This window comes from Primulina eburnea, chromosome 7 (assembly GCF_022965805.1).
Source record: "Primulina eburnea isolate SZY01 chromosome 7, ASM2296580v1, whole genome shotgun sequence".
Classification (NCBI taxonomy): Eukaryota; Viridiplantae; Streptophyta; class Magnoliopsida; order Lamiales; family Gesneriaceae; genus Primulina; species Primulina eburnea.
In genome coordinates, this window is record NC_133107.1 from 4,456,379 (window position 1) to 4,567,197 (window position 110,819).

General features: G+C 34.6%; 10 protein-coding genes and 1 pseudogene across 24 annotated transcripts; 9 read left to right on the forward strand and 2 right to left on the reverse strand.

The window, feature by feature from the left end:
• The first annotated feature begins 562 nt into the window (after positions 1-562).
• On the forward strand, positions 563-1,318 carry LOC140837411 (uncharacterized). Its single transcript, XM_073203557.1, has one exon. It carries the CDS (start codon positions 563-565, stop codon positions 1,316-1,318), a length of 756 nt encoding a protein of 251 aa, XP_073059658.1.
• Positions 1,319-14,320: 13,002 nt separating this feature from the next.
• Positions 14,321-20,984, forward strand: LOC140836031 (S-linalool synthase). Its single transcript, XM_073201446.1, is given in 13 exon segments — positions 14,321-14,685; positions 14,813-15,014; positions 15,123-15,367; positions 15,458-15,581; positions 15,808-15,914; positions 18,141-18,328; positions 18,330-18,377; positions 18,941-19,056; positions 19,239-19,337; positions 19,442-19,657; positions 19,883-20,012; positions 20,128-20,373; positions 20,495-20,984. Coding segments are annotated over 13 exon segments (2,379 nt in total). The 5' UTR covers positions 14,321-14,342; the 3' UTR covers positions 20,810-20,984.
• Positions 20,985-22,953: 1,969 nt separating this feature from the next.
• LOC140837413 (heat shock factor protein HSF30-like) lies at positions 22,954-24,286 on the forward strand. Its single transcript, XM_073203564.1, has 2 exons — positions 22,954-23,244; positions 23,508-24,286. The coding sequence occupies exons 1-2, from the start codon at positions 22,954-22,956 to the stop codon at positions 24,006-24,008; spliced, it is 792 nt and encodes a 263-aa protein (XP_073059665.1). The 3' UTR covers positions 24,009-24,286.
• A 4,323-nt stretch (positions 24,287-28,609) lies between these two features.
• LOC140836792 (protein TRANSPORT INHIBITOR RESPONSE 1-like) lies at positions 28,610-33,758 on the forward strand. Of its 7 annotated transcripts, none has more exons than XM_073202586.1 (5): positions 28,610-28,761; positions 29,285-29,845; positions 31,896-32,388; positions 32,573-33,350; positions 33,635-33,758. In XM_073202586.1, the coding sequence occupies exons 2-4, from the start codon at positions 29,322-29,324 to the stop codon at positions 33,326-33,328; spliced, it is 1,773 nt and encodes a 590-aa protein (XP_073058687.1). In that variant the 5' UTR covers positions 28,610-28,761; positions 29,285-29,321; the 3' UTR covers positions 33,329-33,350; positions 33,635-33,758. The 7 variants fall into 7 exon arrangements, with proteins under 7 accessions (XP_073058687.1, XP_073058686.1, XP_073058682.1 ...); XM_073202585.1 differs by having other exon boundaries at positions 28,620-28,761; positions 29,269-29,845; XM_073202581.1 differs by having other exon boundaries at positions 28,654-28,761; positions 28,876-29,845.
• A 513-nt stretch (positions 33,759-34,271) lies between these two features.
• On the forward strand, positions 34,272-38,705 carry LOC140836791 (uncharacterized). Its single transcript, XM_073202579.1, has 2 exons — positions 34,272-35,563; positions 37,740-38,705. The coding sequence occupies exons 1-2, from the start codon at positions 34,462-34,464 to the stop codon at positions 38,690-38,692; spliced, it is 2,055 nt and encodes a 684-aa protein (XP_073058680.1). The 5' UTR covers positions 34,272-34,461; the 3' UTR covers positions 38,693-38,705.
• A 443-nt stretch (positions 38,706-39,148) lies between these two features.
• Positions 39,149-43,872, forward strand: LOC140836794 (putative 3'(2'),5'-bisphosphate nucleotidase, mitochondrial). Of its 6 annotated transcripts, none has more exons than XM_073202587.1 (9): positions 39,149-39,379; positions 39,463-39,565; positions 39,645-39,747; positions 39,830-40,041; positions 40,374-40,433; positions 41,003-41,415; positions 42,092-42,170; positions 42,245-42,295; positions 42,580-43,521. In XM_073202587.1, exons 1-9 carry the CDS (start codon positions 39,282-39,284, stop codon positions 42,898-42,900), a joined length of 1,440 nt encoding a protein of 479 aa, XP_073058688.1. In that variant the 5' UTR covers positions 39,149-39,281; the 3' UTR covers positions 42,901-43,521. The 6 variants fall into 6 exon arrangements, 5 of the variants coding, with proteins under 5 accessions (XP_073058688.1, XP_073058690.1, XP_073058689.1 ...); XM_073202589.1 differs by having other exon boundaries at positions 42,649-43,521; XM_073202588.1 differs by having other exon boundaries at positions 39,150-39,379; positions 41,003-41,391.
• Positions 43,873-47,324: 3,452 nt separating this feature from the next.
• Positions 47,325-50,561, reverse strand: LOC140836795 (equilibrative nucleotide transporter 3-like). Of its 4 annotated transcripts, none has more exons than XM_073202596.1 (11): positions 50,414-50,561; positions 49,929-49,978; positions 49,662-49,728; positions 49,472-49,576; positions 49,012-49,167; positions 48,759-48,902; positions 48,563-48,668; positions 48,257-48,432; positions 48,016-48,167; positions 47,662-47,920; positions 47,325-47,568 (listed from the first exon to the last, which is right to left on the reverse strand). In XM_073202596.1, exons 3-11 carry the CDS (start codon positions 49,707-49,709, stop codon positions 47,458-47,460), a joined length of 1,257 nt encoding a protein of 418 aa, XP_073058697.1. In that variant the 5' UTR covers positions 49,710-49,728; positions 49,929-49,978; positions 50,414-50,561; the 3' UTR covers positions 47,325-47,457. The 4 variants fall into 4 exon arrangements, with proteins under 4 accessions (XP_073058697.1, XP_073058696.1, XP_073058695.1 ...); XM_073202595.1 differs by having other exon boundaries at positions 50,397-50,560; XM_073202594.1 differs by lacking the exon at positions 50,414-50,561 and adding an exon at positions 50,249-50,355 and having other exon boundaries at positions 49,662-49,722.
• Positions 50,562-57,098: 6,537 nt separating this feature from the next.
• Positions 57,099-59,029, forward strand: LOC140836032 (putative cyclin-D6-1). Its single transcript, XM_073201447.1, has 6 exons — positions 57,099-57,359; positions 57,454-57,540; positions 57,622-57,723; positions 57,847-58,048; positions 58,136-58,266; positions 58,404-59,029. The coding sequence occupies exons 1-6, from the start codon at positions 57,201-57,203 to the stop codon at positions 58,566-58,568; spliced, it is 846 nt and encodes a 281-aa protein (XP_073057548.1). The 5' UTR covers positions 57,099-57,200; the 3' UTR covers positions 58,569-59,029.
• A 24,924-nt stretch (positions 59,030-83,953) lies between these two features.
• LOC140836796 (receptor-like serine/threonine-protein kinase SD1-8) lies at positions 83,954-89,118 on the forward strand. The gene is given in 8 exon segments (XM_073202597.1): positions 83,954-84,981; positions 84,983-85,370; positions 86,986-87,169; positions 87,248-87,425; positions 87,533-87,743; positions 87,832-88,069; positions 88,354-88,504; positions 88,598-89,118. Coding segments are annotated over 8 exon segments (2,544 nt in total). The 5' UTR covers positions 83,954-84,099; the 3' UTR covers positions 88,910-89,118.
• Positions 89,119-89,517: 399 nt separating this feature from the next.
• On the forward strand, positions 89,518-94,735 carry LOC140837416 (G-type lectin S-receptor-like serine/threonine-protein kinase At4g27290; annotated as a pseudogene).
• Positions 94,736-97,164: 2,429 nt separating this feature from the next.
• On the reverse strand, positions 97,165-99,819 carry LOC140836797 (transcription factor bHLH112-like). The gene is made up of 6 exons (XM_073202598.1): positions 99,397-99,819; positions 98,514-99,219; positions 98,311-98,376; positions 98,163-98,228; positions 98,005-98,058; positions 97,165-97,807 (listed from the first exon to the last, which is right to left on the reverse strand). The coding sequence occupies exons 1-6, from the start codon at positions 99,696-99,698 to the stop codon at positions 97,655-97,657; spliced, it is 1,347 nt and encodes a 448-aa protein (XP_073058699.1). The 5' UTR covers positions 99,699-99,819; the 3' UTR covers positions 97,165-97,654.
• Between the last annotated feature and the right edge of the window lie 11,000 nt (positions 99,820-110,819).

A 110,819-nucleotide genomic window follows, 5' to 3' on the forward strand; every position in this document is an offset into this window, starting at 1 on the left:
ATCTATTATTTGAGTAATCCATGAAAAAGTATTACTTTTTATGCCAAGAGCGTTACTTTTTAACGTGAATATCGGTAGGGTTGATCTGTTTCACAGCTAATTATTCATGAGATTGTCTCACAAGAGACCGACTCGCGATTTAAATTGTATAAAAATTATAAATTGTATTTGCAAAACAATGAAAAGTTTAAAATTTTTTCCTCGGGTTTTTTGCTAGGAAAAAAGCTTGTACAAATTTTAACCGGCTGAGTGGAATGTAGAGCCGTCTAAATAAGTGGAGCCCGTATGCTGGGTCCCACCCTTTCAAATGGGTGTGTTGTGTTGGGTTACGACTTACGAGTGAGTCTCTCCCGCTAATCCGGTTTAATAGCTATAAAGTGGAATCATGAGAAACTCAACTGGACCGGGTTTTTTTTTGTCGAGTTGTGTGCATGCGATGCAAATGTTTATTATAATCTGATCTGATAGATATAGACTTACAAATTACATATTATTTTAATATATTATGTTACATTTGAGTCCCTTCGTCTTCGCTTCACTCGAGCTTCTCCGTTCCATTTTCATGGCGGAAAGTTTAGAAGTTCTTAGTCCCTTTACAGAGGACAATTTGATTAGGGTGACGCTTTCTTTTCTGTTCTCGGATCCTCTCTTCTTAACCTTCTTCACTTTTTATGCTGTCATCCTCCTTTACTTCCCTTCCCTTTTCCTCAGCTTCGCACTTTCTCCGGTGCTTATTTCCACCGCGGTTCTATTGCTTTCACTCCTCAGATTCGGCGCCACCGCCCCAAATCCTGTTCCATTGGAAACAGAAGGCACCCACGATGTACCCGATGGCTTGGAATTCGATTCCACTGAGAAAGGATCGCAGGATTTTGATGATCAGGATCGTACGAGGATACCAAGCGTATCGGTCGCGAATGGGAAGCATGGATTTGTCTCGAGCACTTATTTTTCCGATTCTTTCGTTGAGTGGGACGTGAGGGCGCCGCTGGAGGTTATATACGAAGAACACGAAGGACAGGAAGCGGAGGAAGACGAAAGCGGCGTCTCTCTGAAGAAGAGAGAATCCCAGATGAATGTCATACAGAGATACGCGTCTCTGTCGTTGTTCTATCCGGAGTCCGACTCAGACAATTCGTCGGAAGATGATTCGACGGCCATCTCAGGCTGCGACTCGCCGCAGATTTTGTGCTTCCAGTGGGAAGATGTGGACGATAGGGATGGTTTGATCGAGATCGCCCTCGACGAGAAGAGGATGAGCGAGTTTGATGAAGAAAACTTGATCGAGATTGATCTCTCCACGGTGCATTTCCGATGAGGTAGCACGGATTTCCCGGCGAGCGACGATTGAGATTTAATTAGGTGTAATTAATTAATATTTACTACTGATTAATTAATTGTTAAAGAAATAAGGTACGTTGGGTTTTGAGTTTTTATCTAATTAAGGATTTTACCGTTCCTATCGAACCATGGATTAAAGTGAGCGATTAATTAATTATCACTAATTCCAACACTTTTTTTAATGACAAATTGTTTTACGTGGATTTCGAACTCGAAATCGGTCCGGCACATGACCAAAATACATGTGACACAATTTTAAGGATGATTTTAAAATTGTTTTATCTTTTTTCTTTTTTGTTATTTCGTACGAGAGCTGTATCTAATGGGGGTGGTTTTATGATGTAATGACGAGTTAATATATTTTTCAGACCGTAATTCATTCATTTCAATTATTTAAAAAAAAATCGAGATCAAATTACAAATTTAATGTTTTTATACTCATCCGTAATGGGTATGTCTGAAATGTTATTTAAGACTTAATTTTACGGAAAGAACCTTTTTTTTCCTTTCTATTTCAAATAATGTAAAGCAGTTGTTTGTGTAGTAGCACTAGGAGAAAGTTGGTGTCCTTCTGATGTCAAATTGGATAACTAAAAGTAAGCTGTTCATTCATTTAATTGGAAAAAAAAAAACATAAACCAAAAAAATATGCAAATGTTAATTTTCCAAATACATCTATTTGTTATCAAAATTCCATTTAGGTGTAGGAGCATAAACCTCTTATTTTGGTCCAAAAGAACAGTGTGTTAGAAAAAAAAAAAAAAAAAAAAAAACCGGCCCCACGTAAAATAATATAATAATAATAAAAAGTTATGGATTAAATCTCTTTTTTTTCCAGGTCCAAAAGCCCAAAGCACCACTTCTTTATGTACATAACTTTTTAGGGAAGGAAACTGGGTAGATCCTTTGCACTTTGTTATGAACGAGTGAGATAATGTTATATTGAGAGATTTATTTTTTGTTTTTGTTTTATATAAGATGATCGATCAATAATCTTATTTGAAAACAAAAAATGTGTTGTCCATCAATATTATTTAATTTTAAAGTCAGACGATCAACTGATTATCTTATACAAATACTCCAAAAGTCGTGTTATGTGGAACAGGTAAAGCGCATTTCATCATGTGATTTTGTACATATTGATAGCGATTTATCACTAAAAAGTTGGTGTGATGAAAATACCCAAAGCCCGACTTCATCTGCTGGAATTCTTCCGCAATCAGCAAAAGGTACTTTGGGGAAATATGTCACTCTGTCCTCTAGAACTTGACTTTTGTCGTGTTCATCCATTGTGGATGATTTGAAATTTATAATTAATTAATGAAATATATTGATGGAAAGATAACGAAAAGAAATCAAGACATTCTCTCCATAAAATTGTCATCCATTCTTATTTTATGTCTCGGTTATTGTTTCACATTTAATTTGGAGTATTGCTAATGTTTGTTGTTTGAGTTATTACATAATTTCCATATATAATCGAACTAGAAAGAACCAGATAGATCTCTGTCTCTACTATATATAAAGCATGATGAGAGATATAACATATACGAAATGTGCAATCTACGAATTATGATTCATGTGTCTATCAGTACGACGATATTATCATCATAATTTCTATGTTATATAATATATTACTATATTATAATGGAAGAGAACCTCATCCAAACTAATTTAGAGAGAAAATTAAGATTTTTTCCTGCGACTTGATATATTTTGGATTTAGATTTGTTAAAGTTTGATTTTCATTCAGTAATTTGATTTTTTTCCATGGTTTTGTTTTTTGCCCGAAATAACTAAATCTAACAAATTTTGTTTATTTGGCATCGATTATATCTTATGTGGCTTATATAATGGAAATAAAACTCATGTTACATTCATTAAAATCTAAGAAAAAATAAAGAGAAAAATAAACAAGAAAGACATCAAATATTTCAAAATTGGAGGAATTTTTTTAAAAATTTTGCTTAGTTAGATTTTTATATATGTAATATATGTTTATTATCATCACAATTCACATGAGTCATGTAGGATAATATTGATGTCAAATAAATAATATTCAGTTGATTTAGAGATTTCATATCAAAAAAAATACAAAACAAAAAATAATCCAAGTTACTAAATGAAAATCAAACTTTAATAAGTTACAAGACTAAAATCCAAAATATGTTAAATGGCCTGACCAAATCTAATTTTCTCGTACTTCTGGTATTTTAAATGAACATTCTAAAATGTCCCTAATTTTACTAAATATTTTAAAAAAATGGGTACAAGAAGGGTAAAAAATTAATATTTCATTTCCACTACCCTACTTTCTCTTTGAACTTTCCTTCCACGTTTTTTTTTTTTTTATCCCTGCAATTTTGATATTTTATTTCAGTCTCTCATAAAAATACTTAATTCATTACATCAAAAAAAAAAAAAAAAAACAATAGTAAAAGTTGAGGTAATTTAAGTAGCTTTTTGTTTAATATTTTTTTTCTTCAAATTTTTGTCTTCCATTATTATATTTTATGTAGTTTTCACACCTAACATGTGTGATTTATTGCTAGTTAATTTACATACTTTTTATAAAAGTTGGTGAATGCATGGTGTGATTGATTTTATCTTCGGAGGATTACATGTTATTTCAAACCAAAGTCGACAAAGAGACATGGGGTTTGTCATTTGTGGAAAGTGAGAATCACGCAAGTGTGGGCTTTATATATATTTCTAATCAATCAACTTTTATTTCAATTGTGTTTGCCACTTAAAACCGAGATCGTTAATTTCATCATCTTTAACCATTACATATATCTCGGATCGCCCTCGAAAAGATTGACGTTTTTCGGTTATACTTGATTGATGAATTTGAAGTTAAATATTTTAAATTCATAATAACAAATCTATAATATATTTGTTTAGATAATTTGACAATAGGTTTTAACTTCTCAAATAGTTATTTATATTTGGATTAATGAATTTCAAATATATAGATTTCAAATACATTTTTGTAGCTTTAGTGAAGTAGATCATGAACTTTAAATTCACCCCAGCATGTTTATATATTGTTTCATGTTGATTAAGATTGATTTCAAGTCGCCAAATAATAGAGACATATGAAATTCATTATATTTTATGTAATTAATGTGTAAATAACTAAGGGCAAAAACTTGTGTGAGACGGTCTCACGGGTCATATTCGTGAGACGGATCTCTTATTTGGGTCACCCATGAAAAAGTATTACTTTTTATGCTAAGAGTATTACTTTTTATTGTGAATATAGGTAGGGTTGACCCGTCTCACGGATTATGATCCGTGAGACGGTCTCACATGAGACTCACTCATAACTAAGATATCGATTTAAGATTTTATGTATTGTTTTATTGTTAATGATAAAGCTATAATTGGAATCCATTGATTTTAAATACATTGAACCAAACACAACCTTAGTAAATTTCAAATTTATATTAACATGAAATCAGTTCAAATATTTATTTCAAATGCTTCATCAAATTCAAATCTTCGGATCTAAATGCAACCTCGAAGACTTTAGCTGAAGCAGAGAAAATGGTTATAAAATAATTATCAATTTGAAGATAATTACTAATAATTATTAAATGAGAAAATAACTGTTTTGATCGAGTAATTTGTAATCTTTTTAGTTTAGGTCTATTAAAATTTTCAATTTTTGGTCTTGGTACAATAATTTTTGTCCATCTACCACCTGAATGTTTGTTTGTTTTTTTTTTTCCGAAAGAGGCTGATAATTAAACTTTGGCTCAAGCTAAAGTTAAAAAACAATTATGGATTTCTTGGTTTTGAATGAAAACAAATTAACATAAAAGGTCGAGCAAATCATTACAAGTTCTATGCTTTACACAAGAACCATTCTATAATTGAGATACCAAAATATATTTTAATCAGGTTATTTTAAGTCAACAAAATGTTTGAAAATTGTATGTAGAAGTTCGTTTAAATAAGTTCTTGCAAATACTATCTAAATTGATTGTGATACAATCAAATCATTTATTTATTTATTAATTCTTTTGGGAAAAATCCATTTGATGAGATATGCATGAGCCCCTAAATCCGATTTTTTTTATATTAAGGCCTACAGCTTCAAAAAACAGTGACGACGGTCTGCTTCTTCCATGACGATTAAAATGCCTCTTTGAACAGTAAAGTTATATGCTTAATCAATGTAGCTTAATATTAGCATATTAATTCTTTTAATTTTTTTTAAAGAGATAACAAGATTATGAGACACAAGAAAAAAGTATGTATACTTGCGCGACGAGAGATATCAAAGTTCGAACTTTTTTTTTTATATAAAAACTCGGGGAAATTTAAAAAATTATCATGTAAGTTGGCCAAATTTTGGTTTTGGTTATCTAATTGGTTAAATTAGAGTTTTAGTGCATTAACTTTGCTTCTTTTATATTTTAATCATTTTTTTCCTGGAATGCTGAAATTACACTGGATATTGCTGATGATACTCACGGGAAATCTAGGGTCCGATCCCAACGAGTGTCACTAGTTCAGACGTGGACTTTAAGATGACCCTGAGCCTGAAATCAAGAAAAAGACCGTTAAGAGGGGGCCAGGAGGGTGTCCTGGCGTAGCCCCTCCGACGCTCAAGTCAGTGACTGAGGATATATGGGGGGAGCAGCTAAGGGCGCTGCTGAAAACAATATAGTGAATTCATCCCCTAAATGAACACTCAAACCTGGTATTTATAGGAGAATACCTGGGCCCTAGATGGGCCGGTCTACACCTGGGCCCTAGATGGGCAGGTCTTCCTTTTGGGCTTGAGATGGGCCAGGGGTAGTGGGCTCATCCATGGGGTATCACCAGTCTCCCCCTCCCGAGTCGAACTGAATCGCAGGTTCGAAGTTCGATTAGTCGTGCTGTCCTCGGGTTACCGGGTGCGAGTTGGGTATTTTTCCCCGGATGTTCAGTAGTCTCCACAAGTTGGTCCTCTCTCACTTCATTCTCATTTCCTCCTCAAAATTTGTTTTGCTTCTCCCCAACACCTCTCCCTCGCTAGCACCACGCCTAACACCCTCGCCTACCCTTCCCAGCTTGCGCCTTCTCGCCCTTCGCTCCATCCGCAGCGCGCCTTCGCCCAGCACACTCTCGCCCTCACCCCTCCACTCTCGCCCAACTCCCAGCCGCAGAGTCTCGCCCAAGCACGTCCACACTAGCCTTTACATCTCCTCGCCGCCAGCGCCCGAGCCTCGCCCAGCACACCCTCGCCAAGCAGCTCGCCCAGCAGCAGCTCGCCCTCGCAGCAGCAGCAGTATCCCCCAGCAGCAGTCTCGCCCAAGCTCGCCCAGCAGCAGCAGCAGTCTCGCCCTCGCAGCAGCAGCAGTCTCGCCCAGCAGCAGTCTCGCCCTCGCCCAGCAGCAGTCTCGCCCAAGCTCGCCCTGCCTTCGCCTCGCCCTAGAACCTCACCCCCCAGCGCGCATCACACGCTCGCCCGGCATTCGCACGTCACGCCCCTTCGCACGCTCGCCCAACGCTCCCCCCGCCCTGCCTTCGCCTCGCCCTAACACCTCACCCCCAGCGCGCACCACACGCTCGCCCGGCATTCGTACGTCACGCCCCCTCGCACGCTCGCCCAACTCCAGCTCGCCCAGCCGTGCCACGCTCGCCCCTCGCCTGCTCGCCCACGTCGATGCTCGCCCCTCACCCGAGCGCCCAGTCTCGCCCAAGCGCTGCTCCAGGCTCGCCCCTCGCCTGCTCGCCCACGCCGATGCTCGCCCCTCACCCGAGCGCCCAAGTCCTCGCCCCTCACCCGAGCAGCAGCAGCTCGCCCAAGTTTACTCTGCTCCCCCAACAACTTTCGTTATCGACTAACCAAAAATAAAATAGTTTTCCTCCCCAAACTCTGCTCCTCTGCTAGGCGATGCCTTAGCAGGAAAATTTAATTCTCCTCCTCCACTCTGCTCCTCTGCTAGGCGACGCCATAGCAGGAGAATAAAAATTCACCACCTCCACCCTCTAACTCCTCTGCTAAGCCAGGCCTTAGCAGGAAAATAAAAACTCAACATCTCCACCCTCTAACACCTCTGCTAGGTGATGCCATAGCAGGAAGATAAAATTCAACGCGCCCACCCTCTAACTCCTCTGCCAAGCCGGGCCTTAGCAGAAAATAAAATTCAACGCGCCCACCCTCTAACTCCTCTGCTAGGCGATGCCTTAGCAGGAAGATAAAATCAACACCTCCATCCTCTAACTCCTCTGCTAAGCCGGGCCTTAGCAGGAAAATAAAAATTCAACATTTCCACCCTCTGACTCCTCTGCTAGGTGACGCCATAGCAGGAAAATAGGAATTCAACACCTCCACCCTCTAACTCCTCTGCTAAGCCGGGCCTTAGTAGGAAAATAAAAATTCAACATCTCCACCCTCTAACTCCTCTGCTAGGTGACGCCATAGCAGGAAAATAGGAATTCAACACATCCACCCTCTAACTCCTCTGCTAAGCCGGGTCTTAGCAGGAAAATAGGAATTCAACACCTCCACCCTCTAACTCCTCTGCTAAGCCGGGCCTTAGCAGGAAAAATAAAAATTCAACCGCCCCCACCCTCTAACTCCTCTACTAGGTGACACCTTAGCAGGAAAATAAAGAGTCCACCTCGTCATCCTCTAACTCCTCTGCCAGGCGACGCCTTAGCAGGAAAATACATATTCTCCACCCTCACCCTCAAACTCCTCTGCTAGGCGACACTTTAGCAGGAAAATAAAACTTTTCTCCTTCACTCTTCTCCTCTACCAGGCGATGCCTTAGTAGGAAAATAAAATTTCTCTCCTGCCCTCTGCTCCTCTACCAGGCGATGCCTTAGTAGGAAGATAAAATTTTTCTCCTTCCCTCTCGTAATACAACAACATTCATGAACTGAAAAGAGGAACCTGATTTTATTGAATATCAACTGATAACGTAAGACAAATTCAGGAACGAAATACATCAAAAATGAAGTAAAGATATTCTCTAAGGTGGTAAGCGTTTTCAGGCCTCGTTTAGAGCTTTACCCAGAGTTTCCATCAGTAGCACCCCCCGAGATCATATGAATCATTCCTCTCGTAGGGTGGTTATCCTCATTCATTCCCCCCCTCGGTTCGACGGGTCCCTGAGGAACATCTTGACCTCGACCTTCCCCTCTCTGCTCCCCGACCCTCTGATTTATCCATGGAGGGCCTTGACCACATCTAGGAGACGAGCGAGACCTCTGTCGACTCCTGGATGAGGATCCTTCTCGTCTATCCCGCGAAGGCAATCTAGCACTGCTCTTAGCCCTTCGCGACTTCTCCCAGCTCTCCTCGGGCTCCCTCACCTCCGTCACCTCGTCACGACTCCTATCCAGAGGAACATGTGATGAGAATTGTCTTCTGTCCCTAGCTTTAATCTCCTCTCTTTCCCCTGCGCCCCTCTTCCTTCCTCCTCTCTCCGCTCCCTCAACTCCACTCCTCCCAGGTCGCTGCTCCATTCTCTTATGCCGCTGGGCATCTTCAAGATTTATATATTTCTCAGCTCGAGCCAACAGATCATCATAGCTCGACGGAGGCTTCTTGACCAGCGACTTGAAAAACTCCCCTCCTCTAAGTCCCTGGGTAAAGGCACTTATCATGATGTCAGGAGTGACCGCTGGTATTTCCAACGCTACGCTGTTGAAGCGCTGGACAAACTCCCGTAAAGTTTCACCCTCTTGCTGTTTCATTACAAACAAACTCAAGTAGTTTTTTTGGTGCCTTTTGCTACTAGCGAATCGGTGCAAGAAAGCAGCTGAGAAATCCTCAAAAGAGCGTATGGAGTTGGGCGGCAAGGAATTAAACCATTGCTGGGCTGACCTCACCAAAGTGCCCAGAAACACTCTGCACTTGACTCCATCTGAATACTGATGCAACAGAGCTGTGTTCTCAAACCTCCCCAAGTGTTTTTCGGGGTCCGTATGTCCATCATATTCTCCAACGTTTGACTGTCTGAAATTTGGAGGAAGCCCCTCTTCCAAAATGGCGAGAGAAAAAGGACTTCCTTTCTTGGGGGCTGCATCTCTGTTTCCCAATTGCTGCCTCAGCGTCCGTATTAAAATATAATATTTTATTAAATTATTAATACTAATAATACTATTATTTTTTATTGATATTATTTTCGGGACAGGTTCGGAGATGAGGATAGTAATCTCATATCCGCCCCGAAATACATCAGGGATTAAAAAAAATTTCCGAACCCGAACCCAAACCCAAACACGAAAAAATCAGGGATCTCCTTCTCCGTTTCGGGTTTTTCCCGCGGGGCTCCAAACCCGTGAGGAAAGTTGCGTACGTCTCACAGCGTAGTTTCACTAGGGGCCTAGGGTGGGTTTTAGCCTAGCCTAGTCTCGAGATTATTATGTATATATAGTTATGTATTTTAGAAATTTTAATCACTGAGCAAAATTTTTATACATGGATTTTTATGAGTTTTAAATAATATAGTATTTGAGCTTATTCAATATCAATGTGGTTATCTTAATTTATATATTTACTTTGTTGAGGATCGAAGTTGAGTTTAGAGGGGGTGAATAAACTCTACTCGTTTTTCGTTTTGATGAGGTACTAGAATCCTGTTAAGGATAGTAGTCGATCTTGTGTGAATACTTTCACCTGATTACAGTAAAACGTGCGGAAACAATCTGATGAAGTAGTTGAAAAACAATAAAGCAGTAGGCAGCAGTTGTTTATGGAAGTTCGAAGATAAACTCTTCTACGTCTCTCCTTCTTCTGTTTCCAGAAGGTATAACTAAAAGACTTTGGATATTACAGTACAACACTTGTACACACCCACTTCAGAAGGACTTACACCTCAGCCTACTGAAACTCTTAGTTTCTCAACTTACAAGGTGCGAAACACAAAGTTCTGAAAAGACTCTTTTCAGATTACAGACTCTTCTGATAAAATATTAGTGCAGTAAAGATTGTGAAGAGTATAAGAATTAGTAGCACAAGATGATCTACAAAAAAGATCAGAGATAAGCTATGAAGCGTGTGCTACTTTTCTTTGTGTTGAACTTTTCAAGTACTCAAGGAAAACTGATATTCGTCTGATAAGAGAGTAGCTTTGTTCCTTGAAAATGATATTATGCGAAGTGTGGTGTCGAACTTGGATTTGATCCAAGTATATATAATCGACTGAGTTCAACGTTCATAATCAGAGAAGTCTTCAGATAACTGATACAATCAGCTTTATTACCGAAATAGGTTCCTGCAGAAAAGCTATAAAACAATCAGTCTTGTTTTATACTCAATTGGGTAATATGCATTAAATGACTCCGTATAGTATTTAATGCTGCAATTAATACTGGTACTAGGAACTCTTTAACGGTAACAATTAAGATAGCAACGTTAGAAAACGTTCTCTACTGGTTTGTATTGTTATCCCTTTTTCTACTGGTTTTAGTTTTACTTAGAGCAGCAGCTACTGATAAGCTATTCTGTTGAATTGGTCTGCTGGTCTACTGGTTTTAGTTATCATCGCCACAATAAAATTCATATCAAACAATTTCCCCCTTTGTGGTGATGCCAAAACCTAAACAGTAGAAAATCGTTAAGTAAAACAGATAAACATTTAATCAAACGGATAAAGTTAATAACGCATTGAAGTAAACAATATGGTTCCAATGTCCCTGTAAATGATTTCTTCATTTTGAGGTTCTTGATCTCTTCTGTTAGAAGGTTCAGCCTCATCTTCTATTTGTCTAACTCCTGCTTGATCTCCTCTATCTCCTCTATCTACTTATTCTAATTCTATACTTCATATATATATTTGTGTTGTTCTGATTATAAATATGTATTTACATAAATATATTGAATAAACTAAAAAAATATAAATACTGAATAATAATAAAATTAAGTGATAATTATTAGAGTAAAAATTTGTATAACTAAATTATTTGAGTGAATAATGTCATATGTACATTCATTTTTTTTTACTTACTTTACTATGAATTTATTTTAAAAGTTCATTATTATATATGATATTTATCATGTATCTTCATATATTAAATTCTTAAGATGATTTTTAATATTTATCTAGTTCATATTATACAAAATATAACAAAAAAAATTAAAAAATACATTAAATAATATTTACATTTTCATTGTCCAGTCTACCCTATTTTAAAATCTTGGCTACGTCTAGCCTTGTCAAATTGGGTCAGACCCGTCGGGTCGGCCCGCCCCGCCCCGCCATAAAAATTGAGCGGGTTGGGTTGATAAAATAGCAGTCCGTTTGGAGGTGGGTCAAACGAGTTGAGCCCGTTTGGGTTGCGGGCTGGCCCGCCAAATTAGGGTAGATTTTTATATTTTTAAATTTTATATAAAAATTACTATTTCTTCCTTATTTTTTCTCATGTGCCTAAGTCCGTCAAATTATGGTAGAATTTTTTATTTTTAAATTCTATATAAAAATTCTTATTTCTTCCTTATTTTTTCTCATGTGCCTAACTTCAATAACTTTGTTAAAATCTCTATGTTTCTATTTTTTTTGAAAATGTTATACTTTCCAGTCTCGTCCTTTTTTTTAATGTTTAACTCGAACTAATCCAGAATTATCGAAATAATATAGTAAAAAGTAATTATGCGTATTGTTGAACACATAATATTTTCGAAATTTACAATCTTCTGTTTACTCAACTTTCTATTATCTTCCAATGTTTCTCACTTTTTAATAAAATGTGGATGGTAAGAGCTAGGTGTCTTGTGCGGATAGACCCTTAAGATCGTTAATTTTTGTTTTCTTGTGATGACAAATCCTTAAGAAACTGGAGAAAGTATATACAAAAAAAAATTTGGAATTCACATTGAAAAGTTTCATTGTATTTACGGTTGGTGATATTACATGAGTTAATTTTTAGTACATGTGTACGATGAAATCTTGTGTGAATTAGAATAAGCATTTTATTTTTTTATGGATTATGTTGATTGTTGTTTGCTTTCAATGTTTTTAAATTTTTTATGAAACTATTTGACTGAAATATATTTTTCTTCTATGTTTATTTTAATATTGTTTAATTTTTTTTTTAAAAATAATAAGCGGGTTGGCCCGCTTAACCCGCAGCCCAAAGCGGGTTGGGCTGGGTTGGCCATTTAGAGCCCCGCCCCGCCTAATGGCGGGTTGCGGGCTGGCCCGCCCCGTCAACCCGTTTTGACATGTATAGCTACGTCCCTACTCACACGCACACATTCGAAATGGCATATTGGATATGAGTATATACAATATAGAAAACATTAATTTTTTAAAATTTAGATCCCCCACATTTTATATATCTATACCAGAATATCGATTACATTACTAAAGTATAATAACTTGTACTTTCTTTTAAACTCCAAAAGTTTTGCCACTATATGTCATACTTGAATTTTTTTTTCAAAACTTTCTTTTGGCATGAACAGAGTAATATTTTTAGTAAAATGGTAAATGATATAGTTTATTTATGTATTACTGTTTTTTCTTGGAAAAATGATTTTTTATGTATTAATTTTTTTTATTTTCAAAATTTAATTTTAGTACACTAAAATTACAACTTATAATACATCAGTCGAGTACTGTCGCTTCTAAAGACAATATAAATATGGGTTTTTTTATAATTAATTTAAAAAATAAAAAAATATTTCAAATAATTCAAAATAAAATAATTTTTCAAAATTAAAGCACAGATTAAAGTGAGATGGAGCATATCCGTGCTTCGTAAGCATACGAACACGGATGCTCCACTATATTATTATTATCCACGTGGAGCATTCGTGCTTACAAAGCACGGATGCTCCACTATTATATTATTATTTATTATAATTTTTAATAATTAATTTAATTCGAATAAAAAAATATAAATATTTATAATATATGGTAATTATTAAATATTTTGTATTATTTGGTTGTGTGATTGAAAAATTAGAGATATGAGAGAATTGAAGGGAGAAAATTAAGGAGAATCAAAATAGTATTCTTTCACCAATATTTAAATTATTGTTCCATTTCAAAAATACTAATCTAAATACAACCAAAAAATAAATATAATTTATAACAAAATATTGAAAGTTTGCATTCAAGAAAACATACATAAAATCAATTGGTCAAAAAGATATTTCAGGAAGACTTATTTCGAATTCTCTCAAAATTATATGAACACATATTTCATAAAAAAAATTAATTGTAAAACATATAATTATATATAATAGATTTATTGTTATTAATAGATTTATTAAATAAATCAATCTATAAAAATGAAGAAGGCCAACAGTGAAGGAAGCAATCAAACATAAATAAGTATTTGTATATTATATTAATATTGTATTTTTACGTTGTGATTAATATTGTATTTTTATTGTGATTGAAATTTAATTAATAATAATAGCTTAAATAGAAAATAAACAATATAAATTTAATAATTGAATGAAAATATTATAATACAGCATAAGTTTTATCGATATTATATGGTAAAGTTAAACCTCTTATTTGTGTATTAGTGAAAGACTACTATTTTTATCTTCCTTAATTTTCTCCCTTCAATGACCTCTCATATCTGTTTAATTTTCTCCCTTCAATCCTCTCATATATCTAATTTTTCAATCACCCAACCAAATAATACAAAATATTTAATAATTATCATATCATATATTATAAATATTTATATTTTTTATTTCGAATTAAATTAATTATTAAAAAATTTAATAAATAATAATAATAATAATAATAATAATAATAATAATAATAATAATAATAATGATTATAATAATAATAATATTGTGGACGTGGAGCATCCATGCTTACAAAGAAGGGATATAATACTCAACTTCACTCTGATCCGTGCTTCGTTAGCACGGATTAAAATAATTTTGCAAAATTATTATATTTAAATTAATTTTGAAATATTTTTTTATTTTTAAATTAATTATTAAAAAAACCCTACAAATATCGGTATTCTAGAGGTATGTATCATCAGCACAAGCATCGTTGAACAACAACAACGATAATCTAAGTATGGGATCCTCGTTGTGTTTAGTTCAGTCTTTAGTTTTTGAGGTTCAGAAAGAATTATTTTCAGACAATATCAATATCCAATCATTTGTTTCTCCATCTGCCTATGACACGGCTTGGTTAGCCATGATTCCTGCTGAAAATTTGAACAGGGAAAATCAATGCCGTGGTGGTCCTATGTTCGAGAGTTCCCTGAATTGGGTCATCAATAACCAAAAGGAAGGAGGGTTTTGGGGCGAAAGTGACGTAGGCGGCCATCTTCCCACCATTGATGCTCTGCCCGCAACTCTTGTTTGCATGGTTGCTCTTAAGAAGTGGAATCGAGGTCTTACAAATATAAATAAAGGTAATTAATATTTGGTGGGATTAATAAATAGATTGAAATTTATGTCAATCAGACGTTGCTGTCGACCAATGGATATACACTGTTTTGTTAATGTTTTTAAATGCCATTGCTTATATTATTCTTCTAGGGTTGGCATTTATCGAGTCTAAGACGGCGGAGGAGATTCTTCTCAAACTATATGAGTATCAGAATCTACCACGTTGGTTCGTCCTGGTTTTTACTGCGGCCATTGAATTGGCGGAGGCAGCGGCCTTGGAGGTTGTTTTCCAAGAAAACTTGAGAGGTCCAATTGCTGATATTTTCTTCAAGCGCCGCCAGATACTTTCAATGTAAGATATTGAATGTATATCCTCCTAATTATTAGAAAAAATGAATAGAAATGGATACTTTTTTGTTTTTTTAAAGCAAAATATTCTGTTTATTTCGTAAAAATTCAGGGAAAATAAAGCTTTGGAAAAATCAGAAACTGGATCATGTCATCTTCCATTGCTTTCATACTTGGAGGCCTTGCCAATGTCTAGTATTCATGATTTTGATGAACAAGAAATAACAAAACGGCTCAACTACGATGGATCGTTTTTCCAATCGCCCTCGGCCACTGCTCGTGCATTTATGGCGACATACAACGTCAATTGCCTCTCATACCTAGAGTCACTCGTTCAAAATTTTCCTGATGGAGGAGGTTTAATAATATAAATGCACTTATATTACCAAATCAAAGTTCTTAAAGTAGCGGGCTGTGAGTTATTTTGCATGCATATATTCCATGCAGTGCCGGCCAAATATCCCGTGGATGAAGAATTGATTAATCTTTGCATGGTTGATCACATACAAAGACTAGGGTTAGGTGAACTATTCCACAAGGAGATGGACCAGATACTGCATCGAATTCACAGGTAAATTTTAAATTTAAATTAAACATGATCTTTTGATTGGGATTCTTACGCTAAAGTTGAGATTAAACAAATAGTTTTTGTGCCAATATGGCGGAATCAAAGAAGATCATGAAAATCTAACCAAGATTATTAAAAAAGTGAATAAAAAATTAAAGGCCCACACTACGTAGCACTCACCAGTGTCCAGTGGTGAAATTAATAGGTTAATTGTTTAATGCTTTTCCAGTGACGAAAGGCAGAACTACTCTATCGGAGACGCATTACCCATGAAATTATTCAAAGACGCATTGACTTTTAGGCTGCTGAGGATGCAAGGATATTACCAAAATCCAGGTAATTAAGACATTTTGGAAATTAATTAATCATTTGTTATATTTCGTGACATAATGTCTCAGGTGTGGAGGTCGTGGACCAAGTAGATATGACAGTTGTCTCACAATTGTCAGATCTGTCGGCTTATTTTCCTCCAAATTTAGGATGCTCATTTGACAACAAATGAGTTTGTATTTATATATAGATGCACTCATTCGGCAATTTTAAGTAGTGGACCCGGTGGGAAGGCAGAGTTGGCCAATCCCTTGATTGTTTGAACTTTCAAATTAAGATATCACACTCAAATAAAGGAAAAAGTTTCCGATTTTCTTGAATGTTGTGCTCCAAAAATTATTTTTTCTGTTATACTTAAATTAAGATGGTAAAATATTAAGTATTTTGTGATGAATACTTGCAAAGTTTCTCTCTATTATTAAATATTTGTCACAGTTCAATGGGTGTAGCTTATATTAGTTCATTCTGAACTTCCACATCATAAAAGATTTTTTTGAAATTTTATGTTAGGACTAGAGAGCCGATGGCCGGAAATGATAGATCGAGACTTGGAACCAACAAGTTCGACAATATAGATTCCACATTATGGCGATTACATACAGGGGCGGAGTCAGAAATATGGCTCCGTCCGAGCTAAAATTTTAAACTCTATAATTTTTTAATATATTAAATTGATCTACCCGAGCTAATATTATATTATTCCAAAATTATATAAATTTACATATAATTTTTTTAAAAAAATTGGGCCACCCGGGCGGGAGCCTTTGGCTCCGCCCCTGATTACATATTAGAGCTTACCTAAGAAGTTGCATCCACCTCCATAATATATAAATGAAGCCTAGAAAGATGGAGGGTGAATTCTGGAACTCCTTGACTGACATGTGTTAGGTGTAATACAATTGACCCTAACGAAAAATGTGACACATAACGTGGCAGAGGTGAAAACTACAGAGGAGATTATGTATATTTTGTCGGACATGTACGAGAAGTTTTCTACAAACAATAAAGTACATCTCATGAAAAAGTTATTCAACTTAAAGATTGAAGAATGTGCTTTGGTGGCTGCTCACATCAATGAGTTTAACATGATTTGTTCTCAGCTAATATCGGTTGAAATTAATTTTTATGATGAGATTTGTGCAATTATTTTTTTGATATCTTTACCAAATGTTTATGGGGTTATGAACTCATGTGCTTCGTTTCATACCATTGTTACTCATGATGCATTCGAAATCAACAAGGAACAATACTAATACTGTTACTGAGGAGGTACATAACGCTCTATTGCTATCCATGGAAAGCCTAGTTGATTATGGGGTTATGAACTCATGTGCTTCGTTTTATACCATTGTTACTCATGATGCATTCGATAATTACAATGCTGACGATTACGGAAAAGTTTTTCTGGCTAATAAAAATCCTTTGGGAATAGTTGGTATAGGTGATATCCCGATTAAGATGTAAAATAGATCTGTCTGGAAAATCAACAAAGTCAGGTATGTACCAAAATGACATGCAATCTGATTTCAATGGGATAGGTCAATGATGAAGGTCATAATGTGACCCTTGGTGATGGTTACTGGAAAACGAAAAAAGAGTCATGATTGTTGTGCGAGGAAAGAAAACTGATATGTCTTCCATTTGGAGGAATACATTAGCGGCCGTGGATGATGGATCTAATTCAAGTTTATGGCTAATTCAAGCTTATGGCATTGTCAACTTTGTCGGCTTATTTTCCTTCGTAAATTTAGGATGCACATTTGACAATAAATGAGTTTGTGTCTATATATAATGCACTAGCTCCTTCAGCATTTTTAAGTGGATTCGGTGGGAGGATCCCGAAGGCGAAGTCGGGCAATCCCTTGAAGCTTTATTTGTGCCTTCAAATTAAGAGATCACAGTCTAGAAAAAAGAGATTCTAGGTTTCTTGAATGATTTGAGGTTATATTGTGTGAGTTAGTATTTTTTAAGTTATAATCGAGTTGAGATCGTGAGATATTGAGAATTTTATAGTAAATACTTGTAAAATTTCTCCATGTTATTAAACATTTGCAATATCTCTGTGGACGTAGCCTATATTTGATGAACCACATAAATCTTTGTGTTCTTATTGATTGTTTAATTCAGCAAGTTTTGGTACTTTATTAGCATCATGATCGTTATCGGATCGGCATAATATCCAACAATATGATGTCTGGTGACATATATATTTTTTGATGTGGGTGTTTGTAGAGAGCTTTTGTTGGTTTCTAAATGATGCAAAAGTGATGGTTCGCATGCAAGAGAATCCGGAGCAATTTATCAGTGCAATGTACAGTGTATTCACAGCCACAGACATATCATTTCCTGGAGAAAGCAAATCGGACGAGGCACGGATCTTTGCTAGGATTATACTGCAGAATGCTACCTGCAGTGTTCGATGATTTTGAAGATCACAATTTTGTTATTTCCAATGGACTTCGAAATGTGGTAATATAATGCTTTGTTTAATTCATGCAAATTATTTGAGACAACTCTCGTATACATTCAACCAGGGGCATAGCAAAGATTTTTAGTCTAGGGAGCTAAAATTTAATTATGTTAAAAAGTTCATTGATAAAAAAATTTCGACTACTAAGAACTATATATTATTTTAATCTTTTACTCTCAACATATTTATCTCAAATCTTTTGATTTTTTAAAATAATAATCTCACCAATAATTATACAAAAATATTAAACTTAATCTACATTTATAAGAAAATATATAACTCATTTGGTGATATATAGTAGATCAATTAAATATATTTTTTTTATATTTATAACAACACAAAAATTATACCCAACCATCAATATAACTAGCTTATTTAAATTTTCATATTAATCATTTTAATATATTTCTAAAATAAAGACAATGAAATAAATATAATATAAAGCTCAACATATATATATACACACACACACATATAAATACATATAGGGTTTGGGCTCCCTGCGTTCGACCTACGTACAAATCGAACACAGTCAAATATAACTATATGAATTAATCTGCAGATGAAATATGAAATGGATGTCCCATGGACGGCTCGTCTCGATCATCTTAACCATAGGAAGTGGATAGAAGAAAGCAACAAGAGTCCTTTGTGGGTTGGCAAGGCCTCGTTTTACAGGTATTCTATATTATACACGAAGTGATAGCGAGTCGGATTTATTAATTAATCGTACTTTTATAAAAAAAAAAAATCGATCATTTCAAATTATCAGAAGAATCAATTATAAGCATATGTTACATATCTCTATACACAAACACACGAGTTATTTGGTTATAAGCATACTTAAATAAATCTACCAGGTTATCGTGCCTTGACAACAAGAAGTTAGCTCAACTTGCGGTGGAAAATTACGAATATCGGCAGTCGATGTACAGGCAAGAGATGGAAGAAATGAAAAGGTACAAGATTGAAAAAATAATTACACATTTGTAATTTTTTGAAAGTTGTAGAAACTTTCTTGAATATAACAAGAAGAACGATTGGTTGTATGACGATGGAACAGATGGTCGGAGGAAGGGGGATTGAGTAAGATGGGATTTGGAAGAGATAAGACAGATTATACCTATTATGCTATTGCAGCATCCGCTTGCCATCCTTTCAATTCTATTATGAGATTGGCTATGGCGAAGTCTGCCACTATTGTCGTCTTTGCAGACGACTTCTATGACATGGAAGGATCTGTAAGCGAGTTACACCTCTTGACAACAGCTATTCAAAGGTAGTCATTGTTACCCTTCTACGGTTGAGTCATATATCAATTCCACCAAAATTTCATTGCTTCATTTTTAAGAAATTGGTACCAAACCTCATGTTCATCGGAATATGTAAACTATAAATATTGAAAGTATTATCTAATATGCAGGTGTTCCTGTTCACCATGCAAATATTGATGAATAAAGTATGATATATACGATTTTGTGTAAATTTTTTAAAAAAATTGCAGGTGGGAAGGGGAGGGTTTAACTGGCCATAGTAAGACCATCTTTGATGCCCTTGATGATTTTATCAATAAATTTGTAGCAAATTTCCCATCACATGAAGGAAGCAAAACAGTGGCAAATTTAAGAAAAATTGTAAGTGATGTATATTCGGAAATTTGAGTCACAGTTTTACTAGTTATTGTTATATAATATAGTTAATTTATACTTTAATAATTAACTCTTTGTTCTTCCCTTCTTGCGCGTGAAGTGGAGTGAAACCTTCACATCGTGGATGGTGGAAAAGACATGGAGCCTGATGGGATATGTTGCATCCATGGATGAATATCTCGAAAATGCAACCATATCGGTTGCAATTCACACCATTGCTCTTCCAACAACATCCAGTTTCTTGAAACTAAGCTCCTCGAATGGAACTCAAAATCTTGAATATCACGAGATCACCAAATTGCTCATGGCCATTGCCCGTTTGCTGAATGACTCTCAAAGCTATCAAGTAATGAAAATTTTCGTTGAAATTTTGCTATGGGATTTGATGAATATGCTTTTTCAAATGTTGTATCAATTCATTCACTACAGTTGGCTAATCGTTCGGTTTTGATTGAAAATGTGCACAGAAAGAAGAAGAAGAAGGGAAAATGAACTTTGTGCATCTCCACATGAAACAAAACCCGAATCCGAAAGCCTGTATCGAAGATTCAATTACGCATGTGAATCAGATTCTTGAAGAGAAAATGAAAGAATTCATGGAACACATTTTCATGGAAGGTGACAATAGTATGCCAAAATCGTGCAGACAACTTCACTTATCTTGCATGAAACTGTTTCATATGTTTTACAACTCTGCCAACAATTTTGATTGCGACACAGCGCTTGTTGACGACATCAAGAAAGCCATTTACCTTCCTATTCGGAAAATCCATTACATGTAACCAGGCTGGAGGCTAACTGCCTAACCAAAAGCCGACGACCTTTTCTCGAAGCCCGTAATAATCATCTGATAAAAAAAAAGTACTGCAGATTATTCATGTAATATATGAGTTTTTTACTTTGTGTTTCATACATATGAACAGCATTTAGGAATAATTTAGTTTGTAATTTGGTCAAATGAATAATGCTTTTTTATTTTGGTTAAAAGAGAGTGTATTTTAGGGTAATTAATTTTTTTATGATGACTCGTACTTTTTAAAATAAAAGAAAAAGAAAGAATCGGTACCATTGAATTTTAATAGAGTAGATTTTTTGTGATACGGTCTCACGAATTTTTATCTCTGAGACAAGTCAACCTTACCGATATTCACAATAAAAAGTAATACTCTTAGCATAAAAAATAATATTTTTTTATGGATGACCCAAATAAGAGATCCGTCTTACAAGATACGACCCGTGAGACCGTCTCACACAAGTTTTTACTATTTTGATATAGACAAAATCGTATTTTCAATATCAATATCATTTGTATCCAAATAGAACATGACTCGCTCCCTATTTTCCTAATTTAAATCTGAGCTTCTTGAATATTTTTTTCTACTAGATATTTAAATTCAAAGTTAAAGTTCATCAAATTAACTATTTAAGATAATGACTAATGAATTAAAAATCTGGTGTAAATGCAGAAGGGTTTCAAGAAAATCAGTTGTGAGAAATGGAAATATAATTAGAAAGAGATGAGTCCCTTAAAAACCAAGTGCAATGAAAAAGGGAGCAAGATAATTTATTTTGTGAATAAAATTTTTATGAATGGGGAAAATTATTTCTTTGATTCGATTTCAGTATATGTAATTTTTTAAAATTATTATTTTATATATATGTACGATTTCCATATGTGTGTGTGTGTGTGTGTATATATTTAAAAAAATCCTACTTTTGTTATGACAAAGAAGAAGAAAATTATAATTTACAAAGTATAACTTTTGGGTACCGTGATTTACTGATTTTACCCAAAAATCTAGAAAATAGATTATATAACCGTAAAGATGTGGATTGGGTGAAAATTTGCCATCTTGTTTCTCGACAATTCAGGGTAATTTTGGGCCTACGTAATTTAATTGGGTTTTACATTTGATATTGGGTTTGGGCCTACTGTGGAGCAAGCTAATGTTAATTTGAGATTAGATAAATTCTTTTGAACCATTAAGATTAAACTCGAGAAAAAATAATTAAACCACCAAGTGACATCACTTTAAAAATTAACTTATTTATAAAATAGTAGGTTTTTTGTGAGACGGTCTCACGAATCTTTATCCGACTCTCCCATATTTACTAATATAAGTAATATCTTTGGCATAAAAGTAATTTTTTTAGTAATCCAAATAAGAGATATGTCTCACAAATATACCGTCTCACAAAAGTTTTTGTGTCTATAAAATATAAACGATTTTGTGCATATAACTTATGTAAATAATTAATCGACCGATTTACCCGATTTTGGTCATGTTGTTGCTGCACCAAAGAAGTCATGAAACAAAACTTGCGATTATTTTTGTATGCCAATGCAGATCCAATTTTCATTACTATCCAAAAAAAAAAATGTATATAATTTTAATGCATAATATTAGAGTGATAAGATAATAAAAGATATTGATAATAAATACGATGTGATAAATATATAGTTTTCCATATGATTTGTGTGTTAATAATTAAATTTGTAGATTTTTTTTCTGGATTATATAAAATATCAGTCCAAAGTAGGCACAAATATATATATTTATATATATATATATATATATATATATATATATATATAAATATATTTATTTCTGGATTATATAAAATATCAGTCCAAAGTAGGCACAATTATATATATATATATACACACACAAAAATCAAAGGTAACCGTTGACTAGAGTACATCTATTACAATCACATGAACCATCACTTAGCCTGAGACCATATAATAGGCGTTTAGAGAATATATTCCAGTCATGAAAAAATTGTCCCAACACCACATATATAGTATGATCAACACAAGTATATAATTTCGATATGCTACACATCGACCGTGTGCACCACCTATGTGAGTATATATAAACCATTTTATACAACAACTGACATTTGAAAGCATCAAATGAACAAGATGATAACTGGAGACGTTGACGGTGGTGGAATGCGGCCAGCTTCACCAACTATGAGTGGGGATTTAGATATATCTGAGTGCTTAAAAGGGTTGATGGGGTGTATGCCACCTCCCTTTTTGCTCAAGACTTACAATATAGTGGATGATCCAAAAACCAACTCCATTATATCATGGAGTTCGTCGGGCACAAGCTTCATCATTTGGGATCATCTCAAATTCTCCGCAGAGATACTTCCTCTGTACTTTAAGCACAACATTTTGTCAAGCTTTGTATCTCAACTCAACAACTATGTGCGTATTAATTAACGAGCAGATCTCTTATGAGACGGTCTAATAACGGATCTATTGGTCAATTCGATCCATACTTAAAGTGAAGTATTATTTTAGCGTACTTTTTCATGAAATCAGTCGGTTTGGAGATCCGTCTAAAAAATGAATCGTGAGATCGTATCATAATTTTTTTTTTTTTTGTGTTAATTAAGTACCTTGAAAATTGACTTTCATTTTTGCCTGAAGTTGATGTTATAATTAGTTAATCACTTTTTATTATATAGGGTTTCAGGAAAATCGGAGTGGATCATCAATGGGAGTATGAGAACCCGTATTTTCAAGCTGGGAGTGAATATATGCTCTCAAACATTAAGAGGCGTAACCAAATTCCCCAGAAAGTAAAGAGACGGAACCCAAAGAAAAAGGGAGGTGGTTGTTGTACAGTAGTTACCAATGCTAATTATGACATGGAAAGAAAATTGGAAACTTTGAGGGATGAAATAGAAATATCAAAGATTGAAATCCAGAAGCTTAAAAAACAACAAGAAGACATGGAACTCCTTATTTCAACCTTACAAGCCGACGTGATGAATAACGCGAGGAACGAGTCTAATAGTTTGCTGATGATTTTGTCTGAAAAGGGGGAAGAGATTTTTGCCCAGAAAATGAGGGCCGAACTTGAGAAAAATAACAGTGATGATGAAATCGGAGAAATGAGAAAATCTGATCATACACATGAACCTTCCGTTAACAAGAAACATAAGATCATGACTGCAACTAACTGATCTATGAACTGGTCGAAACTTCTATGTCATACGATCGAATTCTCCTTTCTTTGTTTATCTAGTTTTTATTTATTCTGAACTTGTAGGAACTCAATGCAGGCTTGGTTTCAAGTTTTGGAAGAAATTAATGCTAGTAGGAAAGACGATGAATAAGTCACTAAAATGAGACAAGAAATGAAATTGCTGTGGAGTGATCGGAGGGTGTGGTTAAGGTAACAAATAGTTCAAAAGTGATATAATTTTTCTAGCGTGGCTCTTTAGTTTGGTGCTTGTTACTTTATCAGTCGATCGGTGCCTTATGAATTAGCTAAATATTTTGAAAGAATGATTCATCAAATATGTTTTAGTACTGAATATATTAGTATACTATAATTTTGAGATGATTATTCCATATGATCTTGGGATGACGCAAAGATTCCGGAAAATTGGACTCTTGGATATCTCTCTTTGGTATCTTAATGGTCAATATAATATGTTTTAACTTTATAATAATGAGCTTGCATTCCATGTACATTAGAATTCTTGTTCTCCTATTTCATGCGAAAATCATGAATTTTTCATCTTTTTTTTATAATAAATATTGCACGAAACCGTCTCATAGTTCAATTTTGTGAGACGCATAATTGATCCATCTAACTCATGAAAAAACATCACATTTTATGTTATAAGTATTATTTTTCATGATAATTGTGGATCGAGTTAACCCGTGTTACAGATAATAGATCTACTCATATATAACAATGATCTACTTATTTAAACAAGAGATGATTGCATTACATAATTTCAACCCCATTTCCACGTCCTCTTGATTCAAAAAAAGAATGAAGACGGTTTCTGAGGGTGTCTGGATTGGAAGAGTGGTGATCGTTCGACCAATGATCACGAGTTTGATCCCTTACCAACACTTTTTAGAGCGAGCTTATCTCACTGGGTTTGCCCAATACAATTTACTTAAGTAGTGTGGTTTGTAAGCTACTGCATGTTAAAATCATGGACTTGGACTTAACTACACCTCAAAAGTTAGCTCAAAGAGAGAGGATTGTCCAAGTCCATATATATAAGTCTCGAATACTTAATTCAATCGATGTGAGACATCTAACACAACTCATCACGCTCGTGAATGAATAATTGGATCGTGAAGTTTACAAGACATTAACGAGTGCCTCACAAAGACAGTTCACCGTATAACAATGAGTCTGAGCTTTAATTTAATCTTAACATCATGAACTTGAATAAACTCTATAACTTGAATCAACTCTATCCAAAAGCTTCGGTCTATATGAGACATCTAACAATGGAATTATTCGATGATTTGTGTCGTGCGCAACGAAAGGATGGGCCTTGCTATTAAAAAGCCATCACTGAACATAGACTCGGGGCAGCCCAACATCAAATCCCAATAAATGAAATGGGACCGAGAGAGTGGTGGACACGTGTCAGCACTCCATGGGCTGATATTATAAAAATAGGGCAGAATTGGATAATTATAGAGATAAAGAAAAAAGGTATTGATTGCTGGGTAACATGCGGTTCTTAAGATTTAGGCGACAGCAATTCGTGTGTCGATTCTTATTCAAAAGCCGAGATTGGACTTTGGTGATTTCATATTTGTTGTAATAAATAATGAATCAATATGTGAAAATCGAAGGAGACAATGGTTTCCTGGTGGTGTCAAGTCCCCCCACCCCCCGTGTTTTCTGATTTTTTAATTTTTTAATTTTTTCATCTTTATCTTTATAATGTGTGTGTTGTGTCTCAAGTTTTAGTGGTTTGTATGTGTGTGTGCTCCATATTTTGTTGCAATATCCTTTCGATGTTGTTTGATTTATACTGATAGTTGTAAAATGTCGAGTCTGTTGTAAATAAATTTAATAAAAAAACGAGTTTAGAGAATTATTAAGAACTATTTTATTCGGTATTGGATATTTTTATCAAAGTAAAAACTTGTGTGAGACGGTCTCACGTGTCGTATTTTGTAAGACGGATATCTTATTTGGGTAATCCATGAAAAAATATTATTTTTTTATGCTAAGAGTATTACTTTTTATTGTTAATATCGGTAGGGTTGACCCGTCTCATAGATAAATATTCGTAAGACCGTCTCACAATAGACCTACTCAATATGATACAATAACAAAATAAAAACTTTTAAAGATATTATCATGATAGAAATCTTTCTAATATAATCTAAATGAATGTTGCCTTTTTTTTTAGAGAATATGAAGTATGTTGATTCAAAGAACTTATTCATATATTCAGATTATTTTTTTACTTACTCTTTACTCGTAAGTCCTGCCTGATCTATTAAAATAAATTTTTTTAGATATTAAAATACTTTTTAAAAAAAATTTAAATTATTATCGACTTTAAAGTATAGCTTGATGAATGATGCTCGATAAAAAAAAACGAAGCTCGATGCAAGGTGTTGACGTAATATAATACTTTAGCCCATAAAAAAAAAGGATTTGGGATAGAGACCCTGATGGATACATTGATATTTTTCCTTGTATATTTCTTGTTTTTTGTCAATTATTTCATACGTAATGGGTTATTTATTTTCAGCAGTAATCACTACACACCCCCAACCAATAGTACAAATATAACCATGTGATTGAGGGAATTATTTCAAAGATTTAAAAAAAATCTTCGAACTCGAACCTTAAAATTATTCTCTAAACCTGTCTCGTTTCGAGTTTTTCTTGCGAAGTCCAAGACCACAAAAAAATGGTAATCCCTGAATCGCATTAATGAAGCTAATTAGCAGGCCGTAACAGTGGTGGACATGGGAATCACTAATCAGAAGTTTTCCTGGACTCACAGGAACGCATAACGTACAGAAACATAATAAAATAAAAATAATCTTTATCCATATAGCACAACATTTTGACTTATTTAATAAACTAATCATCGCAAATTGGCCTCTGAGCATCTCATCTTTCTTAAGCAGAAACTACTTCCTATTAAATTTATAACACATCTGACCTTGAATGTATATCTGAGTTGGTGGAGTAGGTGAACGTTTGATACATGGTTAGAAGTTCGATTTCTTTCTTTAACATTTTCTCAGATGAGTCTATCACATATACTCTGTGAGTTTTTTCATCGAGGAAAAAATTCAAAATACACCCTAAAAATTCTATAAAAAAGAAGGAAAAAAAAAGGCGGTGTTATAAATTGAAAACATGATTAATATATTAAAAGAAATGAATTTTTGGGAGAGCAAACATACAATTATAATATGAAAATTAGATTGGAGCTTCACATGTGCAGCAAATGGGTGGACAGTAGACGCCAGCTGTGTTTTAATAAGAATGCAATAATTTATAATATCAAATCACATTGGTGGTGATACGAAGAATCGAGATCATTGGCTTAGCTTGTTTGGATTTAATTATGCTTTTTTTTTAAAAAAAATATTTCAAATTAAAAACAGTAAATTGGGTGGCTAAAGATGTGATTATGTGTTCATTCTACGAGACTTCATTGTCATTTGACGAATTAATTTGGGTACTTGAACTATATAAAATCTAATTAAATTTGATGTATAGGAGAAGGTGAATGGACGAGTTACTTGGTTCGATTACACCCCTTGAATAGAAATCTCAAAATATGATATCACGATATAAATTAGATTATAACAAAATTATAAAGTGTAGCAAAGAAAACGATTTTAGTTATTCCAAATGATATAACATGTATACAATATGATATTGAGAAATTGTATCAGCATTCTACGTGAAAATTCAAACAAAACGAAAAATTCATGTAAAACTAATCAACGATTTTGGCAAAAAGATTTTTTTTTCCGGTTTGAATAAAATAATTTTCTCAATCCTTTCTTTTGGAGGAAAAAAGAAGGTAAATTCCATAAAAATTAATTTTAATTTGTTTACTGTGTGTGTCATGATTCCAAAATAGAAGATGAAATTGACTGACATTTTACGATGCATGAGTTCATTTTTTAAGTGATATTTGATCATGATGTGAAAAAAAAACACGTGAATGGATAATGAAATTTGGAAGAATCCTGTAGATGCTCAATTTTATTTGTCTTTGTTGAACTTGAAAATAAAAATATAATTATTATATATATATAAATTATCTGAAAGTGTTTTTATTACACAACGACTTATTGTAATTATTTGATTTTAGAGACAATTTGGTCATCCTAGATATGACAAAAACTTGTGTGAGACGCTCTCACGGGTCGTATTTGTGAGACGGATCTCTTATTTGAGTCACCCATGAAAAAATAGTACTTTTTACGCTAAGAGTATTACTTTTTATTGTGAATATGGGTAGAGTTGACCCGTCTCACGAATTATGACAGAGACAATCTCACATGAGACTCACTCCCTAAATATATATTTAAAAATTGATGTACTTATTTATATAAGAGCTTGTAATCAAGCGACCATATGGATTGAAAAATTCATAAATTGCGACGGGTGCCAACTTGGCAGCAACGTGGACGTCACACGACGGCGGAGGTTTGGTGCATCTCCCTCCAGCTGTTTGTCGACGTCAGCTAACGTGGACGTTCTCATAATTAAGCCCTTCATGTACAGGAGGTCACTCTTGAGTATTCAGGGTCCGTATATCTATCGTATGTAGACTGCAAATTTATTATTATTATTTTTGGTTCCCTGTTCGAATAATTGGGGTATTTTATTATTTCTTGCTATGTTAGCAAGTGGGTTGTCTGAGCTTTTTCTTGGCTCTTCAGCTCTTCTAAGTATCCCCCAATAATAAGGTAAGCCCCCTATTTTTTTTTTTATGGATTCTGTTTTTCCTGGCTTTTGTTTACTTTATTCTGTGAGCAAATGGACTACTTGGTTTAATTTTGCTTATGATTTCCAAATTCTAGGTGGATTTCTGATGCTTTTGGGTTGTTGGGCTTGTGTTCAATATGTTTTTGCTTCTGCGTTTGTCAGTGTTCTGATGAATTTGAAGCTTCTGCTTTTACATTTTTCTTGACCAAAATATTCCCGAGCAAGGTGAGTTAAAAGATTTGAGGTTTCCAATCAAGAAGAAATATTGGTTTGTCAATGTAAGTTTTAATCTTTCGTCATTATTATTGAACGAGTTGTTCTTTACTTTTCCACAGATGTTGTCAATTAATCCCTCTTATTTTCAAGATTTATTATCTGTATTATTTTTTAGCAAGTTTAGGATTTCATATTCTTATGGTTTGTTGCATTATTCGATAAACATTCATCTATATGAAATGGGTTCTGAATTTTGTATATGATTGTGAAAGATTACAATCTTCTCAGCACCCGAGTCCCTGTTCAAGGAGCCCATTTGACGCGCATGGATCCAAACCCCAAGAAACCCAATATTTCAACACCAGATTCAGCTATCTCGAATGGATCAACTCATACCTACTCGTCATTCCCTGATGAAGTCTTGGAAAAAGTTCTCTCACTCATAGATTCACACAAGGACAGAAACTCAGTCTCCCTCGTCTGCAAGAATTGGTATAATGCAGAGAGATGGACAAGAACAAATCTGTTTATAGGCAACTGCTATTCTGTATCTCCTGAGATTGTTGCTAAAAGGTTTCCAATAATTAAAAGTGTTAGACTAAAAGGAAAACCTAGATTTTCTGATTTCAATATGTTACCCAGAGATTGGGGTGCTGATGTGAATCCTTGGCTGGTCATGTTTGCAAAAGTTTACCCTTTTTTGGAGGAGCTGAGGTTAAAGAGAATGACTGTTAGTGATGAGAGCTTGGAGCTCTTGGCTAAGTCATTTCCGGGCTTCAAGGTTTTATCTTTGTCAAGTTGCGATGGATTCAGCGATGATGGACTCAATGCCATTGCCACTCATTGCATGTAAGACCAGTTTTATAAATTTTTCTTCCTGTATGAATCTTGAATCTGTGACATTGGTTGCTAATTTTCTTTGGTTTCCTATAAATGGTATGTGTGTTTATATGCATTTGATATGTAGCTTTAGATGTTTAGATGCTTACTGATCAGATTTATTCAAGATTTTCTATTCTTGGCAAGAAATCAAGGGTCTTTGTTGTGCTTTTAGTTGTTTGTAGAACATCGGTGCCTCTTGTCAATTCCTTTTTAGTGGGATTATATGAAATTTTTAGCGTCATCGAAGCTGTCAATTATATGTTTATGCTTGAAGCAATTACCTTAAATGGTACTTGTAGTTCATGACATTTGGCTTATTAAATGATATTAGAAAGGTATGTTTTCTGATGTGGCTGAGAAATAAATGAGGTTGTTTCGAGGTCTCATTTTTTTGTTTGTCCGTTTGTGTGCTGTGGAAAACAGATGGATTCTAGTGGAAAATTGAAGTGTTCCTGCTTTATAATTTTGTTTCGAAGCTTTTGGTTTTGCTTTCTTGATGTGACATCTGACCTGTTACTTTGTCTTTAATTGGATAGAATGACCTTGATGCAACTTATCCCAGCGTTCATTGGCCCAGAGAGGCCATGTTTAGTTTGACTGTGTAGCGATGACTTATGAACTTATTATTTGTTTTTTTTTGGCTGAATGTTTAGAACTTTTACATGATTGGAAGATTCATTGTTCTTCTCATAATCTCACTATCAAATTCATTCTTGGTTTGAAGATTCTGGTTAAATTTATGAGTTTAATTGGTCAATAGGCTTTTTTAATGAATGTGTATGCTACTATATCTCTGTGATCTGACCATATGTGATACTATTTGCGGAACACGCAATTATAAATCTTTCTTGCTCAAACTTACATGACACACAACTTTTTCCTGCGTATCTGTTTCCGGTGACAATTGCTGGCATTTACTGAGATCTACATTCTTTGATACTAAGTTGGGGGGTGAAAGCAACTTGGTCATTCATGTTTGTTCATATTGTTTTGCATTCCTTTTTTATTTAGGGGGTGTTTGACAGAGCTTATATAAGCTCTCATAATTTGTTTGGTAAAAAAAATTGCAAACAACTTATAAGTTGTCTAAATGCTTATTTTGACAGCTTATATGTTGTTTTTAAAAAAGTTGTGATACTCTACATTTTAAAAAGATCATATTTTTATATTTAACTTGTCCAAAATATCTTTATATATCTTTTTAAATCTTCGTTTTATCCTCATTTTTTAAATCAACACTTTATCACTTTATTTTTTTAGCAAATTTAAAATACGTTTTTGTTCTATCTTTTTTTTAAGATATACAAAACAAAAGTTTTAATATATTAATGAGTAAATTATTAACCACAATTTTTTAATCAATATTTTATTTACACACATTAAAAATAATAATAAATATTTTTTCCTTCAAAGAACATAAGTTTTTCTAAACATAAATTTAATTTAGTTTAGCCAAACTCCGTCTTAGTTGTTCAATTGAATAGTTTCAAATTAATTGAATTAATTACTCTTTCCTTTTCGTCACCTAGTAACTTGTCCCAAATGATCTACTCTTGCTCTTAAACACTTTGATATCTATGTGCAAGATGACAATCCAAAAAGCAGACAAATCTCTTTTTTTTTTTTCAACTGAAAACAAAAATAATTTGAATACTTACTTTTAATTAAGATTATTTTTTTCCATTTGCATTGCTGCTGCAATGTTATCCTTCATTGAAAATAATGCCAGGCAGATGAAAGTTGTTTCTTGGGAGAAATTTGAATGATGTGCAAATAGAACCCACTGATGTGAGTGCCCCCTTTGACTTTACATATGCTCGGGTGACAAGTGATTTGAAAAAGAATATATGAATAATGAGCTGATATAAACTAGGGGACGCTTGAAAATCACCAATTGCTGACAGATTTTCAATATTTCCAACTTAGTTTTTCTTTTTGTGCCCTAATGGCATTTTACATGTTCTCGTGTTCGGTTTTTAATCGAGAAAAAGGTTAAACACATGCCTTTCTCTTCTAGGAACTTGACGGAGCTCAACGTACAGGACAATGTAACTGAGGACATTGGTGGAGGTTGGCTAAGCTGCTTTCCAGATGACTTTGTCTCATTAGAAATACTAAATTTTGCTAGCCTTAATAGTGAGGTAAGTTTTGACACCCTTGAGAGGCTTGTTAGTCGATGCAAATCATTAAGAGTTCTGAAGGTCAATGAGAGTGTTAACTTGGAACAATTACAACGGCTCCTTGCACTTGCTCCTCAATTAACGGAACTTGGTACTGGCTCTTTCATGCAAGAACTTGCGCCTCGGCAATACGAAGAACTTGAGATTTCATTTAGAAATTGTAAAGATCTCCATGCTCTTTCGGGTTTATGGGAAGTCACCTCTCCCTATCTTCCTACTCTTTATGGAGCATGTGCCGGTTTGACTTTCTTGAACTTAAGCGATGCCGCTCTTCAAAGTGTCGAATTTTCAAAACTTCTTGCTCACTGCCCCAATTTACGACGCCTTTGGGTAAGAAATTTTGATCATGACGGGTTTAGTAAGTAATTGTCATTTGAATTAGCTCTCTCAATTTGATTCTCAAATCTCGACATGGTTAAACATCTGAATCTGGTTTTGCATTTGCCTCTAGTTTCGTGGCTTTACTCATATTTAACTTATTCCCATCCATAACTATAATTTTATTTTTATATAGGTAGTCGATACAGTTGAAGACAAAGGGCTTGAGGCCGTTGGATCCAGCTGCCCCTTACTCGAAGAACTCCGAGTCTTCCCTGCTGATCCTTATGACAGGCATCATCGCCACGGGGTGACAGATTGGGGATTCTTGGCCGTCTCTCGTGGATGTCGCAAACTACACTATGTCCTCTACTTTTGCCGTCGGATGACTAATGCCGCTGTTGTGACTATAGTCCAGAACTGCCCAGACTTTACCCATTTCCGTCTTTGCATAATGAATCCAGGCCAGCCAGACTACCTTACAAATGAACCTATGGATGAAGCATTCGCAGCTGTGGCTAAAACTTGCACTAAACTTCAGAGGCTATCGGTTTCTGGCCTTCTGACTGATCTTACATTCGAGTATATTGGGAAGTATGCCAAAAATCTCGAGACTCTTTCTGTGGCTTTTGCTGGCAGCAGTGATTGGGGGATGCAGTGTGTTTTAGAAGGTTGTCCAAAGTTAAGAAAGCTCGAGATAAGAGATTCCCCATTTGGTAATGCTGCACTTCTATCTGGGCTCGAGAAATACGAGAGGATGCGGTCTTTGTGGATGTCTGCCTGTAATTTAACCATGAAGGGGTGCATGCTGCTAGCAAGGAAGATGCCAAGATTGAATGTTGAAGTAATCAAAGACGAGGAAAGTGATGACAGTCAAGCTGACAAAGTTTACGTGTATCGGTCCATAGCAGGGCCAAGACAAGATGCTCCTCCTTTTGTTCTCACTCTTTGATGGCACTAAACAAGAGTCGTTGGTCAGTAGAATCTGCCTTTTTGGTTATAAGAATTTTCTTTAACATATAGTTGATAATTTCAGTTCTCAGTTTTTAACCACAACAAACCATATCAAGTATATTTGTGCTAGGGTGGATCCAACATGAGTTGAATGGGGCTATCTCCTCCCTAATACTAAATATCTTTGAAATATAAAATAAATTTTCTAAACTTGTAAATTTCGCCCCGCCCTCTCTCTTGAATTCCTGGATCCAAATTCCTGCTTTCATTTCTAATCATAAACGCTGTATGTGTTTGCTTGCAGAATACACAGTCAACAGCTCTCCTTTGTGCTCGGATTGGAGTCGGATCAATAATATAACCGGGTTCAGTAGTTGTGAAAAAGGCTACTGCTCAGTTTGAATGGGAAAAAAAAAAGAAAAGCAAAATTGTAACCACCAAGGTGAGTGTTATATGTTGATGAAATCTTGTGACGCGAATCCATAATCTGACATTTAACTGGGGTGCGAAACTATCCCGGAAGCTCCAATCTTTTAAATCTTGGTGAATTTTGTTTGTTGTATCAGTCAAGTTCAAAAGTGTTCATTTCTTGGGGAATTATCATTTCTCTCTAGAGAAGCATACCATTCCCCTCCCCAGCCCAGATGACTGTTCATTTCTTTGCTGTTGTATTCTTGATGGTATAAATCTCCATAAATTTCAAGCATTATTTGTGGCATGTAGACAGAAGCGAGTTTGAGTTTATATTCCTACTGTTATCAAGATTGTATCTGATTCTTTCAAATAGCTAATGAATTTTAATTAATGTTTTCATAAACAGACCGGTGATTGAACTGATTTACTTTAAAAAAATGATTTAACCAGTCCGAGTGGTTGTATAGTTAAGTGATAAAGACCCACATCAGCAACACATGTGAACCCACACATGTGCAGTGTTTCTGGAGTCATCTATGGATAGAATTTGTGTAACAAACATAACAAACTATTGTGCTGTATTCTTTTATTTACCCTTAACAGTTGTATATAAATAGTGTAGGGCTATATTAATTTAATATACAAGGAAATCATTTCATCTTTCCATTACGAGAGTTTTCTTTCCTCTTTCCTTACTTGGTATCAGAGCTACCAAAAATGGCGGAAGCTACCTCACTAAATAATTCCAGCAACATCTCCCATAACAATTTCGGCACCACCTCCAACCTTGTGCTAGTTAACCCAGCAAATCAGATCACCCACGTAAAACTTGGTGATGATAATTTTCTTCTTTGGCAGCTTCAAATTTCTTCGGGAATTAATGGTCTGGGTCTGGAATATTTGCTTAAAGAAGAAACGCCCACTCCGCAAAAATTTTTGATTACAGAGGATGTGGCTGAAACAATTAATCCACTCTACATCTTGTGGTGTCGGCAAGACCAGCTTCTATTCTCTTTTCTGCTTGGTTCAATGGCCGAAGGTATTCAAGCCCAAATGATCGGTTGTACAACCACAGCTCAACTCTGGTCGCGAATCACACATCTCTTTGCCACCAGATCCAAGGCTCGTGTAATGCAGTACAAATTGCAATTACAAACACTGAAGAAGGGAAGTCTTAGCATGAAAGATTTCCTTAGCAAAATGAAAGGCTATGTTGATTTACTAGCTGTGTGTGGTTATTCAATTTCTGATGATGATCACGTGTTATACATTTTGGGAGGAGTTGGAGTGGAATATGAAGCTGTTGTGGTACATATTACCTCCAGAGTTGATGCTCTTTCAACCGCAGATGTTAGTGCTTTACTAATGGCACATGAGGCACGAATTGAGTCTTACACAACCAACACTGATGGAAGCACTCCTAACATCAATGCTACCACCTTCTCTCAATCAAAGGGCCGTGATACTCCAACTCAAAGTTTCACTCCTCGTGGCCGTGGCCGTGGCCGTTTCTTTAGAGGTGGAAGGAAAAACTGGAACAACAACAATCGCCCAACATGTCAAATCTGTGGGCACTCTGGACACGTTGCTGAAAAATGCTATTATCGTTTTGATAAAGATTTTGTTCCACAACACAGAAACTCAGGTCCTCCTTTCCAACCTACTGCCCATCCAAATCGAGGTCCTCCTTCTGCTGCAGTAGCCATGAAGCAACCAGACATGCTCAATGAAGATTGGTGGTTCCCTGACTCTGGAGCATCTCATCATGTCACCAATGATCTTGGTAATCTCACTATTGGATCTGAGTTCACAGGTGAAGGTAAAGTTTATATGGGTAATGGATCTGGTTTACCTATTTCACACATAGGAGCATCACGTTTTCACTCTTCCTCACATAACAACTCTCGTACATATCATCTAAATAATTTGCTTTGTGTTCCTCATCTTACCAAAAACCTTGTTAGTGTAAGCAAATTTGCTCAAGACAACAATGTCTTCTTTGAATTTCACCCACAATTCTGTGTTGTGAAGGATCTAGCAACCAAGGTTCAGCTTCTCAAAGGCACCCTACATGAAGGTCTATACAGATTTCATCTTGGCAAACTCGATCGTCTTCCATCCACACAAGCATCCTGCCTCAATCTCATTTCTCCTTTAAATCAAGTGCAGCCAGCACATCATCCTCCTCCAGTGGCATCATCCACATTAGCTAGATGGCATTATAGGCTAGGTCATCCCATGTTTCCTACTGTAAAACAAGTTTTAACCAATTGTAATGTCTCTTTTCAAAGAAATGACAATATTGCTCTTTGCTCTGCTTGTGAGTTGGGAAAGAATCATAAATTGCCATTTCCAAAATCTCACACAGTCTACTCTAAACCACTTGAACTTGTCTTCTCTGATGTTTGGGGTCCAGCTCACCATATTTCCAATAATGGGTTTCGATATTATGTTAGTTTTGTTGATGCATTTAGTAGATATACCTGGATTTTCTTTATTAAACACAAATCCGAGGTATTTCAGATCTTTCAAAGGTTTAAAACTAATGTTGAGTTGCAATGCAACCACAAGATCAAAGCTCTTCAAACAGATTGGGGTGGGGAATATCGATCATTGGTTCCTTTCTTTCAAAAATTTGGAATTGAACATCGTGTAACATGCCCATATACTTCCCAACAAAATGGTGTTGTGGAACGAAAACATAGGCACATTGTCGACACTGGTCTTTCTTTACTTGCTCATGCACATATGCCTCTTACTTATTGGGATGATGCCTTCTCCACTGCTGTTTACTTAATTAATAGGCTGCCTACCTCCACTCTGCATAAACAAATCCCTCTTCAAAGGTTATTTCAACTTACTCCTGATTATTCTTTTCTCCGTGTCTTTGGTTGCCTATGTTTTCCTTATCTCCGCGTATATAACTCTCACAAGCTAGCCTTTCGCTCCAAGGCATGTACATTCCTTGGCTACAGCACGAAACATAAAGGATATAAATGCCTCAGCGAAGATGGCCGTCTTTATATTTCCAGACATGTTAAGTTTGATGAAAACTCATTTCCTTTTTCTCACCGACCATTAGCTACATCCTCTGCATCTATCAGTACACCTCCCTCTTCTCTTGTCCCTCCTCATATTCCTTTTCTTGTTCCACATATGTCAACTCCGCTTGAGTCCAGTCCTTCCCATCCTATAGTCACGACTTTGCCAGATACTCCTGTTTCCCCTCCTTCTTTATCTTCTTCTCCATCTGTCTCTGCTCCTATATGTGACACAGGTAGTACATCAGATCCTATACCAGAGAATACTCATCCTATGGTCACTCGATCCAAGGCTGGAGTTTTTAAACCCAAGCTATACCATGCCCTTCATCTTCCTACTACTGAACCCACTAAATTTCAAGACGCTTTGCTTCATAATGAGTGGAAACGGGCAATGACAGATGAGTATCATGCTTTACTCAAAAACAACACCTGGTCTTTGGTCTCTCCTCCATTGAACACTCCCATTATTGGCTGCAAATGGGTGTACAAGCTCAAGAAACATCCGGATGGCTCCATAGCTCGCTACAAAGCTCGTCTTGTTGCTAAGGGATACTCTCAAACTGCTGGCCTGGATTACTTTGACACTTTCAGTCCTGTTGTCAAACCAACTACAATTCGATTGGTCCTCACAGTTGCTTTAACAAAAGGCTGGATCATCCAACAGTTAGATGTCAATAATGCGTTTCTTCATGGTAACCTTCATGAAACCATTCATATGTAGCAACCCCCTGGTTTTGAACAACGACAGGGAAATACCATGCTAGTTTGCAGATTGCATAAAGCCATCTATGGGTTAAAACAAGCACCCCGTGCTTGGTTTGACAAACTCAAGACCACTCTACAGCACATTGGTTTTCATGCTTCCAAGGCTGACTCTTCTTTATTTGTTCGATTTCACTCACTCTCAATTATTTATATTTTGGGTTTACGTGGATGACATTGTCATAACAGGAAGCAATACTACAGAGATTCAAGCCCTTATTCATCGCCTGAACTCTGAGTTCTCATTAAAACACCTTGGTGATCTCTCATATTTTCTTGGTATAGAAGTCTCTCGGCCAACTCGGGACACTTTGTTTCTTTCTCAAGCAAAGTATATTCAAGATCTACTTTCGAAGACTAAGATGGACAAGGCCAAGTCCCTTCCTACTCCTATGATTTCTTCTCTCAAACTATCAACTCGAGAAGGCGATCCTTTTGAAGATATCACTCTTTATCGCAGCACTGTTGGTGCACTTCAATACTTGACATTCACAAGACCGGATATCGCTTATAGTGTGAATAAAGTGAGTCAGTTTATGCATCATCCACTTCACTTGCACTGGGTGGCTGTCAAAAGAATACTTCGTTATCTCAATGGCACTCTGCATTATGGAATTCATCTCACTGCCAACTCTAGGCTTACTTTGACAGGATATTCTGATGCCGATTGGGGAAATGACATTGATGATAGACGTTCTACTTCTGGTTTTTGTTGGTTTCTTGGCAACTCTCCTATCTCATGGCATTCTAAAAAGCAAACTGTTGTTTCTCGCTCGAGTACGGAAGCTGAGTATCGCAGCTTAGCCAATGCAACAGCTGAACTCCTTTGGCTTAAATCAATTCTGTCAGAACTTCACATTGGTTCCACTAACATCCCAGTTATATGGTGTGACAATCTCAGTACTATAGCTCTCAGTGCAAATCCGGTATGGCATTCTAGAACTAAACACTTTGAACTTGACTTTTTCTTTCTAAGAGAAAAGGTTATCTCCAATCAAATGGCAGTTCGATATGTTCCCTCTTGTGATCAAATCGCTGATGTTCTTACAAAGCCTCTCTCAGCCGTCTCCTTTACTCGCTTTCGGACCAAGCTCAGCGTTTTACTCAATCCCACGCTGACCTTGCGGGGGGAAGTTAAGTGATAAAGACCCACATCAGCAACACATGTGAACCCACACATGTGCAGTGTTTCTGGAGTCATCTATGGATAGAATTTGTGTAACAAACATAACAAACTATTGTGCTGTATTCTTTTATTTACCCTTAAAAGTTGTATATAAATAGTGTAGGGCCATATTAATTTAATATACAAGGAAAACATTTCATCTTTCCATTACGAGAGTTTTCTTTCCTCTTTCCTTACTTGTATCGACGGTGAGATCGGAAAATTGTTATATTATTAAAAATAATAAACGAAAGATGAAAACATGGATATCTCGAGGACTTTGTTAAAGAAGAACTTCACGTGGAATAAGATTTGATCTTATCCTATTTTACTCCAAAAAATGAAAAAAGAATTCACATAATTGTATTTTTTTAAAAAAAATTATTTAATAAAATTTATTTCTGAAATTTATATATTACCTTCAACTACCGTATCTTTATAACTAAAAAAGAAAAGGAAATGCAGTTAAATACGCTTTCCTTTCCCCGTATGTCGTTGTCCTACTTCCTCCCTCGATTCAATCTCCAAAATCCAATCTCACCGTAGCCGACCGTTTCGTTCCCGCCATGAATGTCCTCCAATACTCCGCAGCCTCCCGGTTCTCTGCCACTCATCCCCGCCGCATTTTCCGAAGGCGTCTCCGACAAGGCGCTTTCACCGCGAGGTCTCCATCATACACCACATTCCCCCAAGTTTCACCTCTGAAAATTTTCTCCACGCTAATCCTAGGGTTTCATTTCTTTTCAGGTCAAGTATTAGACTTCCTTTTACCGAAGAGAAAGCGGAGTACTACGATCATCTTCGAGCGGCTGCTGATGTTGTCGAGCGTGCATGTCGTCTCTGTGTTGATGTAGGATCTATTTCTCTTCTTTTACATGGATGCAATTTCTTTTCGATGGAGACGATGGTTATTTAGTTTAAAATTTTAGGTTCAAAAATCGTTGTTTTCAAGTGATAAAAGAATCCTTGAAAAAATGGACCAGACCCCGGTAACCATCGCGGATTTTGGTGTTCAAGCTCTTGTTAGCTTGGGTAATTTTTCGCTCCTTAGAGAACTAGTGACTTCGTGATTTACTGTAAATGCTTTTATTCTTGACATGTTTAAATGTTGCAGAAATGGGCAGATTGTTTCCTTCTATTCCATTGGTAGCGGAGGAGGACTCTGCATTCTTGCGTGAAAACAATCTTGTTGGTCCTATTGTTGAAGTTGTTAGTGGTAAATCAACTTTGGACGAAAAAGAATTAACTCCGGGTGATATCTTAAAGTCAATTGACAGAGGGGGAAAAGGTTCCTATCCCTTCGGACCTGAGCAGGCTACATATTGGGTGAGCTTGATTATGAATTTTAGGATGGTATAAATTTTTATTTTAGTTTGATTTTTGATGTTTTTCAATAAGATTTGAATGTGAAATAATTGGAAGAATTGGTAGAACCAATGGTTTGCTGGAAATAAATTTAAGGAATACAGGTACTCGAAAATTTTTGATGAAAAATTATCAGGTTGACAGAGTGGATTTTTTATTTTCTAATATGAAATTTATGCATCAAATGCCACTGTTTTGGGACATGCTGAATTCGTTTGGGAAAAGTTACTGTTTTGTTTCTTATTTTTCTCATATAAACTGAATTTTGGTTACTAACATCATTGGCAATACAGATATTGGATCCTATTGATGGAACACGAGGGTTTGTCAAAGGTGGCGAAGCTCTCTATGTGGTATGCCCTCTCCATGAGTTTCTCTTTTGTCCTGCGGTGGGGCTTGATGTGATTAATACTTTTTCTTTGAGAATTTCGATGAGTCAATCAAGGTTTCTTTGAGGCCATTAGTTTTGCATCAGCTTGCGCTGTTTCTCCTCATGTAAGTGTGTAATCTCATGTCAATTTTGAATATGTTTTATTACATTATTTTAGTATTTTGACATACTAATAACACTTGGTCAACCTAGTCAAAAGTAGGACAACAATATTGGTCACTTGGTGCGAACCATTGTTTATTGTTGGTATAGTTATGTGTCAGTGGATAGAATTCACATGACCAAGGATTAGATTTTCTTAATTACATTTCTGAAATTTCTCATCCTGAAACTCATTTTTTCTTTGTCGGGAATTATTAGGGAAGAGCATTCTATTTTTTCTTATGGCTCATACATATTGTTGGTGGCAGCATCTTCATCAAGAGTGCCTATCAGGGTTTTCCTGTCTTGGTGTTTTTTAGTTGTGGTGTCTGGATTCTGAGTCGAAGTATTGATAATAATTTTTCTTATTTATGTAATAATGACTTTTAGGTGGGTTTGGCTCTTGTTGTTAATGGGGAGATTGTTTTGGGTGTTATGGGCTGCCCGAACTGGGAGGATGAACAATTAGATAGGTTCTCCTCTGAAGTTTTGGGAGACAAGAATCCAATGTCTAGATCAGGAATCATCATGATATCTCATGTTGGTTGTGGAACGTGGAGGAAAAGATTCAGGGATTCTCAAAGTTGCTACACCAACATGGATGATAATTGGACCAGGTGTTTTGTTGATAGATTTCACCAAGTTCATGAAGCACGCTTTTGCATTTCAGATAGTCAACAATGGGAGTCATATCCGTTGTCAGCTAAATTTACTGCAACTAATAATGCTGATTGCGTTGGGGAGAACCAGATTTTTCTTCTGCCGACATGTTGTGGAAGGTTCATATTAATTCCAAGAAGATAGTTGTGTATTTATCTTATGCTTATACTTTGTCATTTTCTCATTGTCGTTGCACTGTATGCTCGTGAGAGTTTTTCTTTGTTGTGGTGGAATCTGCTTATAAAATTCCTTTGCTAGTTGGATTATACGGACAAAGGTTGTTTTTTGGAAGCAGAGGAAGGGAGTTATTGAGGCAATAAAAAGTGCGGGTATGGATTTGATTATGAGAGAATGATTTATGTAAAAACCCATGATTGAAATAGCGATCAAATCATAATTCTCATTCACGATCTAATGATATTCTTGGAAGTGCTTCCACATCACTCTACTGACTTGTAAATAACTGTGTATGGTGCTTGTCTCTTGCTATGCATATGTGGTCTCTCAGTTGCCTAGATAACTTTACTGTTGTTATGCCTTAGATGTATCGACAACTTATCATATATAAGTGGTTTCCTCGTTATGAACATGAACCATGTTTTGGAATTTAAATCATTTTATATGGACACAATTATGCTAAAATAGCATGATATTCAGCTCAATATGGTCTATTGATTTGACATAATCATCAAATCAGTTCGTGGCTATGCAAACCTTGATAATTCAAGCATGCATTAATTTGGAAATATGTTTACAACAGATGCATATTCAATTTTAATTTAAATGCTGTCTTATTCATCGATGTTTGCCTTCTGGCAGTCTCTGTAAATATCTGATGGTGGCATCTGGAAGGGCATCTGTTTTCATTATTCGTGCAAGGACTAGACGAGAGATCATGGTATTTTATTTAGCTTTTGGTAATTGCTAGAATTTAAAGCATATTGAGTTGATTTCATCTCATTTAAATTATAGGTCTGGGATCATGCTGTTGGGGTCATATGTATTCATGAAGCTGGAGGGAAGGTATGTCATCAATCCATCATAAGAGTTTGCCTCTAATAGTCCCATAGTTGCACAAACAAAATCACAGTGTTAAAGATTTCATAAATTATTTAGGAGATATTGTAGATATTATTTTGTATAGACTTTCCTTTCTGTGTGTTATCTAGAATAGGAAATGATCATATGATCAATTAGTGATTTAATTAACTTTTATTATGAGTATGTAACTTGTATAAAGGTCTTACATTTTCTGTAGAAAAGTAAGCTAGATTTTGCAGAATAATTATTCTTGTTTCATGGTATAGAGACACCGATTCAAGGTTTTCTGCCCCCCTGCATGTTATTTCTTCTCCCCTAAATTGCCGTGGCCTCAGAAACATCTCTGGATGGTAAAACTCCAGTCACTTCACGTCAACCGTTTGTCATCTAATCCCTCATTTGAAAGTCAATTACTGCAAATTACCCAACACAAGCTGAATGGATTGAATTTTCGAGAAATGTTTCATTCTGTCATTCTTGTAATCAAGGGAAGGGGGAAGATTGGGTATTTAACATGTGTTGTCAAAGCCCCATCAGAAACTGACTCAAAATTTTGGGAAGCTGAAAACTCCATTGTAACGGCTTGACTTATCAATTCTATGGAGCCTTCCATTGGCCGGGCGTATGTCTGCTACAAAACAGCCAAGGAGATTTGGTAAGCAGTACAAGAGAGCTATTCAGACCTGGAAAATATCTCTCAATGATTTGAGATTTGGTCGAAAATTAAAAACATGAGGCAAGGCAGCCTGAATGTGACCGAATACTTCATTCTTTGATGGAGTTATGGCAAGAAATCGATCTCTTTTAATTCCTATTGGGGGAGGCTATTCTCACATCTACCTATCTGATAAATCGTCTACCTCGAAAACACTCAAATTCAAAACCCCTTTGAGCACTCTAGCTGGCTGTTTTCTAAACCTTAATCTTTCAGCTCCTTATCTCCTAAAGTCGGGTGTACGGTCTACAAATATGTAGATAACTTGGAAAGAGTTGATCCTCAGAGAGTTGACATAATGAAGAGGCCAGCGATTTTGGCTAACAGTTTTCTTTTATAATGGTTAAGGCAGGCAGACTGAGATAACGACAATTGACTAATGATAAAAATTTTAGAAATTCTGAACATTTTCCAGCATGAATTTGTGAATCTTTATTTCATGGAGGCCATTATTTCAGCTGGAAAGTTTCAATAATGAGGAATTAATATTCATGGTCAGGTGACTGATTGGAAGGGGTGTCAACTTGATTTTGCTGCAGATCAACTCGAGCGAAGAGTTTTATTCCCTTCTGGCGGTGTTCTGGCTACTAACAGCAGCTTACACAACCCCATACTTGAGATGATCTCCTCAAGCTGAATATTCCTCGGTGGTATGTGTCACCTCACCATTTTAGATGTTCATTTTTATGGATCTCTGTTCATTTGGCCTCTTCTATATAGAACCTTTCCACAGTGGAATACATACATTATTAACGATTTAGTCAAAACAAAGTTCTCAGTGTTTTGTAGTTTTGTAAGAAACTTTCCCAAAAAAATTCTCAGAATGAAGCTGTTGATTGATTAAGATTTGTTCATATGTGAGAAAATAACAGGAAGATTATTTGAGGTAGTATTGTTACTGTTCTCTACAAATTATACTTAAGCACTGTATGCATGACCAGAAAAAACTAAATATCAAGCGTCCCGTGCCTTTCTATCGTATATGGATAAATTCTAATTCAACTCATAAATTTTGATCGATGAAATTAGGGTTTGGAACATGTCTGTTTTTTTAGGTTCGGGGTACCCGAAAAATTGGGTAGTGATTATTTCATGTACAAAAATTCTTGTGAAACGGTCTCATTGGTCAATTTTGTGAGACATGTCTTCTATTTAGGCTATCAATGAAAAAATATTGTTTTTTATTATAAATATAAGTAGAGTTAACCCATCTCATGAATAAAAATATGTGAGACCATCTCACACACATAATTTATATGATGCTAATGAGATAAAATTATTTTTTTAATACCAATAGCACGTCATATAATCTAATGTCCATAAATTAATATTCGATGAATTTATATATTTATTATTAGATAATATTTTTTTCCTCAACTTGAACTAAGATGATAAATTAAGTATTTTGATATTTAGATAAAGATTTTACTCTCGCAAAATCTTTAAATAAATCCTATAGACATTCATAAAAAAAAATATTAATAAATTACTAAAATTGTTACAATTATTATGTCTTATTCTTTTAAAATATGAATCTATTGCTACTTGTTTTCTCACTTAAATTTTCTTTAAAAAATGAAAAAAATATGTGTGAGACATTCTCACGGGTCGTATTTTATGAGACTGATATTTTATTTAGGTCATCCATGAAAAAATATTATTTTTTATGTTAAAAGTATTACTTTTTATTTTGAATATCGGTAGAGCTGACTCGTCTCACAGATAAAAATTTGTAAGACCGTCTCACAAGAAACCTACTCCTAAAAAAAAATGTATTGCATCCGAAGTCCAAGAGTCACTGCTCAAATTTTAATTAAAAAATGAATTATTGTTGTTATTATTATTATTATTATTATTTTAAAGATAATTATTAATTCTAATTATATATGTGGTAGAATAGCCGATAAGAAACTAAGTTTTGATGTCGAATTGAATTATGTTATGATTTCGATTTAATATGAATTTTTGAAGTTTCAAAATATATTTGAAACTTATATGGATGATTTTAAATGATGTAATTGATTGAAATGAATGTGTTATTGATGTAGATAGAATTTTATACTGATATCTTCAAGCCACATTGACTGAAACGAAGAATTGAGGTATACTGCGATCGGGTAACATACGACAGGTATATGTATTATGCGATATATGTTTGATTGATTGGATTGAGAATACATGTCTATATGCCTTATTTTTTGAGTTGATGTGGCATACATGACATGCACGTTGAGCTATGATCCTTGGATACCCTGAAATAATTGGATTTGATTCTAGGGTTTGTGAACACGATGCTATGTTTGGTATTATGTGGCCTTTAAAGCATAGACATTAGTCCCGATAATTGATTGAGATTTGATAGCGCTTTGTCACGTTATCATACGAGTATCTCTGATTGAGGCCGGTGTGCCAGCTCGAGTATTGATTTGATAGCGATTCGTTTGATTCTGACATGTGCTCAGTTGATGGGCATTTGACCTGATACTTTCACGACATACATGCATTGCATATCATATATCATTATTTAGATACTTGTGGTATATATTGTGGTTGTTTCAGACGGAGATTTGCTCACCCCAAAGGAGGCTGTTGTTGTCTTTGTATGTTGACAATGACAGGTACTTCAGATTATCAGGAGACCGGATATAGTACTTATGGAGGGAGTCATGGTTGATTTGAGGTTTCGTGGTCTTTCCTAGTATATATGTATATGTATCTATATACCGGGGTATGTCCCGAGGATATGAGTTTGGTTGTATGTAGTTGTTTTGGATTACGTGTGAGATTATTTTATATTGTGACGTGTTGAAACGAGACTATATTATATACTATTTTAAGTATTATAATTATAATTGACACATTTTGGGCTCATTGTAAAAAAAAAATATTTATTCGTTTTCCGCTGTAATTAATTAACCCTAATCAAATTGTATTGTAATAACGATTAGAGGTTAAGGGTTCCACAAACAATCTATTACAGGGGCATAAAAAACGAACTCGACCTGAAAAAATCATGTTTCGGTTGGGAGTTTTCAAATTCAGGTTAAATCGGGTTGCACTCGAAATCAAACCCGAAAAAATTGGTTGGGTTGGGTTGGGTCGGGTCGGGTTCGGGTCAATCCGGACTGATCTGAGTTGGCTCGATCTTTTTAAAAAATAATTATTTTTATAGAATTGAGAAATATTGGCTCCAATTTTTATATCGTATGTTCGAATTTTTTTAATCCTATATTGGTATCACTAATTTCATCATATAATATTTATTTTATAAAAAATTAATTTTTTAAACAATTGTTTATTTTTTATATTAAATATACTTTAAATTTCTACAAGTTAACTTTAATTTATGAATTTATTAATAAATGAGGATCAAATATTTATTTCGTAAAATATTTATTTTTGAAAAAATTTACCGAGTTACTTTGACATGTTTAGACATTTTATTGTTATTTATCTCTTTAATTTTTTCATTTAATATTTATTTTGTGAAATATTTACATTTCTTAAACAATTATTTTTTTATAAATTAATTAATAGTTTACACAACTTCTATTCTTAAATTTAAATATTTAAATCCATGAAACATAATTATCATTATTATTTAGGCAAATGTTTTGTTATTATGTGTTTAAATTAAATATTTATTATGTATTTTGAATTTTTATTTAATTTTTTATTAATAATAAAATAATAATGTATGCATATTAAAAAATCATATATATTTTTCTAAAAAAGCATATCTATTTTTTTTTAAATCGAGTTGATTGGGTGTGTTGGGTTGGTTCAAATTCGGGTTCATAATTTGTAGGTTGGTTTGGGTTCGGGTCAGGTTGGAGGTGAAAACCTTTTTGTGATACTCATTGTTCAACCCTACCCGAATTGATGTCCCTATTTAGATACATTTTATATTCTCAAATATTTCATTATCAACTCATTTCAATAAATAATTTATTCATTTTATGTTAGATATCTATAAAAAGTAATACATTTTCATGAATGATCCAAATAAGATATCCATCTAACAAAATACGACTCATGAGACCATCTCACACAAATTTTGCATTTCTATTTTATCCGTAGAAGATTAATATTATTTGATTTGTTTATAATTATTTTACAATTTTATAATATTTCGTGAAATAGTTCATATTTAATTATAAAAATTCTGACGAGTTTTTTAGCTGATTAATTTATCGATTTATCATTAATAAAATCTCTCCTTTAAGTAAAATAATTTAAATTATGCCAAAGGTATCTAGTTAATTATTTAATAAAAGAAATAGAACAATATGAACAAGAATCACGAAAGCCCGTCTGATTCAATAGACAACGAATGAGTCAACTGTTTGTAAGTCCGACCAAATGCTTTCCATAACAAAACCATCAGCTCGTGGAAAACTTTCTTAAAAATAGAAAGTTTGATGTCTTCTTAGAAAGTCCCATTACCTATAATCCACAGCCAGTCGAGAGCAACCCCTGAAAATATGCCCCCAAGAAGAAATAACACCAGCAAATTACCCAATGCATTCTGCTCTGGTGCCTGCAAATTCAAAAGTTCGTCAATGTTACGGTCACAAAGTAACTACTAAGTATCAAGTTGTCCCGCATTTAGTGTGATGTTGTTTCAACTTACTTTGTAGCCCTTTGGAGCAGCTGTGAGGACACAAACAGTGAGATGTCCGTTTGTTAATCCGAGAAATGATACGAGGAAAATCATCCATCCCTGGTCCCCATACTTTGCTGTGAAGTAGAAAGCAGGAATAAGGGCGAACCGTGATAGTATTGCAATCATCAGACCTTTTCGTGATTCCAGTTTAATGCATTCAATAAGAGGGATGTATCTTCCAATGAGATCCCACACGTTGTACATTGCTACGAGAACAACTGCGTACCTATTCGAAAAAGGTTATTAAAATAAATCTTCCGAGGCATTCTTGGTGAGAGACGTCCAAAAATCCAATGAATATGCATGTTCGTATTCGCTTACCAAGATCCCAGTTTGTGAGTACCGGTGTTTTCATACAAGAATCCGGGAAAAATTGATAATGTGAGGACATAGATCAAATAGAGGTCGATTGCATAATCAATGTTCTGCATCAATAATTGCTTGTTACTTAGCCTCTCTTGTTTAGCATCATCCTGTAACAACAAACGATATTTGTTCAGATTTTGGTATCCAGTTACTATTTAAGGAACCTTTTGAGGAATCTTAAGCTAACTTCCTTTACATTTCCGCTGTGACTGGTTCGAATCCCAGCCGCAGCAAGATCAGCTGCAACTGTTGTAGATCCTTCTAAAGCAGCCTTTCTCCGGAAGTGTTTGACGATCGGTAGTTTGGCAAAGACAAAGGCGTATAGGAAAATACATAGGAACTCTAGGAAAGTTGAGATAGCAAGAAACAACACTGCAAATACCATAATGAACAAAAGCGTCGTTATCTGAAAACTAATTAACACAAAAAAATCTTATGCCAAATGTTGCTATATGGTGGCAGATATGATTTTGTTATGCAGTATGGAGGATAAGAAACTTACCGACACCCTTACGGAGACCATGATTTGTTTTATCAAAAGCTGCTTTGGTAATTAGCCTCAAACCAGAAGTTAAAGCCCCTGATGCAGCCAAACCAGCAAAGAATGACTGCAATTTCAAACAAGAATAGTGATAAATATATTATCAACATCTTACGTTTTGAGAAAAAAAAACCTGAAAACCTAAAATGGATTTTACTTGGATGAATTCGGGGCACATGAAAGATAAATCTCCAACCATTCCACCTTGAACATGAGCATCTGCAACTCCAAATGCAGCAACAAGAACACAAATCCCTAGATAATTCCCAATGCCCCCTCTTCCAGATGTCGCTAAATCTATCTGGTAGAGCAGAAATTCAACTGTATATGATGGTTGATCACAGCCACTGAAGTGTTCTTGGGTAATCATATTAAAGATGAAACAAAAAATCATTGAGTGCAGAACATACAATTAGAAGCCCAAAGGTACTCAAGCAGAAAAGAATGTATCCGAAAATGTTACGCTTCCTTGTATCTATTTTCGCCTCGTAAAAAGCAAGTATTGCCATTGTACCAAAGGCAAACGGTTGATAAACGAGGGTAAGTACTCTGGAAGGATGGTAATCCTGCAAAGAAAGTGGAGAAAGGAAAAGATTTCAGCATAGATGAGTTCTTCCTATCTGGAACTTCTCCCAATGAATATGATGACAGTTATTGCAGTTATAGATAGATCATTGAAAAAGAACATTCTTTCACATATCTAGTCAGGCCCTGAAACCATTCCAAGAGTCCTCCAAAAGGAGACCAAACTCGCCAAAGCCACCCGCCCCGAAAATACACCAAATTTAGCAGTGACCACTTTCCATAACTTTTTTCAAGTAGCCAAGAATATATGATGGAAATCAAGTTTTTATGATATGGATACATTACCGGGAACAACGCATAGTAGTAATCTGAGATTGTTAGCATACTATTCCAAGAGACAAGAGATCCCAGTCCAAAAAACCAACAGTACACAATTGCCATAGTTTTCCCCTGTAAATTAATCCGGGCAATAAAAATTGCATCAAGAACACAAATAATCTAGCGCCAACTTACCAAAAAAACAAGCATCACAAACCTCAAGCCTGGTGGGACTCGCAACATCGGCCGGCACAACATCACCCATTGTGGCCCCTTCTCTTAAACTATTAGATGGACACATACGTTCAATATGCAGAAAAAAGTAATCAAAGTATAATTATCTAAACATTTAGCATATCAATTACATGACCACCAGAATAAGTGAATGGTTCAAAGAATAGGTTACAAAAGACACCACCTCTCTTTCAATCAGACAATTAATGAACATTCGCGCGTCTCAGTAAATCGTGTAGAGGAGACTCACCTTCCCACAAATGGCTGTCTTCCAAAAACGCAACTTTTATACTCAGTCGCCTATAAATAAACAATTTCAACATGAATTTTCTGAAACTTTCATTAGAGAACTTATAGCAGTGTGGACACAAGAAACCGAATATGAAACCAAGAAAATTGTGTTAATCCAATGAATTAATGCAATCAAAAAGAAAACTTTTCGAATCAAGTAAGAGATAGTGCTATATGGGGTATAAATTTTTTAAACATAATATCCAAAATCATCATCGTATGTTCAGTTTTCATGACAACTCAAGAACAAGAAAGAATACATAGATGGAATAATCTTACCATACTACACCTGATTACGAAAGAGAAAATGAGAAATGGCAATGAAAATCCCGAATCAAGAACGAATAATAACACTGTGTACAAAAAGATTCAATCATTCAAATAACTAAACGAGAAGATAGAAGAAAAAGAGAATCCGCATGAATACGTTTTTCAGTGGCTGACTTTTCCCTGAAAAGAGAGCGACAGCCAAATTTCCCGTCTCTTTCAAGAGATTCTCATTAGATTCACGCAAAAAGATCGATTGGGATCGTTGTTGTTTTCGCAAGCAAAAACGTTCCCAAAGAATATCATCCCATCTCCGTGTGCAACGGGATTTGAGGATCGTGAAATTATATGGATTTGTTACGATGACACCGTATGTGTAGGCATGTAAAAAGGTCAAAACTCCTCGTATAATTCTTTGGTTCATAGAATTTTAAAAATAATTTTTTTTAACAAAAGTTATATTTGAATGGAGGACAAGAATCGAATGGAGCTGAGCCGGAATTTGTTACTCAGATTTTTGTTCACGAGTTATTTTTCTAACAGTGTAATTAGCATAAATTTAACAATGACAAAAACTTGTGTGAGACGATCTCATGAGTCGTATTTTGTGAGACGGATCTCTTATTTGGGTCATCTATGAAAAAATATTAATTTTTATGCTAATGAAGATTACTTTTTATTGTGAATATCGGTAGGGCTGACCCATCTCACAGATAAAAATTCGTGAGATCGTATCACAAGAGATATAGTCTTTAACAATTATATTATTCATCTAGTTATATGATTTTGACGAAAATTATCATAATTAACGGTCGGACTATAATTATGGATTATATTGATTCAACAAAAAAATACAAGATACACAACTCAATGTATATTTAACTAAAATTGACATTTTATTTTTATATATTATATCACTGAATTGTTTACACTAGTGAAATATTACACCTTGCTATGGTTATTTATTATGGCAAAAACTTGTGTAAGACGGTCTCACGGGTCGTATTTGTGAGACGGATATCTTATGTGGATCACTCATGAAAAAATATTACTTTTTATGTTGTGAATATAGGTAGGGTTGACCCGTCTCACAGATTATGATCCGTGAGACGGTCTCACATGAGACTCACTCATTTATTATATGGTTTCATTATCCTACTTTGGGAGAAGTGTGTGCCAACCAACCTAAGTATGTAATATTGAGTGGGTCTTATGTGAGATCGTCTCACGGATCCTAATCTATGAGACGGGTCAACCAGATCCATATTCACAATAAAAAGTAGTACTCTTAGCATAAAAAATAATTTTTTTTTCATCGATGACTCAAATAAGAAATCCGTCTCACAAATACGACCTGTGAAACCGTCTCACATAAGTATTTGCCTATAATATTATAATGGTGGCAATCCTACTCCTAACTAATTTTATTTTAATTACTATTTATATTTTATAAATCTTTTTCATCTAATCTGAATAAAGGTGAAGATAGCCCAATCTTGTTTATTTAGTTGATGGGTTGAATTTATCCTATATTAGCTACAGTAAAACTTTATTTTATAAATTTATTCCAGTTTTCTAAATAGTAGTAACATATAGGTAATGTTTGGATATCCTTATAGATATTTCCAAACTTACTTTTTAAAAAATAAATTGGAGAATATAAGGTATGAAAATTTGTATTTTTGGACATAGAATTTACTAGCTATATGATGTTATATTGATGAATTGTTTAATTTTTTAAGTACTTCATTGTTACTTTTTTGTTTAAACAAAAATATCAAAATCAACTCTCTAAATTCTCTTATCTTGTGGACAAATATTGTTTTGCTATTTTTTTGAAACGTAATCATATCTCTTAGATTCTCATTTATTAGTTGATTTTTTGACTAAAATACTCTACGAGCTTTAAAACGAACTTGTTTAACAAGTTTGAAAAAGTGAACAAGCCCGCTTAACGAGTTGAGCTTGGCTCGTTAAGAACGATAAACGAGCTATAAACAAACCAAGCTCGAGTGTGTATATATATGTATATCATAAACGACCAAGCTCGAACCTGATATGATTCGGCTCAACTCGTTTACATCCCTAACTCTAATTGGAGACTGGTTAATATATTTCGGTCCCTAATTTAGAGACTAGTATATAGAGTTCGGTCTGTAAGTTAGCGATCTATGAATATATTATAGAGAAGATAAAAATCAGTTGTTGATTTTGACAACTCAACGACACTCTTTCACATGTACATGAAATAATAGAGAGGTGGATTTGACACACAACCAACTTAATTCATCAAAATAATCAAATGAATTTGAAATTTATAACTTCAAATCTCCTCACGTGACATCCCTGTGTATCGGACCTTCTAAACTCTAGTTGGGCTTTTGAAGTAAATTAGTTGGGCCATTATCCAGTTTTAAGTACCCAATAATGATGCAAAGAGATCACAGCCCCACCTTAGTTGGGTTCGCAGTACAGGCTTCTAATACGATAGGCAATTTGAAAACCTGTAATCTGGTCCAGATTACTTGGGTCGGGTCAGTTTAATCAACCGGGTCTATGTATACATAATATTAGTAAACACAATTTCTACGACTTGAATACAATTTCAACAATTAAAATATCAAAGTGGATCAATTGATAAGGTTTTCGACTCTCCAAGGTTATAAATATAATTCGTTATCGAACTTGAATAAAAAAATTCGATGAAACAAAAATTTGTAATCAATTAATGTTTTATTATTCGCAATCGAGGAAATTCATTATTTTTTTGTATTTCTGATTAGTATCACTACTTTCCTCTTTATTCACTTGTACGAAGCTGTACGGTCTCAATAATTATTATAAAGTGAAATAGGACAATGTAAGAGATGGAAACAATTGTTTTATATGTAAATTTAATGCAAAAAATAACAAATTTTAAATTTTTTTTAATAGGTTGATTGCCCCCATGCTCTTACAAATTAAATTGGATCATAATTGGGGAGTATATATGTTTCCACATAAAGAGTAATATTTTAATCACATCATTTTTTTAATTAATTACCCCGTTGTTGATTGACTAATTATAGGACAATAGGTGATCATGATCTATATATTATACACTAATAAATTATAAGTTTTAGTAATATTAGTATTATTTAATTTTTTTGCTATATTATCCATGTGCACTCATCACTTTTAATTTGTTTAATATAAATTGTTGGTTCGCATATAAATTCTACATTATTTGCATGTGTTAGACTGTAATAATTTTTCATTGTATCTATTTTTGTGTTTTATTTGGTCTAAGAAAATTAAAAGTAATTTTCAGATTCTCAAAAATAATGTTTATCTTATATTATTATACAATTTAAAAGCGTTATAAATATCTAAAAATTCAGGTCTATGTGAATGTGTTTAATAATTATTCTATTAAGTAGAGCAATGGGGATGATTGAATTGTTGTACAGTTTAAAAAGATTTGGGTTGCAATGTTAGCACTAACTGAATATTTTGGTAAAAAGATAAATGTTCGATTCTACAATTGATATCAAAGTAAATTTCATTGATTGTAGAGACTGTTGTTATTGGAATGCGATTGTTGGAGTCTGGTAATTGTCCTTGATGGGTAGAACAATCAAAACGTGACGTTTGAGCCGATGTACGATTTAAAAATATTTGAGTTGTGTTAAGATTGAAACTTGAACCTAACTCAACCCCAAAAGCTAGCTCTAGGGGGGAGGATTGTCCAAGCCAATATATGCCACTCAAAGGTTATTTATCCAACCGATGTGGGACAATTAACACACCCCTCTCACGTCTAGGAATGAACATCTGGAGCGTGAAGTTTACAAATGACCCAATTATGGGCAGAACGGGTGGCCTAATTATAGGCAGTCCAACACATAATGGTGAAACCCGGCCCTGATACCATGTTAAGATTGGAACTTGGACCTAACTCAACCCCAAAAGCTAGCTCAAGGAGGGAGGATTGTCCAAGCCAATATATGTCACTCAAAGTGGAGCGTGGAGTTTACAAATGACCCAATTATGGGCAAAACGGATGGCCTAATTATAGGACAGTCCAACACATAACGGTGAAACCCGGGCTCTGATACCATGTTAAGATTGAAACTTGAACCTAACTCAACCCCAAAAGCTTGCTCAAGGGGGGAGGATTGTCCAAGCCAATATATGTCCACTCAAATAGTTATTTATCCAACCGATGTGGGACAATTAACAAGTTGAACCGTTATTAACTTTTATAGCCTTTTGAGAAAAGGCAAGTAATCGATCATACAAAATATCAGTCACACACATAATTAAAATTTAAAAGGGGTGAAGATATCAATTAAATAAAAAAAATATAATATTGAGTATATATTTTGTGTAGTCCATGACGGAATATCAAACGTTGTGTGCCTATAATTTGTAGAATGAATAGGCCCACAGGGTTGTCCGTCCATATACATACTCATGAATGACAATGATGATCATGCCCGTGCATGGGATTGAAGGCGTGAAAGAATGCATGCACTCCAATTTCATGTCTACGAGGTGTTCCTTCACACACACACACACACACACACACACACACATATATATATGTGTGTGTGTGTGTGTGTGTGTGTATAAGCGTGCCTCTCTATATTAATCATTTCCACCTGCATACAAAGTTAAGTAGCGGACCAAGATTAAGATTTTCTGTCAACTAATTATTTTCTAAACATTACCACATAAAATCTTAATTTTGTTAAGTTTCGCAATATCAAGTTCTGTGATTTTCGGCGGCATGTATGTATATATATGGTTCAAACACAATTTCGTGGTGGCGTTAACGATTGGGATCCAAACCTAATCATGACTGCAAGTCAAACCTATACATTTTTAGGGGGGGGGGGGGGGGGGGGGGGGGGGATTATTTAATTTATAAGAAATTATATGTGAGCTATGAATTAATTTAAAGATAGGAAAGCGAGAAAGTAAAAGCGAAAGATATTGGAGTTCCATCGAGTACGTACAAGTGGAATTGTAAATGAGGTCCAAGGCTTTCTCTTGTATCAATGAAAAGCTAGTGTAGTGAATCCTTTCGCATGCAAGATTAAAGAGACAACAGCATAATCTCAACATCGAAGCAAAGAATATGTGAAGAAAAGGGTGACATATCAAAGTGTACAATTTCCAATTAGTTGGGTGTGTAACACTAACTAAAAGAGAAAAATTAATATTTGGTTCTCTTCTTTTGGCCAACCCCATAAAGCCAAGTCTTGTTCCGAGTCGACAAAAATCATCAGAATCTTATATGTGTGTGTGTGTGTGTGTGGACATCCACATGCCAAGAACAGAATCATTGTTACGGAGTAAAGTTTCCACACACTTTGACATAAAGAGTGTAAATAAAAGATGTATATCAGGTAGGATGGAGCTGTATTGCGCGAAACATGTACCCATTACGACGACGTATATAAGTTAACTCCGATCATGTTATGCAAACGCACATTTTGGCATAACATATATAGACTTAATTACTTAAACAAAAAAGCAATTACTGGAATGCATGTTTCATGCACGTACCTCTTGCTTTTCAAAAGGCATCTTCTACGCTATATTTACCAATCGATCCGAGAAATATAATACTTGTGATATCATCTGACTGCTTTCTCTGCAATTCCAGCTATTATAATGTTTGGGTCGATCGGACTAGTTCAATGCTAGAAGGTATCTATTATCGTTGGTAGCATGGACAGGCCGGATCGATCACGCCAGTAAAACATTTGGCCAGGTTCTAGCAGTCTACGATAGAAAACCGTGACTTTTTGGGAAATTATATAGGGCCTTCATAATTTTACGGTTTTGGATCGATATCTTCAATTTTATCGACTAGTGTGATTGTTTGGGGCAAATGCAGAAGTTTTACAACTTTATAAGTAATATATACTAGGTAAAAATTTGTGTGAGAAGTCTCACGGTCGTATTCTGTGATACATACATCTTCTTTGGGTCATCCATGAAAAAATATTATTTTTTATGTTAAGAGTGTTACTTTTCATTGTAAATATCGGTAGAGTAGACACGTCTCACAGATAAAGATTCTTGAAACTGTCTTACAAACTACCTATTCTATATACTAATACTAGCAACATGTGACACACGTAATGCGTGTAGTGAATTATTTTGTTTTTAAAAAAATTGAATCATACAAATATTTAAACTAAACATATCAATATATAGATATCTTAACTATGACAACTGTTAATTCTCCATCAACATAACATACATATATGACAAAAATATATATAATTTAGTTTTTTTTATTGAAAAGATCGTCGATCCACGTGTCTCACAAGAGTGTATTGAAAACCATTGCTAAATTTATGCCTAATTGTATATTCATATGAAAATGATGATACGACACAGATAAATCAAGGCATTTATTACAGTCACATGTGTGACACAGAAGAATGTTGTCAGGTACAGATAATTAATTTAAAATAAAATCCAGAGAGAAACTCCTTCCCCACTCTCTCATTGGTCATTACCTCCCTACTTTACTACCTTCGATTAATACGATAAAAAAAAAATAGATTATAAAATAATCATTTTAGAAAGTTCTTTCAAAAAATATTAATGCCCAACCAACATATAAAGGGTTAATCGTTAATTCTACCGAGCATAGCATATATATCCCGGACATTGGTATCTCAATGTTTGAGTCGATGAAGATCAAATCTATAATCAGTTATGCGTAAAATCTAAAAGATTAAACGATCATTCGACCTAGCATATTTGGGACGACGGGATCTCGATGATGGATTCACGATATTATAAAGAAAAGTTCATAATCACTCGTATTTATTGACTCGAGTCCAACTTTATTACTAACAATGGATTCGCCTGAATAAATAGGGGACATCAAGAGTTGTTCATCCACACAATACAGTATAATATTATTTCCTCTTTACTCAAATTTACACAAAATATAAAAATGGAACTGGATCTTCAGGATCCATTGACAATCCAGCAATACGACGGCGTTTCGTCGCTCTTCGCCAATGAGTCCGAACACATGCCCTGTCTGATCGCCTTCCAATCCTCCGAATCAAGATTTACAATTCGCAGCCGTGCTCTCGCTCTCATATCTCACGTAAGTTTTTAGCTATTGGAATTTGTTTTTGTTTTTTGTTGATTTCATTTGTTGGTGAAGTTTGCTTTGTCTGGTGGTGGTGGTGTTTCTGCAGGCGAAATTCTCATATAATTTAGATCCATGGTTAGTATACCTAGCTGTGAATTACATGGACCGGTTCATATCTAAACATGAAACTCTGGTAAATTTCGTGTTTCGAAGATTAATGCATTTTCAGTAACGAGTTATGTGATTAATCGTGTCGGGAACCGATGTGAATCAGGAGAAAAGGCCATGGATTTCGCACATTTTGGTTGTTGCATGCCTTTCACTTGCTGCGAAAATGAGGAACTCTGATTTATCAGCTATCCTCGCCGATTTATCGGTAATATTACCAATTCACACACTATAATACAGCTTCTCGTACACTGGTTCGATAAATTTGTTGAAGATTTTTGGAATATGGATTACGTTGGTGGTGATATGTCTACTCTCGTGAAATTAACAGAGGGAAGAAGGCTTCGAGTTTGATTCACGATCGGTTCAAAGAATGGAAACCATTATTTTAGCGACTCTGCAATGGAGGATGCGATCTATCACCCCTTTCTCCTTACTTCGCTATTTCATTTCCTTTTTCGAGATCGAAGACTCGTCGTTAACTCAAGCTCTCACACACAGAGCTTCAGATATCATTTTCGACGTTCAACATGGTATTTCTCTTTAAATTATCAGATTTTTTTCATGCATAAATTTGCTTCATTTTCCATGCTTAATGGTTTCTATTTTATCAATTGCAGTGTTGAAGATTTCAGAGCACAATCCTTCGACAACTGCAGCTTCAGCTCTTCTCTGCGCCATTCAGGACTTGATGCCGCAGAGTTTTTCTTCTTCCTTATCCGCGATTTCTTCATGTGAATATTTGGACAAAGTAAGCAGAGTACTACAAAGTTTTCACTGTTTTATTTAAAATTTCACTCCAAATCTTCTTCAAACAGTTCTGCATTTCGAAGCTCAATAAATCATTTATTTTGCATTTGATTGATTCTGTTGTCATAATTATTGCAGGATAGACTGTTGGAATGCTTGGGTTTGATGCAGGAGATAGCGACGGCGGGTTGTGAGCCAAGTCCTCACACAACGGTGAGTTCTACTTCGACACCGACAAGTGTCCTCGACCGGCAATGCACAAGCTCCGGAGGCCATACCGGTTCAAAATTTCCTCACAATTAATATTTATTTTTTTTGCATTTCATTTGGTGTTACTCGCACTGTTATTATAACGTGATACTTACAATATAGAGTACGTGGGAACAAAATGACTATATTTGGTATAAGCCAAAACTCGGGGTACTTCGTCAAACCTAGCTTCCAAGATGTATAAAAAAAATGGAAAAGAAAAGAAGGTTATATTGGTATTTTAAAATTTCAACTAGTACTCTGGCTCTGACAAATATTATAAATTAAAACGCAGAGAAAAGACAAAAAGAATGTTTATTTTGTTTATTATATTGTGTAAAAAATAATAAGTTTTGCGGGTATTAAATGTGGGGAAGGTTTATTAAAATCGCAGAGTGATAATATAATAACTAGAGGGAGGAAGCGTTTGGGGAAAAGTAGCTGTCATCGAGATTGAAGTGTCTCTTTCCAAAGGATGCGCAGCAATTGATAATTTAATATGCCCATTGTGTCGTATATTTTTCTCCTTTAAAGTTAAGTGTTACTAAACCTTGCTTTGCTTGTCATACTATACATCGTTTGATATAAATAATATTATATCAATTGATTATATATTTTATTTCATGTAATCAATCTTTGATTCAACTTTATAAATTATTAGAATTATAGATCTTATAATTTTATAAGATCATCATTCAAACCAAACGATACAATATATAAACAATTCCTATTCATTGAGGAGTCTTTCGAACCATATTAGGAATTGTATTTAAAATCATCAATTTTTTTAAAAAAAATTATTTTTAAAGGAATTTGGAAGACTAATATTATATCATTAAATGACTTTTGAAATTTATGCTCGGATGTATATATATTACGTATATAAAAAAATTAAAATGATGCTCGCTTGGTTTAACTGGATTGAACCTTACCTGGAACCAAATACCATTCGATAAAACTGGGCCGAAGTCGTTGGTGGCCAAAAAACGTCCAATCCGTTTAACTTTTGGCATACCAATAGTCCGATACCCGCCCCGCTATGTTCGAATCCAAACTCATAATCCGACGGTCATCAAAGAACAAGTTAGACCCATCATACCTCTCAAATAATTTCAATTTTGTTGCAGTGAATCACTCAAATGCAACAAGTTTCTATCTCGAACAGGGATGAATCAACGCAGAAAACAGAATGAAAGAAAGAACATCAACAAGATATTTACGTGGTTCGATCGTTTGAGATCTACATTAATGCATGACCGATCTAAACAATTTTTGAGTTTGACTCTAAATTTAAAAAGAGCATGACACATAACAACTCTTTTGAATTAAATCCATATATTAAATACAATATAAAAATTTAAAAATGTGCAATATTCAAGACATTCAAGACTCGTCTTATAGTTTTAGAGTTAAAAATTCTAATCTAATTGTTCAAAAATTTCTCAATTGATAACATAGTCAATCTATTTATTTTTTTCTCGTGACATTGTTGATCAGAGAAAATGCTTGTTACCTGAATTCCTACACGACACATACCAAACACATAATTCTACTCGAAAACTAGCGTAAATCTAAGTTAAAAACATCGATACTATACTTGTAAAATTACCTGTATCAGCAATCATTCTCCGTTTTGAGACTAATGCAAGGATGACTGACGAAGCAATTCGTATCAAGAAACATCACATAAAATATTTTTCTTCTTTTTTTTCTATGTTGTTTTGGTTAGTTCAAAAGTTTTTTCTATTACTTTCTAAAATACTATCTTGATGATTTTGTACTCCATTGGGAAAAAAAAACTGATAAGCTATACAAAATTTTAGTTTATGAAATGTATTTTAATCAATACATCTTCACACTGCATACTTCTTGTCCCATATAGTTGGAGATTGACCTCGTGAATGAATGAGTCACGTGTTCATGTTTCACCACCACTCAATTAAAAAAAAGTCGCCAAACCTGTTTCTTAATAAATTGTTTTAATTTACTGTTTTGTATTATATAAATTAAATAATATATTAGAATGTGAATTTATATACCATAAGCTTTTTTTGGCATTCATCATGAATAAAATATATTTTTTATTTTAATTTAAAGATGTTTTATCTATTGTTGATTTATGAATTTACAATTTCAGATTATTATATTAGAATTAAAATTATAAAGTTCAGAAGTCAGATTTCGATATTTAGCAGTCTCAGTCTTTACAATTCTCATGCAACAGTTTCTCATTTTCAAATATATTTTTATACTAAATTTCTCATAATAATTTTACATGACAATAAATTATATATGTATCGTTAAATCCGCAGATATATAGATATAGATATAGATATAGATACGATGAAGAAATAACGTCGTCATTAAAAAATGATATTAGACGCTCTTGCTCGATTCATGAGATGAGGGCTCAATCTGAACATCAAAACACAAAACTCCATCTGATTGAGGTTCCCGTCTCCATCCAAATCACCTTCGCTCAACATGCTCCTCACTTCGTCGTCGCTCATACTCTGCAGACACAAAACCGATGAATTCCTTTTCAAACTTTCGAATGTTATCACTCCCTTCTCGCTGTCCATCAGCAGGCGGAACCCATTGCAGAGCTCGTTCACGAACCCCTCAGCTCCCAGTTTCTCCACCATCGAAGGAAAGAAATCCTCGAACACCACGACGTTATTAATGTTTATGTTTCTTTTAGCCATTTCATTAATCATATATGCCTTGGATGAGAAATGATGCATATATACACACATATATATAGTGCTGAGTACTCCTAGCTGTGTATCGTAATGGGGAAGGAATTAACTTCTGAGTAGCTAACGAAATTTCGTGAGGAGAGAGTGGAAGCAGATAGAGATGCCTAATCAGTTTCCGTCTGATTCTGGCAATGAACTTTCTACAATTATCCTAATAGTTTTTACGACTTATGTAAGTTTTAAATATATATATATATATATGTATATATATATATATATATATATATATATATATATATATATATATATATATATATATATTTATTTATAAATGGTGTGATATACCGTACTGTACCGAAAATCATATACCGCATATCATACCGAAAATTACGGTATAAGAAAATTCATACCGATACCATACCGAAAATTTCGATACATGTAACTAACATACCGATTATACCAAAATTGTACGGTATAACGAGATTTCGGTCGGCCGGTATCGGTGTATAGTATATATCGTTTTATACCGAAAAAAACCTTATATTTTTTATTGATTTATTGTTTTAAAATATTATATATTTTAATTTTTTTTCGATATTTCGGTATTCCGGTATATACCGAAATTTTCAAATGGCATACCGTTACCGTACCGTACCGAAATCTTCGTTATATCGAAAATTCGATAAATTCGACATTTTTTCGGTACGGTAATCTCAGTATACCGAAAATTCTGTATTTTTTCCCACGTCTAATACTGGCGGTAATCCGATTCATTATTGGTTTTGGATCGAAAAATCAAGAAAATTTGGTCAATTTTTTTTTGTTTTTGAAAATAACTTTCTCAAATTTATTTAAATAACTTTCTCAAATATTGTTTTTTTAAAAAAGATAAAGTTTGACAAATATTTATTTTTGGACCTTTGTGTGTGTCATTGTCGGTTAGGAGTTCGACTGTGTGGGTTTTCGTTAATTTCCTGGAAATTACAGGGAATGTACAGTACATAACCCAATTCACAGGTATCATGAGAACCATTTCCTTTATTCTTCGTTTTAAACAACTTTTTCATGGAAACATTAATTATCGAAGAAATTTGTCAATAGTTAATTATATTTATTTTATTGTTGTTGGAAAAACTATGTTGTATAGAGGAACAACATGGATTGCTGCAAGAAACTTCCAACACAAGAAGTTTATTAGGTATAGTTTATTTGATTACTCTGATTTACTTGATTATTGTGTTATCCAAAGTTTAACCAGTGCACATTGAAAAATATTGGCAGCTAGTTCTCCCGCGCTCCATAATAAAAAATAGGCAAAAACTTGTGTGAGACGGTCTCACGAGTCATATTCGTGAGACGGATCTCTTATTTGGGTCACCCATGAAAAAATATTATTTTTTATGCTAAGAGTATTACTTTTTATTTTGAATATGGGTAGGGTTGACCCGTCTCACGGATTATGATCCGTGAGACGGTCTCACATGAGACTCACTCTAAAAAATAACAAATTTTATATAATTCTTTTATTATTATATTATTATTGAATTATGTGTGAGGTGAAGTTAGGAATGCTTCCAAGGAACACCCTCTTAGACATTTATTGTGCAAAAAGTAAATATTTCATGTGAAAGAGTAAAAACACATCCATTACAATATTTTGTAATCGAAAACTAATCTTTATTACCAAAATTTTCTGACTTGAAAACGATAATTTTTCTCCAAAAATATCTTAATTTATTGGAACACAAAATTATTACTGAATTTTATAAAATAGTAGAATAATTATAAAATTTATTTAAAGCAAAAGAATTTAATATAATTACGTAAACTTAGTTAAATTAAATCAAAATTATAAAAAATACTGTTTTACTCATATTTAATTGATATATGGGTTGATAAAATGAAAATATATGTTCATTGATATGAGAGTTTTAATTTTCGGTAAAGTTCAAAAACAAATTCATAAAAGTTTAGGTTCAATGTGGATAATATTTACTATATGTTAGTTGTCCATATCGGTTGGATAAAATATCTGGGAGTTGTACATACGGTCTTGGACAATCCTCTCCCCAAGAGCTAGATTTTGGGGTTGAGTTAGGTCCAAGTTTCAACATTCCTGGGTGCGAAAGAGGTGTGTTTGCCCATAGTTGGGACACCCGTTCTGCCCATAATTGGGTCATTTGTAAACTTCACGCTCCAGATGTTCATTCTTGAGCGTGAGGGGTGTGTTAGTTGTCCCACATCGGTTGGATAAAATACATGTGAGTTTTATATATGGTCTTGGATAATCCTCCTCTATTGAGCTAGCTTTTGGAGTTGAGTTAGGTTCAAGTTCCAATCTTAACATTATCGTGGCCCGGATATATGTGACTTTCCATATATCCCAATAATTTTGAGAAGTTAGATACATATTTGAGATAAATACTTATGTTAGCAAGAAATAATCCATAATGTAATCACAAAGCCCTAATCTGAGCAATGTTCGAGACAGGAGATATGTTAATATTATTTTATGACATCTAAAATAAGTTAATAATATTTATATATATTTTTAGAAAAAGTTAAAATCAAGATAAGAAAAGGCCCAATTCTTGACTCGGGTTGAATTCGATATCTACGTCCACCTGATTTGGGCCTTAAACTGTGTGGTATGTTCACCATTTTCTTTTGAGTTTTTGCATAAAAAAATAGATAAAATTACCCTTATAGTGTATTTGACTGTTAAACATTATATTAATGTTTGAAAAAATAAAATTTCAAAATAAGATTGATATTTGATAGAATTTCATCTAACTAAGTGAAATCTTTATAAAATCTGGTAGAATTTTATGAGGTTTGAGTTTTAAAAAGAATAAAATATTTTTACAATTAAATTTATATGACTTACTTATAATTTTTTTTATCGAATAAAATTTATCCAAAATCTATATTATCAATTACCACTATTAAATTAATTTGTTTAAGAAAAAAATCAAATAAAAATTATTTTTATATTTAAATATTGTTATAAATATTTATTTCTCTTAAAAACTTCATGGGCAACTTAGGTTTCAGTACCTAAAGTTTTTCAATTTTTGTTTTAGTACCCAACTTCCCAAAATACCCTTTATGCTTTAATTTAAATAATTGATTTTTTCTTTTAAAATTTAACGGCCCATCATGCTTCCGTAAAATAAATTAAACCTTATACCTCTTTGACCGGAGTGCCACCGGGTTATATCCACCGTATTTTACAGACTGCTCCTCACAGCCTAACCACGCGATCGCAATCGATGGTTACCGACGCAGATTCCTTCAGCAGCACTTGGCACAACTCTAATTCGTTTCCTACCTTAGAGTGTACAGTATAAAATAAAATTTTGAAAATAATACATGAGAGGGGCTAGAGCAAAAGATCTCTTTTATTCAAACACAAGCATTTATTTATTACATAGTAACCTCCTGTAGAGGAGGAGAAACTTGTTTAGCTACTTATCGTAGCTGAACTCTTAACACTCATAAAACTTGAAAAGAAAATATTACAACCTTGTATGAAAGAAATGGAGAAAATATTTGATGATCTTCACTTCCTTCTTCTGCCTTATTTATAGAAGGCTCCTTCGGATTTTAACTTCGGATTTCAAATCTTCATAAGCCTTTACAGCTTGCATTGGGGACCATTTGGTGGTTGAGGGGTCCCTGTCTAGATTATTAATCTTGACATCAACTTCTCATCCTCTTTTATCTCTCTCAGATACCATTGACGATGAGTTTCCAATATATCGGCAGTAATTTCATCTCCTTTATATTCTCGGATATGATTTACTAAACATTTAAGAGCTTCTGCCTCTTTTCTCTTGTATGTTAATCTTCTTTTCAAAACTTTCAAATATACCCTATACATTTTTAAGTTTTGATTCTGGTGTGTTAACTGGTTTCCATTCTGTCCTTTTATAGATGAATTTTTGGGACCAGTTAATTTACTTTTTATTCATTGGATTCCTTTTGTGGTATCCAATGTGTCATCCACCATCTATTATTGATGGTCCATTTGTCCTTTTCCACTAATTAGTGGTTGTCTTGTTTCTACCACTCACATGGTAGTGGTCCTGCTTTTGTAATGGAGGGTCACATGTCCCTTTTAATTTTGTCGAGGAATCTTCGGCTTTCGGCTTCCTCGAGGAAATCGTGAATGTGGTCCATCCCCACTTGTATTGGTATCGGTAAAGTGTTTCCGATCAGATCTCGGCTTGAATCCTTTACCAAATTCCGGTTCCTTCTGGTTTTGGCATTCTGGACAGATGTTTTCAGACCATCTTCCTACATGTGCCATATTACAGAATTTCCGACGAGTTTCTTTACTTGCCGGCAGCTTGCTATTCCACAAAAGATTTCTTTTCTTTTCAAATAGATCTTCTGCAAAACTTGTTGTTTTTCCTGTCATGGTATTTAACAGGAATGATCCGTCACTGAATGATTGTAGAATTTGAACGGAAACTTGACTTTGTCCATCTCAGTGAGACAGACCCAAATACCCCAAGCTCTTCTGGTAGAAATGTCATCTTCAGTTATTGAAGACACCAGGGGTGTTTCTTCTGTCGGAGGGTCCTTGATAAATTTCTGGACATTTGAATCTGGCCTCCTTAGCTTGATGAAATGAAAGGCTTCGTGAGAACCTTTCCCTGCTGGTTCTGGTGCTGCACTAAAAAAGTATAGCTCCAAAACATCTCCTCTGGACAAATAATCATTATTCGCCCAAGTTTCGTGAACAACTTCCTGGATCCATTTTGGTAGACCTGAAATTTCTGGAAAGCTGGGTGATGTAGTATAAACTGAGGCAAGAGCCCCGAATTCATACCACGCTTTAACCTCCTTTGGATACGAATTTTGTTTCATCCATACCCTTGGATATTTCCCTGAAACATCAACCCGATTGGTAGCTGGGTTAATGCCAATTCTTGTTTTTAATTTCTCCCAATTTTGTTGGTAAACCTGAAATGGAGAAATGGTTGCTTCGTTAGTACCAACCTTAGTTTTGCCTTTGTCAATACGAGGCCTAAGGTTGATCTCTCCCTCTTCAATCCCCGAGGTGAAGGGTTGACTTGAGGACTCAAGATAAGGATCAGGAGTCTCAATTTTTGTTTCAGTCGACTCATCTGGTGATGATCCCGACTTAACACTTGTGCAAGGGGTATTTGAATCCCCCGCTACAGGTATAGAGTCCTGTACTCGAAAACTCTCCATTTGAGAAACCAGTGGTCTCTCAATGCCCTGGAAGATAGGCCTTTGCGTTACAGACCATAACTGAGTATATGCCTGTAAACATCCTGTAATTCGATCAGAGACAATTCTCTTATCAGCTTGTTGTAGCCTTCCCGCAACTTCTGCGTTAACAGCTAACTTGTTGAACTCGGTTTGAAGCATTTCAAGGTGTTCCCTCAAATGCCTCTGCATCTTGATAATAGCATCAATGTCAATGCTGTCCATCTCTTGTTAAAAAATCTGCAAGAATATTTTCATGAGATTTTATTATCATAATATCAAAAATATAATTTTGACATAAAGCTTGCCATCGTAATAATCTAGCCTTCTCCGGTTTAGACTCAATTCTATTCCTCAAAAAGGCTTTAACTTGAGTGTTATCAACTTTCAAAGTGAATTTCTTTGCAAGTAAAAATAACGGCCATTTTTCAAAAGCCATTTTTACTGCATAGAATTCCTTTTCGTTGATATGCCATCTTATGGCTTCTGCATCTGAGAATAACCCACTACAATATCTGCATGGTTGTTCTCCATCTGGTGTGAGCTTGGTTAGTACTGCAGCTGTAAGGACCGTGTATCGTATTATCGTAAATCCTATGTGATTATCGATAATTAATGAATTTGATATGTGATTATGTATATGATGTGCATTTTGACCATGAGTATTGGATATGAATTGACGTTGTAAGAGCTCGATTGGAAAGGCCGGACGCCAAATTAGTACAAATTTTATATTTTGTACAGAATGTGCGGCGCCCGGGCGGTAGAAAATGACCGCCCGAGCGCCAGGGTTGAGTTGGAGAGTATTCGGGCAGAATACTTCGCGCCCGAGCGGTAGTTTGTTACCGCCCGAGCGCGATGTAAATCATGTTCTCGGACAGAACATGCCGCGCCCGAGCGGTAATTTCCTACCGCCCGAGCGCGGTGCAATTGTACTCGGGGGCAGAGTGTCTCGCGCTCGGGCGCGAGAATTCTACCGCCCGAGCGCGAGATCGGTGGAGATAAGAATAAGTTCTTTTCCTCTTTTTCTTCATTTCATTCGATAATTTCGAGAGGAAGTTCCAGATTTTGAAATTTCTTTCTTCCGATTTGACTTCGAGACGTTGTCTAAACGCGAGACAAATTATATATTTGTGATCGTCGCGTCGAGGGCTTCAGACTGAGGTAATTTTCTTCTGGTTTCAGCATCTTTAAATATCAAGGTGCTGGAATAGCATGTATTTGAAGTTGAATTTCTGATATGTAGTAGAATATCCGACAATAAACTCGTAATCGAAGTCGGAATTGAATTATGATATGATTATGATTTGATATGAATTTTTGAAGTTTCAAATGATATTTGAAACTCAAAGTAATGATTTTGGAGTATGTTATTGATTGAAATGAGTATGTAATTGATGTAGATAAAGTGTATCTTCAAGCTACATCAATTGGAACGAAGAATTGAGGTATGTTGCGACCGGGTAACATACGACAGGTATCTGTATTATATGATATATGATTGGATTGGATTGATTGGATTGGAATACGTGTCTATGTGCCTACTTGATGATTTGATGTGGCATACATGACATTGAGATTTGAGTATCGATGTATAAAATAAATGTTTTGTTAACACACATCATTTTATGCATACATCGATACATGACATGCACGTTGAGCTATGATCCTTGGATACCCTGATATGATTTGATTGAATTCCGGGGTTTGTGAACACAATCGCTATGCCGGTATTATATGACCCGTAAAGCATAGACAATTGTGGCCCCATATGATTGGATATGAGATGTGGGATTGACGACGCTTCGTCGACGTTGTCATATGTGTATTCCCATATCGGCCGGTGTGCCAGCTCGAGCATTGATTTGATTTGATAGCGATTCGATTGATTCTGACATGTGCTCAGTGGATGGGCATTTGACCTGATACCTCCACGACATACATGCATTGCATACCATATATCATTGTTTAGATATCTGTGGTATATATGATTTGTTGTTCCATACGGAGCTTTGCTCACCCCCAAGGGGGGCTGTTTTTGTCTTTGTGTGTGGACAATGGCAGGTACTCCAGGATATCAGGAGGCCAGGGAGGGCACTTCTGGAGGAAACCACAGCTTGGGCTGAGGTTTATGTTTATGTCTTGTTCCCAGTATATATATGTATATATATCTATATATCGGGGCATGTCCCGAGGATATGAGTTGTTTGTATGTGACTGGTTTTGATTTCGTGTGGGCGTGTTTTATGATTTGAATTTAGATACTATTTTTAGTATTTAAATATCAGAAGAGATATTTTGGGCTCATTGTAAAGAAATTTTAAACCCGTTTTCCGCTGTGATTAATTAAACCCTAATCAGATTGCATTGTAATAACGATTAGGAGTTAAGGGCCCCACACTAGATGGTATCAGAGCATAGCTGGGAATGCTCTATTGAGTCTTGTGTACACTTGAATAGGCACAAATGAATTGTGCATATGTGTTTGATTTATTTGTATTACTTGCTCTTATGTGATTTGATTTGAGTAAGTATCTGATGAGATTGATGATATGAGATGATGAGATTATGAAATTGATATGAAATTGTGATGTTCATCTTTTGATTTGTAGATGGATCACACAAATGAAACTGCGAGTAGCAGTACTGAGAGGATTGTTGGGCAATTTGAAGGATTGTCCATGGATGTTGTGATGGCTCGATTTCAGGATCTGAAACCACCGAAGTTCTTTGGCACTGAGAGTGCTGAAAGAGCTGAGGCCTGGCTGAAGGATATCGAGCACTTGTTTAATATTTTTGAGTATTCCAAGGCTCGGAGACTGAAACTTTCTCTCTATCAGTTGAAAGACCGAGCTAAATCTTGGTGGGAAGCCGCTGAGATTGGATTGAAAGAGGCCGGGACTGAAGTCACATGGGATGTCTTCAAGGCCCAGTTTTTGGAGCAGTATTCTCCTCCTTCTTATTATACTGCTCAGGAGAATGAATTCAATAATCTGCAGCAGGGAACGATGACTGTTGCAGAGTATGCTTCGAAATTTTCTACTTTGTTGAAATATGCACCTCACGTAGCTTCGAATGCAAAAGCAAAATAAAACATGTTTGTAAATGGTTTACATCCTGCTATTTATACTTTTGTCATTCCGGGATTGCCTACCAGCTACGCAGAGGCAGTTGAACGAGCCAAGGCAGCCGAGGCTGGACTAAGGCGAGGAGGTCCTCAGTACGTTCCTCTACCTTAAGTGTCAGCTCAGCAGCCTGCCCTGCGTTCCAGAAGCAGGAAAGATTATTTTGTTTGAGCAAGTTGTGCATAATTGTGTATTGATATACGAGGATAATGTGATGTTCTTGAATTTGATTGTCCTCCCAATGCACGACTTTGATTGTATTGTTGGCATGGATATCTTGATGACGAATCGAGCTACTGTTGATTGTTGTCATGGAGTAGTTCGATTTCGACCTATTGATGGACCCAAATGGAATTTTTATGGCAAGGGTTCCCAAGCCAAAATTCCATTGGTATCTTCCTTGGAGATGTCTCGATTGTTGAATAGCGGAGATGAGGGTTATCTTATCTACGCTATTGATATTTCGAAGAAGGAGTCTTCTTTATCTGAGATTCCTGTTGCGAAAGAGTTTCCAGATGTATTTCCCGATGAGATTCCTGATTTTCCTCCTCATCGAGAAGTTGAGTTTAGTATTGATCTTGTGCCGGGGACTGCGCCTATTTCTAAAGCTCCCTATCGCATGGCACTATTGGAATTGAAAGAATTGAAAGAACAATTACATGATCTTCTCGATAAGGGATATATTCGACCGAGTGTATCACCTTGGGGAGCTCCAGTTTTATTTGTTCGAAAGAAAGATGGTACAATGCGAATGTGTATCGATTATAGACAATTGAATCGGGCTACTGTGAAAAACAAGTACCCACTTCCGCGTATTGATGACTTGTTTGATCAGCTTCAAGGTACTTCTGTTTACTCGAAGATTGATCTTCGTTCTGGGTATCATCAAGTACGTGTTCGAGACGAAGATGTACCCAAAACTGCTTTTCGTACGAGGTATGGCCATTATGAATTTCTGTTTATGCCTTTCGGTCTTACGAATGCTCCTGCTATTTTTATGGACTTAATGAATCGGGTCTTTCGAGATTATCTGGACCGATTCGTTATTGTGTTTATCGATGATATTTTTGTGTATTCGAAATCGAAAAAGGAGCATACTGAACATCTGAGACTGGTACTCCAAACTCTTCGTACTAGTCATTTGTATGCCAAATTGTCCAAATGCGAATTCTGGATGGACAAAGTGGTATTTTTGGGCCACGTCATTTCGAGACATGGCATATCTGTTGATCCTACGAAGGTCGAAGCTGTATTGAATTGGCCGAGACCTACGAATGTTCCTGAGATCCGTAGCTTCATGGGTTTAGCTGGATATTATCGTCGTTTTATTGAAGGTTTTTCGAAGATAGCTAAACCTATTACTCAACTGACATAGAAGAATCAGAGATTCATTTGGTCAGATGAATGTGAAGCTAGTTTTCTTGAATTGAAGACGAGATTAACCACAGCACCCGTGCTTACTATTCCCTCAGGTACCGGAGGATTTGTGGTTTGTACAGATGCGTCTGGTAAAGGGTTGGGCTGTGTTCTGATGCAACATGGCAAAGTGGTTGCTTATGCATCTCGTCAATTGAAATCTCATGAAACTCGTTATCCTGTTCATGATCTTGAATTGGCTGCCATTGTGTTTGCTTTGAAGATTTGGCGCCATTACTTGTACGGAGAAAAGTTTGTTATCTATTCGGACCATAAGAGTCTGAAATATCTCTTTTCTCAATCTGATTTGAATATGAGGCAACGCAGGTAGATGGATCTCCTGAAAGATTTTGATTGTGAGATTCAATATCACCCTGGATCGGTGAATGTTACTGCGGATGCCCTGAGCCGGAAAGTTCATGATTCTGTTCTAGCTTCTGTCAGTGTCGCCAAGGTACATGAAGATATATGTACTTCTGGTTGGACTTTTCACTCGAATTGGAATTATGTCACTGTCTCAGCATTGCAAATTGAGCCGAGTTTGATATCGAAGATACGAAAGGCCCAACGAAGCGATGCTCAGATTCAAAAGTCGAAAGAACTTGTATCTGCAGGACATCAGTCTGGATTCCAGATTTCTTCTGATGGTTCTTTACGACTTAATGGTCGGCTGGTAGTTCCTGACGACTCTGATTTGAGATCTGCCCTTCTTCGAGAAGCACATTGTAGCAAATACAGTATTCACCCTGGAGGTCGGAAGATGTATTTGACATTGAGACCTCAATTTTGGTGGAAACGTATGAAGAAGGACATTGCTGAATTTATTTCTAAATGTCTTGTCTGTCAGCAAGTGAAAGCCGAGAGAATGAAACCTGGAGGACTACTCCATAGTCTTGAAATCCCGAAATGGAATTGGGAACATATTGCTATGGATTTCGTGACTCATTTACCTCGTTCGCCCAAGGGCTGTGATGCTATTTGGGTGATTATTGATCGGCTTTCGAAATCTGCACATTTTATTCCATATGAACGGACTTATTCTTATAAGAGAATGGCCCGTTTATACATTGATAATGTTGTGAGACTGCACGGGGTGCCAGTCTCGATTGTATCTGATCGTGATCCCAGGTTTGCTTCTAAATTCTGGGGTAGTTTCCAAGAAGCTATGGTACGCGTTTGGCTATGAGTACTGCTTATCATCCTCAAATTGATGGCCAAACCGAGCGTACGATTCAAACGTTAGAAGATATGTTGCGTGCTGTGGTGATGGACTTTAGAATGGGATGGCAAGATGCCTTACCATTGGTTGAATTTTCTTATAACAATAGCTTTCAGACGAGTATCGGCATGGCTCCGTTTGAAGCTCTATATGGGAGACGATGTAGATCACCGTTATTCTGGGATGAGATTGGTGAGAAACAATTGACTGGACCTGAAATGATACAGGAAATGAACGATAAGGTTCAGTTAATTCGGCAGCGGATGAAAGCTGCTCAGGATCGTCAAACGAGTTATGCGAATAAACGAAGACGACCCTTGGAATTCCAGAAAGGTGACAGAGTGTTTTTGAAGATATCTCCCTTTAGAGGCACTGTTCGATTCGGCATGCGAGGGAAGTTATCTCCTCGATATGTTGGTCCATACGAGATTCTGGATCGAGTTGGTGATCTTGCGTATCGATTGGCATTGCCACCAGCTCTATCTGCTATTCACGATGTGTTTCATTTTTCTATGTTGAGGAAATATGAACCTGATCCATCACATGTACTTGCACCTGATGAGGTTGAGCTGGATCCTTCTCTTTCCTATGTTGAACAACCTGTTCGCATTATGGATCGAAAGGAAAAGATATTGAGAAATAAATCGATTCCTCTGTTACGAGTGCAATGGACACGACATGTTGTTGAAGAATCAACGTGGGAATTGGAGAGCAAAATGCGAGAATCATATCCGCATTTATTTGATGCTGATCCATCGGTTCCATTGTATTCGATGTATTCTGATCCTTATTCTGATTTTAGTTTTGATATGTACTATAACTGGTGACATATGTATGTTTACCAATGTTATGTATATAGTGATGTTTGAGATTTCGAGGACGAAATCTTTTAAGAGGGGGAGAAATGTAAGGACTGTGTATCGTATTATCGTAAATCCTATGTGATTATCGATAATTAATGAATTTGATATGTGATTATGTATATGATGTGCATTTTGACCATGAGTATTGGATATGAATTGACGTTGTAAGAGCTCGATTGGAAAGGTCGGACGCCAAATTAGTACAAATTTTATATTTTGTACAGAATGTGCGGCGCCCGGGCGGTAGAAAATGACCGCCCGAGCGCCAGGGTTGAGTTGGAGAGTATTCGGGCAGAATACTTCGCGCCCGAGCGGTAGTTTGTTACCGCCCGAGCGCGATGTAAATCATGTTCTCGGACAGAACATGCCGCGCCCGAGCGGTAATTTCCTACCGCCCGAGCGCGATGCAATTGTACTCGGGGGCAGAGTGTCTCGCGCTCGGGCGCGAGAATTCTACCGCCCGAGCGCGAGATCGGTGGAGATAAGAATAAGTTCTTTTCCTCTTTTTCTTCATTTCATTCGATAACTTCGAGAGGAAGTTCCAGATTTTGAAATTTCTTTCTTCCGATTTGACTTCGAGACGTTGTCTAAACGCGAGACAAATTATATATTTGTGATCGTCGCGTCGAGGGCTTCAGACTGAGGTAATTTTCTTCTGGTTTCAGCAGCTTTAAATATCAAGGTGCTGGAATATCATGTATTTGAAGTTGAATTTCTGATATGTAGTAGAATATCCGACAATAAACTCGTAATCGAAGTCGGAATTGAATTATGATATGATTATGATTTGATATGAATTTTTGAAGTTTCAAATGATATTTGAAACTCAAAGTAATGATTTTGGAGTATGTTATTGATTGAAATGAGTATGTAATTGATGTAGATAAAGTGTATCTTCAAGCTACATCAATTGGAACGAAGAATTGAGGTATGTTGCGACCGGGTAACATACGACAGGTATCTGTATTATATGATATATGATTGGATTGCATTGATTGGATTGGAATACGTGTCTATGTGCCTACTTGATGATTTGATGTGGCATACATGACATTGAGATTTGAGTATCGATGTATAAAATAAATGTTTTGTTAACACACATCATTTTATGCATACATCGATACATGACATGCACGTTGAGCTATGATCCTTGGATACCCTGATATGATTTGATTGAATTCCGGGGTTTGTGAACACAATCGCTATGCCGGTATTATATGACCCGTAAAGCATAGACAATTGTGGCCCCATATGATTGGATATGAGATGTGGGATTGACGACGCTTCGTCGACGTTGTCATATGTGTATTCCCATATCGGCCGGTGTGCCAGCTCGAGCATTGATTTGATTTGATAGCGATTCGATTGATTCTGACATGTGCTCAGTGGATGGGCATTTGACCTGATACCTCCACGACATACATGCATTGCATACCATATATCATTGTTTAGATATCTGTGGTATATATGATTTGTTGTTCCATACGGAGCTTTGCTCACCCCCAAGGGGGGCTGTTTTTGTCTTTGTGTGTGGACAATGGCAGGTACTCCAGGATATCAGGAGGCCAGGGAGGGCACTTCTGGAGGAAACCACAGCTTGGGCTGAGGTTTATGTTTATGTCTTGTTCCCAGTATATATATGTATATATATCTATATACCGGGGCATGTCCCGAGGATATGAGTTGTTTGAATGTGACTGGTTTTGATTTCGTGTGGGCGTGTTTTATGATTTGAATTTAGATACTATTTTTAGTATTTAAATATCAGAAGAGATATTTTGGGCTCATTGTAAAGAAATTTTAAACCCGTTTTCCGCTGTGATTAATTAAACCCTAATCAGATTGCATTGTAATAACGATTAGGAGTTAAGGGCCCCACAGCAGCCCACCAATGATCGCTGGCATCGGTATACAATACCAGATCATCCTCGTCTTGAGGAATAGCCATCTTTGGAAGATTTTTGCAAACCTTCTTTAAATGGATAAGTCCTTTTGTGTGTTCTTCTGTCCATATAAATCTAGCATCTTTTTTCAACAATGGACTGAACACTTTCCTGTGTTTTGCTAGGTTTTTGATAAACATCCCAGCAAAATTAACAACCCCTAAAAAACTTTGAAGTTGCTTCTTGTCTTTGAGATTCTCTGGAAAATTCTGCACCTTTTCCACTATGTGTTCTTGCAGAATTATTCCTGACTCATCGATTTCAATTCCGAGGAATTCAATCTTTCTTGTAGCAATGACTGCTTTCTTTTCCGATAAAACCAGTCCTTCTTTTATACAAACATTAGAGAAAATCTCCAAATGTTTAACATGTTCATTCATATCTTTAGATGCTATCAAAACATCGTCGATGTAAACAAACATAAACTTAAAATAATCTTTAAAAAGATTATCTATTTTACTTTGGAATATCTGTGGTGAATTAGCCAATCCCATTGGTAATACCTCCCAGATATAATGTCCTTGTGGTGTGGAGAAAGCTGTGAATTTCTTGCTTTCTTCCTGCATCCGAATCTGATAGAATCCGGACTTGCAATCAAACTTAGAGAATATCTTGGCGTTGCGTATGCAACTAATCAAGTGTTCTCTATTAGGTATAAAATACCCATCAAACTCCAGAATCTTATTAATTTCTTGATAATTAATAACCAATCTGGGTTTCCCTCGTTTAATCTCACCATGATTTCTTACCAGAAAACCTGGACTGCTATATGGTGACATTCCTGCTTTGATCAATCCAAGGTCCAAATGTTCCTTGATTATAATCTGCATATCCCTCTGATCAATGATGTTCATTGGCATGGGTTTACAACGGACAAATTCATACTCTTTGCCTTCCTTAATCTTAAGGCAAGCCCTGAGTTGATTTCTGTCCCACCATGCCAAGGGATCTTCGTTGTAATTTTCTTTGATCTTCTTCTTGACATCTTCCAATGATACTTTAGACTCGAACTCTACTTCATTTGTTTGTAGAGTTATCTTAAGGCATTCTATATCTTCTGGTTGGAGTTCTTTATCTGCTCTCAACTGGAGCATTGTTTCTCCAAACCGTCTTGAATCCTTCATTTTTGGGTTCAGAAGTTTTCCTGAATCACCACGCTTGCTGCGAAACTGGATCGGCAATTTTCTGTAAAATGCTTCTCGAAGTCTCTGGACTATGATTTTGTGATCACATGGTGTTGTGAACAGTAATCTTCTAGTCTCATTTTCTTGTGTATAGGATTTGAACATTTGTAGGAAATTATTTCCTAACAATATGTCAGCTCCTATATCATGAAAATAAATTGGTGGTGTTTTTACCTTGTACCAAGGTGTTTGTCCAGCACCGCCAATCATAATTTCAGTCATCTTAATCCCTTTACATAAGATTAAGATTCTTCTGGAAAAATCTCTTCCAGCAATCTTTGGTAACTCTTCTTCCAAATTATTTGGAAAAACGCCTCGTTTTGCTGTACATATTCCAGCACCTGAATCAATATATGCAGCAAAGTATTCTGCCTTATATTGTTCATACAACATTCCTACTGGAATGTATATGGAGAATGGACTTGTGGTCATTGGATTTTCCACATTTTTTCTTCTGCCATAAACTCCATTCCATGTTCTAGACGTTTCCAAGGTTTGTGTTCCTCGAGAAACTCTAGTCCAAGAATCAGTCGATTTGATTCTTTTCCCGGAATTCCTTGAATATGGACTTCCAATTCTCCGATATTAATCAGTCTTTGGTAAGTTCCAATCGCAGGTTGTTCTAAATAGTATATTGAATTACAAGGAAATTGATTCCTTTGCTTTGTAATATCAAATACTATTTCAACCTCCTTCCACCCTTCCGGGCATCTAAGTTTTCCTATTGTAGAAAAACTTTTCAGCTCCTGTTGGGTGTCTATGACAGGCCTTTTATCCCATCTGTAACTTGTAATTCTATCTCCTTGAAAAGATAGTCTTCTTGATTCCAATCTAAGACTTTGATTCCTTTGTAGAATCGGTTTGTCTTGGATCTGGATATCTGTTTCCTGTATTAAAGGAAACTCGACTCTTTCTGGATAAATTGTCTGTGCAACTTTTCCGAATATTTCAGGATTTCTATAAATTCGTTTCTAATAAACAATTCAAAATGATGTGTATTAGATAGAGCATATGAAATCTGATAGGTAATAGAATATGGTCTATTACCTTCTTTCATCAACCTTTTTTCCTTGAAGTTCTGATGCAATGTCAAGGCTCGGCTGAAATCTCGATCTGCCAGGTTGTAGGCTATCCTTGGATAGATTACTCCTACAATTTTTCCTGCACAGAGGTTTCCTGAGATTGTCCCCAGTACTGAATCTTGTAGATTCCCCATTCTTTTATCGCATATAGCGATATCGATTGGTGAATCTATCCCTTCTTTGAAGGTAGCCTTTATCATAATCTGGATTGCTCCTATATGAATCCAGGACATAGTCCTTGCTACTTCTATCTTGAGTTTTTGTAATTCCTCCTTGATTTCTTCGGAAGGAATTAGCTGCATCTCCATTCTATTTCCTGTAAGTTCCATTGGGATTGCCATTTCCCTTCTAGAAACTTTATAGATTAGATGATGCTTTCTGTTTCTTAGGCCAAGACTTCCTAAGAACTTTTCTACCTGTCCTGCAGAGAAACCTTGATATCTCTGTAGACTCGGATTTTCTCTCATGATTCTTTGAACCATGTTATGAGATATTGTTGTCTGACTGAAAAACCCAGACAGATCTTCATGTGTTTCGTGTCGAAACACCTCTTCTTCAGTCAGATTCCGATTCTGTTCCATCAGAGTCTTCCTGACTTAAGACTTCTTCTTCTTCATATATACTTTCATCTGAGGCGATGTCCTCAAATCGGTATACTTGAATAAGATCTTGGTAATAAACTGCTTCTTCAATATCCGGGGTAGGATGAAAGCGTTTAATACCTCTGTTTTCATTTTCTGGACAGTTGGTCGAAATATGACCTCTTGCTCCACATGTCCAGCAATTACAATCCTTGAAACTTTCATTGGCTCTAGTATGAGCTCTTCTGAAAGTTTTCTTTGTAGGTGTTCTTCCTGTGCTTCGAGATGAACTCGATGCTTGGGATGATATCCTACTTCTCGATGGTCCGCTTCTTTGTCCAGATTTATAAGATCTGGCTTTCTGTCTAGACCATACGGTTCTTGGTTTCCAAGAACTTCTCCCACTTCGTGCATAAGGATGAGTCCTAAAGCTTTTCCTTTTATGCTTCTGTGGTTTACTTCCAATAATTGTTGGAAGATCATTTTCTTTACAACACAAAGGAGTTCTTTTGTTGATACCCCTTAAGCGTTTGTAATTCTTTTGTAATGCTGCCATATGGCACCATTCTGCCAGTTTTCCTTTAAGGAAAGAGGTTCTTCTTGCCAACGTATCTGGATTACCAGGTACGTATTCCCTTATGAGCATTTCTCTCCAAGGGCTCGGCATTTTTGCGAAGAAAAGCTGCATAGCTATATCCTCTTCGACTCCTGAATTCCATCTGTATTTAGTGAATAACATAATGTATTCATCCACCAAACATATGTCATGTAATTCAAGACTATACAGAGCTTGAGTGTATTTCTTCTTCTTCTCTGTATCTTGACTGTTGAAATAGTCTACCCCTATAAAGTGTGCTTTAAATAGGGTAGCCATTTTTCCCGCGATCTCACTAAGAGATTCTCCAACTAGGACTGACTCTTTCATGTCTGATGAAGTCATGTCCCAAGCAATTTTCACTGATCCCATAAGACTCATTTCCAAAAGTTTAATGAATCCTTCTTTGTTGAGATCAAGTGTTCCTGCTGCAATTCTCATAGCAGATGTCCAATCGTCTATGAGATCTTCTCTGTTTTTGAAGTCTAATACATCAAGGTTAAGCATAACCCCGTAAGGATGTATAGGATCTAAAACAGTTTTCCCATAGAGTGTTTGGTGTAAAGGAATTTGAGTTCTCCTTGCCCTTGTTCCCGTCGGGTGTGATCCTCCACCAGTATGGAAATCAGTCTGAGATTCTCTCATATTTACATTATGAGATCCCATACTTTCCCTTAGTGGTTCCTGAGAAGATGACCAGGTTATTGCAGGTGGTGTTTCACCTACTGCTGTGTTCATCTTTAGATCTACTACTTTGAGATTGGCGAAAGATTCCGCAAGCTCTTGTAGATCCTCCAAACCAATCCTTTCTAAAGTTTTCATCAGATGAATTTCTTTTCTGAGACAGATTTGATTAGATTGATCATCTTTTCTTCTTCAGTTAAAGGTTTTGACACCACTCTGGCCTTTCCTTGTTGATGTAACAAAGGTTCAGTACCAAAGGATGGTGGTAACCAACCTCCTGAATTTCTTCTACTAGAACTTGGTTGTTGTTCTAGTTTCTGAATTCTTGTTTGAATATCCTTTATTAATCCCAGAATTTCTTCTTGAGTCTCAAGGATCTTCTCAACTCGTTGTGGTACAAAATACAGCATATTGCCATAATTTTGGACTGTCTTTTGAATTTCTCTAAGATCTAAAGAGAGCTTAGAGGAGTCTGGAACTATCTCCAGAAACTTATTATTTTGTATCATAAGTTTACCTGAGATTTTACCTGAGGGTGCAGTAGCTTCCCTTCGTAAATCTGCTGTCTATACAGATCCATTGTTCTCTGAAGAATTTCTTCTGAGTAGATTTTGAAGTATGTTTTTACGGTTCTTTAGACCTTGTAAACGCATACCTTTTGTGCTGAGTTCAGTGAAGCATGTACTTCGCTGTAATTCTTGCTCTAATTGAATTATTTCTAGCGAAATAAGTTCAATTTCGAACTGGATGGTAGTTCCTAGCATATTTAACAGATCAATGAAGATCTGGTCTTTTTGGCCTGTAAGAGTCTACCTTTTGTGTATGCAACGTTTTGCAAACACTGCTTTCTTTTATCAGGGGATGAGTTTCCTCTGTTCTCCCGTTTCTGATCTCTAACAATAGTTAGATAAACTTGTGTATATTCCAAAATATTGGAATAGTTCTTGTAAATTATTGTTCTCGAACTAAAGTTCGGATTCATAATTTTCGAAATTCTCCTTCTCGTACATTTAGTTGCTAGTAATAATAAAATTTGTGTTTGAAATAAATCAACCTTCGGCTCTGATACCATTTTCGGGAGCGCGGGGATCAATTAAAATCAAATAAAAGACAAGGGCAATTTTGGCATTTTAAAATTTCTTTTCTCTCACCAGGTACTAAAACACAAGTTCTTTTATATTGGGTACTGATACCCAATTAACCCAAACTTCATTATTTTTAATACTAAAAACCTAATTTATCAAATTTTGGTACCTTTATTTTAAATTTTAGGTTATTAGTCAAGATGTAATTTTATTTTCTTATACTCATGACAGCACAAAATGCACTTACTTGAGTACCAATGGGTCGGGGTAGTTAGGCTATGAGTCCAGGGAGGCGACGTCTGTCTATCTGCTTGTGCTGTTTCACATCTCTTAGAAATTGGTCTTTCATTTTTCTACAGAAGACTATGTATTGAGCAGAGACATTATTATTCGTTAAAATATGACGTCGCTCTTTAACGGTCCACTTAGATAACCTGATCAAGTGACGGAACGTCAGCACTTTGACACACAAGAACTTCTTAAGAGCCAGGAGGTCACTCATCCCAATAATACTATCACTTATGCACGTTTAACCCGACATTTTTCCCCCAAGAAGTATAAAAATATTTTTTTCGAGAGATTCGAACTCATGTCCTCGCTCTAATACCAATTATTAAGATCAATCACTTATCATTAGACCAAACATTATAGTTGTTAGTCAAAATGTAACTTTATTTTCTTATACTCGTAACAGCGCATAGTGTACTTACATGGGTATCTGTCCCCAACATAGTCAACATTACTCGTTAAGATATTGTATCACTCTTTTATGACTCACTTAGTCAACCAGATCAAACAGTACAACATTAACATCTTGATGCAAATGAACTTTCCAGGAAGTCACTCAATCAGTACTACAAAATCAAATTTCAATTTCAATTCTAATTCTAATTTCAAATTCCAATTTTTGTACATCCCAACCCATTTTAATATTTTTTTAAGTTCCACCATAAAAATTAACACTTTTTAAACATAATTTTAGACAATTATTTATTTTTAATTTTGATAAAATCTCATATTAATTAGAAATTATTATTTTATTTCGTACATAAAAATAAAGAAACCTAATATTTTAAATGGATGATTGAAAAAAAACTGTAAAACTTTAATATTATGCATCATAATATTAACAAATTAATTAATATTGCAAATGATTTTATGTAATCAATTCAATTTAACTATTAGATAGACAACATAGTGAATTATTTGACTATTAATAATAAATTTTTAAAAGAAAAAACAATAAGCTGCTTCAAACACACAAACGCACATATTGGGCAAATATATATCAAGGTTAATTAACAGGTTATTCCTATTATTACAAAATATAATATTTTACTTCTAGTGTGTTTGGCAACCAGGATTTGAGAGGATTTCATGGGATTTGGATTTCAAAATCCTATTTTTACTGTTTGGCAAGATGTTAATAAAAAAGGATTCGGATTTGCTTAGGATTTCATGGGATTTCAACAAGTATATCCAAATCTCATCAAATTTGATAAGATTTGGTGGGATTTGGATTTTAAAAACATAAAATTACTTTTTTATCCAACACATCATTCTCCACCAAAAATTTCTAAGGGTAGTTTAGTAAAATTTTAAAATTCCAAATTCGAATCCTTTTTTCTCCAAACAAGAAATGGATTTGTAAATACCATTTTTAAATTTTAAACCAAACACCAAATGGAATTTCAAATACTTGAATTTCCAAATCCAATTCTAAATCCAATTCCAAATCCCACAAAATCCTCTCAAATCCTGATTGCCAAACACACTGTCATGTTTTGTTCATTTTGTAAATTATAATGATTAAATGTAATATTCATTAAAAAAATTTATTATTCATATATAATGATATTTAAAATTTCATTACATTATCAATACGAGTGCTTCGGATGTTGTTAGAGTGTGTGTGTGTGTCGTCTATATATATACATATATATATATCTGTGTGTGTATGTGGATGCAAATAAATAAGCACCAAGAAAAAACCATTGAAGTATTAAAGGGGATTTGATATGAAGATTCGGAACTCCGAGTATTATTATATAAATTGTTAGATTTGAAATTTCCAAACGGATTATAAATTAATTAAGAAAGTTGTGTATTTTCCATTACTTTGGTCTCTCAATGTTAAATATACAGTAGACGGAGTCATCGTATGGACAAATAGAAAATTGGATGTCGGGATTTAAATAATAATAATATCTCGATCAATTTTCAAATGTCAATTTGGGTTGGTAGATTTAAACAATTTTAATGTAAAATGATGCAGGAGTGACGACGCATCGCTTTACTAAAAATTCGAGCATATGATAACGATGTAAATCAAATATTTTAAATCGTATAAGAGTCCAAATACCACGTTTTGATTGTTCTCACAGCAGAAACAATTATGATATCCTAACAATCTACTCTCAATAATATACTCCTCGTTAGTAATATAATTCAAATATTTTAAATCGTCGTAATCATTGAACAACGACAAATTTTAATAATAAAGATACGAAAATGCGTTCCATGACTTGAACAATATTATTTATACATGTGAAAATAAAGCCTCGTCTAATTCCTTGTAATGTTGTAGCTAATGTCAAACCCACAACTTCTTTGTTAATTAATGGTTCTGACCTCACTAATTAATTTGGTAGAGAGGAAAATGACATACTTCATAAAGACAAGTTTATTTATATTTAAATCATATATTGAGTGGGATTTGAAGTATAAGAAAGTTAAAAGTCCTCAACTTATCCTTATCAATGTTGGATTAAATAAATTATAAAAAAAATGTAAAATAAAATATTGTATTTAAATAATTAATTTTTTTTACATAAAAATAATTAATGCTTTTCACATTTTTGTGATACTTTTGTCTGACATTTATTAAAATGAAAAGTTTGAAACAATTTATAATGATTTATAATAATTTTTTTTAACTGGATTTAACAATTTTTGTAAGAAAATATATATGAAGTTGTTGCTATATGGATTCACTGTACAGTTGTGATGCATATGCGTAGGCTCAGAGTGTGATGAAATGATACTAAAGATGATCACTAGCAGCAATACCGAGAAATAAGTTTCACGTAAGAAAAAATGTTGTGTGTGTGTATGATAGTCACTTATTGAACTTGTAGGAGCTACGAGGATGGCGCATATTGAAGGATGGTGGATGTGTTGTTATATATATATATATATATAACAAGCTGAAACTCGAACTCAATAGTACAAATAAACGAGTTATTAATGAACCAATCTCGAACTCAGCTTGATTAATATGATAAATGAGTTTTTAATGAGCCAAACTCGAGTTTTTCACTAACTTAGTAATGTTAAGACAAATCAAGTTTATTAATGAACCAATCTCAAACTCGAGCAATCTTAAACGAATAAAGCTCATTTGGATCATTTACATTCCTACTTATATATTCTTATAATAATTTGATTTATTTTCCGTTTAATCGATAGAGAATATGAAATAATTGTGACATAATAAGCTCATTATATAACCGCGCTTGTGTTTGACGTGAACGTGGGATTTGACATATTTATACGCGGACGATTTTCAAAGGCTAGATAGTTTCTAAGTTCGTATTTAAAATGATGGTTTTCTTTTTATTGAAGTGAAAAATTGAATAAAAAAATGGTAAATTTTTTAAATCTAAATCTAACTTAACAAACTAAATAATATCTCACACAATCGAGAATCGTGAGGTTCGTTCGTATCATTAAGACATGTTGGGAGCAAAACAAACGAAGTAAATGGTATTAAAAAAAATTAGGTTCATTAATAGAAGTTTGCTGTCTCCTCCGACCACCACGAAGAGGATGTCCAAAGTGTTAGGCGCCTAAAGCCCCTGCCTGAAAAATGAGAGACACAACTCGGCACCTCTTGCTTTCATTCATTTTCTTCCCTTTTCTCACTGCATCACTTGATCTGATAACCACAACCCGATTTCTAACCAAAGACCAAGTCTTGGTCTCCCCCACTGGAGAATTCGAGCTGGGTTTCTTCAGTCCAGGTAGATCCAACAACTGGTACATCGGAATCTGGTACAAGAACATTGAAGTGCAAACATTCGTATGGGTTGCTAACAGAGATGTACCTCTCAGAAATTCATCGGGAGTTTTGAAAGTCAGTGCCGGTAATGGAGACCTGGTTCTCGTTGACGATTCAGGGAACTTGGCGTGGTCAGCGAATTATTCCTCAGGCGGGAACACGGTTGCAGAATTGCTAGATTCAGGGAATCTTGTTCTTCGCCTGGAAAATGATGCGAACCCTGAGAATTACCTCTGGCAAAGCTTCGATCAACCGACGGACACTTTGTTACCGGGCATGAAACTAGGCTGGGACTCGAAAACAGGGCTGAATCGATACATCAATTCTTGGAAAAGCGCCGATGATCCGTCTGTAGGAGACTACAGTTTCAAGCTGGACATCTATGGGTTCCCGGAAGTATACCTGACGCACAAAGATGTAATTGATTACCGGAGCGGGCCCTGGAATGGGATTGGATTCAGCGGGGTCCCGGAAATGAAACCTAGTGCAATCGTCTCTTTTCTATTCAAGATGAATCCAGATGAAGTGTACTATTCCTTCGAATTACATAACAAATCAGTTTACTCAAGATTGACAGTAAATCATTCCGGCGCCCTGCAGCGCTTCACCTGGATCCCGACCAGCAAAATCTGGAATTTATTCTGGTACGCCCCGAAGGATCAATGCGATGAGTACAAAGAATGCGGCATTTACTGGAATCTGTGATGCAAATATGTCACCTATATGCAAGTGCATTAAAGGGTTCAAGCCTAAGAATCCTCAGGCATGGAATCTGAGGGATGGGTCTGAAGGATGTGTTCGGCTCTCCGATTTGAACTGTAAAAACGATGGATTCTTGACGTTGAAAAACATGAAGCTTCCTGATAGCGGGACTACGTTTGTGGATCCATCGATGAATTTGGATCAGTGCCAGCAATTGTGCAAGAATAATTGTTCGTGTCAGGCTTATTCGAATTCTAACATTACAAACGGTGGCTCCGGCTGCGCCATATGGGCGACGAGCTTGTACGATATGAGGCAATATACGGCGGCGGAAGGCGGCCAGAGTTTCTATGTTCGGGTGGCTGCTTCTGACTTAGGTAACCAGTTTTCATTTTTTACTCTATTTTTTTTATTTAAAAGAAAACAAATACACTCTCTCTCCTCAGTTAATTTAATCGAGTAATTATATCAGTCATCGTTTTGCATGATTCTCAAATTATCGACCACTTAACACTTTGACAAAAACTTATGTTTCACAGTTTCATGAGTCGTATTTTGTGAGACAGAACTCTTATTTGAGTTATTCATAAAATAATATTACTTTTTGTGCTACGAATATTATTTTTTATTATGAATATTGGTAGAGATGACTCGTCTCACAGATAAAGATTCGTGACAAGAGACCTATTCTAACACTTTTATATTAATCAATTCTCCTATCCCTTCTAAAGGTTATTTATATTAATAATACTTATTCAACTTTTGTTAATAATAGAAATCTACTTCATCAATAATAAAATCAGAGTAGGTGGGAAGGATATTGAATTATTTTATGTGTTTTTATTTTTTTAAAAAAACTTAATTTATTTTAAATATTGTCATAACGACCTGGTATAATTTTGAAAGACATTTTTCCAGAGTCTGGTAATCGGAAGATATATCGGGCTAAGTCAACTGGACAACTCGGCGTCGATATGTTGTTTAATCGAAAAAAAAAATTCTGTTAGGTGAATTTCAGAATTCTGAAGTCAGATGGATCACGTTCGGCTGTATATTATTTCAGAAATTAATTAATATAAATTTATGGACTGGTATTAATTGTGGACGGCCTTAGTTTCTACCCACAACACAAATATTTGAGTGAATGTTTTGGTCCAAACCAAAAGCGACCCACCCAGCCTAAGTTATTGACAGGTTGAGTCCTCGAAGGGACTACACGTCCACACCATTAAGCAACTGATCATAGAGTCAGGGGTCAACCCTAATTGCTGTGTACCCAGTCCAAAGATTCCCTACATAATATCACATTCTATGTTTTTTGCTAGAACCTCAAAAAGGAAAAGTCTTTGTAAATTTTGTCATGTAAGTGTAGGTTGGCAAGGGTATTGAGTCGGCTGCGCTCCTGATGGAGGTCCGTGGTGGGTTGAGTTATTATAGAAATGTGAGTTCTGGACTCTGGTTGACCATGCCATGGTATCAACTATCAAGATGAGCAATGTTTGTTGGATTGAGACATAGTTTGAAATGCGCTATGAGCTCTCATTTTGGTCATATGTCCTAAAGTTGATGGCCTAGTTAGGCTGCCGAGTATCTTGGATTTTGCCTTCTCAACGATTGAACAATGTTACGATTATATATTAGAAACACGAGCAATTGTGAGGTGACGTAAGTTAGGAAGTGTTATTCATCTACTGCTTTTTTTGAGTTTGAGCTTTCATATTGTCGGTCCTTTTCTTTGGATGGTCTGAAGTCTTTTCATGCTATCTTGGATAAATATCTTGAGAGAGGATCTCTCCTGCTTTTCCCTTACTTGATAAAACTGTTGCTGTTGGATAGGATACATGAACGGGTGCTGAAAACATTAGTTCAGTTTTGCAAATTCTTAAGCTGTTGTTTTCTAAGAGCAGAAAAGTAGAAAATGTAATGAACAACTATTCACCATTGCTTATTCAAGAGTCGTATCATCTTTCTTTCTTTGTTTTTTTCTTTCAGAACCAGTAGCATTAGGGCATGGAAACAGCTCGAACAAGAAACGAACTCTCGAGATTGCTGGCGTTACCATCGGCATTGGAATTTTGATCGTGTCACTTGCCATCTTCTTCTTGTGGAAGAAGGGAAATCAAAAACTTTACAAGGGAACATGTTAGAGTACAGAGGTAAGGAAGTATGCCGAGTTGTTCGCGTTCTGTGTAAATACAAATACCAATATGAATGCATATGAACACTTTTTCTTTATACGAAATACAGTTCCTAGAAGTCAAGATTTTCTGACGAGTTCACCAACTATACCTAGCAAAAGGGATTGCTCAAAAGAAACTGCAGCAGACGAGCTAGAATTACCGTTATTTGACTTCGACACCATCGTTGCTGCTACAAAAAATTTTTCTGAGGCGAATAAACTGGGACAAGGCGGTTTTGGTAGCGTCTACAGGGTAAAGTTCTCTCAAAATCTGTGTTCATACAATTTGGTAGCAATAAACTAAGCCAGTTAGTTCTGTTGACGTCCTAAAATGAAAATCTGAAATATATGTGGATTCAGGCTATGCTGGTGGAAGGCCTGGACATCGCAGTGAAGAGGCTGTCCAAAAGTTCTGGCCAAGGAATAGAGGAGTTCAAGAATGAGGTTAAGTTGATTGCTAGACTCCAACATAGAAATCTTGTTCGTTTACTTGGTTGCTGTATCGAAATGGAAGAGAAGATTTTGATCTACGAGTACATGGAAAACAAAAGCCTCGATTCCATTCTATTTAGTAAGAACTCTTCGACTATTGGACCAATTATAATAGAATATTATCTTACAGTATTTGCTGACTCAAGTGTGATCACCTTTTCTATCAGAGAAAAATAAAAGTCCATTGCTTGACTGGCCAAGGAGGTTCAACATCATATGTGGGGTTGCACGAGGGCTTCTCTATCTCCACCAAGATTCAAGATTTCGAATCATCCACAGAGATCTCAAAGCAAGCAACATTCTCCTCGATAAAGACATGAATCCGAAAATATCAGATTTCGGAATGGCAAGAATCTTTGGAGGGGATCAGACCGAAGCAAACACAAAAAAAGTTGTAGGAACATAGTAAGTACCAAACAAACTGTTAAACGGAACCTACAAACTATAATAACCACCAAGCGTCACTCTCAGGTCTAAATCCCATGGGTTCGCACAACAAGAATCCGCAAAAATGGGTTTTGTCAATGAGTGATTCATATCAATCCTATTTTGCGAAAATGATTATTCTGAATTGCTAAGTAGTCCATGATATAGCCTTAAAATATTATCAATCATTACTCTCAAACTCATTTGGGATATATATATACACACACAAGTATTATGGTCACTCACTTCAGTATCTTTTGCAGTGGTTACATGGCCCCCGAATACGCGATGGATGGCCTCTTCTCTGTGAAATCTGATGTTTTCAGCTTCGGGGTGCTAGTCTTAGAGATCGTGAGCGGGAAGAAGAACCGTGGATTCTATCAAACAAATAATCACCTTAATCTCCTGGCCTATGTAAGTGCAAGGAAAACACCATCTTTTATCTAAATTTTATTGTTTAAAAACAAATTAATATCCCATCTAAAAAACTAAAATTCAATTCTACAGGCATGGGGATTATACAGGGAAGGAAGAGCTTTGGAGCTAATAGACTCAGATTCTGGTAGATCATATTCAGCAAGTGAAGTAACGAGATGCATACAGGTAGGATTGTTGTGTGTACAAGAACACGCAGAAGATAGACCGAATATGTCGACAGTTGTTTTGATGTTGAGCAGTGAATCTGCATCAATGCCACAGCCTAAGAACCCCGGGTTTTGCCTCGGAAGACGGCCACTTGAAACGGATTCATCTTCGGGAAAACAAGAGGAATCGTGCACAGTAAACCAAGTAACTGTTACAATGATGGATGGCCGATAGTAAATTGATCAAAGAATGACTCTGCTGGTGTATCTAACTCTGTATATTTCCAAGAATTTTTCTGTTTATATTTGTAATTTTTTCTTTTCTTTTTTTGGGTCCTTTTGGTTTCATATTTTTAAAGTTGGCATTCTTTTCCAGATTCATTCAAAAGAATTTTGAATATCATACTCGTATTTAACAAGTTTATAATATTTTTATTATTTATTGTTTCTCTGTGGATTTATATATTTTTTCCTATATTAGCAATTAGAACATTATTCTAAATATTTTCTATATCATGAGGTTGAACCAATGGTGCACTCGAACTCGAATAGATTTGAATATCTTTTGAATTTAATTAAAGTTAAAGAATTTTTTTTTAAAAAAAATTACCTCTGGGCCTAAGAAGGCCCGCTATACATGGGCCTTTTAGATGACCGTACCTATATCGGCCCTGTTTCGGGCAAGTAAACAGGGTCTCCGGGCCAAACCGACCCATTTGACATTCATACTTCAAATACAATTCTTTACATTATTTTAACGATCCGAAGATACACTCGCAATTTGGTGAATGTTAGTAAATTTTTAAAGGTTATCGAAATCTAGAAAGATGATTCATTGAATAAATGCATGCAAGAAAAGCAATTCAAAGTCCAAAAGGAGGTGTACGAATGAATGGAGTTGGTGAGCGTTTAATCAGTAGTCAAATGTTCGATTCCACCTGTCCACACCTTCTAAGATGAGCATGTTGCACATGACTTGCACAGTACCGTTCACCTGATTATTGTGGTTTACATGTTATTATGTTAGTCTGAAGGTTTACCAAGTACGCATGAATGATAACGACTTCGAGTTTCTACATCATAAAAAAACAATGCAAAATTCGGAAAAAGCAAATAAAAGAAAAAAAAAAGCAGACAATTTAATAGCACCAACTATTGTGTCAAACGATTAATTTCAAATCTATCATCGATCGATGTAAAAGAGTCAAATAGCTCGCGAGTAAAGATGTAAACGAACAAAAGCAAGTCGAATAGTACGAGGTTCGAGATAAGATGGTTTAAGAATTATGTAGGCTTGAGCTAAATTCGAGATTTTATTATGAGGTTCGATATCAGATTTTTGAATTACTAACATCACGAATATTTCAAACTCAATTCATTAAGAGCTCTTAATCATGTTTAACAATCTGGTTCGAGATCAGATCATTAAGCTGACTCATTTTAAAGCTCCTTAAGTATGTTCGTTTTCGAGCTCATATATCATAGAGTTGGATCCACTATAAAGCCGTTATATAAAGTGAACCCCTCGTAATTATGTTGCATACAATCAAATCCTCTTTTTTGATGATTGAATGCATTTCGAAAGTCCCATATTTAGAAATATCCGAACTAGTTCTTCTGTATTGCGGATCGTCACAATAAGCAAGAATAATATTTCTATGAAATGTCATTTATTGATATTTTCATCGAGATATCTGAATATGAAAGAGACATTAGGTCATTCTATTTGTATATTATTGATATGGATGACTAACCATAGCGCTCCTTGTATCGCATGCAGTCAACGTGATAAATTTATGCGACAATGGAGATTGTGTATTATCATGTCGTATTAATAGAATAAGGGATAGATTTACGTGCAGAGTCTTTGCAATAATCATTATATATTTTCATTTATTCACTAGATTTACGTCTTTTGATAATAAAATCTCGTATACTTTATTTTACTTTAACTGATACAAATGAAAAAATATTCCACTGAGTATTATTATAAATCTAATTTTCCATTTAATTCAAAAAAAATAAAGTTGATAGCCTTCACATATCAATATTACAAACATACGTCCATGGATTATTGGCATTTATAATCTTCATTCCATGTGGCACAGCCAACAACAGCAAGTTTATATCTGCGAAAGCTTTACTGTAATTCTCGCGCTGCACTTTCCTATTACCAGTCAGTCCTGTAATTTCAGAAATCAACATCAGCACAAAATCTTCTTCGGTTTACATCAGGCCCGCGGAAAACTTGTAGATGGCGACTCTCTTTTGGGCCCTGGCAGTTTTTTATTTTTGTGTTTCTTTAACTTCTATAATCGGGATCGAGGCTGACAACATTCTGTGGCCATGTCAAGTTTTAGAAAATGGCCAGACTTTAGCCTCTGCAAACAAAAGATTTGAACTTGGATTCTTCAATGTCTCTTCCAAGAAGGAGTCATGTGGGGATTTATGGTACTTGGGAATATGGTACCGGGGGATCAATCCGTTAACAGTTGTGTGGATTGCTAACAGCGCGAACCCTTTGCGTGGATTTGACATAAAACTTCTTTTGAATTCTTCTGGTGATCTTTTTCTTAATGATGATAAAAAAGACAGGACCTTGATTGTTAAAATGAATCGTCCTGTGTCCAGGCCAGCGCTGGTGCTTCTGGATTCGGGTAATCTCGTAATTCAAGATGGTAAAAATCTGACTGATAAAAAGTACTTTTGGCAAAGCTTTGACTTTCCTACTGATACATTGCTACCGGGAATGAAGCTTGGGTGGGACTCAAAATCCGGCAGGGAACGTGTTCTAACATCATGGAGGACGCCCAAGGATCCATCAAAAGGCAAGTTTGTGTTTAGAATCGAATCGATTGAATCGCCTCAGTTGTTACTTGAAAAGCACAAGATTACTCAATCCAGGTGGGGTCCCTGGAATGGACATCGATTTAGTGGCGCCTGCTTTAGGAAGAGTAACCATGTATTCAGGCCTGTTTATCATTCTAGTTCTAGAGAGGTTTCTTTTAAATTCGAGACAATGGATGAATCGGTTTTACTGAGATTGGTGGTGGATCAAATCGGTGTAATACAGTTTCTGAAATGGGAAAATGGTTCACAAATTTGGGTTCCAATAATGACTTTGAATAAAGATATCTGTGACAGGTATGGCTCATGTGGACCTTATGGAGTTTGTCACCCAAACAATATTCCAAGGTGCAGGTGTCTGAAGGGATTTTTAGCCAATTTGTCCAATGACAGCCTCCGGATAGATCCCATGAATGGATGCAGGAGAGAGCTCACCCTGAAATGTAACAACGATGATGGTTTTGTGAAGCACAAAGAACTGAAATTGCCTGATAATTTCACAGTCTGGCAGAGCTTGAGCCCTCAGCAGTGTGGGGATAACTGCTTAAAGGAGTGTTCTTGTATGGCTTACACGAACATAAATATTTATGGAAACGGTAGTAAATGTGTCGTGTGGCTTGATAAATTGCTTGATATCAGATATTCTACCCGTGGAGGAGATACACTTTATATTCGTATGGCAAGTGGCGAACTAGGTATATCTGCTTTACTTTTTTCATCATCAGAATTTGGCATATCGACTGAATAACAGAAATTTTTTCGCTATCCGGTTTGCATGGCTAGTACTAGTCACATGTTATAAATTTATTAAGACGTGATAAAAGGTTAACGAATCATAGTAAATGACAGTTGCCGGTCCAATGATCACCTTTAGTTTGGACAGGACGCGACAACAACGTAATAATGTATCTTCTGTAACAGCTCATGCACCATTACCTTAGTTAATATTCGATACAAGATTCATGCGACCCATTCTTATAATCTGTATGCCTTTATCTGATAAATGTTCCCATTTAATAATAGTCCTGGCAAACATTAGTGAGCTATACTGTTAATGGTCAACATTAATGAAGTTGCAAGTTGAAACATGCTGTAACAATTGGAAATCATCTATGTATGTTTCTGCATATACAGATATATTGCCAAATCACATATTTGATTCAATATGAAGCTAAAAGGTTGTCTTCATTCTGGCAATAAATGATTTTCTGTTTTATGTTCTTGGCTAGAATCGATTTCTTCTGTCCAGAGGCACAGAATGCACACAGCAATTTGCATCCTCCTTCTTTCAGCATTTTTGTGGACAGCAGCCTGGTGCACCAAGTACTTTACATCCGACTCCAAAAGAACAAAGAATCTAGGTGCATGAAACATTATCGAATTTTTTGAGTTCTCTTTGGTTCATTCCATGTTGGTGTCATAATGTTCTTAATCATTTGTCATATGCAGCAGATGAACTTGTGTACAGACAATCTTCACGAGTTAAAGATGGACAAGACATACAATTCTTTAACATAAACACGATTTCTGCTGCTACCAACAATTTTTCCCTCACTAACAAGATTGGGGCAGGTGGTTTTGGTCCTGTTTATCAGGTATCACTTTTGTCCCATTCTGGGGAAAAAACTGTTGCCCAAAGACGTTTAAGGCTTGTGTTTTTATCATTTATATGTGCCTCATGCACAGGGTGAATTAACAAACGGGCAGATGATAGCGGTGAAGAGGTTGTCTAAATTTTCAAGCCAAGGGGATGAGGAATTTCAAAATGAATTAAGCTTGATTGCACAGCTTCAGCACAGTAATCTAGTTAAGCTTTTAGGGTGCTGCGCTGAAGGACATGAGAGGATACTGGTGTACGAGTACATGCCTAATAAAAGCCTCGACAAATTCTTATTTGGTATATACAAGTCACCATATTTATATTATAAGGAGAATAATTTCATTTCACTAATTTCATGCTAATTTCTGGGATACAAAGAAAACTTAATGGTTTTTTATGCGGGTTTGGCAGATCATGTTACTAGAAGAATTCTCTCATGGGAAAAAAGGTTCCAGATTCTTAAAGGGGTCGCTAAGGGATTAAACTATCTGCATTCTGGTACAGAACTGAGAATAATTCACAGGGACTTGAAGGCCAGCAACATTTTGCTGGATGATGAAATGAACCCAAAAATATCTGACTTTGGTTTAGCAAGAAATGTTGTAGCTGAAACAGAGGAGATCACGAGGCGAGTAACTGGAACATAGTAAGTAACACACTAGCAACAATTACCACTGCAAACCATGTGTGGCCGTCTATTTTACTGTGGTAAGCATTCATGATCAGATGGCCTCTAATCTTTGATAATATGTGCAGTGGATATATGTCACCAGAGTACGCGATGAACGGCCGTTACTCGACAAAATCAGACGTCTTCAGCTTCGGCGTTCTAGTACTAGAAGTCATAAATGGCCGAAGGAACTGGGGATTCCATCACCCTGATCATGATTTTAACCTTCTGGGACACGTAAGTTTGCAAACCATTCACCTTGAGGCTTGAACCAAAAAAACTAATCAAAGTGTGCAGGGATGGAGCCAGAAAAACTAAGTTGGGGGCCGAAATTTTTTAATAATTAATTATTAAAAAATAAACGTTTGCCATTGATTTAAGTTTTTATTTTCTATTCTCTTGATTTGTCATTTTTTGTTAGTGACTATCGGTTTTTCTTATATATATATTTTTTTTAACTTTTTTTTTATTTAAAAAAAAATAATGTTGAAACGGCAGCAAGCACATAGTGAACTTTTCGGTCCCCCAATATCTCTAGCACCTATTCTATAAACATAACAAATTGAGGAGGCCGCCATACCCTCCCTGAATTCGTCTCTGCCCGGGTGTATAAATAACTTCTTCATCACAATTTCCAGGCCTGGAATTTATGGACTCGGGGAAAAGCTTTGGAACTGATGGATCCAGTCCTGCAAGAATCCTTCCTGGAAAATGAGGTTACGCGATGCATTCAAGTCGGGCTTTTGTGCGTCCAGTGTCACTCTTGGGAGAGACCAGCAATGCCGGACGTGGTTTCCATGTTGCAGAACGAAGATATAATATCGATGGAACCTCAGGAACCTGGATTTTGCAGCCTGAAATCAGCCAGAGAGCTGAGTTCTTTAGCGCGAGCAAATCAAGAAACTGTTAACGGATTAACCATTACAACCTTGACAGGGAGATAGATCATAATGTGTTGATTATTTAAATAAAAATTAATTATACCATTTGATTCACTATAACAAAATTATCACAGAAATAAGTCGCGCAAGTGCTGTGCAAATCCTGTGCAAATCCTGTGCAGGTTTTGTGCTAAGCTTGTGCATGTCCATTTTTCCAATACATACATAATATATAAAGAAAATTTGTTAGAATTTTAAAATCAGTGGCTGCTAATTAGTTTACTTTCATAAATTATTTTTTTTTTCTCAATTCAATTTTAGATCTCGTTGAATATAAGGTATATCGAAATCATCACGCGAGCCATTGTAATTTGATTTCGATAAACACTTGAACATTCTAATATAAATAGTATATTTTTCATTATATTTGCACTAATCACGTGATTGAAAAAATCTAAAAAATTAAGATAAACTAAAAAATTAGAACATTGAGCAATAAATGTTCGACATATTTCGAGAAACGATCGTTAAAATATGCAAAAATAAAGTGTTTTTGAATTATTGAGGGATTATTATTATTCGCTAATGTACCCAACAAAATATAAAATTATAATCCACTCAAATTTAACAAGTAAAACATGATAAGATTAGAGAACTGAATTTATAAGTTTCCCTGATTTTATCATTAATTGTAGTATTAGTGTTCTTTCGCATACTATGTGTATATACATATTAAAAAAATTTGGTGTTAAATGAATTTTTTTGTTGAATTCGAGATATTATATTAAAATTTAAAACTGTCAAAAAATTTTAAATATTTTTTATATTATGAGTGATATAAATATTTAATTAAAAAATATAGATAAAAATATAGGGATATTTTATTAAGACATAGCAGATATATAAGATGAAAATTTATTAAAACAAGTTTAATAACATTTTTCCTTAATGAAAAATAGAATAATTTGTAATTTAAGAAAAATTGTATTTTAAATTTATAAAAAACAGACAATGACATTAAATATAATTATTTTAGTTGTCTCAAATTTAATAATATAGTATAATGTAAATAATATAAAATCCTTTGTGAAAAAAAATATAGTATATCCTCTAATAAGAATTCGACAAGTGGCGTGATGCATATATGATATATAGTCTCGACTAGCTCTACGTGGCTCGATAGTGACATTATGCCGACAATTAACCATAATTTTTTTAATGAAAATGAAAATGAAAATTGTAATCAATATATAGTTTGAAAATGAAAATGAATTTACATTAAATTACTTATTGGCAAGGTGCTTTTCGGGTCAAAATAATATTTGTAACACCACACGAACAAATTTTCACAGGGTGGAAAAAGCATATCCTGCCATATAACTATTTCACTTCACACTTAAATTTCAAGAAATCTTTTTTCCCAAAACGTAAAAAAAAAAGGGCGGTGATTTGGTGTCGGAAGATAGTGAAGTCATGTTGTTGATCAATTTATGGTCTTAGTTCACTAATTTTCAATTTTCTTCTCTTCAAACAGGAGTGTTGATATGGTGCCCGAAGACGATGAGGTAGCTAGTGCCTGATATTGAAAAATGATGGCATGAAACCAAAATTTATTGACGTGGCTCCGGACATTAATTACTGACATTTCCGATGTTACGTTAATACTCTAATAAAAAAAATGACGAAATTGAGAAAAATATAAATAATTGTACTAAAAAAAATTTACGGACAATATGACAAAAGAAAACATATGAGTTAAATGGCTAAAAATATAATTTCTCGTAATTAATTGAATTCTGGAGTTGTTTTACTATATATTTAGCTCTCCCACAGCTTGTATTAAGAGGTATAATTGAGTTTTTAATCATAGAAAAATTAAAGTTTTGTTCCATTAATGAGTTTTGGTCCATTAAGTTTTAAAAATTTAATTAGTTTTAGCACAATAAATTTTTATTTTTGACTATTTTGGTATAATTGCTGACTTGACATGAGACAAGTTAATATTTTTCCATGTAATGTCAGTATTTTTTGGTATCACATCAGTAATTGATCAAAATATCAAAAAATTATAAACTAGTGCTCCAAAACCAAATTTTAAAAAAAAAACAAATTTAAAAAAGTCGAAATTGGACAAGGTAAGGGAAAAAAACTATTTTACTTATATTATATTGCTTTCGAAACAAGAATTGGCCTCATATAACAAAATTGTCTGGTTTCTTATATTTTCTAAATATTTAAATTATGATATTATAGAAAATTTATTTTAAAATTTTAAGTTACTTTTCGAGTTCTAGAACTGATATTGTATACTATCTCAATCTCAAAAATAGCAAGAAACCCTAAAAGCATGGCGAAAAGAAAGCCTTTCTAACTTCCGCCACAATAATAAACTAATGAAGAGTTAAAAAACACAATTAATTTATAAATTAAATTCTAAATAATACCATCAACATCCTCTTTTCTTTCAATAATTAATAATTAATTGACTACATATATAAACTTTTTGAATATATTAAAGCTGGTGGAACTGAAGCACTACATAAAATAAAGAAACAGGAACAAATCTTCCACTAATATAATCTGCTAAATTTAGCTCTAACTCGTATTATATTACCTACACTAATTAATCTATAGCTAAATTTAGCACTTGTTCCTGTTCTTCACCTTCATCTTAATCAATCTTAAATTCTTAATACAGATTATTATATTACAATTCATCATTTGCCATCCTACACAAGATATGGCCCAGCATTGGCTGTCTTCCATGGACGGCCATCTCTTTTCTTTACCTTTTCTATTGTTTTCCTAGCTTGGATTCTTGAGGGGAAAAAGGAAAAAAAGAAAGACAAAAATAAGTTGGGATTCGTTTTAGCATTATCTTCTCTCTATCCAGTTTTCTCATGGATAGAAATTACGATACAGTCTAGTTCTTGAAAATCAGTTATCTTTTTTGGGTACCCTTCCTTGGCCTAATCCGTTTCTCTACCTGAAGCTGACTCCAAATGTGTGTGTCCAGAAATCAGCTGTAGTCTCGGCAGCAACAGGGAAGGTGCTCGATATCGGCACCAGGCAAAGGCCTTGGCTTTTTAAATCTTGTTTCAGCCCTTCTCGATCCTTAGGTTTAATATTACCCGCCTGCATAAAATATAAATCTGTTATATTACGACTACTAACGTCTTAAATTTCCTTGATTAATCTTGAAATTTTTAATGAGGTAGTAGTTTACAAGAAACGAAAATCATTTTCAAGCATTTTCATGTATATGGCCTTAAAGCAGGTTGAGTGGGAAAATAAATAGTTGGACTTAGTCATCTTGTTCTTAGATCTGATACCTGTTGATGTTGCAGTGGTGGAGAGCCATTTTTCAAATATGGAGTACTTAATACCTGTAAGAAACATACAAAAGTATGTGTAAAAATCTGAGTTAAAAGTGTAATTAAAGAGTATTAATGAAACATTTTGAGTTAAATTATGACAAGGTCTAGCATACCTTGACTTGATCGTGGAGAAACTCGATATATTCAATTGCTTCGTGGAGAACTGATGCTGTATCAGTCTGAAAGGATAATAAACATTTAGTTAATTTAAAAACATTAATTAAGCCTGTTGAAATGTGGAGGAAAGATTTAATATTTTACCTTCCCGAAAGGTGAAACCAACTGCTGGAGGGCGGTTATTCGGTCCCCAAGTTTCTCTTTTCGGACCTGTCGAAAAAAGTTGGAAGTTATCGTCAATTTTCTCGCAAGAAACAAATGGTTTCTACTTAAAAAAGAAAAAGAGAGAAGTTGCCATTAATTTTTTTTCAAAAGCTGAGCATAATCTATCATGTCTATTACTGTACCTTAAAGGTTGGGAATGGTGATGGAGTCTCAATTCGGGGACGCTTGAAGGCCGGTTCGCTGCTGTTTTGTTTCTTTGTAACCGAAACTATTTCTCTGGCTTCTTCGTGATGTTTTGCAAAACTGATATCGGGGATGCTGTTTTTTATGTTGTTGTGAATGGATGGAAGGATTGGGGAGTTTGTTGAAGGGATAAAGTTCGACGAATCATGGCGCAAAGCTGAAGCAGTGGCGTTCCAGAAGTGTGTGTTGTTGCTGAACGGCAGATGATTAGCAGGCTGTTGTTGCCTTGATGGCTGGATCACCATGGAAGAAGATTTAGGCAAACTGGACAGTAATAGTTCGTTCGAATTCATACCATAGCTCGCTTCCGACAAATAATTCATTTCCTGGTCATCTAAAAAAGATAATACGTGAGGCTGAGGATTATCTTGGCCCAACAAATTCGGCATCAAGGATGAAGTGTAGCTATATGAAGATGAGTTCAGTGGAAAGTTGATTGATAATTCTTCGCAAGTTGCAGCACATGATTCGATGGAATTAGCGGCGGAATTTAATGGCTGATGCTGTATAGAAAACTCCTGATTCACTTGTTTGAATGGGTTACTGGACAAATCTTCACAGAAATTATTGGGAGTATTGATCCAGTTTTCTTGCCGATAATTCATGATTTGAGAATAATTTTCCTCTGATCTCGCACTTTCATGACTGCAAGATGACAAGAAGAAAACAAATGAAAAACTTGGACGATTGACTTCTTCTGCGGATGACTACAAACAAAACAAATTGAAAAAACCCAACTTTTCACAAGAGTTATACAGAATTTCTTGACCAGCAGGTTAAACAAATAAAACACTTCCGTAAAAAGTCAAAGTAAAAACTTACAGAAAATCTTGATTCCAGCAATCAGTTGACAAGCTTCCATTCGAATTTTGAAGATGAGTTTTCGGTACATCTTGAAGAGTTGTGCAGCTACCATCGGAAGCTGAAGCGGCGGAGTCGTCGCTCGATATCACCGTGTTATTCATGTCCATCACCGGTTCATTACAATTACTCGGCCACCCCAAGTTTCCGAAGTCGTTGAATGCCCATGAACATGGCGATGAACCGAACAGATTTCTCGGCGAATTCCACCAGTTCCCGCTGCAAACTTGAAATTCTTCCGCCATAGCCGCTTGTGAAATCATGTAACTTACTCGAGAAGTGCTTGTTCTTTCTGAAGTCAGATGGATTAGGATATAAACGTGAATTCTTGAATTTTGTGAGATAGGTTTGTATGAAAGTAAAATTTCAACGCAGGTCGACGTGTTTATATAGACATGGATATATGTATACAGTTTAATGGAGCAGACAGTGAAATATACTATGGGAATTTGGTTGACTTTCGTGGTTTTGATTAAACAAATGAATTTTGTTTATGGAATTTATTATATTGGAATTGGAGAAAAGAATTTTTTTTTACTTGAAATACTATTCTCTTTTTCATGTATTAATGTTAGTTTTTATTCTGCATATATGATGTAATAGATTTTATATATTTAAAAATTAAAAAAATGTATACATCAAAGATAATATAAATTTTATGATTTTTCATTTTTGAATGACCACAATATGAATTAATCCAGGCTAATTATTAATAAGCTCTTGCTGTTAAAAAATTCATTAGATTAATAATTTCTAATATTAAATGTATTAAATCATTATTTTAGCTCAAATAACTCAAACAGTCTTGATTTTGATGATATCTAAATTTTTTATTGTATTTTTAATGTACTTACTCATGTGGATAATCAGTAGATGTCAAGTTGTTGAAATATAATTCTAGTATAACTTAGTTTCTGGGGCAGCCGATTGTTTCAAGTATATCTCATGGCACGATGATCCAAATGATCAGCTACCAAGACGGTTGAACAACCAACTCAAAAAGCCCATGTAATAATTGAGATCGGCTCGACAAATTCACATTTTATCTAGGGCAGAACCGCCAAGTCTTTGGCAGAACCGCTAAGACTCTAGACTTGTGGTATATCGATGAGCTTAAAAGTAGATCGACTTCTATTGTAGACATTCGATATAGAATGCCAAAGTCTAAATTAGATTGGGATCCCTAGATTAGAAATAAGTTGAGATGAGATAACGAGTCATTGATTTAAATACAGATTTGTATTGATTCCATGTAGTCAGATTGGATACATGTTTTGATGTTTGTTTGGGCTTATATATATGCTTTATATGATTGCATTGATACATTGTTTATACTGGGATTTTATTCACCGGAGTTATCCGGCTGTTTTCGTGTTTGTATGTGTGCATGGCAACATGTGGGACATGGTCACAGAGATGAAGAAAGATCGAGATTAGATTGGAGACTACGGACTTGGACTGGGGATAGGGTTTAAACACTTGTTATATAGTTGTTAAACCTTAGTTGAGACTGATTGTATATAGTGCAAGACTTGTACTTTTAATACTGACATGTATATTAAGATGACTGCCATTAGGTTCCGCCTTTGATAATGTACTTTAAAAAAAATTTAGACATTGTTTATTATAGTTGATTAAATTAGTCTCAATGACGATTAAGAAGAAGATTAGCGTTCGGGTCCCCACATCTCTCAACTCAATTATTGAAATGATTCAGTTTGCATTATGAACCTAAGATAATGATACGCAAATCATCTTCATAAATCGAAGTCTAAATCAGAGCTTAAAAATTTGATAAATGACATTGAATTTGTTGATACCCACAGGATGAAGAAAATAGTTTCACCTTGTACACAAGATCATATTTCGAACCGCTTTATCATAAATACTCGAAATCGAGTGATTTTTAATTTCAAGCCAAGTCAGATGGCAAAAAGTTTTTGTGTTCATAACTTTGCCTAGATATCGACAAATCAAAAATTATAATCTCTAGACAGAGCAGCCTCTATCCAACCGGACCGGATACCAACCAACCTATCAAAGAGTAGAAAAGCCAAGTATGTCTAAAAAAGATGTCGATAAACAATATATAACAGTTAAAAGTATCAAAAATTGTTCAAAACTCTTCCAAATGATTATTCATGTATCTAACGTATAGTTTTTTGATGTTATAACTTCAACACTTTGAAGATCAAATCAAGAAGATAAGAACAGATCTAAGGTTTAAAGCACGTGGAAGATTAGAGAGATATTCAAAGATACTCAACTCAACAAAAAGAGTACTTGAGAAACTACAATAGATGAACTTTGAGAGATAAATCATCCGCACCAAAATAAGTTGATAGAATACTCTTCCTTGTTCAAGAATAGAAGAAACATTATTTGAAGAGAAATTACTTACACAAAAATGTTTAATAAGGTTTTTGAGTTTTATGTTGAGTTTCTTCGACTTGATTTTACAACCAAACTCAATGTATATAATATCTCGATGTTTGATTGATAAACACCATATCAAAATTATATAAAACCATTTCTTGCAAATTGATTTTGCATCATTATTTTTGCATGCCAACAAGTCAACAACCTATCCTTGTAAGGAAACACGACACAAATGTATTACTTTACACATGTTATTTCTTGTTTTGTTTAGCGAAGCTGTTGGATATATCATTGACAAATTTTTAGGCAGCATAAAATATAAATGATATTCCCTTCAAAAAAAATATAAATGATATTATTTAATTTATTTCAAGTAAAATATAACATTTTAGATTTTTTTTCAATGATGCTTCGATTTTACTATATTAATTTTTAACTAGACAACGCGTTTATATATTTCATAGGATATATTTTCTAGCACGATTTTCCAAAATTAAACATATTGATTTCAATAAATCCAAGTAAATATAACATTTATTTGGTAGTTGTATTTTAACAACTCTATTGTTTAGTTAAGAAAAGGACAAAAATAGTATTACATCATTTTCTTCAAAAGAATATATTTTTTTTTTGTCAATTTTTGCATATTCTGACTCCATCATTTTGTTTAATATAATATTTCTCAAATTCCAAAAATACTATGTCACTATACTATATATTTAAATTAGATACACTTATATTTTTATGATAAAACATCTTACGTTTAATCATTATCTGCATGAATATCAATTCAAATACCACAATTTACTAATATTTTCCAAATAAAATAAAATATTTTACCTACCATTTCTCGAGACTTTTTCACTAAAACTTCTCCTCAAAATATTAAAAATAAAAGCAAGCAATGCAAGTGTGCGAGTCTTCGACTTTTAATAAAAAAAAGTTACACGTTTTCTGGTACTAAACATTTCCCAAATCGAGTGATACCCGTCACTCATTTGACTTGGAGTGAATAAATAATTAATATTTATTGCGTAGACTTGTACGCGTAAAATAATTCAAAGGCTTGTTAGGTCAGTTCCATGAAACACCTGTTTTTTTTCCACGGAAAAAAATGAGGTCAGTGTTGGTTTCTATCAATTTTACTACCTTATTTGGTCTTGTAATGTAATGAATGGTTCGTTACGACTCCAAATTCAACGCTGACATTTGACGGGTTTAAGTTTAGAATAATGTTAAAGATACAGCTAATATATAGTTAAAACGATATTTACAATTATTATATCGTGAGATTTTATATTCAATATATAGTGAGATTTTGACAAATTAATTTTTTTGTATTACACAAATTGATATACAAATATCAATATACATATAGTATCACATTTAAGTTTAATGCTACTTATTGTTAATGAATTGTTGCTGTCGTGTGCTAATCTCGAGGGATTTAAAATTCATATCTTTCAATTGTAAATTTAATTTATTATTAAAAACAAATTCGTAATCAAATGTCACGAGTGTTGATTTTTCACGAGTCAAGCAAATGATGGTATTTTATGATTAGACTTGCATCATTAATTTTTGGCTTTTGATTATAATAAAATCCTAATCACATCGATCCCTTCAATCTAATAACTGATTTGGTGACAACATACTAAGGGCATCCGCACGGTCAGTTGTTATAATACTCACCAACTCATCGAAAATTGTGGGGTCTATTACTGCATATTTATTATAACAACATATTTTTTTCATTCACGTTTCTTTTAACAATAAAATTCATTATTTATGGATCTCACGATCAACTCAATCATCTTAAAATTTTCTAATATTAAATAAATATGTTTTATAATATTTAAATCATTATTATTCTAATTTTTAAAAATAAATTTACTTTTTAATAAAATAATTTATTAATTTTTAAAAAAATAATATTATTGTTATTTAAATATTTTTATTAAATAAATCAGATGTTCGAAAGAAATACCATGACAGAAGAATTATTTAAACAAGACATGAACACGATTTATTTAAAATTAAAATATAATTAAAAAGTTAAAAAACATAAAAATTAAAAAATGATTAATTTAAAAAGTTTTAAAAATAAAAATAAAAAAATCCAAAAGAAACATAAAAAATAATGGAGAGAGGGTGTTACACCATTGAATTGATACAAACATATATAAACCAAATTAAATTATGGTTAAATTAAAACAAAATTTAATTAAACATGTAACTCAGGTGATTTACATTTCAACACGACATTTTACATTAATTAATAATAATTTTAATTCGACTCACAGGTAAGTCAAAAGTAAAACATTCAAAAGTTTAATCATGAGTGAGAGAACCCTCCTTTGGTAATACACAACCAGGACCCGTGTGGTTCTCCAACGGGTCAAAATCGGGTCCCACACGCGGCACGCGCGACCATAATCGAGATAAATGGGCCCCCAACGGGTCCAAACTGTCAACCCTGATTGTCTTTGTATTTTGTATGTATCTTTTTTTTTTTTATGCTTATGAAATGTTATCAAGGTATTAAATTCCTATTTATATCGCGAAATTTCTGGATTTTAAGAATGCCAAAATTTAAATCTTTTTCCACAATTTTACACCTACCCTAATCTTGAAAAACACCTAAATTTCCTAACACAAAACTCATGTGATATTGTTTCACAAGTCAATTTTATGTAACGAATATTCTATTTATTTTCATCTATGAAAAAAATTTATTTTTAATATCAATAGTATTATCTTTTTATTGTAGATATAAGCAGAGTTGAACTCTCCCACAAATAAAGATTTACGAAATCGTCTGATCTACTTATTTCTTTAAATTCAACTAAATTTTGCATGGCCAAATGTTAATGGTGCCACTATTTTGGATGGAAAAAAATTTATCTGCAATCTTTTTTTTATTTATCAAACCCATAAAAATTATAAATATATATTATTTATTTTCGTATGTAATACAATATTTTTAAAAAAAACAGAGTAGCCATTTTTTTTAAAGTAGTAAGACAAAATTTTAAGATTGGGAAGTTGACCATTCGAGAATTCAAATAAAATAATAATCAATAAAAAAAGCCTTTATTTTTGTTAACCCCTAAGAAAACGTGGTCAATTTGGAGGGGCTTTAAGTCACAGTCATCCATCCACTCAATGGATTGTATGTTTGTTTTATAGCATTGGTTGGAATGTCAATAATGAACTTATAATTATAATTATATATAAATTACTCCTAAAAAATATTATATTTAAATTATTTTAAAAAATATGCTTAATTAACCTTTATATATATGCTACTCGATGTATCGTATTCGATATATTTTGAAAATTAGTTTAAAAATTCATAAATAAATTATTTTCTATTATCTTCTTCTTATTTTGCAGGGGAAAAAAACACGGACGACCGATGATGTCACCCTGACGCCATGAGAGGGTGTACATCTCGGGGCACGTGGCAGCCAGGTGGGAAACGAGAAATAGACCTCACGGAATGATAGCTGTGGGGGAAATGGTTTGCACTCGATATCTTAAACTAGTGCTGTGTCACGTAGTGTCCAAGTGTTGCTCTAACATTTAATCTTCTCTTAAAAAGGTTACCATATATAGAATATCGCATCATATGGGTGAGATTTTTTTTTGATTCAGATGATATTGTAAATCGAATGATGTATACGAGTATACATCAATTTTAGATATATGACAATACTAGACGAAGATCGTTCATACGATACCAGAGAATATCTTCTCGTATCACTTCAGCTCTTACCAATTTGCCCATGTCCCTGAGACAGCTCTAACCAATTTTGAACTTGTTGCGTAGATATGGAGATAGCCTTGTTATTGATTTTTCCATTTTGGTCGGTTCTCTCACACCCGTCGTTAGTAGTGTCTCGGTTTTCTTGTCTTGTGTAAATGTTTAAGAATTTGTTTTCTTATTTCAACTATTTTCAGTTTCTGACCACTTCGGATCTTAATTAATTAAAGGATAAAAGATTGGTCGGTAGAGAATCAAGATTCTCCGATATAAATATAATTCTCAAACCTAGGAAAGAGACCATTTTCTCATTGTTGATCCTCAATTTAATTTGTCCTTACATGCATCTTAAATAGTATACGTTCACAGGGCTGACAGTTGGCATTTTGAAATTGAGTGGGTTTCATGTTAGATCGTCTCACACTCTCACGGATCTTAATATGTGAGACGGGTCAATCCTACTCATATTCACAATAAAAAGTAATACTCTTAGCATAAAAAATAATATTTTTTCATGGATAACTCAAATAAGATATTTGTCTCACAAATACCACTCGTGAGACCGTCTCACACAAGTTTTTTCCTTTGAAATTTTGTGAACTGCATTTCTACCTAAAAAGAGGTCATCCTCTTACAAACAAGTCACTGTGTATGACTTCTTGAATAGCGTACTCTAGAATAAGTTGACATCTTGGTTCTATATTCAGTATTTCATAAAAAAAAATTATTTTTATGATATTGTATATCATTGATTAAAGTTAAACCCATTTTTCGTGTACTCTAGAATAAGTTGACATCTTGATTCTACTATATTCACCTTTTCATAAAATACACACACACACATATGATACATATCTATATTACTATTTAATATTCATTAAAGTTACATATATTTCTATATTTATATTGTTTTCTATTTATTCAAATTACATTAATTATATATGATTATAAAATTGACAAAAACATGTGTGAGACGGTATCACGGATCGTATTTTGTGATACGGATTTTTATTTGAGTCATCCATAAAAAGTACAACTTTTTATGCTACGACTATTACTTTTTATTGTGAATATCTGTAGGGTTGACCTGTCTTGCAAATAAACATTCGTGAGACCGTCTCACAAGAGACCTACTATATAAAATTATAATAATTGATGCCATTATATATATGTAGATGTTATTCACCGTCAATGTATATGCGTAGAGAGTTAATAATGATTATATTCATCAACAGAAAATTAATATATTTTTTTAGAAATGAACAAAAATTAGTTTGTGTTCCATGGTTTGTGGATAGGTTGTGTGGGGCCTTCTCTGAAAACCGTGACGTTCTGATTACATCATAAATGGAGCAAGTTAGTCATTAGATGAGTCAAATCTTAAGTAATGGGCCGAAAACAAATCCACACGTTTGGTCCGATTTAGAAAGAATGATGGAGTTGGGAGATGGTCAGTTGGACCTGCTCTTCTTTGCCTTCATTTATTTATTATTATTATTATTATTATTATTATTATTATTTCGTCATATCTTTTATGTCAACAATGATGAAGAAATCCATTATTCTTACGTTGAGGAACACAATTTGAGTGAGTCTCATGTGAAACCATCTCACGGATTTTAATCTGTGAGACGAGTCAATCTACCAATATTCACAATTAAAAGTAATACTTTTAAGGTATTTTTGGTGTGGGTGATAAATAAATGATAGATTGTTAAACCTATGTTTGTCTCATTTTTTATGGACTCCATTAATCAAGAAGCTCATGATAAAAAAAACCTATTTGATGAAAAAGATATCTCATTATTTTGGTGCGATTGACAATTTAATTTCTAAAACATAACATAAATTACAATTTTATCCACAAAAGACTCAACATGAAAGATCTGCAATTATAGATATGCTCTCGTCTCAGGTTTTAGGAAATCAAAAATTAATATTCTTTGAGGGTTTATATTTTTTTTTCTTTGCACACACATTACATAAATAATTTCATGATGAAACTAAATAAAATTTAAAAAAATAGAGAAAAAATAATTAGAAATCAATATTAAAAATGAGATAAAATGTAAAATCATATTAATTTTATTAAAAAACAAATTATTAGATAAATACATAATCTATAGATTAAAATTTTATAAAATATTTATTTATTAATAGAATACATAATTTTGAAAACACTACTACAAAATATCATTTTATATACCAAATTATCATCAATGCTAGTTTAGGATATTTTTGTCTCAATAACAAAAAATGTAAAATTTATCATACTCATTAAAATCTTACCAAACAAAACATGATTTATCACAAAACATTATATATCATCACCTTTAGTTTTGTCATCAATCCAATTAGTTATCTTATCCTACACACCAAACATAGCCCAAATATAGCCTTAGTATAAAAAGTAATACTTTTTCATGGATTACTCAAATAAAGATCTGTCTCATAAAATACGACACGTGAGACCGTCTCACATAAATTTTTGCCCACAACTTTTGAGGGGTATGTTCAGATTTATGTTCTTAATTAACTATATAAATAAGAAACATACCTCGCAATTTTTAGATAAATAAACAACAAAAGATTTGGTTTACTGTACTCAAAACGCAACAACCCAATCAATGAGTGAGTCTCATGTGAGACCGTCTCACGGATCATAATCTGTGAGACGGGTAGTCCTACCCATATTCAAAATAAAAAGTAATACTCTTAGCATAAATAATAATACTTTTTCATGGGTGACCTAAATAAAAGATCCGTCTCACAAATACGACCCGTGAGACCGTCTCACACAAGTTTTTGTCTCCAATCAATAGACCACTAATTTCTGTTTATTTTCTTAATTAACTTATTTTATAGTGCACTTTATTTAAGCTTTAGTGCGTAAAGATTTGGACGACTTTATTAAGTACTAGGGATTTGGTCAAACGAAAAGTATTGTAAATTTAAGAAAAGAGTAGTTTACACGCTTTATAAAAGTCAAATTATTTATCAGATTGGACTAAACATCATCATGCATTAGATCAACAAATTTTATGAGATCGTCTCACGGATTAATTTTACAAATCAAACCTCATATTTGATCTAATCCATTAAATATAGAGTAGGTGTCTTATGAGACGGTCTCACGAAATCTTTATCTGTGAGACGGATCAATCCTACCGATATTCACGATAAAAAGTAATACTCTTAGCATAAAAAGTAATATTTTTTCATGGATGACCCAAATAAGAGATTTGTCTCACAAAATACGACCCGTGAGACCGTCTTACACAAGTTTTTGTCTAAAATATATTATTTTTGAGTGGGTCTTATGTGAGACCGTCTCACGGATCATAATCCGTGAGACGGGTCAACCCTACCCATATTCACAATAAAAAGTAATACTTTTAGCATAAAAAATAATACTTTTTCATGGGTGACCCAAATAAGAGATCCGTCTCACAAATACAACTCGTGAGACCGTCTCACACAAGTTTTTGTCATTATTTTTTATATTAAAAGTGTTGCCTTTTATTCTAAACACATAGATACGTGATATCGTCTCATAAAAGACTTATCTGGTAAAATTTAGGTATCCTTGATTATCGTTTATGAATTTTTACCTAATCTAGTAAGTCTGCTCCAATCTTAATTAATAATCTTTGTCAATGTATATGACGTATGTAGCGGTACAAGCTTCGGATTATATAACTAATCCTTGTCTTGAAAATTCGAGGTCCTTAATTTGGGTAATTTTATACTGTATTGGGAAAAAAACAATTATACATTTATAATAAACTCTGTTTATGCATCAATTTATCGTTAATTTTAACATATGCAACCGTATGTGCTTTGAGTGATAGTACGTTAGGTACGTATATGTTTCTCATATATATTTAGTTTAGCATATACATATCTAAACATCAATATTATAATGTTTTTCACGACATGAAATTGACTGATAAAAGAATATACGATTGCTATTCTCTCTATAATTTTATTTGAGTAGTTAACATTAAAGATTATTTTCTTCCCTTTATCTATGCGTCACCATTTTAGTTTACAATGTACATAATCACAAGACATCCACGATGAAGTTTAAAATTTAAGCTAAGTTTTTTTTTTAAAAAAAAAAAGAAGAAGAAGAAGGGAAATTGCATTTTTTATCCCAATTATTTACTTTTTTACAACTTTGGTCCTCTACGTTATCAAATTTCAATCATAGCCATGTATATTCAAATTTTTTGCAATTGTAGTCTTCTTCACTGGAAGTATTGATATTACATTATATACATGAATGTCAGATCGGTGTCACATCGGAAAAATTACTAAGATTACAAAAAAAAAATGTCAAAGACTAAAACTGAAATTTGACAATATAGAAGATCGTAATCGCAAAAAATGAAATATACACGATAACTAAACAACAGTCCCATAGTCGAGTGTAAATAAAATTAAAAAGTGAAATCATATGGGGTGATAGATCATCGTCCTTCATGTATTATCGTCGTGGACACAAACAGAAAATTTTTTAAGTATTCTGAAATACAAATTAAAAGGTTTGGTTCAGTTTTAAAGAGCCGAAAAGAAGTCTCATCTTTATTGTAATAAATGGGGCCTTAAATTTTCATCTTATAAGTTCTTGTTAAGGGTCCAATAGGCCCTTATATAAACAAAAATAGCCCAATATAGATTAGTTTGTGGGGGTTGTTCGCTAGGTACAAAACATCCAAACAATATATAACGCAATTTTAACCAAATGTCATAAGGCGTATGAAAAATAACTTTTTTGGTCCAGAAAATTTATCAACTTTAGATTTTGAATCACTAAGTTATCAAATTTTTGTTTTGGTGTAATAAATTTGTTTTTTTTTTTTTTTGCTTTCAAACCTATTTCACTAGAAAATGCTGACGAAAAAGGTTGACGTGACGTTGAAAAATGCTGAAATGACATTGAAAATTGCTGAATTATTTGATATTAGGTCAACAATGGGACCAAAATACCAACAATTAAAGGTAATGAATTAAAACCAAAATTGAAAATTTAGTTGGTCAAAACTAAAATTGAACAACCTATGGTAGTGATAAAAGTAGAAATATGTGTGTGTCCAAGATCAACAATTCTATGAAACAAAACAATTCATAAAAATCTCATAACATATATACTCAATTAAGTTTGAGACACCTATAGCAACCAACTTTGATGTCGCGATGAATTTTTTAAAATACCAATAATATCCTTTTAAATTAT

What these genes read in the sequence shown, in the direction of transcription:
- LOC140836795 (XM_073202593.1), bottom strand. An exon ending in AGACAGCCATTTGTGGGAAG is followed by an intron (nt 49,729 to 49,928) that starts GTGAGTCTCCTC and finishes TCCATCTAATAG; the next exon opens with TTTAAGAGAAGGGGCCACAA. An exon ending in GAACCAGTCACAGCGGAAAT is followed by an intron (nt 48,168 to 48,256) that starts GTAAAGGAAGTT and finishes TTGTTGTTACAG; the next exon opens with GATGATGCTAAACAAGAGAG.
- LOC140837413 (XM_073203564.1), top strand. Translation starts at nt 22,954, where the DNA reads ATGATAACTGGAGACGTTGACGGTGGTGGAATGCGGCCAGCTTCACCA. An exon ending in TATCTCAACTCAACAACTAT is followed by an intron (nt 23,245 to 23,507) that starts GTGCGTATTAAT and finishes TTTATTATATAG; the next exon opens with GGTTTCAGGAAAATCGGAGT.
- LOC140836791 (XM_073202579.1), top strand. Translation starts at nt 34,462, where the DNA reads ATGGCGGAAGCTACCTCACTAAATAATTCCAGCAACATCTCCCATAAC. An exon ending in ATCTGAGTTCACAGGTGAAG is followed by an intron (nt 35,564 to 37,739) that starts GTAAAGTTTATA and finishes TTGTCATAACAG; the next exon opens with GAAGCAATACTACAGAGATT.
- LOC140837411 (XM_073203557.1), top strand. Translation starts at nt 563, where the DNA reads ATGGCGGAAAGTTTAGAAGTTCTTAGTCCCTTTACAGAGGACAATTTG.
- LOC140836792 (XM_073202581.1), top strand. Translation starts at nt 29,256, where the DNA reads ATGATTGTGAAAGATTACAATCTTCTCAGCACCCGAGTCCCTGTTCAA. An exon ending in GCCATTGCCACTCATTGCAT is followed by an intron (nt 29,846 to 31,895) that starts GTAAGACCAGTT and finishes TTTCTCTTCTAG; the next exon opens with GAACTTGACGGAGCTCAACG. An exon ending in CCAATTTACGACGCCTTTGG is followed by an intron (nt 32,389 to 32,572) that starts GTAAGAAATTTT and finishes ATTTTTATATAG; the next exon opens with GTAGTCGATACAGTTGAAGA.
- LOC140836032 (XM_073201447.1), top strand. Translation starts at nt 57,201, where the DNA reads ATGGAACTGGATCTTCAGGATCCATTGACAATCCAGCAATACGACGGC. An exon ending in CTATCCTCGCCGATTTATCG is followed by an intron (nt 57,724 to 57,846) that starts GTAATATTACCA and finishes TGAAATTAACAG; the next exon opens with AGGGAAGAAGGCTTCGAGTT. An exon ending in CATTTTCGACGTTCAACATG is followed by an intron (nt 58,049 to 58,135) that starts GTATTTCTCTTT and finishes TATCAATTGCAG; the next exon opens with TGTTGAAGATTTCAGAGCAC.
- LOC140836794 (XM_073202587.1), top strand. Translation starts at nt 39,282, where the DNA reads ATGAATGTCCTCCAATACTCCGCAGCCTCCCGGTTCTCTGCCACTCAT. An exon ending in GTGGCGAAGCTCTCTATGTG is followed by an intron (nt 40,434 to 41,002) that starts GTATGCCCTCTC and finishes AATGACTTTTAG; the next exon opens with GTGGGTTTGGCTCTTGTTGT. An exon ending in TTCATGAAGCTGGAGGGAAG is followed by an intron (nt 42,296 to 42,579) that starts GTATGTCATCAA and finishes TTCATGGTATAG; the next exon opens with AGACACCGATTCAAGGTTTT.
- LOC140836797 (XM_073202598.1), bottom strand. Translation starts at nt 99,698, where the DNA reads ATGATTTCACAAGCGGCTATGGCGGAAGAATTTCAAGTTTGCAGCGGG. An exon ending in TGCTGGAATCAAGATTTTCT is followed by an intron (nt 99,220 to 99,396) that starts GTAAGTTTTTAC and finishes GTCATCTTGCAG; the next exon opens with TCATGAAAGTGCGAGATCAG. An exon ending in CACCATTCCCAACCTTTAAG is followed by an intron (nt 98,377 to 98,513) that starts GTACAGTAATAG and finishes TTTTTTCGACAG; the next exon opens with GTCCGAAAAGAGAAACTTGG.